Raw genomic sequence first — 114,817 nt, forward strand, 5'->3', positions numbered from 1 at the left:
ATCAAAATACCATAGTTTTTTTATACTCGGCTATACTTTGAAAGATGACCGACGTTTCCAACAATTGTATACTTATAGTCCATCGATCAGTGTCGGCGTCCAAAAGTTCCTTCCTTTGCTGTCCTCCCCATCGTGGTTACTCCACACTACTCGGTCACCCGTTGTCGTCTTCTTGTCTAGTCTGAAATGTCAATCCCCAAAAGAGGTAAGTACAACCACTCAACTATAAAAGATCCACTAAACTATATCGTGCATAGCCATCACAATCTAATTTCATGCAAGATAGACAAAACATGTATAATCAAAGGAAATGGGTGATGTGCATCATTTTCATAAACCTCTCAATGCAATGACAAGTGTAATTTCAAAGCTAAAATGCACCATTTCAGTCACATGAGTCCTAATTATAGAACCAAACTATTATGACACGTCTCATTCCATGCCACACAAGTTAATCCTATAACCAGACCACACACACTTAGTAGAGCTATCGATTTTAATATTCAAAAGGTTTCACCCCCCAAAGGACCAGTGTTTGCGTCCTTCTGGGCTTTCGCACCCAATCCTAGCATCACGAAGTCCTCCGGCACACACCTTCGGGCAATCCGGCACACACCTCCGGGTATCTCGCATTCCACCTGGCATCATGAGGAATCGTTGAGGCTTGCCATGAAAATGGTTACCCCTGCCTTCCGGAATTATGTACCAACATACTACTGGGCATCCCGCGGAATTATGTACCGATATACCACCGGGCATCCCGAAACTCCCAGGGAAAATCTCTGGGCATGTATTCATAATACAACTAGGCATCTAAAGGGCATCAATTCATTCAAACCTCTAGGCATCCCGACTCCCGGGGCATCGTTGACCCGAGGGTCCAACGGCAGCATTATCATCTCATATTATTTCAATAAAAACACTTTCAATGCAATGACAAGATATCCCTTGAGTCTCATCAAATCTCAATATTGCATTATATGCTGAATGCCAATATCATCATGTCAAATAACAACCCAAGATGCACTCACTTTTTGGAACCAGCTAAGCAAATTCGGAGTAAAACAGCTCAAAAACCAGAATGCACAGTTTTAATGAAAATTTCGGAATAACCCCTAAATGAACTTAGAAAATTCTAAAATTTTGGTATGTTATAGATGAGATCTAAAGGAATAAATTCCATGAAGGACACTAAGTCAGATTCGTTGTATATCAAGAGCAGTAATTGCTATATTCTTTACTAACATTGTGTAATAGCTTCCAGATTTAACTTTTACAAAGAAAATCATTTCACTGACCAAACCTTGTCCATTAACTCTCAAATTTTGATATTTTATTCCTAAGAATGTTCCCTACAACTTTCATTAAGGGTTCAAAATACAATTCTAATTAGATAATTACAGAAAATTCACGGAATCATCAAAAGTCATGCTGTTTTCTACGAAACAGTTTACTAATTCTAAGAGAACTACTTCTACTCATTCAAAATCCAGCATCCAACATCCACAATTCAACCATCTCCAAGTCTATTGCACCACATCAGACCATAACAGCATTGCATTATATAGGTTAGTAGACTTTTACTTGCCTTAAGTCCTATGCAACCACAGCAAGTAAAACGGAGAACTCAGGGTCTCGGACGCGGCTTGGCGACGGCGAACTCGAGCGACGTCAACGGCGGCAGCTCACACGTATGGTAGAGGGGCGACCTCTTTCCCTTTCCCTCGCCGTACTCTCTCTCTAGTTCACTGTCCTCTCTTCCTCTCTCTCTCTCTCTCTATTTGTGTGTTACGAAACTGCCTCGTCCTCTCACTTTCTCTTAAAACCGAGCCCCTTGTTTCCTCTAATGTTAGTTAAGCTAATGATGATTTTGCATGTAGGGGTTTCGGTGGATGCATGCATGGATGACAGCTACTGAGGACGTGTTATCATCTTGCTCACCCTTGAGCTTCGCTGGACGTCCACAAGAGAGCAACGTGGCCGTTGCTAGCCTCCCCTTGGTCAACAACAAGAAGAAACCTTGTGAATTTGTTGACTGGCTTGTCGATAATTAAGGGGTTTTGGGGTTAATTTGGGTCAGGCTTTTGGTGGCCGCACGGTCCATAGTACACAGCCCAAATTTTCTTCCGAGCTTAATCCTTAAATTTCCGCACAAGTAGGGGGGGCATTTTCGGTTTTCATGGTCTACAAGGAAATCAACTAATCTCCTCTTATTTAGTCCATCTCTCGTACCAGTATGTGACTGAAATTCTTGCATGGAGAAGGATCTCGAAAGAGTTATATGGTGATAAGAATTTCATTTCCTTACTTGCCGTATTGCGAAATGAAAAAGACGTGCATGGTTTTTATGCACGGTTCAATTCTCCAAGATTTTATCCTTAACTTTAGCACGTGCGTGGGTTGAAGCATCGTTACCCACGTAATTGCATGGAATTGCAACGATGTGCATGGGAGGTGCGGTTGGTCTCATATAAAATACGTTAGATGTTTCGGGACGTTGGGTGGCAATGAAACAGTGATCACATGTTGTGCCAACAGCGAAGAACTTCGATCACATCTTTTTGTCAATCCGTGATGTATCATCAATAATTTCCAAAGTCGGCAAGGTGCAGATAAGGTCGGTCTCACTAGTGATAGTACATAGGGAAAATGCCATAACTCATTCGACGATCGATCCGTTTCTAATTGTGACCCCTTGGTCCGATGGTGGTAATAAAACAATGCCCGTACAAAATACCAATGATACCATCTGACGATACTCCCATCGATCGGTCACGATCATCACATGTCTGAGGGTTGTCGAAATTCTCGGATGCCACATTTACTTTACTCCTACGAACTAGATATTTATGAGTTCGGGGATTTGGTTACACTAGATTTTTCTAACGCCCTTTCAGTACCTTTCTCTTTTATTTTGAAAATGTTTGGCAAGCAACTTAAATTGATTTTAATTCACTTCCCTAACATGTGAGGTGATCATGCGAGTGCGCAAACCATCAATTTAGCACTCAATAAAGCAAATAAAAAAAAATGCAACACTTATCTCATAGCAATGAAAGCATCTGCGTTGTTAGATCAGAATTCACATCAGCAATCCTAAATATGATTTCTAATTAACACGCAAACATTCAATTTTTGTTTTCACTTTATTTAATGAGAATCTAATCTATATGCAATGCAATGTTACTAATCTAAAATGAAATGACATGACATGGCAATATGACTTAAACTGTATGACATGAGGAAAGTAATTTCTAAAGAAATGCAATAATTAAATGTGCAATCTAAATTAATCAAATGACCTAATTCTAATGACAGGTAATTTCTAATTAAATGAACCTAAAAAAATCACTAAATGACATGCATTTCATAAATCTAATTCTATATGACATGCGCATGATATTTCTATTACTAAAAAAATGCAATCTATTCTAAAAATTGAAACTAATTTATCCTAAGACCTTTTTTTGTATTTTTTCATGAAATTCGAAATTAAGAAAAATGCAAAAATTACCTAGCTAGATTAAGATTCTATCCAATTTAAACTAAGGATTAAGTCATACTAAATCTTAATTTAAACTAAGACGTTATCTTAACCTAGCGATCTCTAACCTAGGATGCAATCTATCTAAAAATCGATCTAAATTTAAAATGAAACATGCAATTCTATTCTAACATGCATGATGATTTTTTTTTTTTTTTGTTTTTTATGAAAATTCGTAATTAAAAATTACGAAAAAAAAAACTAAGTAAAGTGAAATGCCACCTATTCTAAATACATGCATCTTTAAAAAAATAAAAATCTAACTAACCTATCATGCAATCATTTCTAATCTACATGGATGCAAATGCAATTTTTTTGTATTTTCAGGATAAATAGAACAATTAGAAGATAAACATCAAATCATCCATGGTCATCAAAAATGCTATCCACCATTCGAATTGAAATTCAAACTTGATTATTTCAGTAATAAAATCGACAAATTGATCTTAAGCCTTAAAGATCAAGATATCAATTATACTCCCACATGATAATTATTCCATCTAAAGCCCTTATAGATAGAATAAAAATCCGTACGATTGCAAATTGGATGCTACAAATCCTAACTGGGAACACGTCGATAATTCAAATATGCACATAAGATATTGAAAAGCATGCATTAGGCAATAAAATATCCAAATCAAATTTAGATAAGATAATTACCTAATTTTGCAAATAATGTTACCAAATTTGAATCGAATGGAATCCGCTCAACGGATGACCAGCGGTGGCGATCAGCTTCTCGGCCGTGTCAACAGTGATGGTTCATGGATGATTTGTGAGGTCATGTAGGGACTCGCAGCTCGGGACTAGAACAACTCCGTCGTCAATGGTGCATGATGATGGGTCCCTGATTTGTAATGTCGCTTAGATAGCTTTTCCAAACTTGGATGGATGATGGGTTGCAATCGACCATGCTTCACGGCAGCCATCTTGCGAATAGCGATTCACGGTGGCGGGTGGCAGGTGTCTCGGTGCGGCACAATAACAGTTCGCCACGCTTCAGGGATGGCCGTGATGAAGGGCCTGGTTCACGGGGGTGCAGCAGGCAAAGGGGTTCCATGCGGATCACGGACAGCGGTGGTTCAATGACAGGCTGCTGGTCGTCTCGGTGGGTCTTCTCCTTTGGCACTTTCTGCATGTGAAATCGTCTCCGAGGGTGTAGGGAAGCTCTCCTCCAACTCCAAGTTTTCCTCCTTTGGCCTTTTCTTTTTTATTTGCAGGACATGCGGATGAGGTGTCCATGAACGTGGATCTTCACGGTGGTCAAAAAAGCTCATGAAGACTTCATGAATCATGACTCTCGAATGTGTTGGGCTTGTCAATCATGAATTGTGAATTCCTCTGAGAAGGAAAATCCTCCCTTTCGTCTTTTTTATTCTTTTCCCTCTAACTTTCTCTCTCTCCCTTCTGCTCACATCCTCACCTTATCAGAATGAGGACAAAGTCCTTTGTTGTCCTTGAATTGGGTTTTGCGGAACACAAGGCGTGTAGGGAGGCAATGCTCCTCGCTGGACTGGACTTGCTGGCGTCACTGGATGACCACTGGACCGAAGATCATTGGAATTGCTGTGGGGTCTTGCTTGGAGGCTACGAAGGTCGTCGAAGACTGATGTGTCGCTGCAGCGGACAATCGGTAGCAGGGTTAGCGTTGAGGGGCAGCCACGAACTCAGCAAAGTCACGGCCGTGAAGGGGTCTCGACCGTGACTCCTTTAGCTCCCTCTCTTTCACGTATGTTTTCTATACTATGGTCGTATATTCAATGTGTGGCCCCCTCAAAACCCTACGCATTTAACCTATTTATAGGCCACGAATTAGGATTTTAATTTTTTTTCCAAATTCATATCCACGGAGATTTCTTTTCAAAAAACGCAATATTTGCTTTTCCAAATGCAAAATTTGTTTTTGAATTGAAATCTCACAAAGATAAATCCGTAAAATCTCCCTAAGAATACAAGCTTGGGCGATTAGCTCTCTTCGTGGGCTTAACCCAACTCATCAAATTAAAGTTCTGAACCATCAATTTGAACACATCTGTCATCGGTCCAATAGATAAATGCAAAACATGCAAACTAAAAATAAATGCACCTAAATCTAGATGCTATGCAATTAATATTTTTTCGGGGATAAAATTAACCCATAATTTTCTATGCAATAAATAAATAATCGAATCGCCAAAATTTAGGTGTCAACATTTTCTTATCGATTGTTATTCAAAACATGGTCGGTTACTTTAGAAATTATAGAAAAAATTACCCAAGTGCAAACACGATCTTAAACATTCTAATATTATTGGTTTAGTTTTAAACTTTTGCATGAAATTCTCACGCAATCCCTCTTGTCTATTTCATTAGAAATCGTTAATGTGAAGTCTAATCATTGCTAACTATTTTACATGGCACATCATTGTGTCAATGATTCTAACAAATATTAGCCAAAAGGATTATATTAAAATTTTGTGCAAATACTTATAACTAAATTTACAAAACTGACAAATTTATGACTAAATAAGTACCCATACGATAGGTTTATAATTGATTTGACAATTTTCTTGAAATTATCCCTAGAATATAATGCTCATATTCAATCTTCCTTCATTTACTTTTCTTGAATTTCTTAGAATATTTTTTAGAATTAAAGTCAATTCCTTCTATTTCCAAGTCATGTGCTAGATTTTTGTGAGTTGTGTCAATATAATAAAATATAGACTTTCCTTGGGTGCTTCTATTTTGTCTAGTCAATGACCTCTTGAATTCATTTATAGTAATATTTAGGGTCCCACTCTAGAGGAAAGCAACTTGGGAATCTTCCTCCATGCCACTCTTGGCCTCCCTCATTTTTTTAGTTATCTCAACGAGCTGTCCGTGGAGCTCTAAACACTCCATTTTGTACCTACACAACTTTGCCTCGAGTATGAATAGTGTCCCCTTCACACAACATACCCTAAGAGATCAAGCATTGTAGTTTCATTGATGAGACGCCCGACTTCAATAAGCCAAGAAGAATATAGAAGGAATTTGTTCTTTTCCTTTGAATTAACTCTTGTCAACAGGGCGAAAATCTAAATAGTCGAGGCGATCTCTAGTCCCCTGTTCCAAATAATGACTCTGAAATCTGGAAATCTCATTTCTGGTTCCAAACACATGCTCTGCCAAGATACGGTTGCCGGCAAAAAATTGGAGGATTTAATTGTCCAACTCAAATTCCATGGAAGTCTGAGGTACATGACTTTGCTCAATGCTGTTGATGTTCATATGATCAAAGATAGGAGAAAAAAATTCTACAGAAGGGTAATTTGGTATCTTTTCCAATATTCCCCACTCTAACTTCGCCTTTGACATAGTTTCCCTATTTTAAAAGAAGCATTGAGGCTCAAGAAACAAACTTCATAGGTTAATTTGAGCAAATCGACACTGGCCAAGTAAGCGCATAAGAGTAATTCATATTAGATTCACCTATCTCAATGTGAAAAGGCATGTCGTCTTAGAGCCGGTTCAATTAAATGAAAAAGAAACGCCCCATGGATACTACTAATGTCTCGACCTGGTGATATGGAGGATGAAGCGGTCTAGGAACGACCAAGGTTCGATCCTTGAAAGTGGCAACAAGGTTGCCATATGTAAAAAACTAATAAAAAAAAATTACGCCTCTTGCTTTTGCAAAAACGAGAAAGTGCTTAACCTACTGAGACCAAAAGTGCAGGATTTCATATCTTCTTTAAGCCTTACGACTATGGGACTATTCAATTATTTGATCGACAAAGGGTAATGTTGTTTTGTTCTCAGTTGTTCAACTCCTGAGAATTCATGCACTGATATATTCCTTCCAATCTTTTGTAGGAATCACCTGACCACCAAAAGTGCGAGCGACAAACCAAAGAAAGACATTTCAAACTTTGATGACAATAGTAGATAAATTCTCCAAAATGAAATGGCATTCCAAGTATCGCCAAAACAAATGATAGAAATCTCTTGGACCTCAATTTACATTTGCTTTAGACATTACTTAGTAATTTATTTTCTCTTGTATAGGGGCAAAAGCCGACACATCCATTGTATCAAGGGTCGGCCCTAACTAATTGTTTATGTCATTTTCCCTTTTGAACAAGGGGCAATTAATGGACAATCATTCTTTGAATAATCCCCTATGTGCTTGAAACTTAACACATTTACAGGGACAGTTTTGCTTCCCCATGCTTTTAATTAAAAAAAAAAAAAATCCCTCATACTTAGAATGCTCCATGTCTTTTCAATGCAAATTTTGCATGATGTTTTTGTCTATTTAAATCACTTATTCCATTGAGGATTATCAAAATAGGCAATTGAATGAATAATGTGGGATTGATCGAGCAAGCTATATCTTATACACAGTCCCATGTTTATACACTTGTGAGGTGAGCATAGGAAGTTCCATATTGGTAGGATAAAGAGTTCTCTGGTAAAGGGTACGATGACCAAAGTGATGAAAATCATTTCATTTCTCCACCCTAAACACTATAGGTTATCCATTGCTTAATCCCCTTTAGTCCCTATACAGCTATGAAGTTTCTTTCAAATTACCTCGGTCAAAAACCACCCCACATTGGAGCAAACTGGAGGTAGGGCAGTGTCATAAGATGAGGAAATGGATAAAAGTTTTCTTGTTCATACTTACATCAATCTTTGGGTATCCTTATCGCATATGAACACTCACAATAATTTAAGTACCTTAGAATGACAAAAAACATTTCTTTTTCTATCCTACACACTTATGTCTATCATACAGCCCAATTGAGTATGTAACCCTAGTTGATAATCACCTCCACACTAGGGCAAAGTAGAAGTCACTACTATTCAAACAGCGTGATTTGGAACAATGAATGAAGATGAAAACCTTAAGAGTCCAATAGCAGTATTTTGTTTAAACTTGTCTAGGTCAATCCTAAAATAACAAACAAAAATGAAAAAAATAAGGGGCATAAAAAAATAGTGTGCCTAGTAAGAGTAAGGCTAATGCCCACAGATGGGCAAAAGAACCCTTCAAGTGCCAAAAGTTGGCACAAAGGGACACTTAAGTGTCAAAACTTACAAAAATGTCACTTTTATGAAAAATTGGACATTGAGGCTCACCGGAAGCCTGACTTAGCAAACCAAACACAAAAACGATGTCGTTTTGATATAATCGGTGGCCCTTGGGTCGGTAGGGCAAGGGCGGCGACCCTCGCCCAAATCTGCCCTTGCCGACGAGGGCTCGCGACCCCACGGCCGACCCTCTCCCACCTCGTAGGTGATGGAGGGGAGGCAGTGGTGGCAGCGGTGGCAGCGGCGGTGAGGGCTAAGCCCTCAACCACCAGCTACCTCCCTCCTCCTCCCCCCTCGCCTTTATTTTTTTTTTTTTTTTATTTTTAAATTAATTAATTAATTTTTTAAAATTTAATTTATTTAATTATTATATTAAAATTCAAATTATACCAAAACGACATCATTTGACACTATTTAGCCACATCAGCATACAAAACAACATCATGTGCGCAGCTCATCGGAAAATTGCCACGTCAGCAATTTGGCCGTATTTTCTCGGCGATGGCAATTAAGTGATCAATTTTGCTCCAATTTTGACACTTAAGTGTCACCTTCGTAACTTTTGGCACTTAAATGTCCTTTTATACCAACTTTTGGCATTTCAAGGGTCCGGGTGTCCCCACAGATGTGAAAATTGAATTAAAAATTAAAGGCATGACAAACCAGTGTACCTGGTAAAAGTAAGGCCAACGCCCTCAGATGAAGAAAAGGTAAATTTCAGTCATTTGTATCCCCAAGTAAAGATGTTGTCGTGGTATAATTAATGGAGCCTCCATGAAAATAATCCCCGGCAATGAGAAGAAAGACCAGTGATAATGAAAAGATAATAATCAACTCTCACCATTTTATACATGAGCCAAGCTTACATTGTGTCCATTTGTAAAAGTCTCTTTAGACTATGGCACTTGAATTAATAAGCATCACTCGAAAAAGTACGAGTAAGATTATTTATATCTCATTTCTATAGGGTTTTTGACTTGTAAACCCAAAGGTGGTCGTGTGGAATTTCTTTCATAAGCCTTGACCTTGATGATCTCTTTTGTTAAGTTATTGACCAAGACATTACGGTCCCGACAAAGACCTCTCAAATTGGTAAAGTTATACCACTCGTGAGAATACTCCAACCCTTGCCGACATGATGACAGTGAAAATGTGTGCTTCTTGTAAATCCTGCATTAATGATCAAGATAAAATAGCATTTTCAATGAGAATAAGTGGAAAGCCCTTTTTTAGACTGAAAGTCTCTCATTTGACATCTTCAAGACGTCCACATTGTGAATGAAGATTGTCTTTCTAAATTTTCTCCAGTGGAACTTTGGTGATGCAAAATTGACAAAATTGTCATGCATGAACCCCATTTGAATTCATAAATATACATCATGTACAATCATGTGTGTGTATTGTGTGCTGTCTAATAGGAGACATACTTTCAGAAATTAGAGGAAATTAGAGATATCATCAAGTAAGCATATCTCTACCCCTATTTCAAAAAGAAAAAAACTCGTGTCTAACAGAGTTTTCCATTACCTTCAAGTAGCTACCACTGTTCGGGTACCTTGTCTTATTAACACTCGACCTGTTTGAGTTGTCTTTAGAGTTTGGATACTTACGACTATCCGAGTATCCCATAATATTTGAGTACCTCCCATTGTTCAAGTACTATCTCTTATCGATGCTTGATCTACTCAAGTTGTCCTTAAGGCATGGATACTAGTGATTGCCCAGGTATCTCATTGTCTTCAAGTGCTTGCCACTATTCAAATACTCTCTTTTATCAACACTCAACTTGTTTGAGTTGTCCTCAAAGTATGGATACTGCAACTATCCAGGTATCTTATTGTCTTCAAGTAGTTGCCATTGTCTAGGTACTCTATCTTATCGACACTCAACCTATTTGAGTTGTCCTCGGGATGTGGATACTAGTAGCTGCCCAAGTATTCCATTGTCTTCAAATACCCGCCACTGTCCAGGTACCATTCATTGACACTCAACTTACATGACTTACCCCTAAATTGCATCTTTGAGTACTTGTAGCTATCCAAGTATTTTACTGTTTTGTGCATCTGTGGCTACGCAGGTATGCTCTCTTAGTACCATGACACTCGACCTACATGAGTTGTCCCCAAATTGCATCTTTGAATACTTATAGCTGTCCAAGTATTCCACTGCTTAGTGTGCTTACAAATGTCCAGGTATTCTCCATGGTTAGTATTTGCAATTATCTAGGTATTTGTATTTTCTCGATACCTGCGAATGTCCAAGAATTCTCCAAGGTTAATACTTGTGATTATCCAAATACTCTTTCTATGCCTACAAATGTCTAGGTATCCTACGGGGTTAGTACTTGTGATTATCCAAGTACTTTTTGATACCTACTAATATCTAGGTATTCTCTAGGGTTAATACTTGCATTATCCTGGTACTTTTTTAATGCATGCTAATGTCCAGGTATTCTCCAAGGTTAGTACTTGTCATTAATCGGGTATTCCTTCGATGCTTGCGAATGTCTAGGTATCCTATAGGGACTCTTTTGATGCCGGCGAATGTCCTAGTATATGCCCTAAGAAAGGTTAGGTGCTCAGCAAACAGATGTCTCAAGAAAGGTTGGCGCATCCTCGAGAAAAGTATGGTAATCAACAAATCGGTGTCCCTGAGAAAGGTAAGGCACTCAACAAATAGATGTCTTAAGAAAGGTTGACACATCCCAGAGAAAGGTCGGGTATTCAACTTGTTGCTCCAATAGGTGACCCAAGAAAGGTTTGGGTCTTGGAAAAGCAATCTCCTATCAAGGCGATCGAAGAAAGACTCGAGTCTTATACAAACAACTTGTTGCTATAACAAGAAATCGAAGAATGATTCGAGTCCTGAAAAAACAATTTCTTATCAAGGTGACCAAAGAAAGGTTTGGGTCCTAGACAAAAATAATTTATTACTCTAACAAGGGTTCGAATAATGGTTCGAGTCCTAGAAAAGTAATTTCCTATCAAGGCAACCCAAAAAAGGTTCGGGTTCTAAACAAACAATTTGTTACTCTAACAAGCGACTGAAGAAAGATTTGGGTCTTAGAACAGCAGCTTCCCTTGTGTCATCAAGTAAGAGGATACCTTGATACTCACCAAACTCGAGATTCGTGCCCCATATCGCTCCCCTTGATAAGTAACTATAGGTATCTTCTTATTCATCTTTGTATGTATTATGCTATATTGCATTTTTTTTTTTTTTTTTGGTGCATAGGACACCTAGTCCTAAACAAAATATAATTTATTGCATATGCATGGACAAAACTTAGGTATCAATTCATCTTTGAATGTAACATTTACGAGCTCACCTTCAAAGAGGGACAACTATTGACACATAAATTTTGACTAAATATTTAGGAATAAATTCCATAGAAAATTAGGATGTGTTTGGTAACATTTCTATTTAAAAATTGTTTCTGGGAACAAAAATAGAAAAAAAGCATTTCTGTTTTAGGGAACAATTTTTTAACAAAAAACACGTTTGGTAAATCTGTTCAGAAATATAAAAATAATAGAAACACGTTTCGTAAATTTGTATATTTTTTTATTTCTTTTAATTTTTTAATATTTTTATTTTATTTTTTATATTTTCATTCTTATTTTTCTTATTTTCTTATTTATTTTTCCTTTTTTTTTTTCTTCTTTTGGCTGGTCACCGACCTCGGCCATGGCAGACGACCGGTCGACGAGGGCGGCGGCCTCGCCCGGCCACGGCGAGGCTCGACGGCGTCGCCGGGGCCCTCGATGACCGGTCGCCGGCCATGGCCAAGGCCGGCAACCGGCCAAAGAAAAAGAAAGAAAAAAAAGAGAAGAAAATGGAAGAGAGAGAAAAAGTGTTCTTAAATTTTATTCCAAACTTGTTTCATTTCCCGGATGTGTTTCGGGAACAAAAATATAAATTTGGAACAAAAACACAAACAAACGCGTTTTATTCCTTTTTTGTTCCCGGGAACAAAAACCAAAAACAAAAACTATTTTTAAACATAAAAAAAAGAAATGAAAACAAACAGGCCCTTAGTTATCAATTTGACCCTAATAAAAATGACTTTCCCCTTACGTAGGTATGGATGTTATTTGCATCTACTAAGTTTTTTTTTTACCCTATCTTTGAATAAATAAATAAATAAAAAAAGGCCACGTCTTTTTTTCTCCCCATGCTGGCCTAGGGCCAGCCTTTTTTCCTCAACCTGTCCCCATCTCTCTTCCCCTCCTTCCTCTTTCCTTCCATGTGATGACGGATGGGGCATGCCTTCAATGCGGTAGACTAGGTGGTGCAGAGCAGAGCAAGTGGGCAACTGATGGGATGCTGATTCGGACACACCAAGGCTAGTCGATGTGCTAAGGACCAGTGGTCTGAGCACCTCCGCCGATGGCCTCTTTGCCTATAAATAGGGCGTGTGAGCCAAAGCGAAGAACACACGAAGAGAGAGAGAGATGAGAGGACCGAGCTCAAAGGACTTCCTCTAAGAGACATCTGGGGAGACCTAAGCACGAGTGAATTCGAGAGGGAAATCTGGGTGAGATTTGAGAGAGAGGGATCGAGAAATCTAGTTTCAAGAGAGGAGGGGTAGATCTAGGGTGAGGATTCGGCTAAAGGGAGAGAAAATAGAAAGAGCTAATGGGCAGTGGATCTGGAGCCAAAAAAAGGAGGAAAATGGGGGTGGCGAGATCAAAAGATTTCCTTCCCTGCAACTCATGGAAATTCCCTCGCCGCTTGACACCGCCACCATGCTGCCTCCCAACGCTGCTCGTCACTACCTCCCGGTTACTCGCCCCTTTTCTTTGTTCTTGTTATGGGTGCCCCGTTGCCGCTGTCATCATAGCCCAAGTGGTTAGGAAAGCTGGAGGCGAGGAGGTTGGCTGAGGCAGTGCCAAGGGAGGCTCACGCCTAGGCTGAGACAAGCTTGGCCGCCTCCATTGCAGATCGCAAAGAGCAAGGGCACAAGGGAGTAGGGGTGTGCAAAATACCCGGGAACCGCCCGGACCGCTCGGAACCGGACCGGAACCGCCCGGAACTGGCGGTTCTTGAGGGAACCGGTCCGATTCCTGGTTCCAATTTTTCGAAACCGGTGGGTACCGGTCCGGTTCCCGGTTCCTTGAGCGGATCCGCCCACCCGGACCAGACCGGAACCTTTTTAATATTAAAAAAAATTACTAAAAAAAACTCTAGATTAGATCTCATCTTCTCACTCCCTTCGTCTTTGGTTCTCTCTCTCTTTGTCTCTTCCTCGGTTCCTCCTAATCCTATCGCCATTTCGATTCCTCCGCAAGTGTCGACGCCACCACCGCTGCTCCTCCGCCGTTGCTATTCGCCCCCTCGCGTCGGCCGCCACCCACCATAACCGCAGAAAATTGTTTCGCGACCGTTCTATGTTGAAAACCCGACCATAGACCTCCTCCCCTCCTTCCCAACTCATAGACCCGACCGTTCTATGTTGAAAATCAAAATTGTTTCGCGTCAAGATCGGTTCCATGGATCCACCCGGGAACCGGACCGCTGGTCCAGTTTCCAGGTGAATCCATGCAACAAACGGGTGGATCCCGGTTCCAATTTTCAAAACCGATCCTTAGCGGGCGGTTCTCGGTTCTAGGTCAGGAACCGCCCGCCCGGACCATGCACACCCCTACAAGGGAGTCAGGTCTACGAAGGGAATGCTCAATCGTGAGCCGGGTCAAATGCATGTCTTAGCCAAATAAGGTTTGGTTGCTTTGGGATAGAGAAATGGGCTGGTCTTACGTGAGCCTAGGAAGATGTGAGCCTGTTTTATATTTCTATTAAATTGTAGGCTTTGTTGGGCCCACACTTCAGGCCCATCTAGGCCATGGTGGCAACTGGGTTGATCCCAACCCGAGAATCCAACTCGATCGTTTTTATAATAATATATCATTATTTTAATAATAAAAGTATTTAATAAAATATAATATAATTTGCATTTTTAGAAAATCAAAAAAGCCAAAAAAGAGATTTTTTTCCATAAATACATGAAAAATCCTTGAAAAAAACCGTGTTTAAGTTCTTAGAAGCAAATATTGACTTATTCCAACGACGCCCTTATGATCTTGGATTTCTATTTCCTTAATATGGTGAGGAATTGAATTTTAAAATTCGTGATTGGCACAAAATGTTGTATAAATGATTTACTTGATATTTAAACAATATTAGGTACTGAAAGGGCATTAGTGATTAATTAATATAATTAAGTCCCCGATTTTAGTTTCTCTAATTGTGCAGAAATAAAATATTTCTTTCAATATTTTACTTGAGTTTCTAATCAGTCCACCCCCAATTAATTAGTGGCAACTCCTATCTAAAATTGACTTGCAGGTTGAAACTCGAACTATAAGTCGTGAATTGGTGAGCTTGGAAAAGCCTAAACACAAGTCAAACTGAAGAAATAGCAAAAGAACAAAACCGTGACTTTTATGAAAGCTACTTTTTCCGTGGTAAATTCAATAAGTACTGGTAAATATGGAAAAATACAGATATTCTTCTTCAGTTTAAACTGGACTAACGCAACTTTTCATGCTCATGACTTGAGTTATATTGAAATGACTTAAAATTTGAAATATATCATGAATATATTAACTCATTAAGATCAAGCGGTTTAGAGCAAAAGATGTGATATCTCATGATCTGAGAGTATTCCGGCGGCTTTTGTCACTTATGAGCACACCATCTAATCTATCGTTCGGCGATGTTTGACCTTGGGTCAAAGTTGGAAAATTTTGAGATCGAAAGTGAGGTGTCTACAAACTCAAATTAACAACATATGTGTGAATTACAATATGATGAAAAAGGTGACAAAACCAAGGTCCGTATCCGGATTCAATTGAAGAGAATTACTCTCGGAAACTTAAACTTCGCAGCAGAGGAGAAATGACGGTTCTTTCTGAAGAACGAGAATTTTCTTTGGAATAATTACAAAAATTATCCAACTTTACTCGACATATCATATCATTTACCCTTCTGACAGTCAACACTCTCCAAACCTACATTTTATATCTCTCCAACCTTAAAAGACCTATTTACACTCATGCACATCGACAAAGTGAAATCCGACTTGAGGATAGGGAAATTTGATAATAATAAAAAATGACAATAGATTTTGATATGTAATGAGAATATCTGACATAGAGAATAAAAATAAGGATGCTTTTGGTAATTTTGCCTTTTTTTTTTAATGTATGGCAAGACCTTGAACTATTCTTTTGTTCTATGCCTAAAAATACATATATTCTTAATCGATTTTAATTGGACTAACATAATTCTTCATGCTTGGGAAAGCTCGTCACTTAAGTTCCTCAAGAATCACTTTAAATTCGGAAAATGTCACGACTTTGTTGAGGTTATCAAGGCTGATGGTCCAGAACAAAAGATGCGATATCTCATGATGAGGAGTCAAATTGTTGGAGCAGGTTGGATATTGTCGGAAAGCCCTTGATGGATACTATCCAATGACACCATCTTATCTATTGTTCGATGAGGTTTGACCTAAATTCATAAGTTGGTCAAATTTTGGTTAACCCTAAGACTGAGGTTCTTAAAACTCAAATTTAAAACATTATGTGAAGAAAAAATTCATGATTGCAAAAGGGAACAACCCTTTTTTTTTATGTTGAAACATAGTTATTATAATAAAGACATCATTCATTTTTACTGTTTCAAGAAGACATTGTAAATATATTAACTTTTTTTTTTTGGTTGGATACTCATTATAAATGTGATATGCGAAGGAGAGAGATGATGAGATTAATTTTATTGAACAATCGGGTTACTTATAATTAAAAATATCAAAGCAAAATTTATGATTGAAATGTGCACGCAAAAAGGCGTGGAAACAACGTCAACTATTATATAAGTAAAGAAGACCTCCTATTTTTTAAGAAAAAGAATCAATGAATGGAAAAATGCATACAGTAAAAAATTCTAATTTAGGTGTATATGGATATTTGCATTTATAACGTTTTGACGTTTGCATCTTATAACTTCCATTCCCAAAATGTTTAAATCTTAAAATGTTGTTCTCTTTCGATATATATGTGTAGAATTTCTTCAATGTTGTTTTATTTTTTTCCAGTGATTAGTAATTCAAGTGTTTCACAAATCACAAATTTGCAAAAATTTTCAAAATGTCCTTGTGTTTGCGTGAACCCAAGGCGTGTACACTTTGTGAGGTGTTATAATTGCTTTACAACAAATGAAAGCGCACCATTTCATTAAAGCTAGGCGGCTGGGGCCAGCTATGCATTAGGGAGGGTGAGGGACGTAAAATACAAACTGAATGAGGGAATGATTAGGGATTGGGGATTGGGGATTGGGGGAGGCGTTGGCTTCATCGGAAAAAAATCACAAGGTGGCAAAGAGTTTTATCACAAAATCGTCTCTACTTGTGTTGGTGTAAGTGGAAAAGATGCCGTGGAAAGAGAAGGACCGATTCGAGATCGTGCAGTTTGCTGTTCCTTTGCGTGATCCACAAGATAGGATGGAGGACCGGATGGGACTTGTCCTACACCAGTCTGCTCTTGACTACCTGCAGAAGGAGCCCTTTCTCCTATATATATTGAAACCCGGGACGCACTGTGTATATTTACCTCTTTCGCTTATGCCGTCGCGGGATCCACCATTTTTAACACTGGTGACATTTGGCTGAGTTTGGATCCCTCTCCCTAATATGATATACATAGACCTAGAAGCTTAATCTTACTCTGGAGATTATTTGAGGGACCGGAGGGTTAGGGTGTGTTTGGAAAGACTTTTGGGAAAAGTCTTTGGAGAAATGCAAAGACCATTGAATGAAAGGTGTTTTCCAAAATGCAAATTGTGTTTGGTAAATCTATTTGTGAAAGTCCATTGTAAAGTATTTTTGTGCAAAATAGTGTTTGGGTAAATTAAATTTGCAAAAGACTCCAAAGGAAAAAAAAAAAAAAAAGGAGAGTTTTTTTATAAGGCATCGCCGGTTACCGCCGGCGAAGAGCTAATAGTTGCCGGCAAAGGTAGGCGGTCCGGCGAGGGGGAGGCGGCGCAGCGAAGGGCAGCGTCCAGTTAAGGTCACGACCCTCGCCGCACCGTCGCGAGACCCACCGCGCCGCAGAGGTCACCGTCGACCCAAGTGACCTCCGCGACCTTGGCAACCCAGATCTGGGTCGCGGCGAGGTCGCAGAGGTCGCGCACCACAACCTAGGCAACCTCCGCGACCCAGATCCGGGTCATGGCAATGTCGTGGGTCGCCTACGTCGCCGCGACCTCCGGTGACCTCCGCAACCCAGATCTAGGTCGCAACGAGGTCATGGGTCGCCAGAGGTTGCAGTGATAGACCTCGTCGCGACCCAGGCGACCTCCGTGACCTCTAGCGACCTTTGCGATCCAGATCTGGGTCCTGACGAGGTCGTGGGTCGCTGGAGGTCGCGGCAACCAACCTCCGCCGCGACCTAGGCGGCGCGCGACCCGGATCCGGGTCGCGCGATTGGTGGCGACGGTCGCCAAGGTGCCGCGATCATGCCGGCCTCTCTCCAGCCCGTCGCCGATCCATCGCAACCTCGCCGGCGACCATCTAAGAACTTGACGAAGAAGACGATGAACAATGCATCGACCCTTCCAAAAATGTTGAAAGCCCAAGGCAGCCTAGGACCTGCCTTGGGCTTTCACCTTACAAAATGCCAACTTTGCTATTAAGAGACTTGCAAAGTTTTTTCCCAAATGCTTTATTTTGGCCCAAGGGGCTTTTGATGGCCAAAGCCCCTTCCAAAGCTGATTCCAAATGGAGCCTTAGTCCTAGTAATAAGATACGCAATTTTTTTTTCTAGTTCGGCATAATAATGGCGTATTCTGATTTTTCAAGTATTTATCTCAATATGGTTACAACCTATGATATACGTAAAAGAGGGCTCTAAAGTAACTGGCGCTTTCAGGTTTTTCCTCCGCGCTCCAAGAGAGGAGGTTGACCATTGAGACCTCTGGGAATTCCTTCATACTTTCAAAAGAAATCCGGAACCAAAAAGAAGTGTGACAATTTAGAGAGTATTTCAAATCACAAAAGAGAGAGAGGAAAATTCACCATAAAGACATGAGGGGGTAGGATGTCTATTTATAGGCAACTTTTATGGACGGCTCACCCTGAGCTGGACTGGGTTACTCGGCTCACTATGAGTCGGTACGGTGCCTCCTGGCTTACCGTGAGCTAGGAAGGGCATTCCTGCTCATGAACAATTTTGGCCAACTAACCCGGATATGAATTCCTCCAATCTGGCTCAAGGTGAGTCGGAGCAGGTGACTCTATTTGATTCGTTCTTTTCAATCTTTCGGGTTTTCTTTAGAAGTCCATAACTTTCTAGGTATTAGATTCGCATGGCTCTCATGAATTGGGAAAGCTTGCTATCTCTAGTTTTCAAATATGCACTCAAATCACACTTTTGACATCATGGTTTTTGAGTTTGGGCTTGGGCTGTATTTTGACGACTTGTGTGACCAAACTCTGACCGGTTTGGCCATTAAAAAAAAAATTTAAATGTAGTGGTAGTGAGTTAATAATAGATATGGCCATCTCGGTCCTAGTACGCTTAAGAGTTAATTCTCTCCTCTACTTTTAGCTATGGTAGACATCTGAAAGTCTTAAAAGCAGCCCGCTTTTTACCCTTTTATTCGTATTACTGTTTTTTTTTTTTTTTTTTTGGTGAAAGGTAAGTATTTTATTCCTATTACTGTTTTCGTGCTCTATTCTAAGAAAATTGAACCAAACTATGATTCATGAATTTGATTTAAACCTTAGTGACCCAATTCTTCATGCTTGGAAGCTTGTGACTTGAATTTTGAAGATCACTTTGAATTCGCATTATATCATGAGTTTGCTCACGTCATCATGAATGGATGCTCCATGGCAAATTATATGATAACTCACAATACCGGAGTCAGATTGGGGCAAATTGGAGATCGTTAGAAAGTTCTTAACAAATATCATCCAATTACACCATCTGATCGAGTATTCGAGTTTTTTCTCTGATTAAAGTTGCTCAAATTTTGGTCAATCCTGAAAAATCTTGGTCAAAATTGAGGTGTTTGGGAACTCAATTCAACAACTGTATGTGTTCAGCAAATTAATGAACTCGTGATTGCAAGAAGGAACAATTTTTCCTTTATGTTGAAACATTGTTTTACTTGGAAATGAAGACATCATTCAAATTTACAAATTTAAACTGATACTAAAGATAAGTTAGCTTCTTCTTTTTTTTGGAAACTCAGTACAAATGTAGTATGTGAAGGAAGAAACGAAAAGATTAATTTTGTTGAGAGAGGGCTAATGATAAATATGGAGGCAAATCTTGTGATGGATTTGGTAGGCTAACATAAAAAGACTGCGGAAATAGCACCACTCCTCGCATAAAGTAAAGAGAACCTCCTAGGGGACATAATCAATTAATGGAAAAATGCGTACATTAGTAATTCCATTCCATATATGCATTTGATAATTTCAAGTTTAGCATTTTAATCTTCTAACTTTACAAAAATGATATAATCTTCAAATGTTTTTCTCTTTCCATATTTGCGTCCCATTTCTTCAAACAGACAAAGCGTGTGCATATTTTTGAGTGGTGTATGATTATTTTACATGAGCAAAAGCATCCTATTTCATGGATGTAAGGTGGCCAGGCAGCACAACCTTGCATGAGTACATGTCGTTGAGAAAGCACCAAGACTTTAGGTGGCGATGCTTTGAGCAGCCGCGGGGATGCTTCACCTTTCCTTTTCACAATGGAATGTGGACATCATCGTTGTCGAGCGGAAGTCAGCATTGGCGAGAAGGATCTGCATGCTACCATGGAGTCTACTAACGTGTTTGATATCTCCCGTGGTGCATTAGCAGTTGCGGTTTGTGTTCTTTGAATTTCCGAGCAAGGACAAGGAAAAGACAGAAGAAGAACAAGAAAAAGGAAAAGGAAAAGGAAAAGCAGACAGCGGCAGCAACCTCTCAGTCGCGCCTTCATGCAGGCCATTAGGTTGTTACTGCGGCAACAACCATCACATTGACTGATGCAATTACACACAGACAACCTGCATTTTCCAAATGGTCAAAATTTCCCTCCAATTATGGAAAGAAACTCTCTCAACCAAACCTCTGGTAGGTGGTGCTCATACTTCAACTTCAGTCCAAATAGAGAAACTTAAGCAGGGTCGTTTGCACTCTCGTTATTTTTCCATAGGAAATGTTATCAGACTTCCGATTGACATTGTTTTATACCGGAAGAATATAACATGAACTCAGTATGTAGACCACCATCATGCTAATTGAATGTGGAGCTTTGAACGCTTTATGAAATCGTCTGTCATCACATAAAGTCGAGAAACGTAGTTTATTAGAAACTGGATTATTACACAGGTATAGAAAGGCACAAATTTGTCTACTAAAAGCATTTCTCTACAGATTGTTTTATTACTGTATATGACATCTGTAGTACAGGAAATGTTCACGACAACCAGTTTTAATCTCCCTTAAAGAGAGAATATGGATAACCACTGAGAAATAAGCATTTGCAATTTATTTGTGTCCATCCTTCAAACCTCGGACTCTTCATATGCTACAGCCATTGTTTCTTCCATCTCATCTTGTGCGTCAAGAATGGTGTAATCATTGACAGGCCTAAACATGCGAAGCGTGACCACATAAATCGTTAGATTCGCACCCTCCTGCACCGCGTTGCTCACCCACTTGTACCTAGTTGCAATGAAGCAGTTCAATACCAGAGCTACCATCGGTGCGACATAAAAATAACCGATTGCCAAGGCATAGACCAAGGCAAACTTTTTAATCTTCGCCAATTTCATCGCCACCTTCTCGTCAGTCTTTGCAGCCTCCTTCAGCAACCAAATAGACCTCCCCACGGTAACAACGATGGTGCACGTGCAGATCATGTCCAGCAAAGCCAGCCCCAACACCACCCAGGGCCCAGTGTCTCCCATCATGACTGCAAAAGGGAAAGCTAGATTGGAGAGAACCTGGAGCGCGATGGGGATGATCCATACCTTAGCCGACTTCTCTGGCAAGAACTGCTTGAAGAACGAGAATCCAATTATGATCAATGCCGCGATGATAAGTGATGACAGGAATCGAAAAACTTCGAACGAGATTTCCCAACCGTGAGGTGACCCAGTAAGTTTAACGGAGTACTTATCCAGCCCGGCATAGATGAGACTCAGTGTTTTCGCCATAATTAGTCCGTTGAGCAAGCGATGGACCCGATTCGTGGATTCCTTGTTGCAACGGCAGTAATAGACCCAGAGAGCTAAGACAAAGAAGTAAGCAAGAGAGAACGCGACGAAGAGTGGAATTAGCGTCGATTGTCCAAGCGGGAGGTAATTCTTGGAGCCGTCCAAATCGAGATTGTACAATTCAGTGTGGACATTCATGGATACACGGACATCCGGATGGCAGTTGGCAAAGAACAGGAAGTAGTATCCGCTGGGATAAGTAACGGGATAGGTTCTTTTAAAATGGCTGCGTAGCGGACGAGACACGTTGCGGAAGGTGAAGAGATTGACGCTGCGGTGGGAATCGAGGATGCAGAACTTAGGGTTTTCTCGGATTTCGTGGAAGAATTGCAAGAGAGCTTCCTCCGGGAGAAGGACAAAGCCCAAACGAGAAGAATCCGTTCGACGGAGTAATGGACTGATGGAGACATCAGAAGCGGAGATTGTAACCCGGCCCAAGTCTGTGAAGGCGAATGTATGGAGAAGGATGATCGGACGAGGATCGGAAGTTAGGCTTAGGGTTTTGATGTCGGCATTGGAGTGGGAAATGAGAGAAATGAGTAGGAGCAGAGCGTAATGCAACTTCGCCATTTTTTTGGAAATCCTGAGCGTTGTCGTGGATGGAAGCGAGGTGGGGCAATCCTCGGATGACATTAAAAGGGTCGACTTCATGGACAGTGGCCGGCGCCAAAAGCAATGCAACGCACAAGCTGACGGTGTGAATTACAATATGATGAGGCGAGGTGACAAAGACATGCGCCTATAGAGACAAGTATGCCCAGACGAGATGATTCTGCAGAGGAAAGAGATGGCAAAACCCAAGTCAAACTGAAGAAATAGCGAGAGAACAAAACCATAAGTTTTATGAAAGTTACTTTTTCCATGGTAAATTCAATAAGTATGGGTAACTATGAAAAATACAGATATTCTTGTTCAATTTAAACCAAACTGACGTGAATTTTCATGCCTTAGAAAGCTCGTGACTTAGTTTTATGAAAATTACTTAGAATTCGGAATATGGCATGAGTTTGCTAACTCATCAAGATCAAGCGGTTTAGAATAAAAGATGTGATATCTCATTATCTATGAGTCAAATTGAGGCAAATTGGATACCTTTGGAAAGCTCTTGATAGATACTATCCAAGTACACCATCTAATCTACTGTTCAGCGATTTTCGACCTTGGGTCAAAGTTGGAAAATTTGAGGTCAAATTGAGGTGTCTAAAAACTCAAATTAACAACATTATGTGTTCAACAAAATAATAAATTCATGATCGCAAAAATAAACAATTTTTTTTCGTTGAAAGATAGTTCCACTTATAACAAAAACATGTTTCATTTTTATTGATTCAAAATGACATTGAAGATAAGTTTAACTATCTTTTGCTGGAGTCTCCATACAAATATGATATGTGAAAGAGAGATTATGAGATTAATTTTATTGAAAGAGAGGGGGTAATGATAATTAAAAAAAACAAAACAAATCTTATTATTGAAAGGGTAATTTAGTAAGTTAACAAAAAAAAAGCGTGGAAATAACGCCAACTATTATATATAAAGAGCACCTCTCACTTTTAAGGCAAAATAATGAATTAATGGGAAAATGCATACATTAAAGATTCTAATTTATGCGTATGATATTTTCAGTTTCAGCTGGAAATTTTGTATAGTATAAATAACATTCCAAAAATGTTCAAATATTAAGATGTTGCTCTCTTTCTACATATGTTGCGCACAATTTCTACAATACTGTTCAATTTTTAAAAGTATCACAAATTTGCAAAGTTTTTAAAAGTGTCAGGTTTTTGCATACTGCACTTTTCCGTGCGGTTATAATTATTTTGAAAAAGCAAAAAGCGCACCATTTCGTTGATATAAGGCTGCTAGGGCAAGCTATGTATTAGGGGGGTGGGGGCTGCAAAATGCAAACTGATGCAAACTGAAGGGACTGATTAGGGATTTTTGGATTGTGCATTGGGGAAGGCTTTGGCTTCTTGGGAAAACAATCCCAAGGCGGTAAAAGGATGTAAACACAATCTTCTCTACTTGTGCTTTGTTGGTGTAGGTGGAGAAGATGCATAGAGAAGGACCAACTCGCCAGATCCTGCAGTTTCCTGTTCCTTCGCGCAATCCTCGAGATAGGACGGAGGACCAGGGGGAGTTGTCCTACACCGGTCTTCTCTTGACTGACAACTTCCATGGTTGCAAGTCTTTACGAAGACCATACTGTGCATATCCACCCTTTTTGCTTATGCCATCATGGGATCCACCATCTTTAACACTGTTAGCATTTGTGGGAGGTTGGAGGAGAGCCTTTTCTTACTATAGTAATTATGAGTGACCTAAGGATTTGTCCTAGTAGGGTCGTTTCTCGTATCCGTGGCTACTGCTTTTTTATTGGACTGTCTGTTCCCAATAATTAATTCTTGTTAACCACGTCCAATAGGGATCATCAAATCAATAACAATAAGTCTAGTTTGAAGAGGCTCATGTACAGAACGTCTCGAGCCTAGTCACTACGAACCCCTTTGTGAGGAGGCAACCCTTCTCCCGAAGTTACAAGGCAACCACAATAGTGTATTCTATAGCTCCCCTTTCCTGGAGAGTATTCACTATGTATGCCACATAAAATGCTTTTTGACCAATAGCTATATAAACACATATTACATTTTGACCTTATTGATTGAGAATAGTATCCGTGGCTACTGCTGTTTTACCGGCCTATTTGTCCCTAATAATTCATTCTCACTGACCACGTCCTAGAGGGATCATCAAATCAATGGCAATAAGTCCAGTTTGAAGAGGCTCATATACGAAATGTCTCGAAATAATACCTAGAGCAAGAGATTCAACTAATCGATATTCAGAAGCATAAATTTCACCTCGACCATCAATAGATTTGGTAAGGGCATATATAACATGACCCAAATAAGCCTTACTCACCAATATCTGAGCAAATGGTCGTCCCTCCAATGACTCCCAGATGTTGCTTCCCTTTCCTTAACCCAAAGGGTCCTAAGATCATCATGCACCTGTATCAGTGGGCACTTCTGCCCTTCATTTTTGTGATATCAAATGCCAGAAGTTGGACGTCTACAATGCCGATTCAGTGATCATTCTCCTAGGTAGGCTCACACCCTCTCAGGAGCCACCCTCTTCTTCCTCAACTTGTCCCAAGGCACTGCAACCTTATATGCGTACATGGGGTCGAGAAGGCACCACGACATTCTGTCGTGGGCTTGGAGGGCCTCTGCCCTATTGATTCTATCTTTAATTGTCGCTGCCATTTGCCTCTATTTATTTACTTCCTTCGTACAAGCAGCTGCGGGGATGCTTCCCCGCCCCTTTTTCTTTAGGAAATTTTGGACATCTTCTTTGTGCACGAAAGTTAGCATTGCAAGATGGATCTACAAGCTTGCGTCGAGTCTAGTAACATGTTTGATATCTCTGGCGGTGCATTAGTGCTTGTGGTTTGTGCGCTCATGTGAGTACATTGAATCAAATATACATGTCCATAGCTAGCTTGTATCATTTCCCTCATATTCTCATGCAACCAAGATTCATATAATGATGTGGTCTCCATATATATGTATGCATGCTGGGCTCTACTCTTCGGACTTCCGTGAGAAGAGGGAGAAGCAAACAAGAACCAAAAAAAAGAAAAGCGTGCAGCGGGAGCATCCTCTTAGTAGCGCCTTTGTACAGGCCGTCAGATGCTTCCGAGGTGAAAAAGATATCCCTCTCTTCTCTCCCTCTCGTGTTCTCCTACAACAATGCGCTCTCTCACGCATTAATTGATGCAATTACACAGACAACAAGCATTTTCCAAAGGGCCAATATTTTCCTTCAAGCGGGTCCCGATTAGATGACCATCCTCCATAAAATGGAGTGACGGTCAAGCGTGAACCACAAATAGTTTGTGAGGAAACCGGTTGACGTTTTCAACCAGTTTCTTTTTTATTCTGTTTTTCTTTTTCTTTGTTGATTCTTATGTTTCCAAATTCACATTGAGAGATGAAATCATAAGAGAGCCCACGCAATCAATTTTATCGCATGCTTGCAATAAAGAACTATACAAATATCAGGAAAAAAATAGAGTAAAAATTAAACCGGTTGAGGAAGTCAATGGTTTCCACAAAAATGTTTTGTGGCCTATGTTTGACCATCACAAAAGTTATTTTACAAAGGACGATCATCTTAGTAGAACGTGGATCACAATCAATTTTTGAGGAAATCGGTTGACTTTTCCTACTGAATTCATTATTTACTCTATTTTTCTTTTTCCTTTTTCGACTTTTATGTTTTCTTTTTGCAAGCTCAATTGAGAAATAAAATTATAAGAGGACCCACATAATCAATTTTATTGCAAGCTTTTCACCAAAAAAAAAAATTATTGCAAGCTTGCAATAAAGAATTATACAACCCTCGGGACAAAGAAAAGAGTAAAAATGAAATCGTTGACTTTCCCCAAATATTTGTTGGGGCCCATGTTTGATCGTCACTCTATTGTTTTAAAGAGGACAATCATCTAAGTGACACCACAAAATGTTTTGAGGAAATCAGTTGACTTTTCAACTAGTTTCATACTTTAATCTATTTTCTTTTTCTTTTTTTGATTTTTATGTTTCTTTATTGTAATCTCAAGTTGAGAGATAAAATCATAAGAGGGCCCACACAATCAATTTTATTTTGAGCTTGCAATAAATAATTATACAAATCTCAGGAAAATAGAGTAAAATCAAAACCGGCTAAGGAAGTCAATAGTTTCCACAAAAATATTTTGTGGCCCATGATTGACTGTCACAAAAGCTGTTTTATGGAGGATGATCATCTAAGCGGAACGCCGATCACAATCAGTTTTTGAGGAAGCCAGTTGACTTTCCAATCGGATTCATTATTTACTCAATTTTTTCTTTTTTTCTTTTTATTTTTATTTTTACGTTTCCTTATTGCAAGCTCAAATTGAGAGATTAAATTATAAGAGAGTTCACACAATCAATTTTATTGGAAGCTTGCAATAAAGAATTATACAATTCTCAGGGAAAAAAAAGAGTAAAAATGAAATCCGTTGAGGAAGTCAATAGCTTCCACAAAATAGGCCTATCTTTGACCGTCACTACGTTATTTTGCCGAAGACAGTCATCTAAGCGGCACCACAAATAGTATTCGAGGAAATCAATTGACTGTTTCAACCAGTTTCATTTTTTACTTTATTTTTATTTTTCCCATTTTGATTTTTATGTTTCTTTATTGCAAGCTCAAATTGAGAGATAAAATCATAAGAGGTCCCACACAATCAATTTTATTGCAATTTAAAAAAAAAAGAGTAAAAATGAAACCTGTTGAGAAAGTCAACGATTTACACAAAAATTTATTGTGGCCCATGTTTGACCGTCACTCCACCATTTTACGGAGGACGATCATCAAGTGGGATTACAATCAGTTTTCGAGGAAATTGATTTCATCTTTTACTCTTTCTTTCATTTTCTTTTTTTAATTTTTATGCTTCCTTATTGCAAGCTCAAATAAGAGATAAAAATTGCAAGCTTGCAATTAAGAATTATACAAAAAAGTAGAGTAAACATGAAACCGGTTGAGGAAGTCAACGGATTCCACAAAAATTTATCATAACCCATGTTTGACCGTTACCACATCATTTTAGGTCATCTAAGCGAGACCACAAACAACTGGTTGACTTTTTTTAACTAGTTTCATTTTTCACTCTATCTTTCTTTTACACTTTTTGATTTTTATGTTTCCTTATTGCAAGCTCAAATTGAGAGATAAAATCATAAGAGAGCACACACAATCAATTTTGTTACAAGATTGCCATAAATGAATTATACAGATAAAGAATTATACAGATCTCAGGAAAAGAAATGAAGTAAAAAGGAAATTGATTGAGGAAGTCAATAGTCTCCACAAAAATGTCTTGTAGCCTTTGTTTGACCGTCACAAAAGTTATTTTACGGAGAGCGATAATCTAAGCGGAACGTGGACCACAATCACTTTTTGAGGAAACCAATTGACTTTTCCAACCGGATTTATTATTTACTATATTTTTCTTTTTTCTTTTTTGATTTTTATGTTCCCTTATTGCAAGCTCAAATTGAGAGAAAAAATTATAAGAGGACCCACACAATCAATTTTCTTGCAAGCTTGCAATAAAGAATTATACAAATCTCTAGAAAATAAAGAGTAAAAATGAAACCGGTTGAGGAAGTCAATGGTTTACACAAAAATTTATTGTGGCCCATGTTCGACCGTTACTCCGTCATTTTATAGAGGACAGTCATCTAAGCGGCACCAAAAATAGATTTTGAGGAAACCAATTGACTTTTCAACCAGTTTCATTTTTTACTCTATGTTTCTTTTTATTTTGTTTTTTTATTTTTAGGTTTCTTTATTGCAAGCTCAAGTTGAGAGATAAAACCATAAAAGGACCTACACAATCAATTTTATTACAAGCTTGCAATAAGGAATTATACAATTCTCGGGAAAAAAATAGAGTAAAAATAAAACCGGTTGAGGAAGTCAATGGTTTCCACAAAAATGTTTTGTGGCCCATGTTTCACCGTCTTAGAAGTTATTTTACGGAGGGCGATCATCTAAGTGGAACGTCGACCACACTCAGTTTTTGAGGAAGCCAGTTGACTTTTCCAACTTAATTCATTATTTACTCTATTTTTCTTTTTTTTTTTTTTCTTTTTATGTTTCCTTATTGCAAGCTCAAATTGAAAGATAAAATTATAAGGGCGCCTGCACAATCAATTTTATTGCAAGCTTGCAATAAAAATTGTACAAATCTTGGGAAAAAAAAAGAGTAAAAATGAAACCAGTTGAGGAAGTCAACAGTTTCCACAAAAATTATTGTGGCCCATCTTTAACCATCACTCAGTCTTTTTACTGAGGACAGTCATTTAAGCGGCACCATGAATAGTTTTTGAAGAAACCAATTAGCTTTTTCAACTAGTTTCATTTTTCACTCTATTTTCTTTTTCTTTTTTTATCTTTATGTTTCCTTATTGCAAGCTCAAATTGAGAGATAAAATTATAAGAGAACCCACAAAATTAATTTTATTGCAATTTGGCAATAAAGAATTATACAAATCTCGGAAAAAAAAAATAGAGTAAAAATGAAACCAGTTGAGGAGGTCAACGGATTCCACAAAATTTATTGTGGCCCATGTTTGACCGTCACTCCGTCGTTTTACAGAAAACGGTCATCTAAGCAAGACCACAAACAATTTTTTAGGAGATTAGTTGACTTTTTTAACCGGTTTCATTTTTTACTCTTTCTTTTTCTCTTTTTTCATTTTTATGTTTCTTTATTGCGAGCTCAAATTGAGATATAAAATCATGAGAGGGTCCACACAATCAATTTTATTGCAAGCTTGCAATGAAAAATTATGCAAATCTCAGGAAAAAAGATAAAGAAAAAATGAAACCAGTTGAGGAAGTCGATGGTTTCCACAAAAATGTTTTGCGGCCCATGTTGGACCGTCACAAAAGTTAATTTACGGAGGACAATAATCTAAACGGAACATGGACCACAATCGATTTTTGAGGTAACCAGTTGACTTTTCCAACAGTATTCATTTATTCTATTTTTCTTTTTCTTTTTTTAAATTTTTATGTTTTCGTATTGCAAGCTCAAATTGAGAGATAAAACTATAAAAGATCCGACACAATCAATTTTATTGCAAGCTTGCACTAAAGAATTATACATATTTCGAGCAAAAAAAAAGAGTAAAAATGAAACCTGTCGAGGAAGTCAATGGTTTCCACAAAAATTTATTGTGGCCCATGTTTGACCATCAGTCTGTCATTTTATAGAGGCCAGTCATCTAAGCGGCACCACAAATAGTTTTTGAGGAAATCGGTTGACTTTTTTAATCGATTTCATTTTTTACTGTATTTTTACTTTTCCTTTCTTGGTTGTTATGTTTCTTTATTGCAAGCTCAAGTTTAGAGATAAAATCATAAGAGGGCCACACGATCAATTTTATTGTAAGCTTACAATAAGTATACAAATCTCAGGAAAAAAAATAGATTAAAAGTAAAATCAGTTGAGGAAGTCAATGGTTTCCAAAAAAATGTTTTGCGGCCCATGTTCAACTGTCACAAAAGTTATTTTACAGAGGATAGTCATGTAAGCGGAATGGGGGCCACAATTAGTTTTTCAGGAAACCGGTTGACCTTTCCAATCAGATTCATTATTTACTCTATTTTTATTTTTCTTTTCATGATTTTTATGTTTCTTATTGCAAGCTCAAATTGAGAGATAAAATTATAAGAGGGCCCACACAATCAATTTATTGCAAGCTTGCAATAAAGAATTATACAAATCTCAAGAAGAAATGGAGTAAAAATGAAACCGATTGAGGAAATCAGCGGTTTCCACAAAAATTTATTTTGGCCCATCTTTAACCGTCCCTTCATCATTTTACAAAGGACAGTCATCTAAGCAGCACCGCAAATAGTTTTTGAGGAACCGGTTGCCTTTTTCGACCAATTTCATTTTTTACTCTATTTTCTTTTTCTTTTTTTGATTTTTATGTTTTCTTTTTCTTTTTTTGATTTTTATGTTTTCCTATTGCGAGCTTAAATTGAGAGATAAAACTTGCAATAAAGAATTAACAAATAAAAAAAAATAGAGTAAAAATGAAACCAATTGAGGAAGTCATTGGTTTCCACAAAATTGTTTTGTGGCCGATGTATTTTATGGAGGATGGTCATCTAAAGCACTATTTGGTAACCATCCAAACAGTGCACGATTTCGATTTTTGTTCCGGAATCGGTTTGGAACGAGAATCGCGTTTGGTAAAATTTTTGTTCTCGGAACCAAACTTGTTCCCGAGGAACAGATTGGGAAGAGAATCAAGAATCAAAATAAAGTTGATTCTTGCTCCAGGAACAAAATTGAGAATCAAAACTCTTCTTCTTCTTCTCTTTGATTCTTCTTCATTAACCGTCATCCCGTGATTGCCGCTTGCCACCGTCCGCCGCCACCGATCGTCGCCATCCGCCACCACCAGGTTGCCGGCAACTAGTCCGGCAAGCTCACCGGAGGCTCGCTAGGCTAGGGCAAGGTCCGGCGAGCTTGCCCAGGCTAGCCTAGCCACCGGCGAGGCTCGGCCTCCGGCGAGGCCCGCTTAGCCACCGACAAGCGCAAGGCTCACCCAGCCCCAGCGAGGCTAGGCGAGCCTCGCCAAGTTGCCGACAAGGCTTGGCCGACGAGGGCCGACGACGCTCTGGTGAGGTCGCCAGCCCTCGTCTAGCCAGTCGCCGGAGGCGCGACCGCCTGAAGAAGAAGAAGAATAGGAGAAAAAAAAAAAAAAAAAAAAGGAAAAAATATAAAAAATATTTAAAAATTAAAAGAAATTAATTTGGAACAAAATCAATTAACACGGTACCAAACACAATTCTATTCTAGAATCAGAAATTTTGGACGAAGTTACCAAACACATTCTTTTACTCAGAATCGGTTCGAAAACAAAATAAAAAATAATCATTTCTTGTCGGTAGGGAACAAAATCGTTACCAAACGCCCTAAGCGGCCCACGAATAGTTTTTGAGGAAACCATTTTTTACTCTAATATTCTTTTTCTTTTTTTGAATTTTACACTTCCTTATTGCTAGCTCAAACTGAGAGATAAAATCATAAGAGGGCCCACATAATCAATTTTTTAGTAAGCTTGCAATAAAGAATTATACAAATCTCAAGAAAAATATAGAGCAAAAATGAAATCGGTTAAGGAATTCAACGGTTTCCAAAAAAAGCATTCTTGTGGCCCATGTATTTTATGGAAGACAGTCATCTCGGTGAGACCATAAACAACTTTTGAGGAAATCTATGTTGACACATAAATTTTGCCTTTTTACTTAGGATTAGTTCGCATAGAAATTATGGATTAACTTTCAAACCCTAGACGAAAAATAATTTTCACTAAATTGCATCATATATTAGCATTAGGAATATTTGCATTACTAATGGTAATTATTAAATTTTTCAAAAAAAATAATCAAAAGAATGAAGAGAAAAAAATATTATTATTAAAAATTATAATCATAAAAAATCAAATAGGGCCAGGCAGGGCCTCGGCCCTCCTTTTTCCCCCTTGCTTCCTTTCTCCCCATGCAAGTCCATCCCACCTCTTCTTTCTTCTTTTCTTCTTTCTTTTCGTGCAAGCCGGCCCACCTCTTTTTCTCTCTTCTTACTTCTGTTCTTCTTTTCGCGGCCTGACCCATCTCCTTTCATTTCGACCCGGCCTTCACATGGTCTTCTTCCTCCTCATACCGGTCACGCCTCTGCAAAAAAAAAAAAAGTACAAGTCGAGAGAAGGCAGAGGATCGTGAGGGGTAGGTAGCAGCATGATCCACGTGTCAAAATTAAGCTGGCTAGAAAGCTAGCAGTGGGGGCTTGATCATCCTTGGCAAGTCCAAAATCCCCGTTTAGTAGTGTATGCCAAATTTTCGCTAAAATGTCTAAGTGAGATCTAGGTTCGCATGCTTTGTCATCGCCGAGATATGCTATTGTTGTTCATGCTCGCATCAAATATGAATGATGTGTCTCTGAGTTGGTCTAGAATATCACTTGTATGTTGTGTGTTGATTGTAGTCTCAACCCAAGCTCTGAAACCGACCTAGCTTTCTCGAGTTACTTAGGATGCGTTTAGTAACGTTTCTATTTCAGGGAACAATTTTTTAACAGAATTAATTTTTTTGTTTTTATTACAAGAAACAATTTCTGAGTATAAGAACGCGTTTGGGGGCTATTTGTTTAAATTTGTTTCTGTTCCCCAAAACACAAGCTTTTGTTCCCGGGAACAAAAATAGAACAAAAACATGTTTATTTATGGTGTGTTTGTTTGTGTTTCTGTTCAAAAAGTGTTCTAGGGAACAGAAATAGAAAAAACTATTTCTATTCCGGAGAATAATTTTTAACCAGAAAATGCGTTTGGTAAACTTGTTTCAAGAATAAAAAAAGAATATAAAATGTTTGGTAAATTTGTGTTCTTTTTATTTCTTTTAATTTTTAAATATTGTTATTTTATTTTTCCTTTTTTTCTGTCTTTTTTCTTTTTTTCTTTTTTTCTTCTTTTGGCTGGTCACCGGCCTCGGCCATGGCGGCGATCGGCCCGACGAGGGCCAGTGGCCTCGCCCGGCCCGCGGCGAGGCTCGCCGGCCCCGGTGAGGCTTGGCCTTGCCTTAGCTAGGCGAGCTCGAGCTCACCCAGATCCGGTGAGGCCGAGCTCACCCAGCCACCGATCGCTGGCGGTGGCCGGCGACGCCGAGCCTCGCCGGTGGTTGGGCGAGCTCGGCCTCGCCCGGCCCTCGACGGCCAAAGAAAAAGAAAAGAAAAGAAAGGAGAGAGAAAATTTGTTCTTAAAAATTGTTCGAAACAAGAAACAAGTTTTTTTTTGTTTCTTGTTTCTATTCCAATTTTGTTCGGGAACAAAAAAACATATTTGAAACAAAAACGTAAACAAACGCGTTTTGTTCTTTTTTGTTCCTAGAAATAAAAAAACAGAAAATATGTTCTTGAACAGAAAAAAAAAAAAAAAATAGTGCAACCATGCAGCCCTTACACTTTTGTTCTTAGAAACAAAAAATCTATTTTTGTTCAGGAACAAATTTGAAACAGAAACAAGAAATAAAAAAAACTTGTTTCTTATTTCCGGAAACAATTTCGAGAAACACTTCTTCTTTTTCTCCTTTTTCTTCTTCTTTTTTTTTTTTTTTTTGGCCGGTCGCCGCCCTCGGCCATGGCGACAGCGGCCATCGAGGGCCGGCAACCTCGTCGAAGTGTCGCCGGCCCGGCGAGGCAAGCTCGAGCTTGCCCGGCCAAGGCGAGGCTAACCTCGCGCCAGCTAGTGAGGCCGAGGTCACCCACCCACCAGCGAGGCTCAGCCTTGCTCGGCCCTGGCCCGGGCGACGCCGACTGGCGATGGCCGGCAAGGCCGAGCCTCACCGTGACTAGGCAAGCTCGACCTCACCGGATCTAGGCAAGCTCAAGCCCGAGCTCGCCCGGCCAAGGCGAGGCCAAGCCTCAACGGGGCCGGCAAGCCTTGCTATGGCTGGGCAAGGCCACCGGCCATGGCCGAAGCCGCAACCAACCAAAAGGAAGAAAGAAAAAAAAAAATTAAATAAAAAATTAAAAAAATTAAAAGAAACAAAAAAAAAAAAAAAAATATACAAGTTTACCAAACATGTTTTTATTCTTTTTCTATTATAGGAACATAAATTTTGTGCAATTATCAAATGCATTCTTCTGTTCAAAAATTGTTCCTCGAACAAAAATAGTTTTTTTTTTTTTATTTCGTTCCTAGGAACAATTTTTAAATAAAAACATTATCAAACGTGCACTAAAAAAATTCTACTCCAAAAACAGAAATGCATTTGTTAAACTTATATAATTTTTATTTCTTTTAATTTTTCAATATTTTTATTTTCTTTTTCTTTTTTTTTCTTCTTTTTTTTTTTTTTTTCTTTTGGCTAGCCTTGGCCATGGCCGGCAATTGGCCAATGAGAGCCGGCGACCTCGCCGGTGACCTTGCCTGGCCACTAAGGCCACTGGCGAGGCTCGGCCTTGCCAAGGCAACGCGAGGCTCGGCCTCACCGTGGGCTGGCGACGCTTCGGTGAGGTCACCGACCATGGTCAAGGCCATAGACCGGCCAAAAGAAAGAAAAGAAAAAGGAAGAAGAAAAAGAAAAGAAAAATAAGAAGAAAAAAAAAGTGTTTCTTGGCTGTGTTCTCGGGAATAAGAAATAAGTTTTTTCTACTTCTTTTTCTACATTCCAAATCTGTTCGGGAACAAAAGTATAAACAAACGCGTTTCTATTCTTTTTTTATTCCCCGGAACAAAAGAACAAAATTTTGTGTTCCAAGGAACAGAAACACAAATAAACAAACACACCCTTAGTGTGTCCTGTATGTTTGATGAAATGCCGTAGAGAAGATCGAGAGTTAGTTCATGTTTAACTCGAAGATTGACATGACTTCATTTCTGTGCTTGCTGAATCATGTCTGCTTTGTTTATTTTCATGGCGTTTTGTGTGATTTTCGCAAAATGATTGTGTATGGTTCAGTTGGAGAGAGTTTTCTTAGTTCCGGTAGGCGAGTTCGGTCACTGGAGTTTGCAGCTGGTAGAGGTCGACATCGGTTGGGGCAAGTGATCGGCGGAGGCTGGTGGTCCAACAGTGGTTTGAGTACTAATGAAAGCTTGCTGGAAGTCAACATTGGTCCGATTGGGTAAAGAAAGGGAGGACGATTTGGGGAGGCTCCGGGCATGCAGAGAATGCATGAAGAAGAAGACGACCGGAGGGGGAAGAAAGAGAGGATTATAAAAAAATGATGAATTAAAAATTAATTAATTAATTTAAAAAATAAAGTAAAAATAAAGTTTTAAGAAATTAGTTTTTTTTTTTTTTTTTTAGTTTGAATTAGGTCGGATCGAGTCAACAGGCTAGATCATGTTTACTCAATCTAAATCCATTTTTTCGAATATAATAATATTTCTTTTTCGAAAAATTAAATTAAAAAGAAAAGAAAAGAGTATTACCTAATAAAAAAATGGTTAATACCCTGAAAAACCCCAAACGATACACTTGTGACAAATTTAGCCTAAACTATTTTTTGACCACCAAAAACCCCAAACTGGTACACTTATAACAAATTTACCCTCTGTTAGTTTTCATTAAATTTTACTGTTAAATTATTAAGTTAAATAACACGTGACAATCAACTAGTATAGCAATTTGAGATTTTATGCTCCGTTTATCACAGTTTACAATTTTTGTGATTTTTTTTTTTTTGATATTAATACAATTTAGCGAGGGTATATTTGTCACAAATTTACTAGTTTTAGATTTTTGCGGCCGAATAAATTAGTTTTGGGTAAATTTGTCATAAATATACCAGTTTATGATTTTTTATAGTTAGTCGAGATAAATTTGTCACATGTGTACCAATTTTGGGTTTTTATAGTCAAAAAAAAAATAGTTTTAGGTAAATTTGTATCGGTTTGGGATTTTTCGGGATATTAACCCTAAAAAAATCTTGTAATAGGTTTTAAAATTTCAAAAATTCAACAATTTCCAAAAAAATCTTAGTATTCGAGAAGTATTTAAAAATTCAAAGAAAAATAAAAAAATTTCCAGAAAATTTTAAAAAATTAGGAAAAATATTTAAAAAATTTTAAAAATCAAATTTTCAGAAAATCGAAAATTCATTAAAAAATCTTAGAAAATTCCAAAAAAAAAAAACCCAAAAAATAATTTTTAATTAAAAATTAAATTTCTCTAGAAGTTTAAGACTTTTTGGAATGTTTTCTTTTAAAAGAAAGTGGAAGCCTCCTAACTCTAAGATTATACTAAATTAAGCAAGCCCTTAGGATTCTACCTTCTGATTTCAATTGTCTTTGAAGACAATTGCCTTGGTTGTGCAATGTCGATGCACTGATCTCAATTGTCCTTAAAGATGGATCTGCATGCTACCATGGAGTCTACTAACGTGTTTGATATCTCCGGCAGAGCATTAGCAGTTGCGGTTTGTGTTCTTTGGATTTCCAAGCAAGAACAAGGAAAAGATAGAACAAGAACAAGAACAAGAAAAAGGAAAAGCACGCAGCAGCAGCAACCTCTCAGTCGCGCATTCGTGCAGGCAATCAGATGCTTCAGAGGTAAAAAAGATGTTCCTCTCTACTCTCTACTCTCCCTCTCATGTTCTCCTACAACCGTCACATTTAACTGATGCAATTACACACAGACAACCTGCATTTTCCAAATGGCCAAAATTTTCCTCCAATTATGGAAGGAAAGTCTCTCAACCGAAGCTCTGGTTGGTGATGCTCGTACTTCAACTTCAGTCCAAATAGAGAAACTTAAGAAGGGTCGTTTGCACTCTCGTTATTTTTCCATAGGAAATGTTATCAGACTTACGATTGACATTGTTTTCTACCGGAAAAATATAACATGAATTCAGTATATGTAGACCACCATCATCCCAATTGAATGTGGCGCTTTCAACGCTTTATGAAAACGTCTGTCATCACATAAAGTCGAGAAATGTAGTTTATTAGAAACTGGATTATTACACAGATATAGAAAGGCACAAATTTGTCCACTAAAAGCATTTCTCTACAGATTGTTTTATTACTGTCTATGACATCTGTAGTACAGGAAATGTTCACGACAACCAGTTTTAATCTCCCTTAAAGAGAGAATATGGTTACTCACTGAGAAATAAGCATTCGCAATTTACTTGTGTCCATCCTTCAAACCTCGGACTCTTCATATGCTACAGCCATTGTTTCTTCCTTCTCATCCTGTGCGTCAAGAATGGTGTAATCATTGACAGGCCTAAACATGCGAAGCGTGACCACATAAATCGTTAGATTCGCACCCTCCTGCACCGCGTTGCTCACCCACTCGTACCTAGGTGCAATGAAGCTCCTCAATACCAGTGCTACCATCGGCACGACATAAAAATAACCGATTGCCAAGGCATAGACCAAGGCAAACTTTTTAATCTTCGCCAATCTCATCGCCACCTTCTCGTCAGTCTTTGCAGCCTCCTTCAGCAACCAAATAGACCTCCCCACGGTAACAACGATGGTGCACGTGCAGATCATGTCCAGAAAAGCCAGCCCCAACACCACCCAGGGCCCAGTGTCTCCCATCATGACTGCAAAAGGGAAAGCTAGATTGGAGAGAACCTGGAGCGCGATTGGGATGATCCATACCTTAGCCGACTTCTCTGGCAAGAACTGCTTGAAGAACGAGAATCCAATTATGATCAATGCCGCGATGATTAGTGACGACAAGACTCGCAAAACTTCGAACGAGATTTCCCAACCGTGAGGTGACCCAGTAAGTTTAACGGAGTACTTATCCAGCCCGGCATAGATGAGACTCAGTGTTTTCGCCATAATTAGTCCGTTGAGCAAGCGATGGACCCGATTCGTGGATTCCTTGTTGCAACGGCAGTAATAGACCCAGAGAACTAAGACGAAGAAGTAAGCAAGAGAGAACGCGAAGAAGAGTGGAATTAGTGTGGATTGTCCATGTGAGAGGTAATTCTTGGAGCCGTCCAAATCGAGATTGTAAAATTCAGCGTGGATATTCATGGATACGCGGACCTCCGGATTGCAGTTGGCAAAGTACAGGGAGTAGTATCCACTGGGATAAGTAACGGCATAGGTTTTATTAAAATAGCTGTGTGGTGGAGGAGACAGGTCGAGGAAGTTGAAGAGATCGACGGCGTAGGGGGAATCGAGGATGCAGAAGATAGGGTTTTGTTGGAATTTGAGGAGGACTTGGAAGTGAGCTTCCTCCGAGAGAAGGACAAAGCCCAAACGAGAAGAATTCGTTCGACGGAGTAATGAAATGACGGAGACATCAGAAGCGGAGATTGTAACCCGGCCCAGGTATGTGAAGGCGAATTTATGGAGAAGGATGATCGGACGAGGATCGGAAGTTAGGCTTAGGGTCTTGATGTCGGCATTGGAGTGGGAAATGAGAGAGATGAGGAGGAGTAGAGCGTAATGCAACTTCGCCATTTTTTTTGGAGATCCTGAACGTTGTCGTGGATGGGAGCGAGGCGGGGCGATCCTTGGACGACTTTAAAAGAGTCGACTTCATGGACAATGGCTGGCGTCGAAAGCAATGCAATGCAAAAGCTGTGGGGTGTGAATCACAATGTGACGAGGCAAGGTGACAAAGGCATGCGCCTATAAAGTACAAGTATGTCCAGGCAAGAGATGATTCTGCAGAGGAAAGAGCTGGCAAATGGTGAGAGGACAAAACCCGTGGGGGTAGCTACATTCTCATAAAGAGATTTACAAGGTGACAAAGACATGCGCCTCATAAATTGTCCATCATCTTCCTTATGGGTAAGTGGATTCATAGTAGCAAATGTGGAGGCATTTCAATTATGTAGCTTGAAATAAAAGATAGTATGGTGTGGAGTTAGCATGGTATTCCTAAATTGAGACCAACCTTAACTTTAGCTATCTAGGCAAAGTTGTTGTTGCAAAGAGTTATACAACGAACTAAGGAGTGTGGGACTGGGTTTGGGATGGTATCAACTAATATGGATAGATGGGTCAGCAAGCACAATTTTATCAAGTGGCTAGTTTGTATAGGTAGACTACCAATAACGAAAATCATATCACTTTGGATGCCTATGATAGTAATCCATTGTAATTTCTGTTTGATTGGTCTAGAAAATTGAGATCATCTTTTCTTTCAATACACATGGACTGGAAGCATATAGCATATAAGCCTTGCACCATACCAAATCCTTCATTCTTTAGGAGGATGGAATGCTGAACTCCAATGGATGATCAAGGCTATCAAAGGCAAGGACTTGGTGGCAAGGCTTCTCAAGGTAACTTTCTCAGCAATCATATACCGCATTTGGATGAAACATAATCATAGACGTTTCCAAAATAAGTCAAACGATGTCCCTATCATCTTGGCTAAAATTCGTAAACTTGTCAAAGGGCGGGTTTCGTATTACAAAAATTTTAGATCTTCCCAAACAAATGTAGTATTAGCTGCTATATGGAGACTCCCTTACTCCATTTTTTCACGTTCTTAGTCATCTTTGTAATATATGAGAATGCCCCTAAGCTCTTATACATCATCATATAAATGATACTTACATTTCAAAAAAAAAAAAAAAGATTTACCAAGTAAAAGTCCATACCCTCTGAAACTGAAACATCGCAAGATAGGAACATCAGTCCTTTCCAAAGATCAAGAAATTCTTCTAGAATAGCAACGAGTGACATTCGAATTTACTCTATATATCATATCACGTACCCTTGTCGCGCTTACACTTTCAAAACCTTACAGCTTATATCTTCCCAACCTAAAATGACTTATTTACCCTCCTGCGCATCAATAAAGTGAAAGCCAACGTGGGATGGGGAAATTTGATAAAGGAAACTACAATATGCTTTGAAATGTGATAGAGGAAAAAATGGAGGATGCCATACGTAATTTTTCCAAAATTTTTTGGATGAATGGCAGGACGTTGAAAAATTCTATGGTCACGCGCATAAAAGAGCATATATTTGTTTATACCAATAAATTCCATAAGTATTAGTAAGTATAAAAGGCACAATTATTCTTCTTTAATTTAAACCAAACTGACGCGATTGATCATGCTTTGGAAAGCTTGTGACTTGAGTTTTTAAATCATTTTGAACTCAACAAATATCGCAAGTTTGCTAACATTGTCAAGATCGAGCGGGCTAAATCATGGACCAGATTGAGGCAAATTGGATATCATCGGAAAGTTGTTGAAAAATACTATCCACTTACGTTGGTCAACCTTGAAAAATCTCAAGTCAAAATTGAGTTGTCTACAAATTTAAATTAACAAAATAATGTGTCAACAGAGTAATGAAATCATGATCACTAAAAGGAGCAACCTTTTTTACTTAACTGTGATATATGAAGGAGAGAGACAATGAGATTAATTATATTGAAAGAGAGGCGAAGTTAATTTTGAATATCAAAGCAAACTTGTGATTGAAAGGTAATTTAGTAAATTGACATAAAAAGGAGTGGAAATAGCACCAACTATCATATAAAGTAAATGGCACCTCCTATTTTTTAGTAAAAATAATCGATTAATGGAAAGATGTATACAATAAAAATTCTAGTTTATGCCTGTGTTGATAGTTTCAATTATAAAGTTTGAATATCCGTATCTTGTAAATAAAGTTTTAGAGATGTTCAAATCTTAAAATATTGTTCTCTTTCCTTATACTTGTGTTGACAATTTCTTCAACTTTCATTTTTATCCATATATTGATAATTCAAGTGTTTCACGGTATCACAATTTCATGAGAAGGATGATCGAACGAGGATTGGAAACAAGTATGTTATGACAACAAAATAGACGGAGCGAGCTGGGGTGATCCTTAGACGACTTTAAAGGTTTCAGGACAATGCCCGACATCGAAAGCAAATACAATGCACGGCCGCGGTGTAAACTACAATCTCATGCTTTGGCAAGGTAACAAAGACATGCGCTTGTAAACAAGTATGTTATGACAACAAAATAGACGGCAAAACAATAGTCAACCAGAAGAAATGGCGAGATATAAAATCAAAGTGGAAGCTGAAACTCCACGCCCAAAGTCCTTTCTGAGGAGCAAGAATTTTTTTTTTTTTTTTGGAATAATTATAAAATCATCCCACCTTTAATCTACATATCAAATACCCTTCTCACGCTTTCAAAACCTACATTTTGTATATCCCCAATCTAAAAAGATCCATTTACCCTCATGCAGACCGGCAAAGTGAAATCCAGTGTTGAGAAAGGGTAAGTTTAACAAAGAAAATGAGGTTTTGAAATTTCAAGCGAGTATTTGATATGAAGAAAAAATTGAGGATGCTATTTGTGATATTCCCTTTTTAGGATGGATGTCAAGACCATGCAAAATTATGTTGTTTTGTACCTCATATTTTCTTATGCTGCAAGAGTCTGTAAGTATTAAAAAAAACTTAAGCAAAAAACATGAGTTGGTTACCTCTTCTTTTTTTTCCCTAAATAACTTGATGGTAATTTGACAACACTTTTATGAGAGTATGCAAATTAGCAATTTTATACTATTGCCAACTTGGATTTGCATAACTTATAAATACTTCAAGTATACTAACGCTTATATTATATCACCGCCTAGTTTTGAGTGATTTACTAACTTTTATTAAATTAAGTCACCACTAGTTTTGGATTACCTGCTTTCATTGAATGAATTATCAACGTTTAATGTTTTTCTGACCAATTTTTTATTGATGTATTATGTTTTTATTTGTCTTGAGTAATAACCCCTTATATTTGCTAGCTCTTTCTAGAAGCTATCGCCCTAAATTAGCGTGATTCACCAAGTTTTCTCCCATTAAGTTACTATAGAGTTTTAGATTTCCAACGCGCATTTTAAGTTGTTGAGGATATGTCAAGTAGATAGTGATATTGGAGTGGTCGGAGATTTAAATGGATACAAGTGTGACATAATAAAGGTTCACCACATAAAGAATCCACCAAAGAGATACATGACATATAATTGGGTAGATGCTCACCACCTAAAGAATCTTTATCTTCACCACATAATCAATTTTCTCATCGCTTTCTCTTAGTAACATGGATATCAACCTACTCTAAATCACAAGGATTAATTTACATATTTTAAACATATTGCTTTAGTTCCATTGAGATGTAAAACATATGTTATAAATGTCTATAATTATGTGTGCAATGAACAAAAATAGATATAAGGAGCAGGTATTCAATTTAACAATAAATGCCAGATAAATGTACAAATCTCATGATGTTCAAAAACCACATAGTAGTTCACTATATACACATGTGGGTATCTATTCGCTACCTGTCGCTAACTAGAACCCATCTCGACTAAGAGGCATCACCACCACTAATATATAAGAGATGGAATTATAATATCTTGATTAATGAGGCATTGTCATCACTAATATATGGGCAATGGAATGATATCTCGATTACCAAGGCATTGTCACTCATATATAGGGGACAAATATATCATCTCGATTGATGAGGCATCATCACAATTAATATATGGGCAATTAAATTATAACATCACAACTAACAAGACATCATCGCCACAAATTATAACACTGATACACTTCTCAGTTGATTACACTTTCAGTACACTAAGAAAACAGTATAAAAATGTAAAACTTCCTCTATCTATTGGATGACTATTTCTCATCACTCTTGATCCTTACTTCTTCCGCGTTTGTTCATCTCCTTTTATACTCCTTGGTATTCAATCTTCCCGTTATATAATCATCACAAATATCAATCTCTAATATATCTGTTGAACAATTATTGAGTAGATCAATTTAGCTGATGAAGTCAATCAATTTGAGATTTCAGAGATTTGGTCACCCCTCAATTAAATCTTTTAGTTTCCAGAAATAGAGTAGCTCAAACTATGGAAATAATATATCTTCTAGATGATTGTAAACCAATCAAGATATCAAGCATAATTAGTACTATCCATGTTGATGTTTCTTTAGATTTTAATTTCTTCAATCCAGGAATTCAATCCAAATCACTAGCTATCATAAATATCCAAACAAAACATCATGGGATATTTTTATCCAAATTTCTTGAACATGTGATGAACTATTACATAATTATTATAAGCGCTACGTTTATATCAACAATTCCTAGTTATATATGGTTTCCTGACAATTTTGGTTTCCATCTATATCAGCTTTCCCAGTGATATTAAACTACATCTTAGCTAGCAACTTGAGTATGTTAAGAATGGAGATTTAGTGATCCTATTCACTATGGTATCTCCAAGTCTGTTCACATTCTTCTAGACTTATTCGCACTTATAGGTTCATCCAGTCTTCACAAATCTTTTTACTACCTACATTTAAGTTCCTTTAAATATGGATATTACCTGAAACTTCACAAATCTTTTTACTACCTACATTTAAGTTCCTTTAAATGTGGATATTACCTGAAACATAAACAACATTTGCATTTATCAAGCTCGTAAGGTGTTATGGATTGCTTTGTCAACTTCAAAATATTATAAGAGGTTTTCTCAACAAAAATATCTAAAAGTGTGTCTTTGATGGAGAAATCCGAACAGTCGGACTATAAGATTAAGATAGGAGAGCTCAATGCTCGGTCTCGCGAAAACAATGTGTACGTGTTCGTTCTAGGTCGGAATGCATTGAAATTTTGAGGAGATCTTTATGGCACCTAGTTCTTCAACCCCATTAAAAAAAATCAAGAATCAAATATTTAGAGACCAAGTGATTCGATCAAGAGTTACCAAGTTTCACTGAGCCCAATCCTTGGTCAGGATTCATACCAACTCCGGTGGTCAACTCTTCTAACGCGTCCAACTTCCGTTGTGATCTCCTCATTTTCACCACCTTTACTGTCGTTCCCTCACCGTGGTAATGCCGCCTGCCGACGCCGCAAGCATCTCTTGCCGCCAGTCATTGTTTGAGTTGAAAGACCAATTAAGTTAACATTTTGCAGAACATTTGATGTATTGAACGATAATGGTGCTTTGATTTTAATTTGTTGATCACATCAAGATTTTCTTGTCTCCCCAAGCAATTTATTTGTCAATTTGATTTATTGAGAGGTAAATTTTTATTTGCACACTCACATAATCACTTGTCACATGTTAGAGTTTGAGGATTAAAATTAACTAAGACTATTTGCAAAATATTTTTGAAATAAAGAGAAAGTATACCAAAAGGGCATTAGATTTTATCTAGCATAATTTAGTTCCCATATTCATGAATCTTTAGTTCGCAGAAGTAAAATGTTATGTTTTTTAATCGACCCATAATAAATTAGTGGTGACTTTTAAATGAATTAAATTACATTTTTAAAGAATTAAATCAAGATCCCAAAGTTACAATGAGTATGGGATTAAGAGAGTCCACATTAAGTGTTTGCTCAGTAATTCATAACTTGCCCTTACTGGTTTGCCTCTTAGTAGGTCACGACAATAACTTCATGCATAAATATTAGCGTCACAAATTGGATAACCAAAAACTCTATGAAAAGTGTGTTTGCATAGGAATATTACATAGACAAGATGCACCCACTTTCATACGTCTTATGGAACCCCACTCCGCATATTGATCATTGCATAATGCATACACGCGTGAAAACTAACAAGCAAGCATGTAGAGAACCTCTATATATCTCCACTAGAAATACGTTGCCGTCTCTCTCCTTCAAACTTGAGGCGCCTAGGTTCCAAGAGCCACGGCTTCTTCCTTCGCTTCCTCTGGATCCAGAATCGAGCGATCATCCCCATTGGCAGGCTTGAACACGCAAAGCGTCACCTTGCAAGGCACCAAAGTCGCAAACTCCTCCACTGCATTGCTCGCCTACTTGCAATATTGTTAAACTATGAATCGAGTTTGAACTTGCTCAACGAAGCCCGACCCAAGATAAATTGTTGCTGTTGGAAGTTTGTTTGTAAAACAAACAAAGTGTATGTTTCCTTGTCCCACATAAAAAAAAAAAGTGAGAGAAGTGGGTCGATTAATAAGTGTGGGGTTTCTTTAGTGTATCTAAAAAAAAAATGATTGGGTGTGGGCTAGACCCCACCATACCAGCGTGCGGATGCATGATTGTTAGGCACACTTAGCACTTTGTGCGCCCGCTGTTTAATTAGCACTAACCCCTTTGTTATTTTATTTTTTCTTTTGTACGATTATCTTATTAACTTTAATCAATTCAAAGTTTGTTTTGTTCATTGAGAATATTTGGAAATTTAAAAAAATATATATTATAATTATTATTTTTAATATTCCAAATTTTTGTTTTCTGTCTTTTCAAGGCAACCTTTAAAAAAGATACTTGTTCAGTTTGCAACATTTCCTAAAGAGTTGCATTTGTTCATTTTTTTCAACTTCTTTCGAATGAACGCCTTTGTTCATTTGGGCAAATTTTGAAAGGATACATTTGTTCGCTTTGCAGCCTTTCACGAAGAGTTGCCTACATTTTTAAGATTGTTTTGTATATACATGTCAGTTTTCAGAAGAATGGTGAGTGTGATCATTTTATCTTTTTGAGCCTTCTTTCTTAAAAAAAAAAAAAATTACAACCATCTTTTTTATTGTTTCCTAGAGAGATCCTGGAGAAATACTAGAATTAGTATCTAATATTCTCATTTTTTAGACTTTGTTGTATCATGGAAGAAATTTGCTGGTAACCAATAGCAACGTTGTAGGGCAAATAAATCCTTAAAAAAAGTGATATCTCACCTAAAAGTCCAACTTGATTACTCTAAAGATCCGACTTCATTGTTCTACCCAATTCGAAACCATTTTTCCCAACAGTTGCTTGTAGACACCAAAATATATGTCATGGAAATTCAAATTTCCTTTTCAGCATACGGTCCAACTTTCCTATTTTGTGCAAGAGTTGTCACTAAGCAAAACCAGAAAAAGGAAATTCATGGAAATCCACTTTCCTATTTTGTGCTGAAGTCTTGAGCGTGAAATTAGAAAGTCCAGCATAGAAAGTCCAGCATGGACTTTGTTTTGGAAAGTCGACCAAAATTCGGTCAACATGGGTTCGTCTATTTAGGGGTGGTCAGTTCCCAATTAGGTCCGATTCCTAGATGGAATTGAAAATTGGACCAAGAGGACTAGTTTTCCAAAAATCGGAACCAAGATCAGATTGGTTGGTCCTACAAGCGGAAACCAAACCAAATCATAGTTCTGTCCGGCTCCAATCCAATCCAAGTCCTATCCGATCCAATAAAATCGATCACTTATTTTTCACATTACTTTTTTTTTTCCCATTAATTGGAATCGGACCAAAATAGTGTTTAGTTCATATTTTAGTAATTTTCTGAAGAAATAATAAAATATAAAAATATATTTAGTTGGTCCAATCCGATCCTGTCTGATTCTCCATTGGAACCAACAACTAGACCAAATTGGCCAATCTAATCCGGTCCAAGCTATTCCCAATTCATGCAATCCGTTTTGCACACCCCTACGTTTGTGTGTGTAAATCTATAGAAAAGGATAAGATGATAGCACTCAGAGAAGAAGAGGTCAGGTTAGATGAGAGGGTAGGTTGAAGTTAGAGGGAGAGCTGCTAGTGATGAGAACGAAGTTGTGGGTAGAAAGGTCAGCAGGGGAGAGCCTACATTCAAGAGCTCGAGTAGCGAGGAGGCAAATTGTTGACAAACGACGTTGTAGAGGAAGGGGAGGGAGGGAGAGAGAGAGAGAGAGAGAGAGAGAGAGAGAGAGAGGGGGCAAAGAGGGGGCAGTGCTAATGCTGGCGGGGACGAAGAAGGTAACGGAGGCAAAGAGCCATCGAGGGATCATCCAGATCTTTGGCCCATCCAATTAGTGAGCTAAGAGCATAGAATTTAGCAATGGTAATTAGGTCAATTAAATTGGCACTAATGGAAATGTGTCAATTTCGGGATTGAAAGATAACAGTTTTTGAACCATAAATTTTTGGGACTCATTAGATGAATTTCAGACTTAATGTACAGTCCTAGTGTCTAACTAGTGTCTAATGTACATGAAAATTAGACACTAATGGTCCCATTTTCCTCCATGGGCTGGCCACCCTCTTTCCCTCATTCTCTCTTCCACTCGATCCTCTCTCTCACCTTTTCTCCCTTCCTCTCCCTTCTCGCCGCCATATGTCGAGACAGTAGGCCATTTGGTGCCGCCACCCCATGCGACCAATGGAATTGCATGCAAAGAAGTTTAGTTTGGGTATAAGACCTTCTCTTTCTCTCTCTTCCTCTCATTTCTCTCGACCTCTCTCTCTCACTCTCATCTATCTTAGCCTGACCCTCTCTCTTTCACCAATTGCTCGCCACTCTCATTTTTCTCAACTTGCTCACAGAATCATAGAATTGAGTTATTCAAGCCTAAGTAGCATCGACATTGACACCCGACATGCGACACGCAACACGACACCATACAACACGCCGACACGTTATTTCTCAAAAAACAGAGAATTCCGACACTTTGGAACATGTTGTATATTAAATATATATTTTTATATATACATAATAAATTATCATTTTTATGATTATTACAATCAAATTCATAAATAAATAAATAATCCTAGAATAAATATATATTAAAAACATTAATCCGCCATTTATTAATATCATTGATTGTTTCAATTTGACAAATTCAAATATGTTTCAATAGTTCATAAAACTTGGAGAAAAAACAAACAATCTATATTATGAACTCGCATGTTAGATATGTTGGAAGAGGAAAAAAAAAACTTAAGGCGTGAATTGTGTATCACGGGAAGTGGGAGTCGGGAGAGAAGAGAAAACTAGGTTTTTATTCTTTCTCCATTTATTATTTTTATTATTGTGTTTTATTTTTTGATATATATATATATAGACCTCCCATTTATTGAATTTTTAAAATTGACATCGATAACGGAATCACGTGTCGGAAACTCGTATGTCAAAATTTCGACTCGAGTGTCGGAGAGTGTCGGACACATGTCAAGTGTCCGATACAACACGAAGGCTCTTGAAGAATGTTGGTGATTCATAGATTCAAGCTGCATCCAGCCAAGGTGAAGGGTCGGGGTTTAGTTTTCCACACGTTTAGGTTTGGTTTTAATCGTCAAGGTACAAGGCAAGTGAAATTCCTTTTCTCTACACTATGTTGATTTGCTCATTGTGTGATTCAATGAATCTTGCCTTTGATGTGCTATGGTGTTTGGTTTGTGTTGTCTTGATTCGGTTTATGTCATATTGGGTATGATTATGCTATTGTCGGCAAAAGTACACTTCAAATGCCAAAAGTTAGCACAAATGGACACTTAAGTGCAAAAAGTTACGAAAGTGACACTTAAGTGCCAAAATTGGAAAGAAATGGATCACTTAAGTGTTCGACCAAAATGCTGACGTGCGCAATTTCAAGCAAAGTAAGTGCAAAACGGCGTCGTTTTGCACACTGACGAGACCAGACAATGTAAAAACAACGTCATTTCGATGCTGATATGGTAAAAAATTAATATAAAAATTAATTTAATTTAATTTAAAACTAAATTTATTTAAACATTTAAAAATACCAATACAAATATTAAAAAATTATTAAAAATTATAAATTAAAAAAAAGAGGCAGCTAAGGGAATTTTTTTAATATTTTATAATATTTTTATTTTTATTTTTAAATTTTTAAGTAAATTTAATTTTAAATTTAATTTAATTAATTTTTATATTAAATTTTTACCACACCACACCAAAACAACATCGTTTTGCACTTGCTTCATCGGAAAATTGACACGTCAGTATTTTGGCCGGATTTTGGTCGAATTGGCACTTAAGTGATCTATTTTGCTCCAATTTTGGTACTTAAATGTTACTTTCATAACTTTTAGCACTTAAGTGTCCCTTTATGCCAACTTTTGGCACTCCAGGAGTCCAAATGTTTGCTATTGTCTATGGGTCAGTTGAGGTTTAGATGTCATACAATGTATCGTGAGGTGTCATGGGTTGTTAGGCCCACAATGTAATCGCTTTAAGCTTAATTTTGGCTTTGCATGTTGCAATGATGATGGGGTGAGGTTCGATGGTCTTGGGTTGTCATTGGTTCAATTGTGAGGTTTAGTGGCATTGGGTTGTCGATTGTTCGGGTGTGAGGTTCAGTGGCCTTGGGTTGTCGATGGTTCAGTTGTGAGGTTCAGTGATCTTGAGTTGGTAATGGTTTGGTTGAGGATTGATCAAGGTGTGGGCATGTAAGACGCGAAAGCACACTCCATAATTAGAAATAAGAACACATATGTAATCATGTAAAAAATTTACACACCTAATTTAGGCCACCGTTCTTGATGCGGAATAGCGATAATCCAAACTCAAGAACTTCTCCTCTATTGCCCTTTGTATCGCTGGCTCAACAAGATAATCCCCTCACCTTTAATGCTAGGCAAATGCTCTTTTGAGAGGATAATTATGATTAGAAGAAAAACCTTAGCACTATTTACAGAATTTCTAACCAAGCCCTCTCATTACGAGCCAGGTTCAACTCAGCCCACACTAGTTAGCTCCATATTAAACTAATTAAGAAATTTTTTATCTCACCTTAAACTAAACCTGTAAAACAGTAAATTATAATATCAATTAATATAGTCCACACTAGGAAAAGTCTTACATTCTCTCACTAAGGCTATATTAATTGAAATTGTATTGTATGTGCGCACATTGATTTAAAGATAGTTCTTAATAATTAATCATACCCCATAAGGTCTCAAACACTGAATCATGGCAGTAACTGCATGTATACACACAAAGCCTTACATGGTCATAAGTGCTTTTAACTTTATTGATATTGATTCAATATGGTAGTATAGCAAATGAGTAATAACTCTGTTAGAAAGATCCATTTGTCAATCACCATTCTCTTACCTTAAGTATCATAAAAACCTGTGCCATTAGAAAATGTCTTTATGGTTCCAATAAACCCACATATGCCTTGTTTTTATAGTTAAACTTTCTTTATGCATAACAAAACATATGCTCAGAGCTAATAACTGAATGCCCCTAACCTTCACTCAAGGTTTATACTGTATCTTGAGACTTTTATCAATATGTATTTAATATAATAATACTACATTCAAAAATATTTTATTGAATGCAAAAGTTGATACATATCAAACCGTTACTAAGTGTAACAAACACAGATATAAACTTTATTAAAGTAAAATTGAAACAGCTCCCACTAAACAACGGCATCCATAATGCTCTTAAGCCCATATTAATGGCATGTCCTTCAAAAATAAAAGAGCGAATTCCTTTAGTTAGTAGATCAGTAACCATATCATCTATAGAAATAAGCTCTATTATAACATCACAATTCTATACCATTTCTTTATAGTCAAAAATTTGACTACCATGTATTTAGGCCCATTGAAACCTCTATTGTTAATAAACAACACTATAGAGTTATTATCTCAATACAACCATATAAGTCTATCCATAAAGTTAAATACGGTCAACTCCCTAATAAGGTTCCGAAGCCTAATAGACTGAGTAACAACCTAAAAGCATGTTACAAACTCCACTTACATAGTATAAAATGACATAAATTTCTATTTACTGCATTTCCTGCTAATATAAATATATATTCCGTTATCGATTTCATGTCATCCTAACAACCAGCAAAGTTTACATCCAAATACCCTACAAACTGCAGGACTTGAACATGTCTGTAAATCAACTATAGTCTTTTGTCCTTTTTTTTAAATACCTCAAAAAACTTATTGGCAGTAACCTAATGTTTGCGTATTGAATTTAACTAATATCTACATACAAGTCCTGTCACAAAAGTGATATTTAGTCTAGTGTAAATTTGAGTATACATGATACTTTCAAGTGCAAAACACCCTTTAATTGGATTTTTTCAATATCTAAATAAGAACAATGTCACAGATTCGGTCCATCACCCTTAATGATAGGAGCAATTCTCGGCTTGCAGCGATGTACACTGAATTATTCCAAAATATGATCACCAAATGTCCTATGAGATAAACTCTATATATGGCGAGAATGATCTTTACAAACCTCGGTGCAAAAGACAAAATATGCCTCAAGGTCCTCCATGTCAAAAAAAAAAAATATTCAATAATACCCATTTTATCTCATACAGTAATTCAATATCATTACTTGCAAGCAAAATATCATATATATAGAGTATGAGAAAAATAAATCTCCCCCAACTGACCTTGCAGCATATATATACTAAATTACTTTGTTCTCAACTGAACGAAGTGACAATATTATGAAACTTTAATAACATTATCTAGAAACTTGTTTAAAATCATGAATTAGACTTTTTAGTTTACATACAAGCTTACATGAATCATCTACTACAAAACCTTCTGGTTGCACTATATAGATTTCGTTATTAATGTGTCCATTTGGAAATATAGTTACTATTAGGCGTAACTCCATATCAAAACGAGCTATTAATGTCATGTTCACTCTAAAAGAATCTTTAGAAGAGGCTAGAAAAAATATTTATTTACTATCCACCCTATTTCAGATTGAAAACTTTGGCTACCAGTTTGGCTTTAAACTCTACAATCTTTCTTTAAAATCCCTTTAAGTTTTGTACACATATTTGCAACTAATGAGCTTGTGACCTTTAGGCAAGTCAATAAGTTCCCAAGCACTATAATATTTCACAAATTGCATCTCATCTTTTATGGCATCTAACCATATACCTTATTGAGGACAAGAGACAACATTTGTATAAGTCACTAGATCAACCATGCAGTAGATATCATAGTCATGCTCACAGATAGACTATATATTTAATGGTATAGCTTATCGTCTTTCCCTAACAGATCTCTTGAGTAGAACTACAACCACTTCATTCAACACCTGAGAGGTTTAAGAAACTTCATCAGAAATTGTCTTCAAGAATAGTACCTTAAACCTCAACAAATTTAGTCTGTAGTGTAGAAAATTCCACAATTGTCTATGTAGGCAAAAATAAAGACATAGTGATCTCCACCGTACTATTATCCTTAATAGTATAAGAGCAGTTATTTTCTACAACTATGTCGAACTCTAGAAACTTTACCATGTGATTACATAATTCTTATATCTTCATTAGGGTCATAAAATTGATACACCTTTAAACAATGAGTATGATACAAAATAATTCCAAGTAGATCTGAATTCCAATGCACTTAATATTGGATTATATAATCTCACTTCTGCATAACACCTTTAAATTTTAATATGACTCAAGTTAGATTTACGTCAAATCCATAATTTAAAATGAGTTAATGAAATGATTTTGATAAGAAATACGTTTTTGTACATGAAAAAATGTTGCTTTTAAAACATCAGCTCAAGGAAGACTATTTCTTCCCTATTACCCATGTCTGCACCTCTTTGTCTATGTTTGAAGGAGTCTAGCCTGACAGCTACGTGCGTGGGTCGTAATCAAAGTACCTAGGCTCAATCTCAAGTGACCCCAGATCGGGGTTGTCTAAGAATGGCCACCTCAAATCAAAGGCAACCAGAGAGAGAGAGAGAAGAAATGGGAGAGTTAAACTTGGAACATCCAAAATCACTGAATGCTGATATGTCGGCCCCCAAAGAAGTTATCCGATAAATTTAGGGGATATCAATCTTTTGCGTTTGGACGACTTGCTCATTACTAATGCAACCCCCACCACATCTATAGACAGAATCCCTATCGCCCGTTGGACGGAAAGGCCTCCCTGGACTCTTTAGTCAACTCTCTCATGCAAAAATTCTGTTCTCGTGGGAGTTTGGCGTCGTCCATTTCTGCTGCAGAGGCTACCCACGCATGCGGTCCACGGAGAATGAAAGCTCACCTAACACGGCGGTTTCTAACCCCTGAACTAAATATTTCTACGGCAAAAAGGAAACGAAAGGAAGAAAATAAAAAAGGAAATTGGGAGTGTCGATTTGATAACTTCGTCTCTCATGGGGACAATTTTGAAACGGTTGCACTTCGCAATCCACGGGCCCTGCGACAGAGACCAACGCAAATCAATTTCAAAGGGCCAATTAGTGTCACCAAGAAGATGAGATTATTAATGAGAGAAGTGGGTCCCGGATCGTAAACCCTATTACCATCAGTAGGGGCGTCGTGTTCTCCAACGAATATGGAGACATTTAAGACCGATGTGACACCCCATCTCGACCGAAACGAAGGAGGAATATGCAAAATAATGGCTGCAGTATAAAGAATTGAAAAGGGCATCGACCCGTACGATTTGAGAAGGTCAAGGATCAATGTTTCTAACTACCATATCAAGAGAGTTTACACCTGACAACAGCTCCATCAACCCACTTGAGACTTGACTGAATGGTGAGGGTTTCCTCTATTTTGCAAGGCTCAGGAGTCGATGATTATGAGTTCAATACCTACCCTTAGGAACTCAAATTTAAGTGGGGGGTCATCACCATGGGTTACCGTGCTAGTTCTTCTCTAGAGAACCAATCAATTGTGATCCCTAATTTATTGAAAGAGAGGGACTAGAGGACATTGTTATGTGGAGACATTGATTGAGTCAAAACATTGATGATAGTGGTGGCATTGGCGATGGGTAAAGGCGCGTCCACAGGGGCTCAGGATTCGGTGATTATGGATTCAATACCTACTCTCAAGAACTCCAATTTAAGTGCGGGATCATGGCAGTGAATTACCATGTCAGTTCTTTTCTAGACAACCGATCAATTATGATCATGTCTCAAAATTATTGAAAGAGAGGGACGGGGATGTTACGCAAAGACATTGATTGAACCGAAGGAGTGATGATAGCGGTGACATTGGCGGTGGATAAAGGCACGTCCACAAGGGCTGGTGGCATCAATGGACGTGCGGCAACAGTTATGGCGTGCAAAAAAGCTTACCATGCAGGGATTTGGAAGAAGTAATAAGGCTAAACGAAGAAACAAAGAAGCGCAAAAGCCAAGGGAACAAGTAAACTATTAGAATCATGTTAGTAAAATATATATCCCCACCATTATGGATAGAACCTAACTCATATGCCAACGTTATGGCCATGAACGTGGCTAAAATTATCCATCATGATATCATCGTCGGTAAGGATTTATGGACACAATCATCACTAAATGTATCAATGTGTTTTCCTCTAAAGAGCAACAAGGATAGAACTCAAATCCCCATCTCCACGTACTTAGATGTGCATCTCTCTCTTGATAAGATGACCATGCTTGTTTCCCTAACTCAAATTGCCCGCCAGCCATGCGCACTGACACGTCGTTTTCGAGAGAAATCTGCACCGACCGACTTGCTCCCCATCGAGCAAAACGTGTCCGTATCATCGTACGCTTAATCAAAAAAGTAATCGAGGATGCGTGACGGCAAAGGCAAGCAATTGACCAAACCCCCAGCAAATGCCCTAACCTAACTCAGAACGAAAGAGCCAGAGCAATCATCGTCGTTTGCCTGCCCACTGAAATCCACCCCTCAAGAACAGCTTCGGCCTTCAATCCATCGAAAGCGACATCGGCCACAATCTTGGAATAAATGGCCCTTGTTTTGTTCAATCCATCCACGGTTTGACTATGTTGCACTAATTTCCAAGAGGAAGATCCACTGCAGAAGCTTGAAATCGATCTCATGATGTAACTCTCGTCCGTCGTGACATTACCGTACTATGTCGAGAGAAAACGATGGATTTGAAGTTGATTAATCTACGCACTGGCCCAACTACAAGCAACAATTTTCAATCGACCATGATGTTACTTTTACAAGTCCGAGGAGCATAAACTATTAGAGAAATGTGCTAAAGAATAGTAGAATCTTTTACGAAAGCTTTGTCTACCAAAGTGACTTGGCAAGACTCCTCTGTAGTGTGTGATTTTGTCGGAGATATATATGTATAATAAGTAAATTTTAATAAAGAATCTTATTATAATCCATATTGGTCGTGAATTATGAAGAAGTCAGAAGGCGATGCGTGGAGTCTTCGCCCTGTCTTTTATCGATTTCATTTACTGACAAGAGGGGCTTAGGCGGGCCCCTTTTTCCAATATTTGACCCAACATGCCTAATGATAATATACCGAACTGGCTTTTGGACCACCGTATCTGATTCTTAAGGGAGAAAGGGATATATTAGACATTTCATTAATGTTTTAAAAGGTCATCATTGTGTTTTGATATAAAACCAAGTGGAATGGCATTCATGCCACATTCATTTGATAATTCATAAGTTGTGATTCTATGATCAATATATTTATATCATCATTGTTTAAAATATTTTTATTGTGGATATCTAGTTAGTGCATAAAGCGCAGGGTGGAGTCAAAACATATCGAATCAGAGATGCTTTGGATCATTGGCTAGAGAGAAGGGATCGACATCCATGATTGGTGATGACATGATTGGTGATGACAACACCTGTTGAGAGACGAAAGAGGGAAAATTATCAATTAGTCCTAGACCTATTTTATCAATGTCAATTCAATCCTAAAATTTTTAATTTACTAGTTTAAGCTTAAACATTTGCAAGGAATTCCGATGCAATCTTTCCGCTCAATTTTAGTTGGAACTTGCTGATGTGGCGATCCAATCATCTTTGGCCATCCTATATGACACATCACCACATCAGTGATTTTATAGCAAAACTTGGTCAAAAAAGACTAAATTGAAATTTCATGCAAAGATTTAGTACTAAATTAATAAAATTAGAAGTTCAAAACTGAATTGACATCCATACAATAAATTTTGAGCCAATTGAACAATTTTCCCCAGTGGAAGATGTAATGCCCACATCTTGTGGTACCTCATGGGATCGTCATAATTATTTTATATCAATTATGTCGTTAAAAATCTTACCAAAAAAAAATATGTCGTTAAAAAAAGGTCGAATTATGTGATTTCAAATAAAATAATTGAGGTTCATTAATTAAAATTGGCATTCAAGTATATTGTTTGGGCACATTGAAGATATTTGGTGGACACGAAAATCACGTAATTGTACAATTATATGAAATAGTACAAGTGGACCTCACAATTATTAGTCCTCTTGATAATTACATGCCCAGTGATGTCACAAAACTCAATAATTGGACCTCAACCAGGTTTTCAAGTGTATTTGTTTTTTTTTTTAGTTAGATAGGGAGAGCTGCAGCGAAGAGGACAAAAGATCAAAATAGGAATTTTCTCTGGAGATATCCTTTAAACTGCGGTCAATCAAGTTGAGGACCCTAGAATTGAATCTTAGGCATTAAAGAAAAGTCATATTGTCACCTTATATCAAAATGAAACATGCCTAATATGCATGAAATCCTAAAGTCATATAATCGCCACCTTTTTTACTGGTTAATTCCTATAGTTTATTCACTAGAAATCATGTCTTTTTATTTTGATGCATGATGATTCTCCATTTTAAAGTGACATATCGCTAACATTGACTATTTAACAAAGTTGCTAATTAACAACATTGTAATCGATATAACATGTCAAGCAGCGTGACATGATGACATGATTTATATGATTGCGTGATTATGGGACATAACTACAGAGGCATCCAGACTAAGGAGATCTTTGCGAATGCTGTCGCCCTCGTAGGTCCTAGGCTCTGAGCGCGATTTCGTTAATGTCATTGAGCAACACTATATTTCACAACTATTTTTTGTGGAATTTCTTAATTTCTTCGGTTGTGCGTTGAGAATTTATAAAATGTCTGTCACCTTGCCCCTCGTTTAATGGCCTAAAATGATGACACGACATTAATATAAAAATGATAGGACCACGCGACCAAGTGATAAGGTGACATGTCGTATTGTCAGATGCGAAATGGAAATGACTCGCGAATTGCAGTGGCCGTCCTTGCAAAACAATTGGTATATATTTAACGGCTGCGATTGCAAGATTTTACATGAAATAAATGGACGGTCCGATGTAGTTGTCAGGGCGAGAAAGTCCCGGTCAAATCCTTCCCCAAAACTAAAGTCAAAGAAATTAAAACTCCCGGTCAATCAAGCAAAGCGGTCGGTCAACGAAGGGCAACTCAAACATTAAAAAATAAAAATAAAAAAGGAGGGGCAAACGAACAAATAAACTATAATATAGTTGCATTTTTGGAAAAACGAAAAGTATTACTAATTCTCGTGTTCGCTAGTATGGTATATAAAACCTCCTCCGAATCCTGACTTCCGCGAGTCTCGTGACTGTCTCGAAGTGACCCTGAAGCTAACCCCGCCATGCGTCCCCATCCCAGCCCCGTCTCCTGCCCGACTCCGCCGCCGTCCGCCGCCAAGACCGCCACCGCCACCGCCACCGCCTTCTCCGACATCCACCACGACATCCTCCAATCCCACGTCCTCACTCGGCTCGACGGCCCCGCCCTCGCCTCCGCCTCCTGCGTCTCCTCTGACCTCCGCGCGCTCTCGTCCGACGACCGCCTCTGGGCCGACATCTCCCGCTCCGCTTGGCCGTCGATCAACGCGCCGCGCGTCTCCCGCGTCGTCTCCACCTTTCCCGGCGGCCACCGCTCCTTCTTCGCCGACGCGTACCCCCTCCCCGCCGAGGACCCCGGCTCTCCTTCGACGGCGCATCCCCCTCCGCCTCCAGAACTCCGCCGCCGCCCGTCGGAGCTGATCTCGGCCGTCGACATCCGCTACCGCGGGCAGCTCATCTTCAGCAAGACCGCCGAGACCGAGACCGAGACAGGGTGGTTCCGGTGCTCCCCGTTCCGCATCGACATGCTGGAGCCAAAGGAAGCGGTGTCCACGCCGGTCCCCTTCCCGAGCCCCGACGACGAGTGCGGCGACCTCGGCGACGGTCTGAGGCTGAGCTGGGTCCTGATCGACCCGGAGGGCCGGCGGGCGATGAACCTCTCGAGCGCCGCCCCAGTATCCATCCAGCGCCACTGGCTCAGCGGGGAGGTGCACGCGCGGTTCGTGACGGTACTGTCTTCCGGAGAGCGGGGCACGGCGGCGGAGCGGGTGGCCTGCACGATCGCCGTCACGTGCGGGGGGCCGCGCGGGGGTGCCATGCAGGTGAGGGAGGTGAGCGTGCAGGCAGAGGACATGGAGGGGACGTACCTGAACGGCGGGGACAGCCTGGTGATCTTGCGGAGGGCTATGGAGGCGCGAAGGGGGAAGAAGACGAGGGAAGAGGAGGAGGGGCGGAGGAGGTACGAGGATTTCTTGGAGAGGCGGCGGGAAAGGAAGGAGCGGCGGGCGAGGGCGGAAGGGACGTTGGACGCCCTGTGCGTGGGCTTCGGATCGGCGGCGCTGGTGGTCTTCTGGTTGTTCATTTTGTGCAGATGAAGTGAGGGGAGGAGGGGTCAACCAGAATAGTACCCTAAAAAGGGGGTTTACAATATATACTTAATTATAGAAACTGAAATCTTAAATTGATTCAAGAAAGAACAATTTTTTTTGCCCTTCTTTTATATTCCTACTCCTGCTATTACATAGGAGTAAAATGCTAGGGAACCCAAAATTATATTAAGTTTGATCTTAGAGATGATGTATCGAATTTCGGGTGAATATTTGAATATGCGAAGACATCACCTAAGGTGATTCGCCTGTGAAATTTCTTGTAATTGCAATAGTAAAAGCTGGTTATTCATTGGCAATATCCATGACAATAACGTGTCCGAATTTACTATTTAAAGGAGAGAGGATAATTTAGTAATTTGCAATGGCACTCCATTGAATCATCTCAAATCAGATGCCGCATCTTCTTTTTTCCTTACAAAGAATCAATGTTATCGTCATGCATGATGTATGTGTAGAAAAGTTAAAATGATTCCTGGAGAGGGTCTCATATCATTCTCCCCCTACTTGTCGCAAATTTCAATTGAAACTAGTTGGAAAGTCGGAATAATAGCAAGTGGCTCCATATTGAGAACCAAGACATACTCTATTTGCTAAATTTGGCTATTGCTTAGTGACTCCTAAATAAACGCCTTTATAGCGATGACATTAGGTGAATGGAATGGAATAGAATGGAATAGAGAATCTAACTCAATATAGTATAACAAACCCATTATTTTATCGAACAAATCCCTTTATCTTGCCATTAATTGAGTAAATCTATCCATTGTTCTTTCAAAGGAAATTGCGGGGATAGAGAGAGAAAGATATCATGGGACTGAAATACTTGTCCTTAAAGTTACTAATTGAATGAACTTTAATTTCAAAAAACTTTCAAGGCATCGTACACCTAAGTTCTACTTGCGCTTTCCCACCTTTTTGACCAGCAATAGCCGATTTAGATGAACTTTAATTTCGAAAACTAATCAAGACACGTATTCATATTAAAGAAGATGATCTCAAGAAACTTCCAAGGCATCGTACACCTAATCTTTGCTCACGTTTTTCCACCCTTTTCATAAGCAGTAGTATCAGTCGTGATGAAAAATCGCATCAAACGAGATTCTAAAATTTATGTATAGAAGCGTATCCTGCAATTTTGTCTCTGTCCTTACTATCAATGGCAACCACATTTTCCAGCGACCTGGACGGCTCCGTAATTACTCTATGGTGGTTGGTGATTTGGACTTTCAATGTCGATGTGGACTGAATCATAAGAAAAAACCCCTGGAGAGAATGATGTCTGTCTACCCTTTTCTAGGGATATTTTGCATGGGACTGGACTTGGGCATCCTTGATATCTCCAGCGGCACAAGAAATAGAGCCGACAACATCGTCGCGTCCCATCCAATTGGCCTCCGGACAAGCTCATATGGAAAGACGCTTGCTCGGTGGACACTCAACCTCCACCATTTATTGTATGAGCTTTGCAACGACCAATGGTTCTGACTAATTCGGCATGATTTTCGGCTCTCCCAGGATCCTAATACGTGAAAGTAAAGGCCGGCTTTAATGAGCCTGCCTGAAACTCGCGAATCAAGTCCTTTAAAGAAGTAAACAAAAGAGTCTCGCAAGGCCTTGGCCGGGTCCTTACAAATTTTATCCAAAACAAGCCCCTCCTAAGTACACGTGTGGTTAAAAAAAAAAAAAAGTACATCTGTGGCTCAAGGATTGACAGGCCCCTAAACAATCCGACGAGGGCGGAAATGTTTGAAGGTAGAGAGGTTTAGACAAAGTGCTGCAAGCAAACTTCTAAGATTGCGAAGGAGGTGGGAATTGGCCAAATCATGCGTCGAGTAGGGAAATTTCTGCGGTCAATGTAGGCTGACGACAACGAGAACATCAATGCTTTGGGCGAGTGACATTGTGACACCCCAATTTCATATTAGACGAGGGTGACTTGTGGCTTAGATTCATAATCAGGGAGACAGCCTCCGAGGATTCGGCTCAAATGGACCAAGTCAGATGGTTACAGTGACAAGTCCTAGACAAATCCATTTCCGAGGACAAGACGACACAGGCCACGGTAAAGGCCCATTCTTTGATCGACAGCTCATTACACAATCCGCTGTAATTCCGATAATTGGATCGGCACGACCCACAAATACAAATGTATCAAGCAAACATGATTCGTCAAGAATTGCTAGCTCGAGAAAAAACAGTTTTGCCTCCCCAATCACGACAGGATCTTATATTGGACGATGCTGGCGTTGCTTGTATACTCTTACATTAGGATTTTGTTTTTTTCTCGGAGAATATAATATTTCTGAAAATTAATTTTCAGGAAATTGTTTTAGGAAATGTATTATCGATATTTAGCTGAAACTAGAAAAAAAAATCCTTTGATAAGAAAAATCTAACTTTTTTTACCCAAAATAGACATCATTAATTGTGCACCGGTAACTTTGGTACGGGCGCCGAGAAAACTAGTACAAGGCCCGAGCTCTCCAATTGCCCGAGCCCAAGATCTCGATGCTCAGAGTACTTTAGCTTGGGTCCATCAAGGTTAGGCTCGAGTTCATGGAGGTCGGGTAGACCAAATTGCAAATTTAGCCTCATGTTTCATTACACAAGAAGATGATGCACAATAAGAGCAGGAAAATTGTCTACAAAGTTATAAACTTATTGTATTTTTATTAATTAAATCCTAAAACAAATTTATATCTTTTTCGAAATTTTTTATTTTTTATTTTCCTTTCTTTTTTTTTTTTTTTTTTTTCCTTCATTCCAATTGTCAAGCATTTGCAGTGGTTGCCAACTAGCCAAAGGCTAGGTCGACCGTGCCAAACCCTCCTCCCATTGACCGCCTAGAGGAAGAAGGGAAAAAAAATTAAAAATCAAAAAAGAGAAAGAAAAGAAAAACTAAAAATAATTAAAATTCAAAAAAAATAACATATTATTCAAAGTTATCTATTTCAGCACTGACAATACCATGCAAGACAACTGAGTTCATATTAGCGATTTTCAATCAAAATTGGCCAATTAAACTCAATTGACAAAACATAAAAAAATTTAAAACTTAATTGACATAATATCTAACAAAAAACATTTAAGACGGGTAAAAAGTTTATAAACTGAATTAACAAAAATGCAACAAATTTAGAATTTTTTGGACAATTTTCCCAGAAATACAAATGTATCAACTTATCGAGCTAACATGAATCCTCGTGAATTGCTAGATCCAATAAAAACAATTTTCCTTTTCCAAACATGACTGAAAGAGGATTTCAAGTTGCACAAAGGCCACGTTGCCTGTATACTCTTTTACATCGAGTCTTTGGTGATTTTGGTTAGAAAACCTTGTTAATACCATCAAGACCTAAATATATTAACTTCACACTAATACATTGGACTATGCCACGAATAATACAACTTATTTGCTTAATTGGTTGACAAAAACCACGAACATCTAAGCAAGTCGGACCTCGCCTAATCAAGCAAGGCTTGACTTCGCTGAAATCTAGCAAGCTCGAGCCTCGCCAACCCCAGCCATAGCCGACGACTAGCCAATTAAGAAGAAAAAGAAAAAGAAAAGAAGACTGAAAACTAATAGGTCTATCGTATTAGTTGAGGAAATTTTGAGTTAGATTACCCACATGTTAAAAATGGGTCAAAAATGGATTAGACGTTCTAACTCATTTTCGACTCATATAACACAACTTAAAACTTTTTGGACCTATTTTAATAGGGTCTTTATATCTTTATAATCCACATGCAATCTATTAATACAAAATATGAGCCTGAAAATGGGTCATAAACCCATTTTGCCACCCCTAATTCTCACCAACCCAAAAAAAGGGGAAAATTTTAGGAACCAATTCGAGTTTTCTCACTCACATCAATTTGCATCCTCACATTTTAAGTCCTTCAATTTGCAATTCTGGACAAAATTCAAAACTTGAAAGACTCATTTGCCGCTATTTCAAATAGAAAATCGCAAAAAGATTTACCATCCATCATCTGACCAATCCAAGATTCACGATACCCACGGCCAAAATCAGTTGTGATGTTCATCGTTGCCCACCACCGACCAACGTGCTTCCCCACCGTCGTGATGCCGACCAATACCATGCCAAACACCGCGATCCTCCCCTCCCTCTCATGCGCGAGCTTCAAAAGAGCTCAGCCATGAAGCTCGGGGCTCGAGCTCTGTTCCGAGCTCGGCCATGGTTGGCAAGCTTTGAAAGTTCGGTGAGGCAACCATGGGGAGCTTTGCTTGGAGTTCCCTATGGCTGTGACGTCGAGCTCCACACGTAGATCCAGGTCAGACCTGACCACGTTCTGAGCTGTCATGTAGGTTGGACCTTCGCCGACCTCTAACTAGAGGTCCACAGTGGTCGCGATGGACTCGAAGCGAGGGAGTCGAGCATGAGGAGGAGAGGGGAGGTTGGGATGCAATGAATAACGGGGACTAGAGGGCGTCGTGTGAGGACGAGCTACCGGAATGACAGCTCAAATTGGGAAAGCATAGGCAACAATGGCTGAGTCTGGCAGCAGTGGCTGGGAGGGTTGGTTAAGGGAGAGGACAGAGGAAGGATTTTAGAGTCACAGTAGGTATGCAAATTGATGTATGGAATAACGGTGAAATAGCAGTTGATTATTTTCCCTGAAAGATAATGAATTCTGGGATTGTGAATAATCCAACCATAATTGACAGTAAACCGGAGATACCACGAGGAAGAACCGCCCCACTAGAAAGACGTAAATTGACGCAATTCCTTGCGGGGCCATGTCAAAAATCCAAGTAGCCATAACACTACACTAGAGTTGCAGACACAGGAGTACAAGGGCAGAGTGACCCTCCCATGCTAACAGAAGCAGCCTTTCTCTTACCACACGCACCCTAAAACCTGTGCCGAGCAGATGCCAAAACCCATTTCGCATCGACCAAGGCCCTCATTGACATAGTTTTAAGTAACAGAATACGACAAGAGATACCATGATGAAAAGCTCCATGCCGACGAGCAGTAATTGAGAGCCTCCAGCATCATCGTGTTGTTTCAATGCTTACACCACTTGAGGAACAGAGACAGAGAACGACATAGCTAGTTGTCATTCTCATCATGGATCAACTGCCAAATAGCATTCTTTTTAAATCACAACAGATCATTCTTACAACACTAGACTATGAAAAAATCTGCAAATCAATAGATCTACATCAAGTGCCAAACGAGAATATCCATTCCTTGTTCTCTTCATTTTAAAAAGTCGAGCTATCTTCTTTTTTTGTGTGTTTTTCATAGGTTCGGTGGGGAGCTGTCTGAGTTATGTATATGCGTGTACCATTCACTTTGTGCTTGAACCAATACTTCCTGCAATGTGAGTTTCACTATATCTGCATCTTCACTAGAGTAGTCAATTATCATCAACTTTCGGTTCAGGAGGCCCTCTTGCAATCGGCATTCCAAGTTTTTCGCCTAACTGAGGCTTTGCGTAGTCCACAAAAACGATTCGCCCATTCAGTGTCTGTGAAAATGAGAGAGCCTTCATAAAATAGCCATTCATTAGATAGAGTCGCTGAACAATTAGAGGCCGAGCAATTTACCTTTCCGTTCATCTCTGTCAATGCTCTGTAAGCCTCGTCTTCAGATGCAAAAGTTACAAATCCAAATCCTTTTGATCTATCTGACACTCTATCAATCACAACCTTAGCTGGATGGAAAGAAATAAGAGGTTTAATTTACTGAATATACGTAAATAAAAATTAAAACCAGATCAAATTGTGCATAAGAGATGGCCTTAAGGTACCTTCAACAACTTGACCAAACTGAGAAAATGATTCAGCCAATATTTTGTCTGTGGTGTAAAATGACAATCCTGAGACACAGTGAGAAACTAGCTCAAAACAGCAGGCCCACTTAAAACAAGATAAACTGCTGGTTTTGACTGATTACTGAAAGCTCCAATTTTTGCTGAATCAAACCAAACAGGAACGCTGAATCAAATGATGAGGATTGTTAAATTGTGAGAGGATAAAATTTGCTGTATATGATCACCGCTCACTATCAATCGTTGGGTGTATGAGTTTGTATCATCACAGACCCATATGTCAAGCCTTTACCAATTTGTCTCCTATTGAATGGAAGGCCACTAATGCAATTCTATACTTACAAAAGAGGGCCAACGGCGCTTATATCCCGCACGCTTTCAAATCTCAAAATAGAAATGAATTGGCCAAATGTCACGGTGTTTCTTTATTGGGAAGCAACAAAGTTTGCTCAATGTAAGCACTATATTCCTTGCCAGCTCTAAATCTAAGACTCGGACCAAGGGGCCTTCACTGCTCCAGCTTAGGAACCCTTAGCAGTCACTTTCTCCTGCCAAACTAACAAACTGCAGAAAATATATAAGATCTTCTTGCTCTCATTTTTCATTAGTACTTTGATCGGCATTAGGAATAAGTATCACCTTAAGTGTGGTTTACAGTGTAGAATACCCTTGCAGAGCAGTGCTCAACAACAGGTTATGCAACATTCTAAGTAATGGACACAAAGTGGTAAGAAGAACAAGAACAATCAAGAACCGTCGCCTACTCCAGTTCCCCAAACAAGACCTTTAAGAAATCATCAAACGAACATTACTTCAAACACACGACGGCACAGCACGATAACTTACGGGGTGTCAAGACATCACGTTTCTTCAAACAGGCATTTCTTCAAACACGTTGCTCACGCGATATCAACTGCACATGCACTGACGACCCACGTACGCAAACCACCAAAAAAAGAATCGTGTCTTCGAGAATCGATGCAGGCACTCGAAATGGATATCCCAAAACTGGGCAAAGACAGTAACACGAGCCGACCAAGCACGTAAAAGGGTACCTCCAACGAAGAGCTTCGAAACGATTCCTCTGCAACTGGTGAGCAGGTGGGGAGGAATGAGAGAAGAGTTGGCTAGACTGTTCCCGGACCGAAGGTTCCTAATGAGAGCCGCCATGCGAGAGCGAGAGAGAGAGAGAGAGAGAGAGAGAGAGGATGGGTTTAGGGTGGAAGAAGGAGATGGTTTGAAGCTATTCCCAGGTCAAGGTTTTATAACAAGAACAACAGAGCCTGATCGAGCTTCCGATTCATTTTGCATTTTAGAAGGCGATAATTAGACAAATAGTCTATGTACTTTAACCTAATGCATAATGTTACTCATAAACTTTTAATTTATCCAATATAATCATTTTTATTAATTATTCAATCAAGTCATTGATTTATATGAAAATATTTAATGTTATCTTACTATTTAATTTATGTTTAAAAATAATATTAAACATTTCCATACAGTCCAATGTATCGAAATTCAAATATCACATTCAACAAATTAAAAATAAAAAAGTGATATCATTGCACAGTAGATTAAAGTTCATGGAATATTTATGTGATCTTGCATTTTAGAAAAAGAGATGGTTCTAGAACATTTTTCAAAATTTCATGAATCACAATAAACAAACTAAAAGTTCAAGAATGGCGTTACGGATTGGGTTAAAATTTAGGGACCATTTGTATCATTTTGCCTTTGAGAAAAAAATGGATGGTTTCATAACATTTGCCAATATTTCATCAACCATATTGAATACATTAAAAATTCAGAAACGATATTACACATTGAATTAAAGCTGAGAGACCAAATCAAACAAATTAAAAGTTTAGAGACAGCATTACTCGTTGAGTCAAAGTTCAAGAATTATTTGCATAATTATCTCTTGAAAAAACTCCTTGCTTCTAAAATAAGATTTGCAATTATAGAATACATATTAAAAGGTGTCATTAGAAGTGTGGTTGAATTGCTTGCGGAGGTTAATATTGTAAATTGCGAAGCTCAAACTGTCTTTGGTAGACTTAAGGGCATCAAACTTTGTTTATGTAGGAATAAGAGGCTATGGGCCAATTTGGTAATGTTTTTATATTTATGTTCTTTTATTCTCCAAAATAAAAATAAAAAATAGCAATTTATTTGTGTAAATCAATTAAATTTTTTTATTCCTCAAAATAAATTAATGGTCAAAGAATAAATTTAGAATATATATATATATAATATATAAATATATATATATATATATATTGTTTTGTTCCCGTGAATAAAAAGAGAAATAAGGTTATTGCTGAGAAACAAGCTTAGCATTACTTAATACTCATCTTTACACAATTGACACAAGATCCAAATGAGAACCACATCCAAACCATGTCTCTTGACCTAATCCAAGTCCCTATTTTTTGAGATAAAAAATATAAAATCAAAAATTTAGAAATTTAGAAAAATATTTAGAAATTAGATTTTGAGTAGTTTTTCTATATTACAATGTTAATTCTAGTTTAGAATTAAAATTAGCATAAAATTTTTTAAATCTTTTAATGAAAATTAGATTCGAAATTGAATGAGCTTTTAAGGTTTTACCATATGGATATTTGAATGCCATTTTCTTTTAAAGATAATGCTAAGTTGTGATAACTTGTCCACTCCGCTAAGAGAAGATGTCTTCTTCCCTTAAGACTCTATTGGAGACATCATTTAAGGTCATTTGCAATTCTATTTTAATAGAAAATTACATGGCTCTAAACAAGTCTTTTCCATTTTCATTTGTTCTGTGTTCGTAGTGGTTGAATAAGTTTATGCTCCATGGCATTCCAATATCATTTGCTTGAAGGTTTGATAAGTTTGCACAAATAAGCGCACCAACATTAAAATGTTCTTCATCCTTAGTTTTCTCGTCATTGCCCATTCCGCTAGGCAATGCTTGCTCTTCTTATTGCGATTAAAAAAGATCAAAAGGTCTATGCACCTATTTATTGTAATGCCCAAAAAAATTTATTGTCAACCGTTTTATAATGTAAGTTATAAACCAATGGGACTCTCTTCTGCCATTTTCTATCATTTATCTTGAACTAACTATTACATTGGATTTCAAGGCCATCTTAAAATATCTTGATTAGTTATATCCTTACAAAAGTCTAGTTTTATCCAAACATAAATTATTAAGTCTCCACAAACATTTTTATAAATCAATTAAAAAAATTAGGATTGGACTGAATGTCTTTATATTCTCTTTATATTTCGGGAGTAGAAATTTTGTTCAATTACTAAATACGTTCTTCTATTTAGAAATTCATCCGATGAATAGAAATATTTTTGAATAGATATTGTTTCCAGAAATAATAATTTTAGTCTATGAAAGGTTTTGGCTGTTCACATCTTGCTGACGTAGACAATTGCACTGGTGATTAAGAGAAAAGGAGATTTTTGGAGGTGATTTCGTTCGGTGATTATGATCTTGTTCGAAAGGAGAGGTGTCAAAATTCTCCTTTTTTATTTAAACTTTTTGGCTCATGACTTGATTAGAAAATTTTAATTTAATTTAAATAATATTTAGATTAAAAAATCATATTTAGATCAAAACGATGTTGTTTAGGTCTTATTCTCATATTTTAAGCACATTCTTGCCACGTAAGAAAGAGATAATAATAATAATAATAATAATAAGCCTCGTCAAGCCAAGTTGGAAGGAATTAATGGAATGGTTCGATTGTGCCACTTTGATTAATTTTAAAATTTGATTATATTTTTTAAAAGTTTTAAAACTTAATTACACTTTCGTAACAAATTTTAATACTTTAAGTCCACTTATCCTTTATGCTTTACAAAATTGGGAAATAGAGTGCTTTTGCATGGCCTTTTCGTGCTCTTTAGCTGCGTTTTGTTTAGCATCAAGTAAACGAAGTTGCTTGCGACTCGTGAAGCAGAGAAATGAACGATTTTTTTTCCATAAAGTAATGCCTATACAAGAATTGATAATGACCCCATTGCTGAAATGACTTCTTGTAAAACACAGGCACCACCGCACACACCAACATCATGAAACACACGTAATGAAAATGTCTTGATACTCCTCCTCATCCATCGGTCAGCTGGGACCATCTCACGTCCTACGAAGAGCCATGGCGGAGACAATCACGAGCACCACGAAGACGACGGCCGTGACCATCGACGCTACCACGGCCCCACTCACTTTCTGGCAGAAGTCGCCAAACTGCTGGCATATGGCGAGCCAATTCGTGTTCGGATTGCCGTTGTGGGCCAAGTACACTATGGCTGCAGCCGCGGCCCCAGCTGCTGTGGTCAGTGTGAGGGCCATCTACACGGGGAGAAAGGACGGGAATTAGCATTGCAATGCACGTTAATACTAAGCAATTAGAGATGGAGAGAATGCTTACAGTGTCCAAAACGAGCAGGAGCATTCTGAGGCCAGCGGCGTGGGTTCGGATGATGCATACGATGGAGAAGGGAAGCGAGAGGACTAGGTAGCCCCCGACTATTGCCATCGCAATCACAAAGAACCTGCATAAATAGATTGTTCACATCTGTTTTTCGGTTCACATGATCAAGATGCTCTATGTTGTAGTTATAGGTATAATTTCTTTCTAGCAAAGGGAAAATAAGGTGAAGTTAGAAGATCTCTTGTCCTAACGAGAGAAGCCAAGTTACAGTAACAGTAATTTGAAGGAGTGAACACTTCTAATGTTCTGAAATGGTTTATGATGAGACATGACAGTCTCGACCGTATAAACAGCACTGGGATGAAGGACAAGATGGGCAAGCAATTCCCTAAGCCGAGGAGAACATACTGAAAAGTCGGGAGGTCGTCGTAGCTAGCTTGAAACTGGAAGAACTGAGTGAAGAAGGGAAGAGTCTCGTCACTCGTTCCCATGGCAGCAGCAGCGGCAAGTGCAGTCACAATTGCGCACAACCTCAGTATGAAGTCGAATATGGCCACCCCTTTGTTCCATCCTCCAGCCCGGGGAGCTGCCACGACCGTTACTCCTTTCCCTTTGGCAGTGGCGCCACCGCTGGCAGTTGAGTCAGGAACATCGATGGTGGCTGAGTCACCGCTCTTCATATTCTTTACGTTACTGGATAAGAGAGAGTTCAATGAGCTTAGAGAAGAGACTTGAAGCTTTTGACTTGAAGAGCTTGATGGGCAGGTCTTTTATAAAGAAGAGTTGTGAGCACATGGGACGTGAGATAGAAGCAAGAGAGCTAGAGGAGTTGTTGCCAACTTCTCCAACGTTTTAGCTTTGTTTCTCATCCTAAAGTTTCCAATAGAAATAAGTGACATGGCAGATCATTCATGGAGCAGTTCCTCCTACTTCATAAAGACCGATGCCTTGCTGGCAATCCTCTGAACAATGAATATCTTCCCATTGCCATTTCTAGGTATCACCTGGATACATAAGATAAAGAACAGAAAAAGTAAGTGCTGCTTCTGTTACAAACTAAAAGTCGAAGGAAATGAAACCTCACATGCCTTGGCTTTCTCATGGCTGTGGATTAATGAGGAATAAACAAAGTTTTGTTCTCTTAATCATGCAACTAAACCTACAGTAGGACTTGCCTAACCCAACAAACCCGATGCAGATTGATGCTGCACCACGCATAGCCGATCGACAGTAATACAAAAGAAAGTCAACTGCTGTAATTCTCATGTGTTAACAGGAGCTTCTGCCGTCGACTCAAAAAAAAAAAAAAAAAAATGTATCAGAACTAGGTAAGCCGTGATGTTTTAGTTCCAGTCGATAATAAACAGGTTCCAGTCGATCTTATGAAGAGGAACTGTAGCATGAATCCATAGATGCTGCTTTTGCTATCAGAATTTGCTCACATATCGATCAAATAAGCGGGAAACTTTATACAGTATAGCTCCCATCGCTGGGAAAGGCATAATGTGACCGAAACCGCTTTCCCCGTCAGTACAAATAAACTTATAATGAAGTGGGGGAATCCAGAAACAGTACAAAGAACGGAAAAAAAAAAAAAAAAAAAAAAAAAAAAAGCAACGTCCTCTATCTCACACGCTGGATTACTTGCCAACTGGCTATTCTTTCTCCAAAAATGCACAACCTAAAGTTGTGCTCCGCAGAAATGGACAGCCACAGAATAAGATTGGACTCCTTGAAACATTAGCGAACAGGAGCTATCTTCACCGAGGTTACCAAGTGGGTACTGGCCAACCTAATGACATGCTAGACGTGCCAGAGCAAAGCGAGTGACAGGACCACATTGGCTCAACAGCAGAAGGCCCATCACGTGCATATCTTCCATCCGCGCTTGGCAAGTGCTTCATGCACCTGAGCAGCAGACTCGGCAGTGTCATTAAGTGGAGGATAGCTCCAGATCTCAGATATCTGTACATCGAAACCCAACTATATAAGTAAACATAAACCTCTTAATATGTCCAACTGAGTTGAGCAAAGGATGAGGCAGGTTAATATACTTTCCCTTAAAAGAAACCATGGACTAAGTTCACAAGTGCAAATACATAATAAGTTTTCAATCATTTTGCTCTTACAACTCGCATTGTGTTTTTCTCATTAGTCGTGCATCAAAAACCATTAGTTCCGCATAGTGGTCTGACTCTAGGTAGAAATGGCTTTTCCATTAAGGTCACAAACTCTTCATTAGAGTATCACAAGCCTAATTGAGTAGTTGTTTTTCAAAAAATAATTTGTTTAAGAAGCAAGTGTTTAAATTTTTAGAAATTATACAGCTCTTCTTGTGTTGTGTATTCATGCTTTTAGCAATCATTAGAAACTCTGACCCTCAAGCTTTTCAGTTTCCGAGAAATGTAGACCTATCTTCTCAACCGAGAATTGACTTGTCTTCATTTCTTTCTCTCCTCTTGGTCATGAGTCTTTTCCTCTTATTGTGCAGGTTTTGCTCCAGTCTTCATCGTTCCTGCTCCTTTGCTTCTATCATCCAGAGTCACCAACAAATGTTTGTCACCTTATTTTCCAGCAATGTTCATCCCCAGCTACCATTTGCAAGTTTCATTCTGTCATATCTGTAAATGTTTCTATTGTGTGCAAATTTTCTTCAGCGACTCCCTGTGACATTTTTTTCAGTTTCCAATTAGTTACAGATTGATGGGAAAATTAACTGACTCGACTAGTTGTTTCCTCATTGAGGATGATGGTGTTCCTTTGTGCCTCTAAAGCTCATCTTCATGCAGTTGGGGTTATCTGAAGTTAGGGCTTGATGATATTCTCTGATCTTGCAATTTTTACAGTTTATTTTTGAAGTTTACATATTTGAGCCACAGATACAGTAAGCTACTTTCCTTGATGATTTGCATTCAGCCATATCATAGTAGAATTCTGTGTTTTTGCATGACTTCTCATTACACAAATTGATTCTAAATACAAGTTACTCCTTGTAATTTCATTTCACTAACCTATATGATTAATTAAACAAAAGAAAAATTCAACAGCAGTAAAGCTAAGCCAAGTCACGCTTGAGTATCTCAATTACCTTTTCAAGTCAAGCTCAAGCTCAATATTAGTACTAGAACAAGGTCAAATCAATTTTTGAACGCACTGAGTTTGTGAATCGAGTCAAGCTAGATCTAGACACTGCTTCATCTTGACTGGCACTCAATTGTACCCTCAGGCAAAAAGAAGAAAATAACATAATTTAAATAAGAATGAGTAACCTACATCTTCCTTTCCAGTGAATGCTCGAACTGCTCCTCGTTCTTGCAAGGAATTCTGGAAGTCAGCAAACTTCCACTTACACCGTTCAGCTCCACCAACATAAACTGGCTTCCTGCATCAAGAGAGATAATTGCTCTCTTTAATTATAATGGATATTTCAAATTATTGGGCCAAACAAAAGTAGATATTTCAAAGTTAGGGATGGTCCTCAATGTTTGACGTTTCATGCATACCCTGTACTGCAGACCTCACTCAACATGCTCACAGAATCAGCTGTTACAACAAAAGCATCAGCCCAAGCCAAATGTCCCATGTGTGGGTTTGGACCTAAAACACACCAGAAAGTATTCCAATCCATTATCACAATATGATGATTTTGCGTTTTCAATAAAGGAAAAACCTTCAATGATCAGTTATACAACTACCTTCACCATCCCAAATGTGAACTTTAGAATTAGCCCTGAATTCTTTAACAAACATTTCGGACACCTGCGGAATGAAAGGCAGGGAGGTAAACAGTTTATGGCTCCAGGACCAAAGTAATACAGTTTATTGCTTATTTCATTAAGAAATTTCTTATAAGAATGAACAATGCATACACACCCTCACAGGAGTCCTCCTAGAGAAAGATATTCTGAGACTTCCACAGCTCCACATGACATTCTGCAGCTTAGTTATCAACTCCTTTGCAAGATCATCACCATAGGGACAATTGCCTGTGATCAGAACATAGAAAAAAGCTGTAAGATTCTTCTGTGAAATGATCAAAGTAAAAAATAGTTTTACATGTACTTTCAAAATCAAGCCAACTCATATGATGATGATAAAATAGTGCCCTGGGTGCTACTGATGCAAGCAAACAAACATCCAGAATATCACGGCTATGAAACAGACTAGGGTGCAACTGCAAAGATATTAGTCAGTTCCTACAGGATGAAGACTGATGTTTCAATGCCTGTCTCTCTTATCATCGTGAGACAAAATGTTCTTCATCAGTTATATCAGCTAAGACTGTTTAGTTTTGACCACAAGATTCATTAAATCTGTCAGACAAAATAAGCTGATTCATCACAAAAATATGCTGGATAAAATTGACAAAGATCAAGCTTGAACATGTGTAACGAATGAGGAAAAAGTGAATTACTTGTGGGACCGCCAATATTGACCACAAGCAAGGGCTTCGGAAGATATGCCAACTCATCATGCCAGGTGAAGGTAGCACTTTTAAGAGCAGTAGAATCAGCTTGATGAAGGGCGCCCACAGTGAGAATCTAAATCCAATATTCTAGACCTGTGAGATTTTTTTTTAAGAGCAATAACTAACAAGTAACTTAATTGCAAATTGGTGATTCCCAACAATTGAGTGTATTTGCCATCTGCAGTGCATACCACATGACTATCGGGATGATCACGTGGAGTTATCCACCTTCGAAGAAGCCAAGGAATTTGCCCTTGCGCGTGAGCTGTCTGTGGATAATAATCATGACGAGGAGTAATCACCAAATCAAACCTATCTAGACGGGACCTCGGATGTTGTATCTGGGAGATGACATTAATGATAAGACAAATTAAGATTTAATGCTGGTAAAAACTGTCGATGCATGATAACTATGTTCCAATTGATGACAGACACATAAGAAGTATCAATATGTAAAAGGACCAGCTGGATAATGTGAACAGAAGGAACTAGCTTTTGAAGGGAACATAAAGCTTGCCAGAAGGAAGCAGAACTAAAACATATTAGCACGCATATTACCAAGTTACTTGTACCATTCGTTGCACAAACACCATGATTATAGTAAAAAAGCAAAAAAATAGGCTAATTCTTAGGAGAATTGCTGCGATTAGATGTACAGAAACTTTTCGAAAAATTGTTAAGGGAGAGATAAGTGAATAGTCTAGGTTGTCTTATCCCATTCCATGGCCACATAAGATGCGTTTAGTAACGTTTCTGTTCAAAAATTATTCCAGGAACAGAAATAGAAAAAGCTATTTCTGTTCCGGGAAACAATTTTTTATCAGAAAGACGCGTTTATTAAACTTGTTCCAGGAATAAAAAATAAATAGAAACAGGTTTGGTAAATTTTTTTTTCTTTTAATTTTTTAATATTTTTATTTTCTTTTTCTTTTTTCCTTTCTTTTTTTCATTTTTCTTTTTTTCTTCTTTTAGCCGGTCGCCAGCCTCCGGCAACCAGCTAACGGGGGCCGGCAGCCTCGCCCAGCCATGGCGAGGCTCGCCACCGGTGAGGCTCGGCCTCGCCGGGGCTGGCGACGCCCGGCGAGGTCGCCAACCCTCGATGGCGTCGCCGGCCCTCGACAACCGGTCGCCAGCCATGGCCGAGGCCGGTGACCAATCAAAGAAAAAAGAAGAAGAAAAAAAAGAGAGAGAATTGTTCTTCAAGAAGTGTTTGAACAGAAAAGTAACTTTTTTGTTTTTTTTTGTTCCAATTTTGTTCCGGGAACAAAAAACAGTTTTTGAATGAAAACGCAAACAAACACGTTTCGTTCTTTTTTCATTCCCGGGAACAAAAAAACAAAATTTTTATTCATAAACAAAAGAAAAGAACATTACCATGCCGCCTCATATTTTTCCAGCTAAAGTTCTTGCTTATTTATTTCTTCTTTTCCTGTTTCCCCTTGTTTTCTCTCCTTAAAATTCATCTCTTTAATTTTTAAAATATTAGACAGAGCAAAACGATGGCAAGGTTAAGAACCAACCATTGAAGGTGAAAAAAGAAAAATAAAGTAAGGCAAAGGAACTGGTCATTTATCAGTCAAGCATGTGGCAGGAAGCTTAAAAAGAAAGCATAGTCGAACTCACCTGAATAACAAAAACATTCTCCGGAGCCAACCTTCTTATTGTGCTTGCAACAGGAATAGTGTCCCGCCCAGATGCAATCACCAACAGTGGGCCCTCCCTATGACAATTGTAGATAGTTATTGGGGCATAGCAGATAATTTGAAGGACAAGCAAATCCATATTCCACAAATTCAAATGCTAGATATGACCACTACATGCAGATAATTAGCCTGTTCAAAGACATCTAGAACCCCAAAGCCAAACTTAAAGACGTTGACCATGTTGGCAATTTTTTACTTAGGCAAATTGCAATTGCATCTTCTGTATCCTGGATTCAAATGGGACATTTCTGAGCAGGACTACAATTCAATTTGAAAATTATATAGTTTTCCATTGAAAAGAAGCATGACGAGAAGAATAGGAACAAGATCAAAAAACATACTTTTCAAATGATTCACGAGCCATTACTGCAATCTGTTTTGGATCAGCTTCCAATAATCCTGCAAAAAGCCATTTAACAGAAGTCATTCAGGCATGAGGTCCATTAATTTTCCCTACAAGGGCTAACAACAACAGAAGTCCAACATAAGACCAGGTCACCACACTACTAAGTTCACTACATCACCAAAGTTTGTTATTGACTGGAAACATCGAAGAAGAACCACTCTAAAACTGTCCCCTACCACTTTTTTCAGCTGAAAAAGGCCTGACTTTATTGCTCTCAACCGTCGTTTGAAACCTTGAATCACCCCAAACTCTTTTCACGACATAATTAATTTTTTTATGGAAGGAAACCGGGATCCAACGAAGCCATTCATTAATCCCTCCTCTAGGCCTAGTCACGCGCTGTACAAGTAACGAAGCGCCTGATATCAGAAAGGAAGTTAATCCACAATTAGAAAGGCAAATGAATCCAGGAATTAACCATAGAAGGGAGCAGACCAACATGTGTACTTGAGTGTGCATCCCACCATCTAGATGGACGTAAAGCATGCTCGCACAAAGAAATAAAACATAGGATTCATCAATTACCAATTGCATCTCCTGAAATTAGAATCTCCACTCAAAACAAAGACTCCTCCAGTTTGGCAAATTCGATGCAGATTAATTTGCTCAGTATACGAATCCATACCCAGTCCGCAAGAAATTTCGGCCTCTCATATAGAAAACGACTATCAATTTTCCATTTTTACCAGTTCTACTCTATCTCTACTACTCTAATGCTTACTCTCAAACTCTTGCCCTGCCCAGAGTGTGGGAGTCGAATCCCATTCCTGAAACTAAATTGTCCCCGCTCCAATCTCCCGGAGAAGGGAGAAGGTAGAGATTCGAACCCCATCTCCCCCTTCCAAATTGGAAGGGTGGCCACTGGGTTTGGTGGTTAAAGGACTACCATTTTACCCGGTCGAAATGTAACGATGACAAATTACGACTCGACGCGAGTTGACAGCCACTAATTTTAACTTGATCACCGTGAGCAAAGACAAGCGCGCATGTCAACAGAAATCGATAGAAGCATGACGATCTATGGAGGCGGACCGCCACCAAAAAAAAAAGAAGCGCAAACGCAGAGATTCGAGTGCAGTAATGTCGGCCGCTCACTTGTAGAGAGTGGCGATCGGCGAGGCCGAGAGCGCGGACCAAACCGACGCACTGGCTCTCGGCGCCGGCGAAGCCGTTGCCGACGACGAGCGCTCGCCGGATGGCGCCGCCGAGGACGTCGGGCGCGCCGTTGAATCCCGGCGGCGGCTCGGGAAGCCTTATCGGCCTCATCGCAGTCGCGCGGCGCCAAGGACGAACGAGCTCTGCCCTGTCGCGGCTGCGAACGGCGGCGACCTGTGCGGCGGCGACCTGCGAAACGGCTCGTCACTGCATCATCGTCTTCGTGCTCGGTCCCCAGGCTACGCTACGAAGAGCGAGCAGCTGGCTCTTGGCAATTCAATCGAGAGAGCTCAGGCAAGAGCTAGTGGGCCGATTAGGCAATGTCCATGGGCCTACATACTTTTTGGGCCGGCCTCGTTCTCTAAAAAACCACCGACTTCAACTTTTATTCCAATTTTACTTTTTGTTTCGTAAAAAACCTATATCACAATCCTATCTTAAGCTTTTTTTTGTCCCATAAAACCCCCCAAACTTTGAATCCAATCTCAAATCTATCCTAAAAAAATTTTCGTCCCATTAAAACCATCAATTTTATATTTTGTATCAATTCTATCCTAATTTTCTTTTGTCTCATGAAAGAAAAATCCCTATGTTAAGTCCAATTTCAATTTTAATTTTAATTTTTTATCTCATAAAAGATGACTAACTTTTATTTAAGTCCCAAATCTACTATGCATTAACCTTCCGTCAAAATTGTCCTTAGTGATTTTGTTTGTAATTACACGTGACTATGAATTTTCCATATTTCGCAATTGGAGAGCATGTGCTTGAGAGCTACTTGAGAGTTTTTCATCTCCCAATTGTCAATGAAATTTTTTTGATGCAAAGTTAATGAGGGTAGATTTATGACTAAAAATAAAAAATTTATAGGTTTTTATCGGATTGTAAAAATTTTAGAGTAAAATTAGGATCAGACAAAACCTAAAAATGTGGGGTTTTGAATAGGATAAAAACAAGTTTATGGTTTCTTACCTTTTATCAAAAAAAAAAAAATTATGGTAGAGTAGGGACGAGATTTTAAATTGAGAACTTTTATGAGACTGGATCTGAAATTTGAGATTTTTTAATTAGATAAAAGTAAAATTGAAGGTTTTTCTTAAAGATGTTTGAAGTTTATAGGTCCAGTTCTCTCTCGAATAAGATTCAAAACCCCTCGAAAGACCCACGATTTCTGCAGCTGCGGAGAGCGCATTTCATCGAGCACTTGGAAGACGACTCCATTTCCTCTGCAAAAGGATCTCTCTCGGCGAGGCCCTCGTAGCTTGCTTTTGTGCGTAGGAGATGTGGGCGACCGCGGAAGGAGGTCCTCCCGAGGTCACTCTCGAGACCTCCATGGGTTCTTTCACCGTCGAGGCAAGTCCCCTCCTGCTTTCTTCTGCTTCTTCTGCAATGCATCAGGTGATGTGAAAGCTTTCATTTTGTTTGCTTTTTTTTCTACAGCTATACTTCAAGCATGCGCCGAGGACTAGCCGGAACTTCATCGAACTCTCTCGGAGGGGTTACTACGATAACGTCAGGTTCCACCGAATCATCAAGGTAAATCGCTCGTTTCTTTGCGTGCTGTTTCTCTCCCCCAAAAGTTATCGTTGGAATCGAAAAAGTCCCACACCCAGAAATCACGAATGCGCGTTTCGTATGATGGGTTTTCTAATTGTCTCTTTTTCTTGTGACCCTGAATTAGGACTTCATCGTGCAAGGTGGGGATCCCACCGGGACTGGAAGGGGTGGAGAATCGATCTACGGGTAATGGCGACATCGTTTTCTTGTTTAAGTACTGATTCGCTTAACAATCGTGCGGTGGAATGCTTCTTTACTGAGCTGTGGGTTTTCACTGCTCGAGCATCAGTACAACGAGAGCAATCAGAAGAGTGTGTTTCTCAAGCTCCTTATTGTATTTGATTGTTTGGGTGCACCGGCGAAGAAGGAGGACCTTAGAGTACGGTTCAGTTCCTTGTTTGGTTGTTGAAGGAATCTCACAGTATATATGGTGTGTATTGTGTTGCAGTAAAAAGTTTGAGGATGAGATAAAACCAGAACTGAAGCACACGGGTGCAGGTATCCTGTCCATGGCAAATGCTGGACCAAACACCAACGGCAGCCAGTTCTTCATCACCTTGGCGCCATGCCCTTCACTTGATGGTATGATATTATCTGAATGAAGTCATTATTGCAGTCTCTAATTGAATGGTTTTTTTGAATCATGTGATTGGTTGATCCTTTTATTAGTGCGAGCTGTCTGAGAGACTTTGAGATAATTGCGCACTTGCAAGTTGCAATTGTGAACACGAGTGATGTGTTTGGTCATTATGTTTGCCTTTGGGACATCCCTCTTCCCTCTAGCTTGTTGTGTATTATAGGCGCTTTGGCTTTTTCTTTACAGCAGAAGCAGTCTTGAAATTTATTTCTTCAGAAGATCAAAGGATTTTGACTCACAAGAAGATTTCCCATATACATCTTTTGTATAGTGACATCGAGTTCGACGTAGAAGAGCAAATTTAGCTGCCTTAAAATTTCATCTTCATCTTAAGTGTAGACCTAGTCTGTAAGTATATGGCCTAAAACTGATATCGGCCTTTTGATTCTAGTCAACTCCCTTGTGCAATACAGGTTAGCTGGTCAGACATCTATGGATTAGCAGTATATGTAGAATTGAGAAATGCTGATTCAGTTGTGAGATGGAACTTCATTGGCCAGATATATGTTTAAGGGCCCATTTTCATGACAAAAGGACTCTCTGACTCTGAAGTTTGGTGCTCTAATTAATGTGGGTGCCACATTCATGTACAACATGTACAGATACACTGTTCAAATCTCTTGTCATCCAAATGCACCTGACTATACAATAAGTCTGGTAATCATCTTCAATATAACCTAAGGACAACTGAATATATAATTTCTTTCGGACTTTAGGAACATCTATATAGGAGGAGAAACGTACCTACATGACACCTTATTTCATTAAGATTGGTACGGGAAGGAACATATATACCCTTTCATCTTTCTGCTTTTGCTCTTCACTATTTCTTCTTTGATTATCGTATTGGAGTAGTGGATGATTTTATGATGTCTCCACCTCCATACAGGAAAACACACAATATTTGGACGAGTATGCAGAGGAATGGAGATTATCAAAAGACTTGGGAGTGTCCAAACAGACAACAATGATAGGTATGCCTTTTCTTGATAATTGTTGATGCATGAGTCTCTCAAGAATTTGTATATCTTTAACACACTTGACATAGAAGAATGTTGTGCTCAAAGTATTTTCACTTACGATATGATATTTTCTGGCACTTGTGGCTATTTAGAAAGTACTCTTTAATGAGAACATGGAGACAAAATTGTCAGAAATGAGGGGTGACATCCGTTTTTGGGCTTTCCGGAATTATATTTTCGAAACCAATAGGGAATTCTACTTTGTTGATGATACAGTGAAGAGAAAATTGGTGATGCTAGGTCTTTCAGGAAACAATATATCAGTCCTTGTTTTGAAAATGAAAGAAAAAAATAAAATTGCAAATCCTATTGGATCATGCTGTAGTGCATGTGTTTGAAATTGGTTTGAGAAAAGTATGAATATTGGCTGAGTCCTGCTAAACTTCACTTTCGAAAGGGAAGCTTTAAGCTATGTCTTCGATTGCTTCATTGATTCTGAAAAAGAACTCGTCGGTCCTCATTTTGAAAGGGAGATTGAGAAGACTCATCGAATCAGTCTCTGACGCTTGTTGCTAAATCTGTCGGGTAAAGCATGAATATTGATCCGAGTCCTGCTTAACTTCACTTCCAAGAAAGCTGTACATGAATTCACCATTTTCTATAGCTACCGCAATTAGTGTCATTTTCTCTATTTTGACATGGCTGATAGCAGTGAAAAGACGATAGTTTTATCAAACTTTTACGTACTCTCTGTGCAGACCGATCCATGATGTGAAGATATTGCGGACATCAGTAAAAGATTGATTTCGAGGGAGTTAATTTTCACTGACTGGGTGTTCTGTGATACCGTCTTTCAACTGCACATTGATCATGGAGCCATATCTGTCCAACATTTGTAATATTGTGCAATGGCGTTAGTATCATCTGATGCATGTTATCGCCGGTCACTTCTCTTCGACAAAAGATACATTATGCAATGCGTTGATGCTTTGTCAGGATTATGTCAGCTTGGGACAAATTTGGGGCAATTTCATGGCATATGAACTCAACAGGATCTACTCTTGGGATGAATGTTAATTTTCTGGTGGGGTCGAATATGTCGATTTTGGCGTTTTGCCAGAAAAACAGTGAGTACTAGTCCAAGCAAGACGTCGGATATGCGTGTTGTTCTGCTCGTCTAGAAATTGTCGTCCCGACAATTCTCCCTTCTGGTCTGCTTCTTCAGGTCTAAAAGCCCCATACGGCGATCTTCGGTGACGTGGTAGCTTGTTGCCGGCACCGCCATTGTTCCAATCTCTCGCTCAACTGCATCTAAGAAAAACCATATTATCTCTCTGATCACTGAACTCGAGGGGCAATGGTGCGGCACGGCTTAGTATGATGAGATCACGATTTGCTTTGACAAAATAATTAGCAAACTCGAACTTATGTTAGAATAAATAAGTGATAAGTTCACTAAGAGCATTAAAACTTGTTAAGAAAGTATAAAAAGTGCAATGAAATTTTAGAACTTGTTGAATAGGCTGAATAGGTGCAATCAAGTTCCAAAGTTTACACTATTAATTTAATCAAGTTCTAAAGTTTACACTATTAATTTAATTAACAGAAAATGTTATTATGGCATTTTACATTAATTTCTTTTTCCTAGTTGACATTTTTTTTATTTTCTTTTCTAAATCTGATTTAAATTAGGTTTAAAAACTTTTTAAAAAAACTAAAATATTTATTAGAGAGAAGGGGGGAAGGTCCATGCTGGTGGGCGGTCATTGCCACCCATTGCTAGAGAGGCGGCAACCTCTGCCGACCCTAGGCGAGGGTGGCCAGCCCTCGGCAATCCTAGGCAAGGCCTCGCCACCCCAACCAAGGGCTGGCGACCCTCACTAGCCTTAGGCTCAAGCGGTCAAATCTAGGCAATGTCGGCACTTGCCCAAGTTGGTGAGGCTCGTTGGTTCCAAGCACCATTCAGCATCATCCAAATCTGGGTGGGTGGGCGCCCAAGCCCAAGCCAACAAAGATCACTTGCGCTTGCTTGGGACCAGCAAGGCCTTTCTCAAAGCTAGCGAGGGCCAACCACCCTCACCTAAGGCCGACAACCTTCAGTAATGGATGGCGGCAGGCACCCATTGGCATGGCCTTGCCCTGCCCATTCTCTATTCTTTTCCTTTAATTTTTTTTAAATAAAATGTTAGCTTTTTTTAGTTTCTAATATGATTTAAATAAGATTTAAAAAAAAATACCAACTGCTACCTCAACATTTTCTTTTTTTTTTTTTTTTTTTTTTGGTAAGGTATGTCAACATTTTCTGTTATAAATTAACGGCAACATTTTTTGTTATAAATTGACAGCGTTGACTACAAAACTTGATTGCACTTATTTAATAAATTTTATGAGTTGATTGAACTTTTCGCAATTTTTAGAATGCAATAACAAATCTTACTCATCCCGATAAATAAAAATCTAACTTTATGCACTTAAAACTTTCATACGACTTGATCTGACGGAAAAATTATCACCTTTTGGCTCTTGTTACGCTCCTCTCAACTCGCCTCTCAACTAAATGTATAGATCATATGAAATTGACTACAGTAACCCCTTCAATTAGATACATCATACGATGATTCTCTTGTATACATGCACACATATGTATGCACTCAGTCTAGGCCATGAACTTCCAGACTAGAACAATTCACCGCAATCCCTTGGACGAAGGACGACACTGAGTTCTGACCGCAGCTCCTCGATGGAGATCATTCAACGACAAAATGATAATTATAATTGGCTGAACATTTAATCTTTTACTATTAGAAGATCGAGAGAAGTTACCATCAGATCTTATATAACAGAGGATACAACCACGACCAAGACCAGCCCCCCACCATCCCATACCCAAAGAAGCAAAAAGAAGAAAAATTGAAAAATAACTATGCCCCTAGAACAGTACTTTACAGCCCATCACTATAATCTCTTTCAGGGGGGTAAATTGCAGTTTACTATGGCCTATAAACCTCCTCAAATCGCCTTCTATTTATCCACTTGCATGGATATCAGGATTTCCCTAAAAAATGCAATTCTTCTCAAGGATCACTGCGTGGGTCAACCCCCGGAAGCCAAATAAGCATACACCGACACTTCTAAGGATGCAGATTTTTTCAAAGTGGCCTTTCAAGCTATACCCGGATTCCCCAGCAATTAGAACAAGAACAAAAATCCTTCATACACCTCATTTCCCATCTTTGGCAGCTTCATTCACCTGACCATTTTCTTCGCTAGAGGTTAGAGTCAGAACAGGTGCCACCTGTGCAAATCCATTTGCTTTGGCTGATTCAGAAGGTATCTCCGGTGAAACTGAGATGCTTGCAGCAGGCATGCTCAAAGGTTCAGAAGCTGCGTGTTGTTGAAGCATTTCCAAGTTTCTCAAGGCCGGAACATCACCTTTACAGTACCTCCGCCACATACTTCTGTATGTTGATTCCAAACCGGTGATGAATTTTGGTCCATCGCATACGGGAGACTTGGACATAAGTTCCCGGAGACTCATTCTCAACTTTGAGAGAGCATTAACATCAGATGCCAGTTGCAGAGCCGACTCAACATATTCATCTTCATTTTTGGCAATTAGATGTCCTAGTCCTGTTGCAGTGAAGGACAAAGGCTTACATCACAAACCAAAAAGTTGACAAAGGAAACTATAAGAAGCAATAGCCAAAAGAAATATAAGAAGGCATTCAAACACAGGCAGAAAAATAGAGAGAGGAAGGGCATCCAGCTAAAGCCCAAGTCAGAACTATACCGTAAAAAAATCCACGTACATAAGGAAATGTAAATGCAGGAAAACAAAGCGATACGAGAACAAAGACAAGGAAAAAAATACGGCACATTTTAGAGACACGGTGGATTCTTTTACAAATTATAGGATGACCAGCCTACCGGAACTGTGAAGTAGGTGTGCGAGTATGAAATATGAACCAGACTTCGAAAGAAACATGGACTCTTAAGATTTGTGGTCCTTCTATAATAAGGTCGAGTCAATCGCGGAAGGTGATCTTTTACTTGTTTTTATTTGGACTTTGTTAATGAGTGCCTTAGGGCCGCCTTTAACAAACCAATGAAGAAAATTTTACAGTTTACAATACACTGTTTGTCCCCGTATTATGCACAATTAGTGTCGTGAAAGATAAATTGTTCCAAATAAAGTATACTTAACTAGTGCCACCAGGGCACTCAATAACAGGATCCTTCTTATTTTACTATTCCATTTTCTTTTCCCGGCAGATGGGACTCCTGGACAAGATGAGCTTTCAGCCCAAGGCCTCTATGAAAATGTAATCATCTTTTCCCACCCCAGAGCTCCAAAAGTTTCTCTTTCCCAATTTCTGATATCTTTCAAGGCAGCCAAAACAATAAGCTTGTGCCCATTTTCGTCTAGCAGAAATTTTTCAACAAATGCTAGTTATAAGGTTGCTTTATAGTGAAATTCTAATGACAACTAAAATTATATATCCTACATCAAAGAGGACAATGAAGTAGTTATGGTACACGCATTTATGTAGAACAAATTCCCAATATTCACACATAGGAAGTAGTGAAGAACATCAGGAAAAATGATTAAACAGGACCATTTTATCAAGAAGAGCACTAGGCATCAAAATGCTCACCAACTTTTGTCAAAAGACTCACACCAACATTGTGAGCATGAACTGAACCGGCCATTGCGATGCATGGGACCCCCATGTATAATGATTCACATGTTGTAGTAGTTCCAGCATAGGGAAAAGTATCCAAGCTACAATATAAAGAACAAATCAAATTATAATCTGTAACCAAAATATGCAGCAAGTCAGGCGCATCCAGATACATGTTCAGGATTACTGATGTAGGCAGCGACCTGAACGAAGATGTAGAAGAGCAAAAAACAATTTTTTTCTTTCTGTTTTAGACATGACCTAGCCAATGCATTAAAGTTCAAAACAGTTTTTAAAATAAAAATCTTGACAGTTTTAAGATTCACTAAAAACAGGATGGATTTCATTTAAAAAGAGACAAGAACAGTCAGTAGAACTTACATTCTGTTCCTGTTTAATGAGAACTCAGACAAGTAAATTCCTTGAATTTTAGTTCATTGTTAAGCGTTGCTCTTAGTTTGCTATATGATACAGGACCCAACAATCGAGCAGCACATTTACAACTGCAGATGCAGTAATGACAAGGTAAAAGAAATTTGAACAGACATGGAGAAATAAATATCCATTACAAAGATAAAAAATCTGAGATTCAACGATAAGCAGAAGAAAGGTGACAGATACAGGTCCCAACAACATGTACATAAAGAATGACACCTAGGCCATGATTGAAAGAGAGTCGGAAGAGAGAAGGTAGGGACAGAGTGCACTAGCACTGCATCTAACTAATTGAGGACATGTAACTTACCTGATATCCATGAGAGAATATGCTTGCATATGATCATGATTAAGAAGAATTAGTGGAAGTAGATCAACACGTAAAGATTCCAATCCCAGCTGCTCCAAAGTGGCAAGGAATCTCTGCCTTACACTATCACAACAAAAAGGTTTACACTTTACCACCAGACGAGAGTTCGGAACTGCACAAAGTATTCTTGCCCAGACTTGCAGCACTTTAGGAGTTATCTGATATAGGAAGAGAGAGGAGCAACAGATAACAGTGTCAGATACTAAACACTCCCCTGCACCCAAGGAAAATCAAATGGAGGAAGGTGGAAACAAGGAGTTTAATGTATAAGCACAACAGCCACACCAGCATGTTAATAAATACCTTTGCCAAGTTATTGAAGCTACCAAATGTTACAAAGCCATTTGAAAGCGCAGGAGTTGGACAAACAGGCCCAGCCTCAGGAGAAGGTGTATAACAAAGGAAGCACTCCGGTAACCGGATCAGCTCTTCAACGTGCCTGCAGATAACACAGTAAATTCCATGCTTTTTTTACGCCACTACACAAACACCATGTACAATGAAACATTTGCTAGTGCGTCTCATGTTGTTTAGGCAGAATAGCATTTTGCCCTTGAGAATGTCCTCAGGGGAGGAACTCAAACATCGAGCCGACAATTATAAGATCCGAAAACAACATAGCTATCACTTGCATGTGCGTGTGTGTGTGCGTGTGTGAGAGAGAGAGAGAGAGAGAGAGAGATACTTCTGCTTCGTGTCAGGAGGATCTGCAAGGGAGTCAGTGATTCTGTAGTCTATAGTAGGCAAACCAGTAGTATTTGGATAGCCAATCCAAGTTACCTAAAACAGAGGACAACTGAATTAAACATGGAAAAGCTACCAGATAGTTGTATCAGTGTGACTCAGATGCATATTCAGCAAGAATATGAAAACAAAGACCTTCAAGCTTAAACGACCCACTGACCACCTGAAGGGTCAACCTCAATTTTCTATCAAATCAGCCTCTCTCAGTTCATATGCCAATTCTTATGCATTAGTATGGACTCAAAATGGCAGATAAATGTCTTATTGAAGTCCGGTCATGCTTGACAAACCAAATTACATCACTATAGGTATTTATAATGACATTAAACTTCATCTGTGTTGTCGATTTTGGTGCATTTAAAAGTACGCTAACTACTTAAATAAACTTGTGGCAAAAAAAATAATAATAATAATAATAATAATTCAAACAAACTTATGCATCAGTCCATTAAGTAAGACCCCTTTTCATTGTAATCATTTGGAAATTCTAACCAAGATCAAGTTCAGAAAATTTACACAAATTGCATCACCCAAGCCTTAAGTGTAATGATAAACAATTTTAACGCTTGAACTTGAAGATATCAAATAAGAAGGTGTACCATTCTCATTAAAACATGGAACCATGTAGAATTCATCTTTGTGCATTTCCAAATTACCTTAGATGTGGCTTAAGGATACATGATAATTCTCCTTTCCAAAAGACTCATTTGATCATATTATGTTTAAGTTGACTGATGAACCATTCTGGAAAAAAAATCAACATCCTGACTAATTGAGTAGATGTTGCACAAAGTCCTCCAAAGCTAAAAAATAAAGAAAAAATTCCACTTGATGAGAAAAACCAAAGAACCAAACTTCTATACAAAGCTCCAAGTTTCCATGAATTCAACATGGGTGGAAAGGATAATTGCAGTTGATAAAAAGTATGAACATCACGCGTAACAGAAGAAGCAGAGTAGAAATTAGTAAAGTGGAGTTCAAGTCAAGTAAAACGTGCCTGAACTGGAGCAGGTCGGCAAGCCATCATTCCCAGCTTGTTATTGGCAGTATGCCCAGTGAGTTCAACTAAGATATCAACCTTATCTTCCCTTATCATGCTGGCAACCTTCTTTTCATCAACTCCATATATATCTCTCCATATACCACCATTTTTCAATACCTTATCCCTGAACCTGAAAGTTTTTGCATCTGCCTGCAAAGCATACAAAAGATATGTCAAGTCTGAAGGGGACTGACTACCTATAGTCCTGACATTATCCTTGGATAGCAAGTGAAATAGCAAGTGAAGTACCTACGACAGTATCCATTTGTGACAAGGATCATCCATGGCTCAGAGTGGCCATGCATCATAAAGTGGATGAGTTTTGAAATATTATTAAAAAACTATGGCTAAGAGTATTTATTGATTTAGCAAGGAAAGATGGATAAGCATTCAACTCTGAATAGCTGAGTAGAAGGGGGTTAACAAGGCTGAAATAAGTGCAGTACAGCAGTCTGGAACTCAATAAAGCTACAGAGCCCTCTTCACAGAGTAGTCAGTCTTTTCAGCGTGTAGCAAAGAAGCAGAGAGAACCAATACCAAAAGTTCTCTCTGTGAAAAAGGCCCCAAACAGTACACTGAGTCACGGTCGCTTCAGTTAATTATGCAGCTTTTTAGTATCTAGATGCTGCAGTTACAGCTTTTTCAAAGAGAGAAGACTATCTTCAGGATAATCCTACCCACATCTTTAGTATCAAGATATATTTAGGGACTTCTGAGAACCCCTCCCTCCAACCCCCGAGGAACAAAAAAGATTTTAAATTGGACTGAGCTACCCCTACTCTCAAGAAGACATATAGCTACTTGAGATTTCTTTTATTTCAATTTGAGGACCAGCCGTAGAGGACACAATTCCTGACAATCAGTAGTGTTGTTCTTCAATAGTGACACTTTGTGGTCTTTACTCTCTGTCCTCAACCATTTTGTACAGGGTTCCCTTGTTGGTACTTTTTTTTTTTTTTTAAAATTCTTCTTTACTTATCAAAGTGAGAAAGGGAATCTCTGTCATATAGCAAGAGCAACAGCAAACCAACATAGAAAAAACCGCATTAGAAATCAGAGTGAAAAACATAAGTGCCAGAGAATAGGTGAATGCTGCAGTGGTACCGCAAAGTGATTTAGACTCACAGCATGAGGCTAAGGACTTATAAACTTATATCAAAGAGCTTTTTTCTAAACGACTTCTGCCAGACTGAATTTGCAGCCAGTTGTGACGACTCAACGATAAATTCTAGATAATAATCAAACCTATGAAGTCCAAGCAGGTCTCAGTTAAATAACGGATCCAAAAAAAAATCAAGTTTCTGAAGAAGATTCTAAAACTTTCAGAACTTAGAGAGAAGCATAGAGCATAAGAATATAATTAAATCAAACAGTCTTCTTAGAAAGGGATGCATACATTAAATGGTGAGACTCCCAATTTCCAGGTTTAACCGGCTCAACCAGACAAGTAGATTTAAAGTGACGTCATCAAATAAAGTAGTAATATAAATGGGGAATGTAGTAACTGATGCATCCTTCCTTCCTAGCTAGAATGGCAAAGAGCCACTAACTCATTGTGGAATGCACTTGAATTTTATGCAGTAGCAATTTAACGCTTTTTCAGGGACATTTCCTGTCTGTCATGTATTTATTATTTAACAGGTCTAGATTCGAAATCATGGCTTACAGGTGGCTTATGCATTGTCCCTCCTTCCAAGGGTCAGGAGATCAAGTCCCACATCATCAATGTTAATTTTGAAGGTCAAGATGCAGTCAGACCAAGTAAATCAGTTCATCAGTTTGATCGATTGAAGTAGGTCCAAGCTCATTTTTAGTGGTATTTCCCACAACAAACCAATGATGAAAACCAGACTGGACCAAGCACTGGTCCCTGGTTGAGCCAGTTGATCCAGTTCAATTCTGGAAAACAGATGAAAAGCAGATCTTGTATTTTATTTTTCTTCTTCTCATCACATCCAGCATAACCCAGACATGATCGGAGAAAGTAGAAATGAGAAAATTAACATGTGATTATTACCACACAGTTAGAGCAGGAAGATCTATAAATAAATGCACCATGTGTCTCGTGCCTCTCGGAGGAAAGCCATAGTTTCTGAAGTAGTCATTAGCTCAAATGTGAACTGTACCTTCACAACTGCCGAATAAACCGCCACATTGTAATTTGAATAGTCGTGACATGAAAGAGGCGCTTCGATGAAATATGATACTGAATGAGTAAAGTAATCAGGAGACACATATCCAATCACAAGAGGTCTGTCTGGATCTTTCGTGTTCTCCCATGAAGTGTACTGTGGAAACAACCTCATAAAGCGTCTACCCCAGTCCCTGCATGGAAACGTTCAGTTTAGCAAAGACACATGAAAACTATCAAATGTGTACTCTAAAGGAACAGATCCCAAATATGATCGCTGCTAAATGATTGTCATACCATAAAACAAGTAAAGAGTATCAATGATAAACACCAGAAGGGATCCTTTCTCGCATATTTTGGAGAGTAAAGACATGGATGGTGGTCCAATTTTTCTTTATCATTGAACTTGTGAAAACTTAATCAGGTCACTCAATTACGAAGGTTCTTTCAGTCAGAGGCCAGTCCATCAAACATCTGTAAAAGAACTAATGTGTCATATAACAAATGAGGAAGTGACACTTTATCCATGTGTCAGTTGGCATGCCATGCCATTGTTCCATCAGTCTTTTTTAACATCTAAAAAGTTTAATGACGGAATTGAAAGAGTAAAAGTTTTGAAAGTCACCCCAAAAGTTGAATAACCCAAGTTATTTAGCTATTTTAGACATGCCATCGATATTGATGCAATAGAATTCTTAAAAAAATTCACACGATTTGTTTTTTACACAATGTAGGCTTAAAGATCAATAAATTTCTTCTTACTAAAGAGAATGACATCAGCACAGGGGAATGAAAGATTTTAGCATTTTACCGAGTGGAACCATTGTACATAATCACCTGCCATGAGCATTTAGGATTAGTAAAACTTTCTTTACTCTGCTTTGAAATTCAATCATCATGCTCGGCCATGACTAATTCCTCAAGGTCAAATTTCTCAATGTGAAATTAACACTGCCCTTGGATCTCTTAGAAACCCAATTCTACCGACTCCAGTCCTAGGAAACCCCCCTCCATGAGATACATCAGATTTTCATCATCTGTGACCCATTGCTTTGTCAACAGCTAAGTGTGCACCCACTACTTTCCAAAAATGTCAGCATTATGTAGGCATTGATACACTCGAGACAAGAATAAAATGCTAGCCCATTAAGACAAACTTAGATATCAATCACCAGATGACATTGAGACTCAGAAGTAATGATTACCAATCAACTATGGACTGAAACTTCTATTTTAAGCTTGCAATATGCGAAACAGGGCAACAGACACTTATCAGATCTAAAACTGCATTATGCCACAGCCATTCATTCTCTTACATAGATTTGTTATTGAGGGTTAGAGTGTGACTGCGGCTACTCTACTGTTATTTAAATATTAACCGTGCTTAAAGGCAGTGCAGCCAATGCCTTTGACCTTCTCTTTCTTTCTCCTTAAAGAGAGAAGAAGCAAGTGCAGTCGAAGATAACAGATGTACAGAGGAAAAAGAAAGTTGAGTTATGGCGAACCAAGATGTGTCCACCCCAGTTAAAGAGGATAAAAGATATCCTTGATCCTTTCTTCTATACCAAAATAATATCTTCAAGTAGAACCATAGAAATGCTTATGTAATGTAGTAGACATAGCAAAAGCCTCTTTGGAGATCATACAAGTGTTTGAAGATATATGCTAAGTTGAAAGAAGTTAAAGGCCAACCTGTGAGCCTCAAAAAGTTTGTCATCATGCCCCTCATTTATGTAGTTCATAGCAAGAAGCCGATTCTGTCCAAAAGAATATCTTAAAGTGAAGAATAGGACTCAAAGTACAAAATCCATTGGGCAGATAAAAATCAGCAAAGAACATATTAACAGGAAACCAATATATCACTCAGTTTCATGAATGAAGTCAACAATTTAAAATTAGTTGCTTGTAGTTCCTTTTATATTTCTTCACTTCCTTTAGCTCTAAATACCTTGAGAAAGGGCCTTGAAAGGAGTAGCGTAACATTAGACTTAGATGCTATGATGAAAAATCCATATGATCACTACATAATTAGGGTACTAAACAGGTATAAAGGTTCCCTTGACCAAAACAAGAAATTAACTTTCACATCAAATTGAAAAACTAAATATGCTTAACTTGAGGCAAAGTCAAAGATAAGCAAATACAAGTATGTTGTACGATGAAAGCCCACAAGTAAGATAGCACCTGTACATATCCTTAATCCTCATGTCAAGAGCAACTAACTCAGTATTTATTTCACATGCTTCTTTACTATCATAAAGCGATGCAAGAACCACAAAAAGGTATTCTCAGCATTCCGCAGCTGAAACACATTTTATTCAGTCATTTTTTATGTTCTGAAAAAACATAGGTTTTCAAAGGTGGCATGGAAGTAGCCCAATAGGCAGTCAATTATGAAAGAAAACTATGGCTAATACAATTCTGGATCAATTTCAGATCAACAAATATTAAATAATGTTTAAAGGCTGACAATATAAACACAGCTAAGGAAATTAATCAACCATTGACAATTCGAACTAACTCAAAGAGATCAATTGCCCAATAACAGAAGAGGTCAGAATGGAAACTGAACCTCTTCAGGCACCCTTTTTCCTTTACATTTAAATTTTGTATTCACTCACTGAGTACAGGCTTCATGACAACAACTAACCCATTACAAGGTTATGGACAGCAGGAATATCTTGGAAATATCAGTGGTCAGACAAAATTTAAGAAGATACAAACAGAAATGAGTGGTAAACCTCTCCACCCACATAAATCACAGGAAAGAATAATCTCTATGTAGGGTTCCCCATGACAAACTCAGACATAGACCAAAAAAAAATGCATAAACTGCCAAGTGGACCTTTGTTTGTTCAATAAACAATTCCCAAATGCAAAAAATCCATGTATCAGTGTTTCGAGACAAGCAAACAAAAGTAAGTTCAAGAACATTACAAAAGAATCAAACTCTGATGTAGAAAAAACACTATGGAACTACTCCAGGAGAATCAAGCCTTTAACAAAACAAGGCATGTCATCCCCAAAAAAGATGTCATTGCAATAAAAGCAGACTACCAAACGGTATATAAAGACAAACATTACCTGGCCAGCATTCCGAGAATCAGGATCTATCTTGAGGCACTGCTCATAGGCATTAATTGCCATTGTTATATTGCCAGCATCTCGATAAAGAACCCCTATATGCAAATGATATCAGATATCTCTGTTGTACTGAACAGTGGAGGTACAGAAACAACTGGAATTAAGCTTTTACAAGAACATGCATAGAGTATTTTGCTCGTAACAAGAAGGACTAATTTACTTAAAGCAACCAAGGAAGAGCTATGAATTGCATTTTCATACAAGTGCTACCAAAAAACTCTACTGATTTGCACCAAGCAAAATACAAAAAACCCATGATTTGCAACTTTGTAGCTGCTACTTCTAGAATTCTTATGTAGACTTTCCATCAATATATTAGCCTTTTCACAGCAACTCAACCATTCAATCCAGCCTTTCGATATTAAACATGCTTTTTCCCTTGTCCCAAATCAAGAGTTTAATAATGAAAAATAAAATAGGATAAGCTTAGCAAAGAAAACAAATAAAAAACAGGACACAACATCTAGTGGACTTTCCAAAAAGGAGAAGTGAGGGCAACTGATGCTATATGATAATTATGGAGCCACATAATATTTTTTTGGCGATGTTTAGAACAAATATCAGCTATGACCCTACATCAATGTGTCTCACTTGCAATACTATTCAGTAAACACTAAAGGAAATAGCTTGTTTTTACAGTGCTGACCTAGGTTATTGTATGCCTCAGCATATGTTGGATTAGCAATTATAGCTTTTTCAATCATGCTAGCGGCCGCATCCATTTTACCCTGCCAGAGAAAAGAAGAGAAGAACGCCAAGGAGAAAGAAGAAGAAAGTCAGAGGTAGCTCAAGCAAACTGATTCACATATTTCTCAGCTATGAATCATCACAAACCTGAACCGTGTATACAACACCCAGATTGTTTAGTGACTGAGAAAAATTAGGCTTGATTGATAAAGCTAACTGTAAAATGAGAGTAAACAACTATGTCAGTAGTACAAATAATGGTTGACCAGATGGGTGAACTTTCAGTAATCACTGGTGAAAAGCTTTGCCTGGTAACATTCTACAGCTTTATCAAGATTGTCCCGATCTTTGTAGATAACACCCAAATTGTTGCATGCCTCGGCACAGTGTGGATTGAAATGGAAAGCAAGTTCATAAAACACAATCGCCTGCAGATGCAAATGGAGCATTATTATCTCTCCGAGGTCCTATAGTACTCTTAGTAAACAGCAATTACAGATTCAAATTTCTACACTGATAGTGAGGTGTATTCACCATAATAACATCATCATGGTGCTAATATGGACCCTTGCATATGCTTGAAACCATACCGCTAAATAGAAATGATTATAAGGCCTCTGTATATTCTCCAAATGTTCAAGGAATTTAAGCATGGTAAGGAGCACAGACTTGGAATTAAATGGGCCAAGAGATTCTCTTCAATGACTTTTCTTTTTCAGCAAAAACATACATATTTCCTTTACGAAGGCACCGAGGAGATCCTCTCTGCTTGCAGTATCATCAACAAGATAATGAATCCACTAAGTCTAGTACATCATTTACATCAAGATTTAGGTGCTAATGAAAGGGTTCAACAACTTAAACTATCTCTCAGTTAAAATTGTAGAAATATAGCTAACGGTATTCCTATTTATTGCCATCTTCTAAGTTTACAAACTTAGTGATTTCACATTCTTGAGGTAAACTTTCAGACCAAGACATTACAAATTTCTAATTTGAGGCAAGATGAAAATAAGTTAAACAAATTTCGATACATAAAAGTCACACTAATGTGCAGTTGCCAACAAAAATTCTATCTACAACAGGCTATTATAAACAAAATTTCATTCTTTCAACATGGAATATTTGCTTTCAATTGACTTTAATTTTTACTCAACACTAACTATCTTCAGAATCTACATGATTGCTGTAAAACAAACACATCTGAAAACAGGTGCTCAAGGATGCCAGACCACGAGCTTTCCCATCTTTTATTAGGACAAAGAAGGCAATTTAGATGGGAACATAAGGCCAAAAATCATCTTCGACATATCACTTACCATATCAAACTTCAGCATTTCACCATAAGCAACACCAAGATTATACATGGCGTCTGCATAGTGCCAATTATAGTACAAAGCCTTTTTGTAATATGCCACACCTTGGTTTATGTCTCCTTCCAATTTTACCTGTATGAGGAAAACAAAATCTATAAATTATACAATCACATGTAGTGCAAGTCTTCAACTAACTTTACAACATTATCATGATTTTGAAACTAGAAAAACATGCTCAGTTTCTTAGATTCAATCAAGGATTGTATTTGACCAACATATAGCAGTTGAAAATGCTTATAGGCTTATACACCAATTGCATCTATAGAGGAGATTTATCCTTATTCAGTGGAACTCTTTTCTATCTCCAACAAATTCTTTTCCTAAACAATCTACAGGCAAATTAACAATGCATTTAGGTGAAATCATAAAAGACCAATTTACATTTATCACAGGGCAATGCAATTGTCTAGAAACATATTTATAAGTGTCTACGATGTGTTATAGGAGAGTATTTTCAACATCCTTTGATTGCTTCCATCCAATTTGTCAGTTCATCTCATATATGTAACAGCAAGTTCAATTGACTCAAGGAAATTGCAAATGCTTAGAGTAACAGGGGCAGAACTGAGATGCTTGGACAGTGGCTGCAATTAAACATTTAGCCAACGACCTATTCAAAGAAAACCATCAATGAATCATTGGTCATAGCAAGTTATTCTATCCAGAAAGGATAAGAACTTAAATCTAGCATTATAACTCCAAAAGAGATTTGGCAAATCGAAACATAATTCCTATATTTCATTATTTTCGATATTAGGCCTTCAAGAGTTCAGGTTTTTGAGAGATATGGTCAATATTAGTAATTGGGTTGGACAAGACCTCCCCTTCCATCCTCTTTATATTCTGACACAAAATGCAAGCACAGGTGACTCAATGAATGCCCTCAGTACAAGTACCAATAATCAACAGTGATCAGACCCTGTTTAGCCAATCTAATCATTGAAAGAACTCTACAACAAATCATGAGGCTTACATTGCATTACTGTCCAAAGGGAATTAACAGCCACAACAAAAATAAAACTTTTATGCCAGGAAAATGTACAGGTAATCACCTTTGTCCCTAAATCTGTCAAAGCTATTGCCATATTGTTTTTTGCAATCTCAAAATTTGGAGACACAGCAAGACATCTGTTGCAAAGAAACCACACAAGGAAAGCTTCAGCAAAAGAATTGCTCTGAACTGAAAATGCAACAATAGATCCAACTGCCATCAGTTGGCAACAGCAGATACCTCTCATAGCAGGCAATAGCTGACTCCAAGTCACCACGGTTCTTGTATATTACCCCCATGTTGCAATATGCTTCTGCATACAAGGGCCTCTCCAGAGCAGCCTTCTCATAACAATTAAGGGCTGTGTCATATTGCATCATTTCAGAGTAGACAACACCGAGGTTATAATACGCCGGCTGCATGCAAATACAAGTTTGTGAGCAAGAGAATTTATGAGTACACTTTATGGTTAACAATGCAGAATAAGGAAAAGAGAACGATGAAGAATGACAGCTTACAGCGTAGTGAGGATCAATTTTAAGAGCTTCATAATACTTCTGAATCCCTTCCTGGGTATTACCACCAAGCTTTAAGCTGGTCCCAATGTCTGTTAGCACAATAGCTAAGCACTCTGCAGCAGGCTTGTACAAAGGATCCGCTTTGAGAGCCTTCTGATATGACTACACATCCAATCAGAAATTTCTGCATCAGTGACACATTTCGAACTGCAGATGATAGAAAGCAACAAGACCCACAATAGAAAAGAAATATTGAAAAGATATGGATAAAATGACAAGAAATAGGAAGATAAGAATAATAGCAAGAAAACAGAAGTTTGTAATTAACCAAGCTAGATCAGTTCAACAAAGGCTAAAAGTTGGCTCCACAAACTTGTCCAATACACCCAAATTAGTACTGGTTAACATAAGATCAATACCTTCAAAAGTTAGCAAGACAGGGCTCAAGCAGGTGTATGTGAATTTTAGAAGCCATGCACAAGGAGAAAGAATCAGCAAATTACAAATTCAGCCTACCGATATCAATCCTTCTGACATTAGTGCATACGATATTTTTAATATTTCAAAACCTCTAGTGTCATATTTACTGTCATCCAGCAAAATCAGTGGCACCACGTATCATAACTTGATTATATCAAGCCTATTCTTTCCTTTTTGTAAGCAACAATATAGCAACACTAACTTGGATAAGTGGCAAAGGAAAAAATCACTCCACTACTACAGCAACAGGGTAAAAAAAGCTGACCCAAGCAAGACATCTGCACCAAAACCTAAAACTGGATCTGAGCAAAGAGTAAAAATCAGAGATCTAACTTGAGCAAAAACTTATTGAATCCAAGTAATCCCGTCTATGAGAATCCAAAAAACAACCTGACCCATGTGCCCCATAATGAACTGAAATGCATGGAACCTAATCTGAGATGCAAGTGAATCTGAAACAACCATAGGCTAGATTAAATCTCATTTTACCCCTTTTCTTATAAGAATTTTCCTCTAAATGTGTTTTTGTACTACAGAACATCTCGTCCATTAAGTTCAATTTTAAGGTTACATCATGTTGACAGCAAATTACCTTCAATCCTTCTCAATCTCGTTTCTTTGGTGCTAACAGAATTAAATTTTTAAAATGAAGATGCATGATCTCTCGTCTCATTATACAATTACAGCAACAATCTTTAATTGATTAAAGTAACTATTTAATACTCATGAATCTGTCTATTAGAATCTTTAAAAATAGTCTGTGCACCGTGCTTAGTAGAACTATTTCTAGAGAAACCATATAAAAGCATTTGCATTATAAAGATACAAAATTAGAATTATGCTTTGCTGCTTTAAATATACAAATTCAGTTGTTTTGCAAGAGCTCTGTTTCTTCATGAATACTTGAAATAAATGCGCCTAGTATTACCGTATTTAAGATTTTTCCCTAACATTTCCCATGGGAAAGATATCGTCATGATCATAGTCCAACTTGAATCAATTTGAAAGTTACAGTTCAAATAGATCAACCCTTTAGCTAAACCTATGTTGATCCGACAAAACTTGGAAACATTTGGAGCAAGGACAGATTGACTGGGAACCAATTGCAACCAGCAAATGACCAACTCTATCTAGCAAAACCCAAAACCAAAAAATGCATATCCAAAACTGTTCTGTATCCAATAAGCAAAGACTGAAATCACTCAAAAACAAAAGTAGCTCTATACCCAAGATCATTCAATCCTAAGCCAGCCCAACTCCCTTTAATTGCCACCTTAGTATTGCACATTATTGCAAATACTTCAATGAAATCTTTGTATAACAGGATAATTCACTAAAGGAAACGAGAATTTACACAAATGGGGAAGAATGCAACAATAAGAAAGGAAACGCTCCTAAGATGCAAGAAGAAAGGCGGGAAACAAGGTCAAAATCAAAAGTACATAAAGGAGCAAACTTTGCAGCAAGCTACCAATAGTCTCTAAGTGAGTATGTTCCAGATGCAGGACACAATCAAAATAAGAATATTGAGAGATCGGAGATTCTGAGGTGCAGCAAAAAACGATTTATCCCACCATATTCGAAGATGTTATAAATTTATTGCTTCAGCTAACAAGTGAAAACAAGTTAACAACGCTGGTCCAGGACCATGTTTACTATTTCATCTTAGATGAAATACAAAAACAGTAATAAATTGTTTAGCAGTTGAATTGCATTAACATCTTTATAAAGACCTAACAAATAACAAAGTACATATAGATCAGCATACTTTTCTCAGATGTGTATGCAAATGTGCAAAGCTGCAGTAACATCTTTATTCAGTAATTTCCAAACGCTTCACTTCTGGTACCATACAACATTGCTCATCATTTAGCAATTGGATTTTTTCTCCTCACAGCAAAAGACAACAAATTGATTGAAGAGTGATTCGTCTAGAAAATACTAAAGTGCAGATGTCCCTGCAAAATGTCTAGCAGAACTACTTGAGCATGCAACCCACGAAACTAATGGAAAAATAACTTCCAGCATACAATACACAGAACAGCTGCAAAAATGACAGGGAAGGAACAATTACTTGCATTCTTTGATGCAAGTGGTACCACCTTAAGACAAAACAATTTCCATCGCAAATCACACATCAAGTGCAGTGATGACAGGGATGGAAAAATTACTTGCATACCTCGGCAGCCTCCATGAGGCGGCCCTCGTCCTTGTACAGTATGCCACAGTGGGTCAGGGCACAAGCATTCTGCGGGTCCAACCTTATGGCTTCTGCAAAGCTATCAAAAGCGAGCCTCCCCATATTCTGCATCTGCAGGCATATGCCTTTGCCAATGTAAGCCTCAACCATTGCACTATCTTTTTCCAAGATACCCTCATACAATGCAAGAGCATCAGCAAACTTGTTCCTGCTACGTAGGATGTTGGCATAAGAGAGGGCATCCTTCCCCTCGAATGCCTTCTTCAGTGAAGCACCAGAAACAGTTGTGTCAGTAGCAGGAGAAGACCCCGATGCTTTCAAGAAACCATTTTCAGCAATTAGATCCTTTCCTCCCTCACTAACAGCATCCTTTTCTGTCCACGCCATCTATCATATGACTCTGTGTTCGCTTTTCCTGGACCCAAAGTGTTAAAAAGCAAAACCAGAACAAAAATGACTCCTTTCCGAAAACATGCGTGAGGCAATAACTAGCCATACATCATTAACGCATAGCCGAAATGACAAGCTCCATGCAGCTCAAAATCAAAAAACTCAACTTCAACTCAAGCTTCCTCGCGGTATCTTGACCAAAACCTAATTCGATGCTCATGTCTGCCCACTCAGACGACAACTACCACTTCAAAAAAGAAAAACCCTAACAGAGAACAGAAGGCGAATATTTAAAGGAAACGACGCCTGCCAAAGCTTCCCAAAGTCGTGCATTCAGCACACCAAGGCGATTCTACCCCCAGACCAGCGGCGACACCTGCCTGCAATCCCCACGAACGATCACAACCCGGAACTCCAAAACACCGCAAGAGCGCCGACATTGGCGCTTACCCACGTACGGAGAAAGAGAGAGAGAGATTAGGGATTCGAACCTCACATTCAGTGGAAAGGTACTTCAGACCGCGAACCGAAACGCCGACGGCAAGCTCCCCGGGCCGGAGGAGCGCGGGCGGCGGTCCCCGCGATCAAGAAGCGGAGCCACTCCACAGCAAGCCAAGCTGACCAAGGCTCCTCCTCTTCACTGAGCGGAGGAGGAGCAGGAGACGCCGGCGACGGCGGCGGGGGGCGGAGGGTTTGGGGAGGGGTTTTACGGAGGGCCTCCCTCTCCGGAACTCGCAGCGGTGGGCTCGATTCAAAACCAACCCGCCGCGAGCGAGCACGAGAGAGAGAGAGAGAGAGAGATGGTCTTGTCCGTTCGTTGATTACAACATTTCGCGAGTTTTACAGGGGGCAATTATGCTCTCTCTCTTTTTCTTTTTTTTTGCCTTCGGTTTTTCCCCTGTTTCGCGACCCCATTCTTTTGGGCACTTTATATGGAACGTACCGCGAAGGTGTCCTTGGTCCTTACGGGCTAAGTTCCAACCGGTCTTTTCTAGAGCATAGTGATTTCTCTTTGTGTTTTTTCTGATATAATATATAGTGGCCATGTGAGTTTTGTGGCTCTGGTTCCGCACTTCTCTCCTTGATTTCGATTATCGAATTTTTTGGTTTTTTTATGAAATCCTCAAATCGAGTATGAGAGACCGGGGTACACTTTGAGATGTCTGCACACAAAAAGCACCCTCAAAGGCATTTTGGATTGCCACCGACAGTGCCGATCCTTTGTTAGATTTGAGCCGATTATGTTGACACCCAAGTCATTATCAGTTTGTGCGCAATAACCCTTCTTAAATTTTTGGTTGCCATGGGTTATGCCGGAGATGGCAATTGCTTATCAAATCTTGAGCATCATTAATCGGTTTTCATACAGCATATTCCATCACAAGATATCATTAATCGAATCGATTCTGAATAACTATCAAATTATAAGAGATAAGCACTGACTAAACTTGATAAATTTCCAACGGCCCACGGAGTCACCCCACCCTTGTGGATGCAGAGAATGCTCCGAGCGGATTTGGGTAAGAGGCAATTTAGTCATAAAAGGCCCTACCCAGCTCAAAAATTTTAGAGATAAAGTCTTTGACATGGGTAGACTTGCACATCAAATTAAGGTCGATTGAAAGATTTATCTATCGGTTACCTTTAGTCCCAACCAAATTTTAGTTGTCATTGATCTCGGGTCCCTCCAGTACCTTGGATTGATTCGGGGTCCCCCATCCATCCATATCTTGATGGCTACCAATCGATCGGCAAACTTCACCACTTGGTCCTTGTACCCTCCCACCCAAAGAGCAGCTCCCAAGCGTAACAAAGGAGACCTTCCAATTTTCTTTCGTTCGTCTCCTTCAAAGCACGCCGAGCGAGGGCATAGATTTTGATGATTGGCTCCACTTTTTGAGGCTTTTTTTTTGGGGGTGTGGAGGGGGTCGAATCTCTTTTTAAAACTTTGAGGGGTGCAAGTTGATACAAAAAGTTCATCGAAGGACAACATTTTGAACCAAGGCCATTATGTAATTTTCCATTAATCAATTGGTGATTCAAGCGATTAATTTTATTTGAATACTCATATTAAAACTAGAACTTATAAGAACCATCACGAGTCGTAGACCATGATCTCATCATTTTGGGAATTGAATTGAGCTATTCTCGCGTCATATTTTAAGAGGGTCGTTTTTTTCCCACGTCACGAAATTCTATAAATTACGACACACACAGACTTGTGAAACCCTTACTCAAGATCGCAAAGGGGGAAGATAGAGTGTCACAAGAGCAAGGCTATCATGCTCTTAATAAGGTGGCAGAGATAAATAAATATCTAGCCTATGAGAATAAATTGAAAAAGTAAGTTGCATTTGTTCCGCAAAAAATAAATGAATTAGACTACAAATTCCTAAAAATGATCGTTTGCATAGCTTGAAATAATTAAATAATGAAAAAAAAATTATCAATAATAACTCATGTGTAAACATTGTCGGGAACAATAAAAACAATTTTTGTTTTTTCATGTTTACAAAAAACGATATGAAAAATCATTTTTATAAAAATCATTTTTAAATCATTTATTTTACGCACAACAAATGAAACTTAAAATCATGCTCCTAAGTTAGAATAATCCAAATCCTTAACTGAATAGTGGGCCCTGGGAAAAAAGAACAAGCAAGTGCACCGAAAAAGTGAATTGGCTTTCGTGATTAGTTTAATATAATCTTTGTCTATCTAAATTACTGAAAGGAGGAATTGGCTTTCGATGACGTTGAACAGGGCAATCTACCGAAATGTCCGTTATGGACCGAGCAAATGAGGTGAAGAAATTACAATTCCGTTTATTTTCACCAAAAAAAAAATGATTTGAATATATTTTCATAAAAATGATCACCTTATATTATTTATAAAAATGAATGAACGAAAAAAAAATTCACCATACACGAAAATTACTAGACATAAATTAATATTTTTATTGATTAATTATTTTAAATGATATAAGTGATCTTTTTTAGAAAATTTATTTCAAAATCATCTATTTTCTGCGAAATGAATGGAGTCTAGGGATCTATTTGATAATCTCATTTAGTGATGACATTGAAAATCCATCCCGTGATGAGATTGAACTTGTTTCATTATCTTATTTAATATGGATTTAAAAGACTCAATTAAGGAAAAAAATTAATGTGATGAGTAAGGTAAAAGAGGAACTACTTAATTCATTCAACATAAAAAATAATTGATGACAATTAGAATCTTCCCAAATACATTGCTAAAACCTACCAATAACAACCGTTTTCTATGTTTGACAAAAAAATAATAATAATCATGTTCAATCATCAATTTTGTAACTATTACCAAAGAACTTTTAGATTCAATTTTCGGCACTTAATATATTCAACACTTCAAATTCATTACTTAAAATTTTTAATTTAACCAAACATGATCCCTCGTATCGCTTGAAATAATTAGCCAATGAAAAATGTGTTCATTACCCATTACAAATTTATTTTTAGACATTTTCATGGACAATGAAAAAAATCTTTTATATTCATTTTTGTGAGTGATACAAACAATCATTTTTTGAAAAATAATTTTCAAATCATCTATTTTTCCAAAGTCTAATAGTTCATGAGTTGGCAATTTTACCTACGCTCTATTTTATTTTATTTTTCAGATGTCAATGATTTATGCTTATTTTTTTGGCTCCCTTTCCTGAATGATCACTGATGGGCTGACATTTATCTTATTTTCCACAATAAAGAAACAGGAAGTTAATAAGAATATATTCGATAATCAACGTTTAGAACTCATCACCTATGGCCTCATTAAAAATATATTGTCAATATGAGGTCTAAGTTTGCACAGATAATCATAAATGGTAATTTGAAGAAGAATCAATCCTTCTCTTATAGGTACGGACAGGGACGTTTACATGTGCATGATGCAATGATAACAATAACAGCTGACCTAATGGAGGATATGAGTTACCAAACATAGATGGGAGCTAAATAGGAAGGGACTTGAAGAGAAATGTACAGATGCACCGTACATTAGCTCATGTAGATCAAATCTACCTTCCTAGGAATTTTCATTTGTATAAATTATGCGTGTATGTGTTATTTATTTATGTACTTATTTACAGGAGCTATATGTGCAATCAGCAAAAATATCTCATGTGATTTCAGAAGCACAAATCCCTTGTAGGACGATGCGTAGAGAGGGCAACGGAGGGCAGACGATGAGCGCAAGTGGGCTTTTACCCACCAACTCCATCTTCTCAATATTTTATGATTTTCCTTTTTGATTAAGCACCGAATTATTCCATTATCACTTTTTTAAACTTATGATTCCACCTAATTTTCATTTGCTTGGACCTTTAGATCTATTTCATGATGAATGAGTGGATCGAATCCTCATTATTGTAGGATTCTAATTTATAAATTACCAATTCACTATTTATAAGTCTATCCTTTCTATTTTTGTTTTCTTTTTTGCTTCTTTAACAAGTGCATAGTATATAAAGTCACGACCACCATTTTGTCATAATATATAAGATATTTTCTATAGTCCATCAAGAGACTGATCGACCATCCTAAAAAGGTTGTATCTCGATACAATTTTTGATACATTTTTGTTGTACCTCACAAACATTTCAAAGGGTTCCGACGAATGAGTCACAAATCTCCATTGTTAGATAAAAGCGTCTCACGCGTAAGCTGAACTTTGGCCTTAACTTAAAGTGTGAAAATATTCAATTAGGGAGGCAAATAAAGGTCCGAAAAATTCAAACTTTTGGACCTCCTAGTTTTTATTTAAATGCTTTAACATAATGCTCATCAAACAGGGGTTTCCTCAAAGAACCTTTTTTCGTACATGAGGGGATATTCTGGTAGAAAAGCAAGATATGGTGCAAAAGAGAGAGATTTGGTGGCCTGGCAGATGGATGTGCACGATAGTGCGACTCGATGACCCTCTCTGGCATTTTGATGTAGGGATCAGATTTGAAGTGCTCTTGAGTTCACAACTCAGGTCAACGACTTTAGAGGAGCAAACTTCACGGCAATTCAAGAGCCAATGGCGATGCATTTTGTCCTAGGTACGGTCAAACTAACAGATCTGCTTCCTTTTCACATGAACATCTCCTCCCTTGGTCGCCAGTTCCTAAGGGCTTAGGAAGTCACATAAAAAAACAGCAACGATATGATTACAGGCCCATACACGAGGCGATGCCCTTTGCCTGCATAGGCAAGGAGTACATTGTTTACCTAAATGAAATGGGGTCAACTGCAAAATGATCAAACCCAGGCAGTTTCGATGGTGCCCCTTTAAAAGCTAAAAAGCTTTCACCTCTTGAACCAATGTCAACACAATTCCCCTGACTTTAACCATTGACGAGTGAGCAAATCAGTCTAGAAGATTTGATTTTAGAAAAAAGCGAAGAGAGACCATCCCTCTCCCAACATATGCGATGAATCAGTGTGTGCCACGAAAGGAGCGAAAGTGACGTAAAACTAAATAAAGCAACACAGATACAGAGCTCCACTATTGAGTTGGAGAATGAACTTATGGAAAAGACATATACTGCTTTCTACCTCTGCTTTGCTAGACTGCTTTTTTGACTTCTAGAGCCAAGCTATATTGTATTGCGGCTTATTAAAGCAACTGCTTCAGGAACCTCACTAAATTATTCCGTGAATAAGCTCGCGATCAGCAAAGAGATTTGGCCAGAGACAATTTGGTAATGCAGAAATACAAATGAACTCACTGAATGCAATCGCATACTTTTATATGTCTTTTAGGCTTGGTGCACAATGAAGTCATCTGGTCTGATGAACACATACCGCTGGCTGCTATTCTTTTGAACAGGTAATACGTCCTTCAGTAATTCAATGATGGAGTTATAACGAGTCTAGACAGAACTTGAAAGAGATGGCCACCTCTAAGTACAGATCGGTTTTGAACCCATCTCTTGCCGTGGAATTTGGGTAGAGAAAAAATGGGAAAAGAAGTACAAAAGATAGGAGATAAAAATCTCTGGTTCAATCATGAGATAAATATAACATCAACTTGTAGTTCTGGAACTAGCTAACGCACCTCCCCCTGGACTATGCAATATAACCCCAGCCAAGAGCACCAGCAGTCAAGGGCTTCAAACATCAAATCAGAAAGGGCAACTTGGAGAATCTTCATCTTTCTTTTCTCTCTTCTTTCAACTCACTTGGAAGTGGACTGTGTTGCAATAAACCCAAGAGGAATCCAGAGACTATGACATGCGCAAGATAAATGTACGCCAAACATTGCAAAGGCTATGAAAATGAATAGCAGCATTATCTACAAACATTTTAAAGAGTCTTCCCTGCACTTCCTTGGCATAACTTGGTAATCGAAGATTCAGTCGGTTCATACAAGCGCCCTTAAAGAATGCTCAAGCATGCACAGAAACAAATCTAACTTCAGAATGGAATCAGTCATCTGCTAGTCTAAAAGCTTAACAACAATCTCCATGATCATCTAAAAGGATGAAATTACAGGAACACAACAAAAATGATCTCCAGAAGATTGACTTGCACCAAGGAATTATCCACCCGTTTTAGCAGCATCAATAACAACAACTCTGATACAAGGCTAAGCATCACAAACGCAACATAATCAGAAAACAAGCACCAAGCAGACTCTAATCTTGAAGAACCATGCTTTACATTCCTCAGCATGCAATATTCTATCCAATTGTCTGAAGAAACATTGAACTTTGGGTCTCAAATATTAACAGAGATCCACCAAATTATACCGCCAACATCTTGTCCTGATACTGAATGATGCTAAATGCTATCATCAGGAAAAAACCACGCCGAACTGGCTAAAATCGAAGTTTTTCCACCACCCGAAAGTTACAGAGTCAACATAGATATTGGCCATACGCCATTAAATTACCCTTTTCACTAACCCTTTACAAGACAATTTTTTTTTTCTATCAACAAAATCATACTCCTCATAAACCAAGGCCTATAAGACTAAGGCAACAAAAAGTATCATCATCTCCACATACGACTGGATTCCAATTCCAATTTCAATTTCAATTTCGAAGGCGTCAATCCAGGAACCCAGTTTGGCGCCAAATGGCATTCCTCACCTGCCGCAGATCCCTCCCCTTCAAGGTCCTGCCAGCACCTTCGAGCACGGAGAAGGTCCTCCTCGGCGACGTGCCCGATCCCCTCGCCACGATCTCGTGGGGCGGGAGCATCTCGTCGTCCTCGAAATCGTTGTCCACCTCGAAGAACCTGTTCTTCCCCTGCTTCGACAACGCCGCCAGCGGGACCGGGACATTCATCGGCGCCGACGACTGCTGCAGCTTCCTGCACGGCACCGACTGCGCGTACTCCCTCTCCTGGGCGGCCGCCGCGGCCTGGTGCCTCCTCGGCACCGACGGCGGGATCGGCTTCGACGGGGACGACGACGAGATGGAGGGGATCAGGACGTTGGGCGGGGTCGTCCCCCCTCCGGACAGCGCGGCGAGGATGCCGTCGCCCTGGAGCTGCCGGGCGAGCAGGTGGCGGTGGTTGCCGCCGCTCCCGCTCCCGCCCCAGAAGGCCGCGTCGGCGGAGGAGAGCGCGGGGCGGTGGCGGGCCCTCGGCTCGGGGAAGTCGCCGGAGAAGCAGACCTCGGCCTCGTTGAGCTCGTCGCCGCCCGCGGCGGGACCGGGCGTCGGGGAGAAAGAGAAGGCGCCGAGGAAGCGATCGCCGGAGGGGGATCCGCGGTGGCGGAAGCCGATGGATTCCATTTTCCCCGTCACGAAGCCGGCATTCAAGGCCGGACGAGTCGCCGGCGTCGTGCCGCGCCGAGCGCGAGGAGGAAGGCGAAGAGGCGCGTGGGGGCGCGTGGGCGTGGGGGGAAGTGGAGAGATTTCGTGAAGTGGGTGGGCTAATGTGGCGACGAGTCGCAGATTGTATACACAGAGGCGGGGGGAGAGAGAGAAGAGGATGATTGAAATTGAAAAAATTGGTGCACGTGGGGCCCCCTCGTCGCTATCCTTGCTGACGTGGCCGATGCCTTCGGCTTTTCGCCTCTTTTTTTTTTTTACTCTCTCTTTCCCTTTCCTTTCCTTCCTTTTTTCTCGAAATTGCACTTTCCGTTTCTCTCCAATGAAACGAAAGTTCTAATTTGACCCTTGTAGTATGGTATAATCACGATTTCATGCCCATTCTAATTCTTCGAGTACCATTTAAGTCCATGATGTTCCTCATCGTCGCTCGCATTTCGTTCTCTTATTAGAAATTTATTTTTATTCTCTGCAATTTGCTCCCGCACAGAAGAGGCCCGTGCAAGTTGGGTACTTTCATTGCCTTTTTGGTGCTTAATCTAATCGATATTGACAAGTAAAAGGTGAAAGTGTATGAGTTCGTCCACTTAGATTAGAAATCTCGCCAAGATCGATTCAACCACGCGCGGCAACAGTGTCCCCGAATAACTCGAAGTGGGGACGATGTCTAAATACATAGAGCAAATATCATAAGAAAATCCTAGGTTATATCGACCGCACACTATATTATCGAAAATCCTAAACCTATTACCTACTATTACTCAAACGTCCCCAACTTCTTTTTCTCGGTTCACAAAAAACACATAAAATTATACATATGTGACATATATATTCTCTTTCACATAGGCTATATTTGTCACACTAGTACATATTCACTTTTGTTTACAATACAAAAATGTTTAGGGTATTTATGTCGTAATATTATGATTTTTAGTGACACAAACAAAAGTGCGGCGTGTTTATGTCAAAATGGATATAATTTGGGGCCTTTTATTGTACCGACCCAAACACATATGGATCGTACCAATTGAAGAAAAGGTTGAGGCCACTTTCATGACCTTCAATTCTTTTGCTAACAACTTTTATCAATTACAAAAAAGTATATCCGAATTTAGCAAATAGATTGCACTAATTATGCTAATCTTATCATCACAATAAATCAATTCACGTTAATAAAAGAGAATCAATCATAGAGAAAGGAGGCAATTGTTATCAAGCGTCATCTCAACTCCTTTCACATATAAAGTTGCGTGGAGTAAAAATTCCTCATGCTATCGATAAAGAGATAGCCAATGTATACTACGGAAATTTATACGCACAGAAGTTGCATTTATGATTGGTGGCGGTCCCTCTTTTCATTAGGCTTGGAAATAAATGTAATGACAAAACCTTACATGTTCACCCACACCATGCTGATATAAGAACTAACATTGAATGGACCTACAGCTATGAAGAATCAAATGTGTGATATAGATAGGCATCACATACCACTAGCTATTGCCGGCTCAATAATTGTCAAGACTTCTATTTTATACATAGGCATTGCAAAAGCATAATTACACATGATAGGTTCTAGAGAGCGAAGCAAATACAAATGCAAATTTTCGCCCTTAGCAAGTGGATTTCTTCAGTATTTTCATTTCGAGACCGCTTATGCAAAATAAACCTTCTAAACCGACAGCGTATTATTAGCTATATGAATCTCAATTATTGTCGTATATAAAAGTGGCGTTCGGTGGGGGAAGAACTCGAATTCTAGCGAGAAATTAGGGACCGAGATGTAAATTCCTAAGACTATAAGGACCTGGAGCGCAATTCCTCTACTTTTCCTCCTTTTCTTTTTCCGGGCCGGGGGCCCCACGTGCCAAAATTGTCGCCGTCGAAAATCCTTATCCGGCATTAAGGGGCAAGTTTTCTCGGAGCGGGCGAGGGGGTGGGTTTTTGTCCCATACGGCACGAACTCACTGCTCACGCCCAATGGCGTCACGACACGTCAATCTCGAGGGGGGCCGTTTCGGGATATACATTTTTTCCCTCTTTCGCTATTGGCTATCGATTTGTTTATGGGCGTCAGATCAGCTGTCAAGTGATATAATAATTTCGCCTCGTCGGGGGTCCCCTTATCTTTTTTCAACCTGCGTGAGTATGAGCGGGCCCCACCGCGGGGGGCTGGGGGCCCAGCGGGATCGAAATTTGTCAATGGGGACCGGGCTTGCTGTGGGCTCCTAGAGGCTAGAGGGCCCACTCTTTTTATCTGACTTTTATTCAAGTCGAAAGTACTTTAATTGTTGTGCGTCTATATATATATTTATATATATAGTTTTTTTTTTTTTTTTTTTTGTGCGTGTGTATATATATTATTTTATATATTCTTACAATAAGTGCAAACCCAACTCGGTTCAGGTCCCGGTTGGAATAGGGTCAAGGGCCAGGTTGAATCAAGTACCAATGGAACTTGACGAGAATCAAGTCGCCGATGTTGTTACTTTTTTATGGAGGCAAATAATTTCAAGTTCCGTCCATATTCCACCTAAAAGTTGAAAACTACTTATTGACAAGATTTAATTTGGAACCTAAAACTTATTTTAATACTAGTTTCGAGGTCTACTCAAGAACCAATCAATTTCCTTTCCTTTTTTTTTTTGTTTCATTTTTTAATTAAGCAAATGAAAGTAAAGGTAACAACAAATTGAAAAGCTCCCCATTTGTCAATAACAACCATTCATAAAAGATGAATTCAAAAAATAAAATAGATAATAAACAGTTAGGTGATCATCTTAATAATAAGATAGAAGCCGTTACCTTATCTAAATTGTTTCCAAGTAATTTTCCATGAGTAAGGCTCCATTTATTTTATGGAAAATATAGCGTTTTTGGATAGTATTTTTCAAGAAGCCATTTTCTAAGAAAATGTAATTATTTTTCGGCATTTGACTAAAACCTAAAAATAGAGTGGATAATATATTTCACTGTTCGGTAAAGAAAATATTTTTCTATGCATTTTATTAAAAATATTTTCATTATTTTTATTTTAAAATTGATTTTTTAATTATTTTTTCCTTTTTTTTTTTTTTTTCTTTCTTTTTGTATTCTTCTCCTTGGTCGGCCATTAGCCACAACGACAACTAGTGACCGGTCAAAGGCTAGCTACTATTGGCTCGCGGATTTGGCAAGCGACGAGCTCAAGCCGGTCGACTTTAGGCCTTGCTAGATTGGTGAATGAGGGGTTAGTGAGCATGAGGTGAGCTAGGCAAGGCCCGAGCTCGACAGCAAATGGCAATGAGCCTCGAGCTCACCTTGCAAGCTCAAGGCTCATCGTGGCTGGTCACCAGCCATTGACGTGGTTGATGACCCGCAAAGGAAGAAGGTGGAAAAAATAAAACGAAAATGAAAAGAAAAAGAAAAATAATTAAAATTTCAAATTTTTAAAAAAGAGAAAAAGAAAGAAAGGGGCTAGTGGGTATGTGATAAGAGAGAGTGAGTAAGGAAAATGTTTTCCCTAACTTAAAAAGTGAAAAATATTTTACTCTCTTTTCGATTTTTTTTTCACGGCTAGTTCATTTTCTATGAAATAAATATCGAAAAATTCGGAAAATGTTTTCTTGAAAGTTGTTTTCCCCAAAACGAACAGAGTTTAAGTTTCTAGTTGTTGTGAGCACTAGTTGTAAATCCATTTGTCATAAATTCTTCAATGTATTTACTCAAAACTTTTTATCATATTGTTGTAAAAAACAATGATATCCAATAGAATCTCAATTTAGCAAAAAATGATAACCTTATGAGAAAGCGCACAACTTATAACTTTATAAGAAAGAAGTAATTTGTTTTTGAGATCAAAGTTATGCAAATGTCAAACCCAGTTAAGTAGCAAGTAACAACAATATACGTCATGTTCTGGAATACACCAATACGATAGCCTTCTTGACTTTGTTTCTATTATAAAAGACCATTTGAAAGCCAGTCGCACATTAGACTCATGACATGCTCCAAAGTGATTTCACCACATCACTATTATGTACTATGTGCCATGTACACATTTACACACTAGCAGATAACTATTTCTTTCCCATTTTAGGGTTTTGTAGGTCCTCAATTTACAAGGAATCGGGAACTAGAGTACCCAAAATATGGAATCGGAAGTCAAATTAGGTCTCATCAAAATTTGGAATTGACCGGTCGGATTCTCCCGTTCCTGATTTTACTCCCAAACCATACTCATTTCTAATTTTTTTATGTGACTTATTTAAGCTGAAAGTGAAAATCAATTTACTTTAATTTATGTACAATACATATTATATTTGCAATAAATGGAGAGTACTAAAACATTACAATCAAGATGCAAAAGATACACATTCAAAGACCTTACAGGGGAAATCTGGTATGGAGATGATTTGAAGTGAAAGATTGCCAACGTAAAGCCCTTCTTTAATATAAAATCATTGGTATTCCCTGTATGGTGAGGAAGAAAAAGATACACATACAATCAGAGAACACGGGACGTGTGAGCATTGACACATTAAAATAAGGAACGTAGTTTTATGAAGCGCTCCACTAGGAGACTATCGGGGACAACTCTTGTAGGTGGTGAAACCCCACCCCTCCCTTCCCGCCACAAGCTGGTTGAGGCCCTCGGTTGAGGAGCTACTCACTTCTAATCAATCGAGGAGCTACTCACTTCTAATTTTTTTATGTGACTTATTTAAGTTCAAAGGGAAAATCAGTTTAATTTAATTTATGTACAATACATATTATATTTGCAATATATGGAGAGTACTATTATAGTTGCAATATATGGAGAGTAGTAAAACAGTACAATCAAGATGCAAAAGTTGCAAATAGTACAATCCATAATTTTAAGAAACCTGACGCCATATGGATCCAAGCAAGTGCGACGTCAGCCTGATACGAAATTCAAAGCTCATTCTAAAGTGATTACCTTTTTAATATCTTATTTTCTCCCTTTATTCCCTCCTCTCGTTCTTCCTTGCCTCGCAAGTGCAGTCCACGTAGCCACCCGTGAACGACTCCGCCGCCTCCCTCGAGGGCCTGCAACCACCACCCATGTCCTCTCAGTCTCTCTCTCTCTCTTATCGAGATCTCCAACTCGATTTGAAGGGGAAACTTGGAAAAGTTGGAAACACCAAAGCACAAAATTTAATGTCAGAAGGAAACGACAAATTGCAAAAAGAAGAAAAAGTATACTTTGGGGGGAGAGAGGGGGAGAGAGAGAGAGAGAGAGAGGGAGAGAGAGGGGGAGGCGGGGTACCTTGGATGCAGGTAAGGGGAGTGATCTTATGGCATTTGCATTGCTTCAAGAGCAGTGAGATTTAGATGAAGATAAGATAGGGGATCTTTCCGGCACGAGGAAGCAGAACGAACCCCATTTGCTTTTTCTCATATCTAATCCCAGACTCCCTCAAGATGTTCAAGCACAGACCAAATCTAATCTTGCTTGACAATAATGCTTGAGCGGCCGATCTCCTTAGCAGTGGTCTCGCAGGTGCTGAAGCTAGAACAAACCAGATCCGGTCCCTTAGGCTGTAATGGTGGCCCTGATGAGGGTTGACAGCCTTCGTCGGCGACAGGTGATGGCGGTGTGCTCGGGTTTTAACCACCCACCACGGGTGCACGACGATATGTGATTGGTAACAAATGATCCTCTTAAAAAAGTGAGATCAGTCTGAGAGATTGAAGCCCATGTCGCAGTCAAGTTCGTGAAATTATTATCTCAGCCAATGAACTATCGTTTTGAGGCACTTGGTAAAAATTTCAAGCGTCGATTCCTTTATTCAAAGAGAATTCTTTAGTGAAGTTGTCATTTAGGATTGTGTTGAAATCTGAACTGCTGGGTTGATTTTAGAAGTTGTCGACTTGTGAAATCATGTTATAAGGAATTTTTAGGATGTCATGGGACCGAGGGATTCTAAAAAGTCCATCTGTAGGCTTGGTCAGGGTAAAATTACGAAGTTTCTTGCATGCTGCTGGAACCCAATTCGAATTACTGAGTTTGACGCTAATTTTCACCCATCTCCGGCTATCTTTTGATGTGGAGGCAAGTTCTTCTTTTAAGCATGTCAAGTTAGCTTTTCCACGACTCAGATCCACTTAAAGCATCCACAGAGTTCAAAGGAATCATTTTCAAATTTGGTGTGCTGCTACAATACAATGGGCAACGATAGTTGTTTTGTTTTGGGCGAACTTTTCATTAGCATATCGGAGTCGTCTTGTTATTAGATAAGCTTTAATTTAGCCAAGTCTTAACTAAGATAGTTTATCTACTTAATTTTTATATCCATTATGTTGAAATTTCTTATAGCAAAAGTCACGAATCCTTATGATTCCCCTAAAAAATCAAAGAGGCCATTTTACCCTTTTTCTTCAAAGAAAATTTTGGAGAATTTTCTCTCTAGATCGAGAGAGAAGCTCAATCGAGATTGATTTCCATCCAAAGTGAACAAAACAACTGCACCCTAATGAAATATTCAGTTCAATCTAGCTACTTCTACCACATTGTATCAGCAATCGAAACAAAGAAGATAGCATGCTATTCTGGCAATCATCATCATAAAAGACAACAGCAACAACGCCCTTGTTAGAGACAAGAATGAAGTGATTTAGGTCGGTTCATTGACAACATTGCATCTTTAGTAACAACCGATTAAATATTATAGAAATTTTACTAGTCAACAGTTAAGATTTGAGATGGAGAGGGAGATGTGTTCAATTTGAGTGTTTAAGAGAGTGACAGTGTGAGATGAGACCAGGAGACATAGAGACATAAGTTAGCAGATTAATTTTTGGGCTTCATTTTTTTAATGAAAATGAATAATTAGAAAAATATTTTATTAAAAAGTAATCGATTGTATCAAACTTACAAAATGAATTAATTAATAATATTTTAATCGTCCACAAAAATATGTAGTGATAAATTATTGCTAGTAATAAAAATATTATCTTAATTAATCATTTTAAGTCATGGAAGTGATTTATTTAATTTTTTTAAAAATTGTTTATCTTTTGCAAAATAATGGTGACGAGATTGATTTCTTCCGGGTCTCTTCATCAATCGTGGGGGCCCTATTGTATATTAAAGAATTATATTTGTGTGGTTTTATGGTTCAATCATGCTTAATCACGTCGCTATTCACACATTTATTTCTCATTTTTTTTTTTTTAATTTCTCAATCTTAGACCTCAAGTCCTTGACACGCCATGATGTCCAACCTTAAAGTCCCTGTCATATGATGTCAGTGGCTTGCGGGCCTATCTCAAGTGGGAATCATGAGATGTGATGCCGATGTCTACCCTACGGAGAGGCCTGTCTCGGACAGCGGGATATTAGAGCTCTGTTTTGTTTTGTTAGGAATTTGCGGAATCCCTTTCACAAAAGATTGATTTTTACGTCGTTGAATTAAGTTCGGTCACGATTGCGACAAAATAAATTGCATAACACGGATTGAGAACAACTGAATTACAGGAAAAGGAAATACAAATATCGGAAACTTATAAATTGACAAATTAAAATTGAGAAAATATGAAAAAAAATAAAAAAATCCTAAACTTATTATATTTGTATCAATTCAATCTTATATATTTTATAATTTATTTTTTTCTTTCTTTTTTTCTTATATGGCCTTTGAAGAAAGAAAGAAAGAAAGAATAAAACCCAAAAAAAAAATCATTAAAAATGCATCAAAATTATATAAAAAAAATATTCACATCACCAACCGATCGTTCACATTAGTAATTTTTGGCATAAATTTGCCAAAAAAACTCAATTGATGCTGATGTAAAAAAATTGATGACTAAATTAGTTAACACAATAGGTTCAAGACTTTTTTTTGTTAATTTTCCTAAGAAAACACATGAATTTTTTAACATGGCTTTCTATAGTCTACTACGAATTGTAACCGCATATGAGCAATTAATAGTCAAATTGATGGTTATAACCACCTTTCTAAAATTTTAGGTTCCATGATTACACATCAATCTTATCTACAAGTGGTTACAACTCCTTATTGCCATTGGATATAACTATCAATCGATACCTTCGTCTTCCATTGGACTTCTTCACTTTGTCTTCTTTTTTGGTTTCTATTTTCAACACTTAGCCAAGTTGTTAAGTGATAATCTTCAATCAATCTCCATCGTATGTTGATAGCTTTATCATGGTCATTGTATAATCATAGTCATTGACAAGTCTTTTCGCTATTGGTAGCTTGTTGATAATCGAATCATATTTAACGTCAATTAAAAGAATTTGATCACTTTTGGGTGTCAACAATTACTAAAGAATCTTAAGTATGCTGGTGTAGGGAAATCTCTCCCTAATGAGAAAATATCAGGTGGCTACAAACCGCCACGTCGTTTGCTCATGCGGCATGCATTTTTTACTCCTGGCCAATAATAAATCAACATGTGTCAACTGAGGTGAAATAAAAAAAAATAAAAATTGAATTTTTTCTTCTTCCTCCTTT

The 114,817-nt window shown here is 38.5% G+C and overlaps 9 protein-coding genes across 17 annotated transcripts; 2 read left to right on the forward strand and 7 right to left on the reverse strand.

Moving 5' to 3' along the window:
* Positions 1 to 21,169: 21,169 nt before the first annotated feature.
* On the reverse strand, positions 21,170 to 22,453 carry LOC104427744 (protein CANDIDATE G-PROTEIN COUPLED RECEPTOR 7). The gene has a single exon (XM_010040787.2). It carries the CDS (start codon positions 22,451 to 22,453, stop codon positions 21,170 to 21,172), a length of 1,284 nt encoding a protein of 427 aa, XP_010039089.2.
* A 14,687-nt stretch (positions 22,454 to 37,140) lies between these two features.
* On the reverse strand, positions 37,141 to 38,424 carry LOC120289856 (protein CANDIDATE G-PROTEIN COUPLED RECEPTOR 7-like). Its single transcript, XM_039305236.1, has one exon. It carries the CDS (start codon positions 38,422 to 38,424, stop codon positions 37,141 to 37,143), a length of 1,284 nt encoding a protein of 427 aa, XP_039161170.1.
* Positions 38,425 to 57,134: 18,710 nt separating this feature from the next.
* LOC104426054 (probable F-box protein At2g36090) lies at positions 57,135 to 58,205 on the forward strand. The gene has a single exon (XM_010038990.3). It carries the CDS (start codon positions 57,135 to 57,137, stop codon positions 58,203 to 58,205), a length of 1,071 nt encoding a protein of 356 aa, XP_010037292.2.
* A 4,991-nt stretch (positions 58,206 to 63,196) lies between these two features.
* LOC104426053 (small RNA-binding protein 11, chloroplastic) lies at positions 63,197 to 65,285 on the reverse strand. The gene is made up of 4 exons (XM_010038986.3): positions 65,081 to 65,285; positions 64,005 to 64,073; positions 63,802 to 63,908; positions 63,197 to 63,722 (listed from the first exon to the last, which is right to left on the reverse strand). The coding sequence occupies exons 1-4, from the start codon at positions 65,193 to 65,195 to the stop codon at positions 63,612 to 63,614; spliced, it is 402 nt and encodes a 133-aa protein (XP_010037288.2). The 5' UTR covers positions 65,196 to 65,285; the 3' UTR covers positions 63,197 to 63,611.
* Positions 65,286 to 67,976: 2,691 nt separating this feature from the next.
* LOC104426052 (casparian strip membrane protein 1) lies at positions 67,977 to 69,232 on the reverse strand. The gene is made up of 3 exons (XM_010038985.3): positions 68,867 to 69,232; positions 68,456 to 68,579; positions 67,977 to 68,376 (listed from the first exon to the last, which is right to left on the reverse strand). Exons 1-3 carry the CDS (start codon positions 69,136 to 69,138, stop codon positions 68,161 to 68,163), a joined length of 612 nt encoding a protein of 203 aa, XP_010037287.2. The 5' UTR covers positions 69,139 to 69,232; the 3' UTR covers positions 67,977 to 68,160.
* A 622-nt stretch (positions 69,233 to 69,854) lies between these two features.
* LOC104426050 (mitochondrial fission protein ELM1) lies at positions 69,855 to 76,433 on the reverse strand. 5 transcript variants are annotated; one of them, XR_721766.3, is made up of 11 exons: positions 75,212 to 76,058; positions 74,971 to 75,028; positions 74,550 to 74,646; positions 73,118 to 73,267; positions 72,873 to 72,999; positions 72,332 to 72,444; positions 72,154 to 72,217; positions 71,962 to 72,055; positions 71,732 to 71,840; positions 70,870 to 71,122; positions 69,855 to 70,423 (listed from the first exon to the last, which is right to left on the reverse strand). XR_721766.3 is itself a non-coding variant. In XM_010038979.3 (11 exons), the coding sequence occupies exons 1-11, from the start codon at positions 76,299 to 76,301 to the stop codon at positions 70,322 to 70,324; spliced, it is 1,248 nt and encodes a 415-aa protein (XP_010037281.2). In that variant the 5' UTR covers positions 76,302 to 76,433; the 3' UTR covers positions 69,855 to 70,321. The 5 variants fall into 5 exon arrangements, 3 of the variants coding, with proteins under 3 accessions (XP_010037281.2, XP_018721456.2, XP_018721457.2); XR_721765.3 differs by having other exon boundaries at positions 70,837 to 71,122; XM_010038979.3 differs by lacking the exon at positions 70,870 to 71,122 and adding an exon at positions 76,131 to 76,433 and having other exon boundaries at positions 75,212 to 75,374.
* An 889-nt stretch (positions 76,434 to 77,322) lies between these two features.
* LOC104426049 (peptidyl-prolyl cis-trans isomerase CYP18-2) lies at positions 77,323 to 80,441 on the forward strand. Its single transcript, XM_010038978.3, has 6 exons — positions 77,323 to 77,543; positions 77,631 to 77,726; positions 77,872 to 77,933; positions 78,196 to 78,329; positions 79,274 to 79,358; positions 80,105 to 80,441. The coding sequence occupies exons 1-6, from the start codon at positions 77,472 to 77,474 to the stop codon at positions 80,148 to 80,150; spliced, it is 495 nt and encodes a 164-aa protein (XP_010037280.2). The 5' UTR covers positions 77,323 to 77,471; the 3' UTR covers positions 80,151 to 80,441.
* Positions 80,442 to 82,109: 1,668 nt separating this feature from the next.
* Positions 82,110 to 99,368, reverse strand: LOC104426048 (probable UDP-N-acetylglucosamine--peptide N-acetylglucosaminyltransferase SPINDLY). Of its 5 annotated transcripts, XM_010038973.3 has the most exons (19): positions 99,028 to 99,368; positions 98,704 to 98,916; positions 98,126 to 98,561; positions 95,467 to 95,628; positions 95,189 to 95,364; positions 95,010 to 95,085; positions 93,901 to 94,029; positions 92,890 to 93,009; positions 92,729 to 92,797; positions 92,541 to 92,622; positions 91,835 to 91,929; positions 90,443 to 90,507; positions 88,746 to 88,944; positions 86,575 to 86,769; positions 85,519 to 85,613; positions 85,137 to 85,272; positions 84,774 to 84,991; positions 84,002 to 84,129; positions 82,110 to 82,976 (listed from the first exon to the last, which is right to left on the reverse strand). In XM_010038973.3, exons 3-19 carry the CDS (start codon positions 98,531 to 98,533, stop codon positions 82,567 to 82,569), a joined length of 2,763 nt encoding a protein of 920 aa, XP_010037275.2. In that variant the 5' UTR covers positions 98,534 to 98,561; positions 98,704 to 98,916; positions 99,028 to 99,368; the 3' UTR covers positions 82,110 to 82,566. The 5 variants fall into 5 exon arrangements, with proteins under 5 accessions (XP_010037275.2, XP_010037277.2, XP_010037274.2 ...); XM_010038975.3 differs by lacking the exon at positions 98,704 to 98,916 and having other exon boundaries at positions 99,033 to 99,368; XM_010038972.3 differs by having other exon boundaries at positions 98,126 to 98,916; positions 99,033 to 99,368.
* Positions 99,369 to 105,198: 5,830 nt separating this feature from the next.
* On the reverse strand, positions 105,199 to 106,468 carry LOC104426046. Its single transcript, XM_010038970.3, has one exon. The coding sequence runs from the start codon at positions 106,299 to 106,301 to the stop codon at positions 105,612 to 105,614; it is 690 nt and encodes a 229-aa protein (XP_010037272.2). The 5' UTR covers positions 106,302 to 106,468; the 3' UTR covers positions 105,199 to 105,611.
* Positions 106,469 to 114,817: the final 8,349 nt, after the last annotated feature.

This window comes from Eucalyptus grandis, chromosome 11, assembly GCF_016545825.1.
Source record: "Eucalyptus grandis isolate ANBG69807.140 chromosome 11, ASM1654582v1, whole genome shotgun sequence".
In the NCBI taxonomy this organism is placed as follows: Eukaryota; Viridiplantae; Streptophyta; class Magnoliopsida; order Myrtales; family Myrtaceae; genus Eucalyptus; species Eucalyptus grandis.

What these genes read in the sequence shown, in the direction of transcription:
- LOC104427744 (XM_010040787.2), bottom strand. Translation starts at nt 22,453, where the DNA reads ATGGCGAAGTTGCATTACGCTCTGCTCCTACTCATTTCTCTCATTTCC.
- LOC120289856 (XM_039305236.1), bottom strand. Translation starts at nt 38,424, where the DNA reads ATGGCGAAGTTGCATTACGCTCTACTCCTCCTCATCTCTCTCATTTCC.
- LOC104426049 (XM_010038978.3), top strand. Translation starts at nt 77,472, where the DNA reads ATGTGGGCGACCGCGGAAGGAGGTCCTCCCGAGGTCACTCTCGAGACC. An exon ending in GCCATGCCCTTCACTTGATG is followed by an intron (nt 78,330 to 79,273) that starts GTATGATATTAT and finishes ACCTCCATACAG; the next exon opens with GAAAACACACAATATTTGGA. An exon ending in CAAACAGACAACAATGATAG is followed by an intron (nt 79,359 to 80,104) that starts GTATGCCTTTTC and finishes CTCTCTGTGCAG; the next exon opens with ACCGATCCATGATGTGAAGA.
- LOC104426050 (XM_018865911.2), bottom strand. Translation starts at nt 75,569, where the DNA reads ATGCAATTGGTAATTGATGAATCCTATGTTTTATTTCTTTGTGCGAGC. An exon ending in CAATATTGGCGGTCCCACAA is followed by an intron (nt 72,445 to 72,872) that starts GTAATTCACTTT and finishes TTCTGATCACAG; the next exon opens with GCAATTGTCCCTATGGTGAT. An exon ending in CATTCACTGGAAAGGAAGAT is followed by an intron (nt 70,424 to 71,731) that starts GTAGGTTACTCA and finishes TTCGATGTACAG; the next exon opens with ATATCTGAGATCTGGAGCTA.
- LOC104426053 (XM_010038986.3), bottom strand. Translation starts at nt 65,195, where the DNA reads ATGGCGGCTCTCATTAGGAACCTTCGGTCCGGGAACAGTCTAGCCAAC. An exon ending in TTCGAAGCTCTTCGTTGGAG is followed by an intron (nt 64,074 to 65,080) that starts GTACCCTTTTAC and finishes ACTGTGTCTCAG; the next exon opens with GATTGTCATTTTACACCACA. An exon ending in GTTTGGTCAAGTTGTTGAAG is followed by an intron (nt 63,909 to 64,004) that starts GTACCTTAAGGC and finishes CTTTCCATCCAG; the next exon opens with CTAAGGTTGTGATTGATAGA.
- LOC104426046 (XM_010038970.3), bottom strand. Translation starts at nt 106,301, where the DNA reads ATGGAATCCATCGGCTTCCGCCACCGCGGATCCCCCTCCGGCGATCGC.
- LOC104426048 (XM_010038975.3), bottom strand. Translation starts at nt 98,533, where the DNA reads ATGGCGTGGACAGAAAAGGATGCTGTTAGTGAGGGAGGAAAGGATCTA. An exon ending in AAACTTTTTGAGGCTCACAG is followed by an intron (nt 88,945 to 90,442) that starts GTTGGCCTTTAA and finishes GTTTCCATGCAG; the next exon opens with GGACTGGGGTAGACGCTTTA. An exon ending in GCTTCAATAACTTGGCAAAG is followed by an intron (nt 84,992 to 85,136) that starts GTATTTATTAAC and finishes TTCCTATATCAG; the next exon opens with ATAACTCCTAAAGTGCTGCA.
- LOC104426054 (XM_010038990.3), top strand. Translation starts at nt 57,135, where the DNA reads ATGCGTCCCCATCCCAGCCCCGTCTCCTGCCCGACTCCGCCGCCGTCC.
- LOC104426052 (XM_010038985.3), bottom strand. Translation starts at nt 69,138, where the DNA reads ATGAAGAGCGGTGACTCAGCCACCATCGATGTTCCTGACTCAACTGCC. An exon ending in GACGACCTCCCGACTTTTCA is followed by an intron (nt 68,580 to 68,866) that starts GTATGTTCTCCT and finishes CTATTTATGCAG; the next exon opens with GTTCTTTGTGATTGCGATGG. An exon ending in TCCTGCTCGTTTTGGACACT is followed by an intron (nt 68,377 to 68,455) that starts GTAAGCATTCTC and finishes CTCCCCGTGTAG; the next exon opens with ATGGCCCTCACACTGACCAC.